At 44.1% G+C, this 144,179-nt stretch overlaps 1 protein-coding gene and 1 long non-coding RNA gene across 7 annotated transcripts; both read left to right on the top strand.

Moving 5' to 3' along the window:
- Positions 1 to 2,163: 2,163 nt before the first annotated feature.
- LOC142769302 (uncharacterized) lies at positions 2,164 to 20,059 on the top strand. Its single transcript, XR_012885758.1, has 2 exons — positions 2,164 to 2,768; positions 19,758 to 20,059. It is a non-coding gene; the product is annotated as an uncharacterized LOC142769302 (long non-coding RNA).
- Positions 20,060 to 32,974: 12,915 nt separating this feature from the next.
- On the top strand, positions 32,975 to 123,310 carry LOC142768695 (uncharacterized). Of its 6 annotated transcripts, none has more exons than XM_075870707.1 (6): positions 32,975 to 33,595; positions 42,625 to 42,695; positions 46,121 to 46,231; positions 114,814 to 114,865; positions 119,127 to 119,266; positions 123,227 to 123,310. In XM_075870707.1, the coding sequence occupies exons 1-6, from the start codon at positions 33,518 to 33,520 to the stop codon at positions 123,228 to 123,230; spliced, it is 456 nt and encodes a 151-aa protein (XP_075726822.1). In that variant the 5' UTR covers positions 32,975 to 33,517; the 3' UTR covers positions 123,231 to 123,310. The 6 variants fall into 6 exon arrangements, with proteins under 6 accessions (XP_075726822.1, XP_075726826.1, XP_075726825.1 ...); XM_075870710.1 differs by lacking the exon at positions 32,975 to 33,595 and adding an exon at positions 34,728 to 34,920 and having other exon boundaries at positions 42,641 to 42,695; XM_075870706.1 differs by lacking the exon at positions 32,975 to 33,595 and adding an exon at positions 34,728 to 34,920.
- Positions 123,311 to 144,179: the final 20,869 nt, after the last annotated feature.

Here is a 144,179-nt window from a genome sequence, read left to right as displayed (position 1 = left end):
ACAAACTAATCACTCTGTTTGCGTCAGCTCTAACTGTCCGTGCTCTTTGGTCTTGCTGCATGTGATGATGCCCAACAAATTACCACGAAAGCGTGTCCCTACAAAGGCAGCCAACTTGGCTGCAAGCAGTTAGCTCACTGCACGTGTAGATTTTCTTCAAAACACCGTGAAGACTGATTGCTGGTCGAATATCCAAACACGTGAAAAGTAATATACCAGGTATGATATTCGTATTTCAGCACTGGACACTTTTGCGATAATAGAGGATGGAGGAAAAAATTATGAACCCTGAATTGTTTAATTTTTTAAGGAGCACAGTACAGCGCTTTTGGGTCAAAAGGGGGTGAAAGAAGCAAGTGCGAAAGCCTACTTCTCAAAAAATTAGTACCCGCCACCACGCATAATGTCAGACCGGGCAACCTCTTGAAAAAAAAAAGTGCTCAGTGATTCTGCGAATCGAACCAAGTACCTCCTAGATTGTAGTTGAGCGCTGTAACCGCTCGTCCACTGCATCAGTGCTTGCATTCGCCCTATTGCTGATATATCGTCATTCCTTCGAATGAAGCCAAATGCAAAAACGTCCCGTGAAACTTTGTCAAAAATAGAAAACGTAGTTAGAATGCGTTTACCCAAGGTTACTAGAAGATATAAACCGCCACGTGTGACTGTATAACCGTGCGCTATTTATTCTTGTACATTACTGTCATGACGTTGGGATAGCCGGCTCTAACGTAGGCTACCTTCTCATAGTTTGGCAAATATAGATAAGAAAATAAAAATATATATCGGTCTGTGACAACGCTAATCAACTATTATGAGTTCACTGTCACTAGTGTCACTTTCACTCCATGAATGCTCAGTTTGCTTCCATTATCGTTATTTAGGAAAGTTTTGGCTCATTAACTCAACTCTCTTAATTAGCATTGATTCTCACACCTAAGGACAGTCACACTTCATCTCGCTTTCTGAGTGGCTGTCACTCCCATATAACGCGTACTCCACTTTTTTATGCTCTCTGAGCATCTGACCCTGCTTTGCGGAGACTTGCCCTGACGTCTGCTGGGCCAGAAAATTAACCTTTGACTACAGGTACAAAACACCCTTACGTTCACCACCATAACGTGCAAGATTGCACCAAATTAGTTAAGTTGCAGCGCAGCTTCAATGAAATGTAAGGTAACTGGTCGCGTTAAATAGGGGAAGACATTCGAGGCACATTTTGAACATTGCATGCATCGATTTATGTGTGGTTTCATTTATGTGGTGCACCTGGAGTGCTGTTTACTTGTACTTGGCGAGATGTTGCATGGATTGCTCGGTGGCTTAAGGCCATCGAGCAATTATTTTTTTTTAGCTACAGTCGTTGATTAAAGGCGAGTGCTTGGCTTTGCACAGCCCACCAAAACGTCTATTACAACGTACGCGACATCCCGTAAGCGCTGTAGCAGACGCTCGCGGAACTGAAACTTAGATGCAGCAAATCATTGGCTATCATCGTATACTCTCGATGCTAGACGCTTTGCGTGCTACCTTGATATTATCGGCACACACTTTTTTCTTTCCTTGTCGTTTCATCGGCTATCGTGTGTCCTCCTTGCCCTCTTAAGTGCCGAATAAGTTAAATTCATTCCCGCGCTATAGTAATCCCTCTAGATAAGAGATCTTTTGGCTAAGAAAATGCGTAGCCAAAGAGAAAGCTTTGTGAATTCGGCCCCTGAGAGGGAGCGAAGTCGCCCTAAGACGGCACTTCGGATATGTCCCACGTGAAATCAGGCAGGCGATTGTTAAACGCTGCATCGTGGGCCCTTTGTACAGTCCGCAATAAAGATATTCGGTGCAAACTCCGTAGGCTTAAGCGCCACTTTCCTGGATAAATTGAGCGAAAACTGTTTTAGAAGCACATTTTTTTTTCTAAGTGAGAACCTGTGACAGATTTTGTACCATCATGCAATTCATAAGACTGCCCCATGGAGTGACATTCTTTCAGTGATCACCCACTATTATACACTATTTCACAGAGCCGACAATAAATATTATATTTAGGTTTCCTGTAATGCATTCTCTGAGAAATTGCATTTACCCTTATGCGAAAACATTTGCTCAGGTGATCGTCAGTTAACTACGGCTAACCGCTAGCTCGTTTTTATTAGATTCTGGGATGTTTGAAAATATTGTATATTGTCAATAATTACGGGCAAAAAACTATATTACTCTGTCAAGAAGCTTGTGTGGTCTCTATGCTGTAAGAAAAGTTATTCAGGTCTTGATAATTATGCATGTGACTGATACGAGCTGAGATCACGTCGTTGCTAAGAGATCATAATAAAAATGTGTCAAACGCTCTCATGTTTTCAATACATTGGTGGTAGTGCTTGTTAACACAAAATGTCACTGCTGCTGACGTTTTGGCATGAGCACTCGCCTTGCTCAGGGCAGCGAATCTCAGCGCATCGATAAGGAAGGGTGCTGCTGGCCTGATGCAGATAAGTCCTCATCTCTAAACGAAGGCTCTCATTGCATTCCACCTGAAAGGCATTTTTTTTTCTGTTCACTGCTGTCTTCTATCTTCCTTAAATTTTCTTTCTTGTGTTAGATCGTATTTAGCACCTTGTCTTTAAGCAATGCATGCACTCATTTCCTTTTAACTGTTTGTAATATTCCTACTTGAAAGTGAGCCACCTGATGTTTCGTGAAAATACGTTACTTCTTACAGTGGTGGACGCCCAAGCCCTCCTAGAGCACAACCTCATTCAGCTTGCCTCCCAACTGTAAGTGCTACATACGCAGTATATGTAGTAAGTGTTACCGACGATACCGGGGCACAGGCAGGGTGCTATGCAGTGTGGTCTGATATATTACAGAACGTGAGTTTCCTTCGAGAAAGCTCTATGTCGGACATAACAAGAAGACTGTGAGAAGCGCGCAATATGCGAGTGAAAAAAAAACAGTACACAAATAAGACACATGGCACAAAAACGTATGTGAGGCATTGTGCGGTAGTTGTAAAAGGGATACCCAATGTCTATTTAAACTAGTTGAGTAGTTGAAGATGAAAGCGGTTTGTCATTTGCCAGCGAGATCACCATGTGGAGATAGGAAAATTCCAGTTTATTTCAGTTAGCAAGACTAACATTACCTCATTATAAATAAGCAATACTTATTACATGGAAAATTCCAGTTTATTTCAGTTAGCAAGACTAACATTGTTTAGCTAAGTAACACAAACATAAGGAACAATATAAGTCCAAGAACAGTATAAGAACAAGATAAGTCCTTTTCGCGCTATTTTCCTCAGCAGGCTTGTAGTAAGTGTTGGCTTGCTTAGCTTGGTTTCCATTAGCTCGATATTGCCTGACACGACTTATTATTGCAGTCTTAGAAACGTGTGTTGAAGTAGCTAGATCTTAGCACGGACTGGTTTAATGAGTTAGGGCACAATCAGCGTGAACCTGACACAGGGCTACCGTCTCGCTCATCAGCTAGTAAGTGAGGCACACTGCGTGGAGACCACAATCAAGGAAAGGACAAGGAGAACGCATGCTGACCGAGCAATGTGCTTAAACATGACGTCGACAATGTGGATTACTCGAGTGACCTCGGCGGTAGGCTACTACCACGCGCTGTTGCAAGGCGCCGCCACCGAAATTTATGTTGAGGTCCCGGTACGTAATAATAAAAGTATACTTAGTACATGCAGTAAACACTTGAAAAACAACTTACACATCCCGCCTCTTTAATACCTATCATTATTAAACACTTTTGGCTCTTTATAGTATAGGTGTACTTTTCCACTCAGCGTAACAAAAACAAGGGAAAGAGGCTGCTGGTGGCGAGACACTACCCAACACTTCGAACACCCTTGACGTGACGCCGCGTTCTATCTAGACCATTGCAAAACAGCGCGCGTTGATGGTTGCATTTGCTCTTTTCGTACTATTATACATTTGTAAGTTTAACAAACCGGAGGCTAGTTCTTATACAAATGGGACAAAGTGTCAACAAGAAAAAACAGTTAATTGGCATATCTTAGACGATGTCTGCCTAAAAGACACCGAAGAGGAACAATGACTTGGTTCAGATCGACAAACTTCACAAAGAGAACTTTATTGTCTTATGTTTCAGTAGCTTAAATTCATTATTAATCAAAAAAAGTCAGATTTGAAGCTGCGTTTCTCAATTTCTTGCCAAATTTTGTGCTCGCAACGTAGAAAATTTTAAGATGAACTTTTCTTATTTTTGTGAGAAATCTATAACACTTCGTATGCCCAGTGTATGGCACCAACGGGTCAAGTTGTACTTTTTCTTTGTCTATTGGAAGCTACGTTGGACCAAAAATACGCCATAAAAATTTCTTGCATTCTGGTGTTGAATTTGGGAATCTCAAGGTCGCCTCGCCAGCTGTACTTTCTTTTTACGCGTTTCCTCGCTTACTAAGGGCGCGTTCACAGTTGGCTTCAAAGAGAACGAAAGTGGCGAAACACTTCAAAAACTCGCTCATTTCACCGCCCAAGCAGCTGATTGATTTGATTGATTGATTGATATGTGGGGTTTAACGTCCCAAATTCACATTTGATTATGAGAGACGCCGTAGTGGAGGGCTCCAGAAATTTCGACCACCTGGGGTTCTTTAACGTGCACCCAAATCTGAGCACACGGGCCTACAACATTTCCGCCTCCATCGGAAATGCAGCCGCCGCAGCCGGGATAGGAATCCGCGACCTGCGGGTCAGCAGCCGAACACCTTAGCCACTAGATCACCACGGTGGGGTGATAAGTAGGGTTTACCAAAACCACCATATGATTATGAGAGACGCCGTAGAGGAGGGCTCCGAAAATTTCGACCACCTGGGGTTCTTTTACGTGCACCCAAATCTGAGCACATGGGCCTACAACATTTCAACCTCCATCGTAAATGCAGCCGCCGCAGCCGGGATACGAATCCGCGACCTGCGGGTCAGCAGCCGAATGCCTTAGCCACTAGAACACCGCGGCGGGGTGATATGTGGGGTTTACCAAAACCACCATATGATTATGAGAGACGCCGCAGTGGAGGGCTCCGGAAATTTTGACCATCTGGGGTTCTTTAACGTGCACCCAAATCTGAGCACATGGGCCAACAACATTTCAGCCTCCATCGTAAATGCAGCCACCGCAGCCGGGATACGAACCCGCGACCTTCGGGTCAGCAGCCGAGTACCTTAGCCACTAGACCACCGCGGCGGGGCCGCCCAAGCGGCTGGAGAGCCACGACACGCAGTGGGCACGCAAGAATTGGTCCGTGACCGATTTCCCCGCCTAGCGAAAGCGGATTCAAATTCTGCTTTACGGATTTGGCTGTGTTAGAGCAAACCACATGATCTAATCAGTCTGCCACAGGCCCCGCCGAGGTGGTGTGAGAGAGAGAGAGAGATAAATAGAGAGGAAATGCAGGGAGGTTAACCAAGCTTGGCTCGGTTGGCTACCCTACACTTGGGGTGGGGGAAAAGGAGAATAATAGAACGGAAAGAGATAGAAAAGAAGAGCAGTAAAAAAGAGAAGCATGAATAAGCTCGAGACTACACAGCACGGTCTCGCACAGTTCTTTGACAAGCGGTCGTAAAGTCTGGTGCTCCTTAAATGTACAAGAGGGCTTTCGTGGCTTTGCGCGTATGGGAAGCCGTCGGCCAAGGTCCCAGGATCTTCTCTTCTGTAAGCGGCCATGAATCCGGCTGACAGAGCTTGGCTTCCATAATACGTCGTTCGGTCTGGTATGCTGGGCAATGACATAGAATGTGCTCAAGCGTTTCCTCGCAGGCGCAAATGTTGCATGCCGAAGTGCTCGCCATTCCAAGGAGACGAGAGTACGAGTTCGTAAATGCTACGCCCAAACTCATGCGACACAGTAAAGTTTCAGCGCATCGTGGGAGCCCGGATGGCAAACGAAGTTGCAAGTTTGGGTCGATCAAATACAGGTGCGTGTTAGAGAAACCCTGCGTATTCCATTGTAGGAGAGATATACGGCGAGCAAGTGATTGTAGTAGCCTTGCAGCGTCCGTTCTCAAGAGTGGTATGGGCGTGCGCTGGTCTTGGTCATGAGCCGATCGAGCAGCTTCATCCGCGTGGTCATTGCCGACGATTCTGCAATGACTCGTCAACCACTGAAATACAATATTGTGACCTTTATTGAGCGCTTCGTGGTAGTCGCGCCTTATCTGATATACTGATTGTTCGTGTAACCCGTGCTGCATAACAAACCGTAGTGAATGTAAGGCTGACCTGGAGTCGCAAAAGATGGCCCATTGGTTAGGTTGCTGTCGAAGAATGTACTTTACTGCACCTTGAAGTGCTGCGAGCTCTGCTGCCGTCGACGTCGTGGTGTGAGAAAACTTGTACTGAAGCAACACAATTTCAGATGGAACAACCACTGCTCCTGTAGAGCTGTTGGAATTAGTGGACACCGTCACATCATTTAGCGTGTTTGACAACTCGGAGGCCCCATTCTTCGTACTGCGGTATTGTGACAAAACATCAGGACATACTGCCGCCTGGCTTCAAACTGGCGATGCATCCAGCAGCTTCGCTATGAAGTCTTCGTCAAACTTACGTGCGCTTATCAGTTCCTGGAATCATTAAAAAGGCACGCGTGTCAACGCTAGCCCTGAAGCAATTGACTTCGTGTCTGTTGGACGAAAGGTACTTTGACCGCATACATGTTTACACCAATGGCCGATGTGGTGTAGTGGCCAAGGTACTCGGCTGCTGACCCGCAGGTCACACGATGGAATCCCGGCTGCGGCAGGTGAATTTCCGATGGAGGCGGAAATGTTGTAGGCCAGTGTGCTCAGATTTGGGTGCATGTTGCAGAACCCCAGGTGGTGGAAATTTCCGGAGCCCTCCACTACAGCGTCTTTCATACTCATGTGCTGGTTTTGGAACTTAAACCCCACATACCAATCCAACCAGCCTGCTACAGATTCAACAAGGAGGCAAAGGCGTTAAAAGTGGCTCATGTCAGGTCAAATCACAAACTCCTCGTGCAGCACGACGGAGCTTCACGGCCTCGACGAGGACCCGTTCAACGAGAGCCTGGTTTGGACTATATTCACCGAAAACTCTGGAATTAGACGGTGCAGCAGCAGCGAAGCGGCATTCTCCGACGTGGTTCTGGTTTGTACACAGCCAGCTGAATCCGCTGCAGCAGCTGTCGGTGCATTCGCTCGTGTCGTTCCTGCTGGCTTGGCTCCAAAAATTATGTTTGAAAAGATGTGAGCTGTTTTTTCAATACTTTGTGTGAATAACTAGAGATTGGGTTTGAAGTTAGTGCTCAGAATGCAAGCGAAATTGAAGTATTTCTCAATATAGCGACGGCAGCGGTGGCGATAAGGGCAGAACGAATGTGAACATTCTCGACGCATGCGGTTGTGGTTTCCCTGCCAATCTGGTGATTTTGTTTTGACTTTCTTTCTCCCGTGTGAATGCGCCCAACACAGCGTGTGGCAGTAAGAGTGCTGTATTCGTGTGTTTGAAATTTTGCTTTACTAATATTCGACAGATCGTTTTGCTCTCCAAATTCATTTAATATACGTAGAACAAGTACGCATATTAACACAAAAATAATCAAGAAATGTAATACTTCTATCCATCAATTTGCAACTTAGAACTATGATTGGTTACAATTTGTAAGAAAAGAGCTAAACGTTAAGGTCTTGACACACTGCAGATACAATATTTAGCACATATCAAATAAGATTTAGACATCGATATGCCATGCACGTCTAGATTTATGGATATGTACGAAGCCTTATCGTCAATCTTTGCTATATGCGGCATTACTAAATCTAGATATGGCTATGAAATACGAGAGTGCGGGACGTGTCATCCTTCTGAGTGCCTTAAGCAACTTGGACATCCCACAGTGCAAAAGTAAAAAGTTCTGTGGGAACTGCAGAAACTGCTCTCACAGATTTTTCAACTAATACCGACTCAACAGAAACACCTTTACTAACGCCTCTTGTTAACTAATGAATCTACTTTACGGTGTACCAAATGTAAACAATCCAGACATTCCGCTACGGCCTATCGTGAACTTCTTGATGTAACCGCTTGACTGACTTTCAGGTCACTCACACGGAGTGTTAAGTTCACTCGGCAAAAGAAAAAAAAAGCATCTTCACACATTGTCAATTCCTCAGCTTTCGGTGAAAAAGAGCCGCACATTCCTGCTAATGAAAACGACGTGAGGACGTACTTCGACCTCAAATCACTCTTTACGCCAGTTTCTGTTGATTTGGCCGTAGCACCATGTAGAGATGCCCTGCCTGCAGACGAAACGCTCGCGGAGTGCACACCTTTGTAAATAGTGCACTTGTATGAGTTACAAGAATTTTGCTACAAGCAGATACACGGAGCGCCATGGAGGCTTCTCTCTTTTTAGTAAGGCAAATTCGGTCATGAAGGTAACTGAAAAAGCGCTTGACAACTTTTCCCCCTACGCCAAGATACTCGTTTGCTACGTTGACGACTGCTTCTGCATTACCAAATATTTTTGACTTGTTCGCCCTTTATAGCAAGGCCAACAAGATCATGTCGAAAGACAAGAAAGTTAATCACGTTCTAAAATGGATTGCTCACAATCTTTTTAACCTGCTGAAGTTCAATAATGTCACGAGCATCCACACAATTATGACGGAGTGCCACCGCCTACAACACGCTAAAGCCCACTGCGTCACCGACGGCATCACGCGCCTGCTGAACACTGCGGCCACTTCTTCCTGCGATGATGCTTTCCACCAGGTCCCCCAATATGACAACATCACCTGTATCAATCGTCGAGACGTTGAGGCAGCCAAACCAGTAGCCACAATATCTCGACACCTGAGCCTTCACCGACCACGACCTCTTTGATACAAGATGTCGTTCCTCAATATTAATATTGAACGTTAGCCTACACCACGTTCCAGCCATCTACTCTGCCCAGCCTTTTGTGATCGCCCCTCCGCTCCTCACTATGGTTCCAACTATTCTCGAGAACGCAATGCGTCCGATTGGCGTACAAAAAATGACAAGTCTATATGTTACAACTGCCGTTGCGTCATTCATACCGCTCACCAATGCCGCGACCATTGGGCTCTGCCAACACACATTGGGCCTCCCCCCATTCCCTGCCCAGGCCACTTCTGTCTACCGTTTACCCTCAGCATTGATTCCCCTATGCCGACCACATTCCCTGATGCTGCCGTGTCTATGACGAGACTTCGCTACACCCACTCACCATCTCCTGTTCGCCGTCGATCTCGTTCACCCCTGAAATGCTCTCTTGACTCTCCGACCTATTTGCAGTGCCTCTTGCCAGAAACCTAGGCAGGGCCGCTTCAGAAGATGCAATTGCATCGACGACGACTTCTGGAAAAAATTTTTGTTTAACGTTACCGACCACCTCGAATCTTTTAGACATTACTTTAGACAATCTACTTATGAGCAAGTTAATAGATAGCGGGGTGCACGCATCCATCGTGAGTGATGCTGTTTGTAGCTGATTTCAATTATTGCCACGCCCGCTCTGAACACAGTAGTATACGGGTCCCCGAACGGCGGAACTGCCCCGATTATTGGAGGTGCTCTGCCCGTGCGACTATGGCATATAAAAGCACTGTTGTTCTTTTAACCATTATCGAAAATTTCTCTCATGATCTCATTCTAGACATGGATTTTCTAACCGCTCACTAGGCCTTTATGGACTGTTCAGCCATCTCTTTTGACATTAAGATGCCTCTAATTCCTGATCCGACTGACCCAATTCAAAGGCGCTATTGCTGCATAGATTTGTTAAGTTTTCCGCACACGTCTGTTACACACGCCGACCCAATCTCCACGCCACCTGCAAGTGACGGTGATTACATGAATTCGTGATGCTTACACATGACATTGCCGCACACGATTTCCTCAAGATATCTGCCTAACTGAAACCAGTGCCCCACAAGCCCTTACTGTTGAGCCCTTCATCACTGTGGATGATTGCTGCAGCCAAGACCGTAGTATAACTACGCCTTTTTCATGGGGCGTCCACCTTAAATGCGTGGTGCCGTCTGATCTTACTGCAGATGAAGCTGAAGCTCTCCGTCACGTTCTAGAGTCGTACCGTGACATTTGCGACTTCGCCAGAACGTTCTTCAGCTGAACGACTTTAGTTACTCATGACCTCAATAATGGCTATACGACTCCCACTCACTGACGTTCATACCGTGTTTCCGCGTACGAGCGTTCAGTAATACAAAAAAGTAGAAAAGGTGCATGCATAAGACATTTTATGGCCCTCGTGCAGCCCTTGGGTTTCTACCGTCATCCTGGTCAAAAGGACAGATAGAACGTAGGGCTTTTGTGTAGATTATTGGCATCGCAACAAAATTACGAAGAAAGACGTTAACCCGTTGCCCAGAATCAACGACGCCTTAGACGGGCTTTATGATGACACTTATTTTTTTGCTATGGACCTTTTTTTTCCGGCGATTCGCGGATAGCCGTCGACGACATGAACCGCGAAGAGACTGCATTCGTCACTCCTAACTGTCTATTACTTTAAGGTGATGTTTTTCGCTCTATGTAACGCACCGGCCATGGTGCACTTTCAAAAGAATGCTGCAGTGATTCTAGTGGTTTATTTGCTTATGTTGCCAGTACCAAACCTCCCGGCGTTGCTTCTTCTATCTCTCTTGCTCATGTTATCTATAGGACATTAATGTTCCATCGTCTGTTAGCACTTGTAGACGTTTTCTGTCGAACCGGACCTAAAATGAACTTTTAGAAATTCCACTTCACTCGATGCCAAATAACCGTAAATGGCCATCTGATTGATATCGCTGGGGCATGCCTGGATCCCGATATAATTCGCGTCGTTACGCGTTTGCGAGTTCTGAATTTCATAAAGGGGGTTTGCAGTTCTCTATTGTTGTGCTCCTGTTTCTGACGCTTTGTTGAAGACTTCGCAACCATTGCGCGCCCACTCCCAAAGCTCCTGAAGAGGGACGCCCCGTTTTCCTGGGGCGCTGATCTAGCCTAACTTTTCCCAGTTCACTTTTCTGCTTACAACACCGCCAATTTTAGCTCATTTTTATCCATCAGCTTCAACCAAGGTTCTCACTGACGCTAGTTGGCACTAAATAGGAGCAATGTTATTAAAACCCCAACGCGGACTTAGCTTATTTAAGCAGGCTGCTATCTACGTCAAAGCATGACTATTTAATCACGGAGAACCAGTGCCTCACTCTTTTGCGGACAGTCGCCAAGTTTCGTTCATACTTTTACGGGCGCCGATTTTATGTCGTCACCGATAACAACGTGCTCTGATGGCCGACCTATCTCCATAGATCCCAAAGGATGCCTCACTCGTTTTGCTCTAGGTGTACACGAACACAAATGTGTCGCAACATATAAAACAGTGTGGTCGCATCAAGGTGCGGATTGTTTATCCCGCTACCCTGTGAAATAAGCCGCCCATACTGACACGATGGCAGATGTTTTTTTTTGTGTCGCAGCTACTCAACCTTGGGAACAGAGAATGCCGAGACATTTCTGTACAAGCTGTCATAGACAAGCTTGAGAGAGAGGTTGCTTCAAGACACGTCTCTACAATTGTTCCCAGTCAAAGACGGGATTCTCTACCAACGTTACTTCAATTCATTTGACTCTAACTCGCTCCCCGTCAAACCAGCGAACCTGCATGCGAATGTTCTGAACATGAAGCACAGAAAGCAAAACTGTACAAAAATATACCATAGTTTCCAATTCTGTGTTAGTTATGTCTTCAAAAAACCTTTTATCAAAGCCATTGCCATCGAGGGATGGCAGTTCAGCCTTTAATGTGATGTCGAGCACTGTAGAAAAAAGCAGTAGGTGGAAGTGTAATAAATTATGAAGCAGCCAATTTACCATGATATAACTGGCAGGACCCGAATTTCCAGTCTTTGATTCCGGTTTCCTTTTCGTAATTTATTTGCTGGATTCATTCTGTAATACATTAAGAAGTAGTTATATGCCCATATATGTAATCATGGCTGATGTGCTGGATGACCACATGCATGGTGAACACGTCATCACAATTTAAGCTGATAAAGCCAGAACCACCGTACTTTGTAAAGAAAATGTTTATTATATGTCTAATGATGTTGTGTATAAACTCAACAAGATTTTAGGAGTAATGTTTCAGACATCATATTCTTTGAGGTGTTTACCTTAGATCAGCACGATAAGTTGTGTGTTATGCAGTCAAATTAAACCAGTGTGCCCGAGTGTTCCTTACGTCAGTGAAATCTCCCCTGTGACAGCTATCTTACACAAGCACCCTTGTTCTAATCATGACATGATGATTTCAGAAGGTCCTTGCTTGGTATGGTAACAAGCGTTGAGAGTGATGACTATGCCATAGGTGAAATCGTAGCCTATGAGCACGGTTGTCTACAGCTATGGTGAACACGTCATTGATATTCATGCTGCTAAAGCTAGAACAACCGTACTTTGTGAGAACAATATTTACTATATATCTCGTGATGCTGTTAATAAGCTCAAAATGATTTTCCAAATAATGTGTCAGCAGTCGAGTTCTATGAGGTGTTCACATAAGTTGTGCACGATAAGTTCTGTGGTATGCAGTCAAACTATCACACTCTTTATGACAATTGAGTACGTCGGTGAAGCCTTGCCTGGGACAGCTCCTTCAGCCGTGATCTTTGTTTTGCATGAGATATCTGAAAAATAAAGAAAACGTGGGCTGTGTGTGTCTTTTTGTGCCTAATAGTGTTTTAGACATAAGAAACAAAGTCACAATGCTTTTAATAAAGCGGGAGAAAAGTAGGAATGAAATTAGTGTCAAATTTAGAGTGGTAAAAACGTTGCACACCGAACGTAGCATCTGCAAGACACAGTTTTTTTGTAAGAGAACAAAATAATAAATGCTTATGACACAGACGTCGTCAAAATCGAAAAATATGCATTATGAAATTCGAGGTCATCATCATCATCATCATCATCATCATCATCTTCCTGACTACGTCCACTGCAGGACAAAGGCCTCTCCCATGTTCCGCCAGTTAACCCGGTCCTTTGCTTGCTGCTGCCAATTTATACCCGCAAACTTCTTAATCTCATCTGCCCACCTAACCTTCTGTCTCCCCCTAACCCGCTTCCCTTCTCTGGGAATCCAGCTAGTTACCCTTAATGACCAGCGGTTATCCTGTCTACGCGCTACATGCCCGGCCCATGTCCATTTCCTCTTCTTTATTTCAACTATGATATCCTTAACCCCCGTTTGTTCCCTAATCCACTCTGCTCTCTTCTTGTCTCTTAAGGTTACACCTACCATTTTTCTTTCCATTGCTCGCTGCGTCGTCCTCAATTTAAGCTGAACCCTCTTTGTATGTCTCCAAGTTTCTGCTCCGTAGCTAAGTACCGGCAAGATACAGCTGTTATATACCTTCCTCTTGAGGGATAGTTGCAATCTACCTGTCACAATTTGAGAGTGCTTGCCGAATGTGCTCAACCCCATTCTTATTCTTCTAGTTACTTTAATCTCGTGGTTCGACTCTGCGGTTATTACCTGCCCTAAGTAAACATAGTCTTTAACAACTTCAAGTGCACTATTACCTATCTCGAAGCGCTGCTCCTTTCCGAGGTTCTTGCACATTACTTTCGTTTTCTGCAGATTAATTTTAAGACCCACCTTTCTGCTCTCCTTGTCTAACTCCGTAATCATGAGTTGCAATTTGTCCCCTGAGTTACTCAGCAATGCAATGTCATCGGCGAAGCGCAGGTTACAAAGGTATTCTCCGTTAACTCTTATCCCTAACTGTTCCCATTCTAGGCTTCTGAAAACCTCCTGTGAGCACGCGGTAAATAGCATTGGGGAGATTGTGTCCCCCTGCCTTACACCCTTCTTGATTGGTATTCTGCTGCTTTCTTTATGAAGCACTATGGTAGCAGTTGACTCCCCTGTAGATTTCTTCCAGAATGTTTAAATATACTTCATCTACGCCCTGATTCCGCAGTGTCTGCATGACGGCTGATATTTCTACTGAATAAAATGCCTTCTCGTAATCTATGAAGGCTATGTATAGTGGTTGGTTATACTCTGAGCATTTCTCTATTACCAGATTGATAGTATGAATGTGGTCAATTGTTGAGTAGCCTGTTCGAAATCCTGCTTGTTCTTTTGGTTGATTGAATTCTAATGTTTTCTTTACTCTGTTAGCAATTACCTTTGTAAATAGCTTGTATACTACAGAGAGCAAGCTGATCGGCCAGTAATTCTTCAAGTCCTTGTCATCTCCTTTCTTATGTATTAAGATGATGTTAGCGTTCTTCCAAGACTTTGGTACTCTTCCTGCAAGGAGACACCTCGTAAACAGGGTAGCTAGTTTTTCTAACACAGTCTGTCCTCCATCTTTCAGCAGATCTGATGTTACCTAATCCTCACCAGCAGCTTTGCCTCTTTGCATGCTCTTCAAAGCTTTTCTGACTTCTTCTATCATTACTGGTGGGGTGTCATCTGGATACTGCTAGTTCTTATAGTATTAAGGTCTTGGTTGTCTTGGCTACTGTACAGATCTCTGTAAAACTCCTCCGCTATTTTAACCATCCTATCCATATTTGTAGTTATTTTGCCTTCTTTGTCCCTTAGTGCATACATCCGACTTTTGCCTATCCCAAGTTTCCTCTTCAATGCTTTGACACTTCCTCCGTTTTTCAGAGCGTGTTCAATTATCTCCATGTTATACCTTCTTACATCGCATACTGACTGGATTCCCAGAGAAGAGAAGCTGTTTAGGGGGAGACAGAAGGTTAGGTGGGCAGATGAGATTAAGAAGTTTGCGGGTATAAATTGGCAGCAGCAAGCACAGGACCGGGTTAACTGGCGCAACATGGGAGAGGCCTTTGTCCTTCAGTGGACGTAGTCAGGCTGATGATGATGATGATGACATCGCATACCTTACGTCTATTAGTCAACTTCGAAAGCTCTGCCAGTTCTATATATAGTCTGTGGTACTTGACACTTTCATGATTTGAGGCTTCTTAATTAGGTTCTTCGTTTCCTGGGAAAGCTTGCCAGTGTCCTGTCTAACTACCCTGCCTCCAACTTCCACTGCACACTCCGTAATGATACTCGTCAGATTATCATTCATTGTATATAGGCTAAGGTTGGTTTCCTCACTAAGAGCCGAGTACCTGTTCTGCAGCGACATTCTGAATTCCTGTACTTTTCCTCTTAGTGCTAGCTCATTGATTGGCTTTTTGCGTATCAGTTTCTGTCGTTCCTTCTTCAAGTCTAGGCGAATTCGAGACCGTACCATTCTATGGTCACTGCATCGTACCTTGCCAACCACTTCCACATCCTGCACGATTCCTGAGTGTGCACTCATTATAAAGTCTATATCGTTCTTATTTTCGCCATTGGGGCTCCTCCATGTCCACTTGCGTTTTTCTCGAATTCGGTAGAAGGTATTCAAAATCCGTAAATTATTGCGTTCTGCGAATTCTACTAGTAGCTCTCCTCTGGTGTTTCTTGTACCGATGTCATAATCTCCTACTGCCTGGTCTTCAGCCTGCTTGTTTCCTACCTTTGCATTAAAGTCGCCCATCACTAAAGTATACTGTGTTTTTACCTTACTCATTGCCGATTCCACGTCTTCATAGAAGCTTTCAACTGAAGCGTCATCATGGATGGATGTAGGCGCGTAAGCCTGTTCGACCTTCATCTTGTATCTTTTATTCAGTTTAATTACGATACCTACCACCCTTTCGTTAATGCTATAGTATTCCTCTATGCTGCCAGCTATGTTTCTGTGAATTAGGAACTCCACTCCCAGTTCTCTTCTGTCTGCCAATCCCCGATAGCAAAAGTCGTGCCCATTCTGTAGCACCGTATAGGCCTCATCTGTCCTCCTAACCTTTATGAGCCCTATTATATCCCATTTAACACTTTCTAGCTCCTCGAATAGTACAGCTACACTTCCCTCACTAGATAAGGTTCTAGCGTTAAACGTTGCCAAGTTCAGGTTCCAATGGCGGCCTGTCCGGATCCAGAGATTCTTAGCACCCTCTGCTGCGTTGCAGATCTGACTGCCGCCGTGCTCAGTTGCTTCGCAGCTGCTGGGGACTGAGGGCCGCGAGTTATTTGACGTATGCATGTGGGAGGTAGTGGCCAGATACTGCACCAGGGTGGCCAATCCTGCTCTGGTGAGGGAGTGCGTTCCCGGTGGTGGTTACCGGTGAGGCCGCACCCCAGGCCTCTTAATGCAGTTCCATCAACACGCGGATTTTTTTAATCCGGTTGGGAACTGCGCGGCACCGGGATTTGAACCACAGACCTCTTGCATGCGAGCCGGATGCTCTAACCACTACGCTATCGCCGCTTTATCATATTAGCGTTTCTCTTTAAATTCTTTCTAACTGCATACCTTCTAGTTGGCTTAAGCTATCGAAATACTTTTTTCACAAGTAGAAGCGGATTTTTATGTTCTAAAGGTAGGTTTCAGTGGTGTATCAGTCAAATTTCTAGTTATTTTTATAAAAAATGTTTTAATGAAGTGAGATTTCTGCTGATTACCCCCTTATTTAAGGGACTAGAGAGTACAGAGTTGGGGCTCCGGTTAACCTATGGGGTGCTGTTTATTAATATATTAAGCGGACACAATTTAAATTCGTTTGTGAGGTGATGTTACCAAATTAATCTTTTTAGTGATTAGGCTTAATTTTGGTCACGAAATAAATCCAGTACTATTACTCCTATCTTGAAGAAACTTGAGCAGCGACAGGTCTACAACTAGGGCTTTGCACTGTATCAGTTAGAAGTTTCCCGGTAAGTTATTACAAAAGTTATAAGCGATCGTAAGGGAAAAAAAACATGGTTCAAGATTTTCATCTGACCGGCGTACCTTTCTCCCGAGCAGTGAGCCACCCTCCTCCTCTGAGCGAGGGCGAGAGAAGACGCGGGCGCCACATGTTTATTAGCAGTTCTCGTTAAATTCTTTCTAACTCTGTATCTTCCGGTTACCTTAAGCTATCAAAATTATTTTTACAAGGAAAAAACCGGACTGTTGTGTTCTAAAAGAGGGTAATAGCTATTTTTCGGTGGCGTTTGTAGCTCCTTTTGAAAAATTGTTTTAATGAAATGAGCACTTTGCTGATTACCACAATAATTAAGGGCCTAGAGTGTATTAAGTTGGGCCGCCTGGTAGCCTATGGGGTGCTGTTTATTATTATATTAAGCGGACAAAAGTTAAATGCGCTGACGAGGTGATATTACCAGTTTATTCTTTTTAGTGAATAGGCTTCATTTTGATTGCGGAATAACTCTTGAAAAAATTAACCTAGCCTGATCAAACTACAGCAGCGTCAGGTCTATCCTAAGGACTTTCAACTTTGTAAGTAAAAAGTTTCCCGGTAGAATATTAACGAAGCTACAAGCGATCGTAAAAAAACACAAGGTCCGACTGTTGTTGTTTTCACAAATTCACACTGTTTTCCGCTCCTAAAATTTGAAGTTTTCATTTGTAATAACAGTATTTGTAGCGGATGAACTCCTTGTAACTTCAAGAACAAATAGACACCTCTCTGATCCTCCCAGAACCAAATTTGCTAAAGTTATAGGTATATATGTGCAGAGCTCACTTACCCGTGCTGCTGACGCAGCCGCTCCCGTCCTCCCAGCTGCTATAATTCGAGGTAATAATACTCTACTAGGTAATAATACATGGTACACGTCAGTAGAAATTAGATATACCCTTGGTTTTTCTCCAGTTGCAAAGGCGAGTAAATATGCCGCGAGGGTGGTGCCAATGTCGCCTATTGTTCGAATAAACAGGCTAAGTGTAATACCAACGTCATATGGAGAGCTCATGCGTGATTGGGAGACATATTTGTTCTCATCCACGAAGTGGCGGCGTGCACTACAGATTCGTCCGTGTCATCTTTCTATAGCGCAGACGCGCACTGCAGCTACAACACAGCAGAACTGCTTGGCCGTTCGTTTTGTAGGGGCGAAGCTCCTCTTTGCCTTACCTTGTCATGCGTCACGCGTAATTGGGAAGAGAAGAGATGAGAAAGAAAATAAGGCAGTATCTCAAAAACTATAGTGGACGGTGCCGTCTCTTGAAGTACACCCAGAGTGCATTTGATTTAAGATATATTAGATGGCGCCGTACTGCTACTCTCCCATCGACTGTGCTGCGTGGGCTGTGCTAAGGTACGTGGAGAAGGAATGGCTCCCTCAATCTGCTGGATTACCGCCTTACGCGGTAATCCAACAGAAGTTGCTGGGGCATGGACCAAGCATAGTGGCGGGCACCTTAAAGACACTCATGCTCAGTTTTCTTGGCTGGCGTCTCGTCGGCGTTACGGACGTCCCGTCGGCATTATCGAACGCGATCGGACGCAAGGAAACATGCACGGATGGACTGAGCGGAGGGGCGGAGGGACAAACGAACGCTCCGCCCCACTCATCATCATTCCCTCTGTAGATATGCTGTGACTTTTTTTTATGAGTGGCTCCAAATTACCACCCAAAGCGGCAGCCAATACGGTACTAATGGCTCAGTGAATTACCACCATCGTATAGACGCTTCCATCTGTGATTGGAAGACGAATCTGTACTCATGCATGAAGCGTCTGCTTGCACTGCAATACGCCCGCGCCACGCAAGAGATTACCTGCCCTTTCAATAAGTGCCAAATTTACAGTGATACTTTCACCGGACTTGCTGGTAATTGAGCGGTAAACGTTTGAACTTCCCACACTCGTTTGAGGTGCGCGGGCGTTGTGCTGTAAAGTGTGCCTTGTATGCCTTCCGGGTTGTCTCCAGGTGTAGTGGGAAAAACGAGTAACGTCGCTGAAACCACTCACAGGTCGAACATGTGCTTGAACTGCAGCATGAGACGTGCCGTAAATAGTCGACTGTGTGCCCAGAGGATTAAATACATGTATTCCGCTCAACACACAAATTTCAGTATACTTCAATAATAACTGAATGCATCTGGCTCACCGAGTCTTCGCAATGTGAAATGATTACATACTTCGAGTAGCATCGCGACATGTACAGTCACTAGGGACAATGGTCATGTTAGGGATTCTCGTTTAAAAGTTTACACTAGTGTCTCAACTGGAACGAACAAATCCTCCCGCTCGAAACGTCGTCAGCAAACGGTCATTGTCGGCGTCCCAGCCTTGCCGATGCGAAGATTGCCAATCCTGCGCGCTATATGGCTTCTGTCCTTGGCCTCCGAAGAAAATGCATGGGAACAAATAGCGCCTTCTTTCAATCGTGCTCACATGCACTGAGAAACAGAGCAGAACTGCTTGGCCGTTCATTCTCGCTTTATGTTTTCTTTACGGCCGGCTCCATCTCACCGACCACAGCTGCAGCCGATACGGTACTCAAGGTATTTCGACTGTTTGGAACTCCGTACGAAGTTTTCGCCTTCTGCCACTGCGTGCCTCATGGCTTGCGGGAATAGCGAACACACACACTGTTCTAACCACCTTTGATGATGTACTGAGAAAAGTTCACGGAAGACGCATGGTTTTTCCGGTGAACCGCCGGAGCTTTTCACACGCATAATTATTCACTCCTTTGTTATGATGTGATAATTTTTTGAGTAACCGTGCTATTGATCTGGAGCTTGCGAAAAACTGCTTGCCCCTATTTATTAATAAGGGCAAGCAGTTATTTGATAATTTGAAAGCAACAGTACATTTATTGAATGCTACTGCTTTTCTTTTCTTTTCTTAACTAGTGCAATGGATTGCAAGCAGGACAGGCGTGTGGTGCCAATTGCACTTGCTGCTACTACATCCGTTGTCCCATCATCTTGTGCTGCGTGGCAGACCACTCCAAACTGCCACATTGCCTTGTGCGGCCGGCTAATAGACAAGGATAGGACATTCACACAGTTCACTGCTCCGTCATGTATGTTTGCTAATGTTATGTTGTGGCAAATCTGAGAGCTTATCGGCATGTTAGCCAGCTGCTTTTTCGAGTGCACTATACGGCACAACTTGATATTGTGAATAAAGAAACACTTCACAGACTACAAAAGGTGCTATCATTGCTCTTATAACTTTTCATACGCGCCAGTTGTTCACCACCTGAGCAGGAAGCTTGAAAAACGCGAGTGCCTGAAAAATAAACTTAAGAGCTGAGGGTAAAGACCTCAGATGTGGAGTATGAACAATGCTAATGGGCATTGTTGCTTTTCACGGAGACCTAACAAACCGACACAAGACATGTCATAAGTATACACGTGCTTTTTTTGTTAACAAAAATATCGCTTTCTGATACCGTTTAAATTTACTATACCACGCCATTTGAAATCGACCACCAGTGATCGATGCTCTGAATAGGCTTATTTTGAACACGCAAAATGAGTATCATAGCATGGAATAAAATACAACATTCAAGAAACTAGGGTAGCAAGTTATACACACAACATTTCGCGACATGCATATCCTGTCAAATTGCGACATGCATATCCTGTACAACGTGTTTTCCATGCTACGCTCATGCTGCACTCACGGTTGTTTCGCCAGCGGGGTATACTCTAAAGTTCGTGCGTCGTGGTGTGATCGTATGACAAACGTAAGTGACAAGCACCACAAAGACGAAGGCTGTCCTTCAATTTACGCGGTATCTTCACTTTTAAGCCAACCTCCTACATGGAAAGAAATTCAGGCCAATAAAGAAAAACGAAGTATAGCTCACGAACGCACAGAATAAAATAAAAAAGCATCATTCAATTTTTTTCTTGTGCCAATTGCCGAGGCAGACTGCACCATCCGCGTTCACGTACACTGATTCTAAATGAAACACAAGTTGTTTCATTGTACATACAGGCATCGGTCTCAAGCCGCTTCATCACTGAATCAAATGCTAGAATCGATGATTCAGCCACTGATTTTCCTTTGGTTGTTAATATGCTGATAAAGAAACTACTGTCGAGCTTCCTACTCGTGGCAGTACTTTGTCGAGTGAAAACCGCTGACCTAGTGTCACAACGGAGCTTCTGGTAAGGTTTGTAAGGCAGTGGCACCAACCTAAATATAATGTTTGTTAAAGCCAACCAGTCGAATATGCAAGTTAAACGCTCATTGACGAGGCAGTTCATTAAATACACGTCATTTAGTCATGGGGGCATATGCGCCCCGCGCACCTCATAGCATTACGGGAAAGACATCGCAAAGAATGTCCCATTTGAAAATCCCGAAAGTGTCATTCGCGTTAGTGATCTGGTATGTTATGGGTTTTTACAAGACAAATTATGTTGTGAGTTTTACATAAAAATAGAAAATTGGCAGGCTATTGGTGTGAGCGCGGTTAGTACAGTGTGCTGGTGTTTGAGTGACCTTCATTTTATTGCTTTAGTGAATATTGACAATCTTGAGCCTGAGTGCTAACAAGTAATGAGGGTGAGATAAGGCTGAGTTTGAAAACAAGCGTGAAGATGTGTTGCAATGCCTAAGAAAATATTAATTAACAAAATAGCGTAAATGGGGATGCAATGCAAATAGCTTCTCAGGACATTGCTGACGAGATGTGACTACAATCGCCAAAATTTTGACCATTTCGAGCTGCGTGTCATGTACAATTGAATAAAAAACAATTATTTCATTGAAAACGTTTCGAAGGACAGTCAGTTTGTTGATTCGGTAATCTAATGAGCGAACGTGCGTGAAAAACACAAACATAGGACGAGCTTCACTTCGAGTTCCCCCTTAAAATTTTTTTGTGAGTGCGCGCTTTTGTTGTTCGTGCTTTCCTATACATTTCTTGCGTAATTTTGCTCCTAATGAAATGTTTGTCTCACAGTTTTGAATTTAAAAAAATAAAAAAGTAAATGGTATCATACGGTACGGAGGACTTTCTTTCAAGTCGACGACAACGCAATCAACGTCATAATCAGTGCAAGATGCAAAAAATTCTTTAAAAAAGAATAAGTTGTGTTTAACATATAAACCAGTTTCTAAAACCATGACCGTCTAACAAGTATTTTGTTCAAGAAATGTGATTAGATTAGCAATCAAATGTTCCACATGATGACATGGTGTACGGCGCAATGTGAGAGGCCTGCCAATCGAATATTTAGAATAGTAACCTAATTAAGATTCAAAAGTTGCTGGCTGCATTCCAATCACTCCATATCAAGTCATTTTACAATGACCGCAAAAGCAAAACCATAAATGAAGCTACAGCTACTGGTCCTTTTTGTTCAACACAGTTTTCATGCATATTCATTGTCAAAAGTACTACCAGCTGTTTACAGGACTGTTTTCGCAATGCGGCTTTGCAATATTTAGGTCAGAAACTGTTCCCAAGAGAATATCAGTTGTCTTTGTATTTCAATCACTGCATTTCCTAAAGAACTTTGTAAGGAAGAGCCAAAACGAATTTCTTAACAAACTGGACGTGGGGAAGTACGTTCCCCATGATTCAAACATGTTGAAGGTCTCAGTAGAAACTTGTGCTCGCGTGATTGGCCCTCCGGCTGCAACGGGATGGTCGACGTCTCTCACGACGCAGCCAATGGCGCGCGTGTTCGAACACAACCCTAAGATTGACTTAGGTAGATAGATAGATATGTGGAGTTTAACGTCCCAAAACCACCATATGATTATGAGAGACGCCGTAGTGGAGGGCTCCGGAAATTTCGACCACCTGGGGTTCTTTAACGTGCACCCAAATCTGAGCACATGGGCCAACAACATTTCCGCCTCCATCGGAAATGCAGCCGCCGCAGTCGGGATAAGATTGACGTAACTGATAGTAAATTGTATAGATACCGCTCGTGGCACCAATGCCAAACAGCTTTTCGTTTCTCCTAGCCATAGGCAGCTTTCACTCTCAAGTTTCTAATGTCAGTCTTTATTAGCTGGACAACATAACGTTGTAAAAAAACACCTGGTCAATACGCGCACATTACAACCGGTGTTGAGAAAAGGTGCATGAAGCCGAATGGGAAACGCAAGAACAATCAACGCCAACATAAAATTACAAATTAAATGTCATGTTCTGGCGTAATACGTTATCAAGTGCATTACAAGGATGAAGACATAGCTAACAAGCCAGCGTGGTTTTGTACGAATATGACGGCTGCTCTTTATAGAGTAAACTTAGAATACAAGCAATGCTACTTTCAGGTCTTAGCATACTGCAGTAACCTTGTTCGCGCCACGGTACATCATGGGGAACCATTCACTAGGGACAAATTTGTCGCCGTATCTTTCAGTTCTTAGTGTGAATAACGGCCTAAAACATGGTGAGCATGTTTTGAAAGGCGCAACGCGATAGCCGGATTGCGACCACTAATTTGCCCCCCAGACTGTGCTTTCTTAAACACATCTCAACTTTTCCGCAAGAAAATGAGAGTTGTGGGCGTAGCATCGGCCGCTTAAAGCTTCATAACAATGCAACCAGGAGCTAATGCCCTTTCCCAGTAATTTGTCATATTACCAATTAGTAAAGATTGCATTATGTCTTCACACATTACGCTCTTCTGCATACTTTATTGATGCGGTTGTTGACGTTGACCGTAAATCATGTGTCATGTTCTTGATATAGAGGGGTATTTATTCTATTTACTTTTTGTGCATTTTAGAGCAGTCGATGCATTGTACACTTCCCATTTGTAGAATAACGGTTGTGTTAACGAGACTCATCACTATAAATCAAGCTGGCATTCGATTTTGATTCATATTTTCAAGCTAGGAAACATGGTTTGGTTTGAATCTATAAGCTGTAGTTCGATTCTACTTTGTAAACACTAAGAACACATTTAGCATAATTTGGGACTGTCATGTTATGTTGATAAGATAACCAGCTTTGCTGTTTCTAGGTCAACATAGTAGGGTAAATTTCACTTTTTTAGTAAACATAGGAGGTATTGTAAACGTAATACTACATTTCATTTCATGACATCAAGAAAGAAATATAGCAACAAAAAATTGTATTTTATTCTTGCTTTTCATTATTCATACCAGTCTCACTTTGTCACGCTTTTGTTGCAAAACACACACTGATGCCTGTGGCGTTGCCATCTTACGTCAAAGATATGAACTAACTTCGACATTGCGGTGTTGCTTATCACTTGAGCACTACATTAGTGCAATGAGTGGTAACGTTTAATCACGTTGACCTGCATCATTTTCCTAGATTACTATCGGGTAAGGCAAACAGAATGCGAGCGATATTCAGAAGTAGATAACTATCTATTTCAACTTCATCTAGTAGCTGAGCACCACTCACTGAAACATGCTATCTCGTTTTGCACAATTTACGCGGGGTGCAAATATGGCTGTGTTCCAATTATTAGACAGCACGTAGACAGCCAACGTAGACTGCTTATAGGACAGCAACGAGCCCGTGCTCTCTGAGAATAGGAACACTTGGGCACGGCTTTTACGCGACAATGTACCACCTCGCGTCGAGAATAAAAGCAAAAATAAACAAATGTAATAGTTGCATTTTCTGGCTTTCCTCGTGTTTCAATAAAAAAAAACCGTACTCACACTGAGCGTCTGGAAAAGTGTCTGCTTGTGTGCAGACAACCATACCGGCGAGATTTGATCTATCTGAGCAATTGGCTGAGCCGCCTTTTTGCTTAGACAGCAAAGTAGCCTGCATTGTATTTGTCTACGGTGTGGTCTTCTCGGAGCTGTCTATTTTGCGCTGGCTTTTTTACGCTGGCTATTTGGCCGGCTACGTAAGAATCGGAATGGGGCTTAATATGCACGCCATCCACTTAGCTTTCTATTTAGCCGTCTACGGTGAGTATTGGAACACTTCTATATACGTGTTTCTGCAATTAGAAATTATGATGATGATGATGGTAATGGTGATGATGTGTGGCCGGTGCTTGTGCAAGCAATGAAACAAGGAATAAGGACAATGGCTATGGTGTGTGGCTGTATAACGACTTTAAAGTTCTGCGCACTATGTTAGGTGAAACATATAAGTATTAAAATAATGGTTGATGCGTAGCGTGTGTAGTGAAAATGAATGGCAAGTCTTCACGGTAATGAAACTATTGTGGAGATATGTGGCATTAGCACAAGCGTCTCAAAGACGACCTTGATACGCATGACCAAGAGGCTGATGTTAGGATATATCACATAGAAACTGCGCACGTCTTTTAAAATGCGACCTATATTTCGTGCTTGAAAAGTGTGTTCACAACGATGGGAATATGTGTATAAAATGGTATTTGCTGTCTGCCGCGTCATTTCAAGCATACTTTTCTAAAAAATTCCCATTCTTCACATTGGAGAAGCATTGTGCTACTCGTAAGAACAAATAACACACATGATCGAACTATTAGTTCACCCTAAAATGCTAGTTCACCCACTAAACTAAAATATTAGTTCACCCAAAAAATTTTATTGGCTCTTGCTTTAGACAGACCCAAGGTGTACTTTGTAAGCCCCCGTGCCATCTTCGTGAACCCGCCGGTTAAGGTTCAAGCCTCGAGCTTTTTGGATTCAGCTTGGATGCAACTTAGCCCCGCTGCGGTGGTCTAGTGGCTAAGATACTCAGCTGCTGACCCGCAGGTCGCGGGATTGAATCCCAGCTGCGGCGGCTGCATTTCCGATGAAGGCGGAAATGTTGTAGGACCGTGTGCTCAGATTTGGGTGCACGTTAAAGAACCCCAGGTGGTCGAAATTTCCGGAGCCTTCCACTACAGCGTCTCTCATAATCATATGGTGGTTGTGGGACGTTAAACTCCACATATCAATCAATTTTATGCAACTTAGAGAGCAAGCACTGCTAGAATTTCTTGAGCTAAATTGGCTGCTTTTCGTGTTCGTCTGAACGAAACTCGTCGTTCGGAGGACATTTGTGAAACACTTGATTATGAAATTCTTTGCATTAAAATGTTGTTTTCAAAAAGTTTCTGTTAGCTCGCTAGAAATACTTAGGCGATATACAATTTTTCCTGTGTTCATTTTTTTCAATTGACTATGTGTGCGTGTCTTTATTTGGAACACTTCATGTGTACTGTTCAAGTGCAGGTGTTCAACCGGATACACACGCCTCCAACAATTTTAACGATCTAGTAAGCTTTGGCATGCATTGGAAAATAAATTTTTTCAACTGAAACCGTTGATTCGAAAAAGATGGTCATGCATATAATGTATGTGCACTGCGAATGACGAGACCTGTACTAAATATTTAGTATTATTGAACGAATTCTACAATTAATGCTCTTTGAAACTCATTGAAATATCTCATATGCTGGAAATGTACACTATAATGAACCGCCTTACTTAAAAACAAAATATAGTAAATGTACTGTAATTTTCGCGTGCGTAATATGCACTCATTTCAGAGGTTCAGAGCTACACTGCCAAAGATTTTGTAGTTATGCTGCTTTGAAACCTACATATATTATGGATTGGGACATCATAAACAAAAGAGTAGAAACAAAAGCTGGAATTGTGACAATTAAATATCCTCACAGTGAAGGTGATGACTTTAGCGCAGTTCTGCAGGAAGACTGTCAGATATGGTCCGCCCATGTGAGCACCCGTAATCGCCAGAAACGTCGATACTTAACATTGCATTGGATGCATGCAGCGACAAGAGTTCCCCGCGTTGCTAATATAGAATGTAAAGGCATGCTGTGTAGATAAAAATTGCGGGCCCTTAAGCTTTGCCTTTAAGAGAGCAAAACGACAGCAATATCTTTTCCGTAGTGCATACTTCACCCGTTTAGTGCATGCTTTTTTATTCTATTGTATTGGAAACACCTTTTTTATTTCCACAGGAGAATGTCAATCAATTAGTTTAAATTGTAGATTTTATATTGTAATCAATGAAGATGAAAGTGGCTTTTTTCTGTGAAGCTTTCGCATATTGCTGCAACCTGTATAAAGAGTAGGATGCTTTATACCGTGAAAATTTATGTGCATGGAATTGTTTCGAATTTATTATGTACCCACAACGTAGTCCTAAGGAAATACGCGCTGTATTTCTGCATACCTCATGACTACTTTTATGAAATTACCGTCAAAACGTTTTTTTTTACAGTCAGGAGCAACACTAAAGGTACAAATAGACACAGTATCACTGCCCTTCTGTATTCAACGCTTGATCGTTTCTCTCTAACCAAGTGCCGACTACATTCAGCCTTTTTTTGTTGTTGTAAGCGAGCGGCCAGCAGCTAAAACCAGCGTATAAATATCACGGAGGCCATGTTTTGTATTTGCTAAATGTTTCGAGGCCATACTTTTTTGACATTTCTGGAACTCCGTGAGTGGCCTTTCAGTATATACACTCACTGTCGGATGTCAAGTGTGGTGGTTTACATGTACCATTGCTTTTTGCGACAGTACGTTGAATAACCAGCTCTTGGAAACAAAAGAGAAAAGTAAAGCAATACAGCTGAGACAAAAACCACCACAACTGAAACGCCACCAGCTATAGCGGCAAAGGCAAACCAGGTCTGTATATTGGCAGGTGAATGGTCCACTTGAACACGACTTCGGTGAATATGCGCGCCACGCATACATTCGAACAAGCTACAGGGTACCGATTACAGCGCCAGAAGTGGCTTTATCCCATTTTGGCTTCACTTTCTAGGCACTCGTGCTGTATCCCTTAGGGGCAGTTCTAATTACTTTATCCTCTTTGACACTCCCCCGCTTATGTACACCCTGCACGTGGTCTGACGCCAAATCCTGCTTGCATTTTTTAGTGTGTGCTACCAGATAATACGTCGGCGTAAAGCAAGAAATAACGAATGGCGAAGCATTCAATTTAGAACTAAGTAGTGCGCATGAAAAAAAAATCAGAGAAACATATTAGCTGAGATGAGCCACCGCTTAAAATTACCTGCTTGCCTTACTTCGTATTCAGTTTGAATTTCAAGCTGTTGAACTAGGTGCTTCGCCTTTACCTCTGCACAGTGTTTTTTTCCTAAAAAACATTTGTCTTAATGATAACAAAAAAAAATCAGCAAGCTGTTTACCAACATGGCACCTGTGACCTGTTAGGCGGCTTGTTTTCGGGTGGCAGTTCCACTGAACGTTTAAAATGAGTGCTAAAAAAGGACTTATTCTAGGTGTTTGTTATGTAAATGTTATACGGTTAAAATAGAACAAAATGTATTGCACATATATATTTTTATTGTTTAAAGAAATTAAGAGAGCTGTATATATTAGAGTAAACTTTGTTAGGCCGATAATGGTGTAACAAAGCTGTGTTTCACATTTACGCCTTTTTAAATGGTTGAACACTCTTTTCACCACTTGTAGACCCTAAGAAAAGGGTGTGGGGTAAAAAGTGTGTTATGCCGTTTGTGAAGGTGTTAACCCATGTTTGCAGTAAAAATTATTCACTTTACGTCCCAAAGCCATCGCACAATTGTGAAAAATGCAGTACTGAGGGACTGCCGAAATTTAGACTACCCGGGGTTCTTTAACGTGCTAACGTGCACCTTAGTCTAAGTACACAGGTCTCGAACAAGTTAGCCTCCACCAAAAATGTGGCCGCCGTGAACGGCAGGGATTCAACCCTACGACATGCGGGTCTGCAGTTGAGCACCATAAGCATCAGACCACCGGATTAGGCCGTGCACGTGCAAGAATTCGGCTGCATCCATGCTTGCATAATAAAAGCCTGCGCAGAGGGCAATGTGCCTGTTGTACAGCCTTTTCTATTATTACGATGCCATAGAGATCACAAACAAGGAAATGATCAAGACATTGGCACATTTCCGGGACACTCTAAAACAATCGAGAAAATTTAATTGAAATTAACTTTTTTCGCACTGTATATGATTTGACATTGCTTTACCACTTCATATCGTCCACAATAAATTTCAATCAATGAACGCGCTACTGCCACGATCTACAGACAGCACAAACTCCTGTGTAGAAGCTATTGAGAAAAAAAAGCTTAAATTTATCGCAAAAACCCTTGCTTGGTCAAATGCCGCTCGAGCGCAAGTCGTTTTGACAAGCTTCTCGAAGACGAGACGTGGTTCGTCGAAAAGGTAAACCTGCACTGCCTTCTGCAACCACATGGGAGCATAGAGAATTGATTATTCAGGGCAACAAATAAAGGCCCGATAATGTCACGATCATTGCACGCAGATTCTTTGAGAAGAGGAGAAGGGCACGAAAGATGTTACGAGAGGAGGGAGAGGGAATGACAACTGCGTACATGCTGCATGCGTAGCACTACGCCTGACGTGCGCATACGTTCGGTGCCACTTGCAAACCCCGTGCCCTCATTCCAGCAAAGACCACGACAGTGCATGCTTGGGACCTCTGGTCCTCGCTACGTGGGGAAAGAAATGGTTCAGCGCTTCACTGTGAATTTTTTCTACATTAGCATTCTCTCACTCTTATTCTTTCAAGAAAGTGTGCAAATGCGCACCTCATGCATTCGCCTTTGAACGAGTTCTGCCATGACTCACCGGGGCTTATTCGCCGTGTGATGATGCGTTTTAGTGATTTTGTCATCTTGTGCGTTACTTTCTGTGAGCACCTTGCAAGTTTAACGTCCCTGTTGTGTGATTCGTTATCTCAGATTCCACCTATGCGTTGTCTTCCAACTGTACTGCAGCTTCAAGCGAAACGGTCTAACTCTTTGAAGAAAGGTTCCTTTGTTTCAATGAAACAAGCAGCTGCCACCTCTCATGTTCTTCTGTTCCAAGTACTGCTGTGATGCTGCAAGTTCCAGGCAAGTGACCGCTTATTTGTTTAATTGTGTATTGCAGGGAGCTTCGAGACCCACTTTTCTCGCTCGATGAAACCCGAGGGGCTGAAGTTTGCCACGAGCTGCGTAAACGCACATAGTTAGGCATTTAAATCTTGAGAATGTACTCTTGTACTATTGCGATGTGGGTACTTTATACAACAAGAAGGGTATTTTTTGGCATACAAAAATTTTTAAACGCCGGAGAACTAATGGCGAAGAACACGCCGTCACGCAAATTGTTTATTCTCCCATTTTTTACGTATTTAAGCATGAGTAGTCATTACACAATGCGTCATTTTTGCGTCATTTGTTGTCTCGCTAAAAAGTTTGTGCTGTTGGCATGACGAAGACTATTTACACCAATCATACACAGCTAACGACTATTTCAAAAGCAAGCAACGAGGCATTGTTTACCCTTATAATCGCCAACAATTTTTTGTCTTTAGAGGGGAGTTTTGTTTACACTGTTCGTATTGGCTTATTTATGCAGGTGCCTGGGGGCCCCATATTAATGTTATTACATATACAATGTGTACAAACAATGTAGTACTGCCCTAACCCCAAAAATTATACATTTTGAAGGAAGCGGTTGAGAAGTTGTTATTAAGGTAAACACAGTAGCGCAACAATAGCCATATCTTTATCATTTGCATGCTCCAGAAACAGCCTTCAGACTATGAGCAAGCAAGGGAAATCATAAAACACAAGCCTTGATATATACAAACTAGTGTAATACCTATTAGGAAGAACATAACAGCAAACATTCATTGTGAAATTATTGTTGGTGCCCCCCACTATTGGAATTGGCATACAACACTAAGCGAAATGTGCTTTCATTGAGGAAAATAAATGATTACTGTACATTGATAAAGTAGGGGTTGCCAAATGGATGTTTTAGTGTTTGGAACCTATAGCCCCGTTCAACGTAGATGTACCTTTGTGGAAGCTTGGTACATCTGCATGCCATCGACTAACATTCACAATAAATGTATTGAAATAAATATTACGGTATCTGTAGTTGTTAACCACCAAAGTATAATCAGAGAAAGAGGCGTGAAAGCAAGATGAGCGTCGCATAGTGGACGCGGAATTCAGGCTATGAATGCGAGCTTATACCAAAGTGCGACCGCGTCGATGAAGCTTGTCAAGAGAGGAGGGTAAGGGTAAGAAGACAAGTATGAACCAACCACAAATGCCGGCTTTTCAAGTTCTGACGCCAACAACGTTCTGACGCCACCAACGTGCACTCGAAGTGCTTAAGTTCTCTCCCCCCCCCCCCCCCAATTTGTCGTAAACTTCAAAGGGGGACAAGCCGCCAGCGGATTGCACACGAAGGCGGAATACAAAAACGGTGGTCACACTGTCCACTTGTGCGAAGAGTGGGTGCGTGGGAGGTATTGTTGACAATGATGGCATTGCTCTTTTACGTTCGCTTTACTCTGCTGAGATAGTGTCCTTTCCTAATTCCGCCGTGTATGTATTGTTTTTTTTTCTCCTAGGTTTTTTCAATTATAGTTTGCTATTTCAAACGTTCCTCCCCCGTCATCTTCTCTTTTGTTGTTGTTGTTGTTGTCGTTGTTGTTGTTGTTGTCGTCGTCGTCGTCATTGTTGTTGTTGTTGTTGTTGTCGTCGTTGTTCATAATTTTCCTCTGAGCCCTTCCCTTCTGTCTCGACAAGCTATCAAAAGACACCGAAAATATGTGAATAATATTACGCTTTGAAAAAGACGGCGCTTCCGTTGAAACGTCGGCTTAATAAGCAGTTGTTATGTGAAAAAGCATCTGAATTCCTACTTATAACCTTGCGGCAACCAAAGTTATGCTTATTTTTATTAGTAGGTGGCTCTACGAGCATTTTCGCGGAGCCACCTTACGTTGTGTACCGCAGGAATAAAAAGCTGGAGGACATTCTTGTCAGAGCAAGAACAAATCCCTCCGAAATTCAACCATCCCCGCGGAAGGTATGCACCATGATTGAAGCACCATGATTGAAGGTATGCCCACAGATAATCACAACACGTGAATCAAAATCGAACTTTTCGGACTTCAAATCATGCATAACTGAAAGCCTTATCTGTGCCTCCAGTAATGTATATGCATGTTTCAATGCAACATCCGCCGTCAAGAGTATATAGCCCAAACAGACACGTCATTTTGACTGCATGCGGTTCAATAATCACCCGTATACCACGCCACTTCCCTGCTCAAATTACCTTTGTCTCGACGTCTGCGCCAGCGAAACCAAAGTTTTCAAAATATCAGTGTAACTCTTTTAAACAGTCCGGTTTCTCAAATAGGTGCGAGCGTGAACAGCGTGAGGCAAATTTTATTTTCAAATTCAGAACATTAGTACCCGGTATCAACGAGGATTCCGGAAGACTCTCCTGCCTCCAGGAGATAAGCGAGGAGGAAATTGGCAACATTCATAACTGCAGACCATGCTTGTTTTCTGACTGACTCGTACGTGTACAGTGTCTTTTCTTTTTTTTCTTTCTTTTTTTCCACGTTCACGTACAAAGTGAAGTGTTTACGCTCACCTACAACTTGAAGGCCGATGAAGGGAAACGAGCGAAGATAAAAGGTAAAGAGCCGACCGACCCATTAAGGGCACACTCTTCCCTTACGCGCAGCGGTGCGGGCCCTTTCCGCCACAACAGTGGCAATCTTGGTTGGCCCCACACACGTCGAGAACTCGCCAGCACACTATGAGAACCAAATGGGGACTCACACAGATTTTTGGGTGTGCAGAGTCGGGTTTTGTGCACAGCATTTGCAGTTTTTTTTTTTTCACTCTCGCAAACATCTCTTTCAAGGCGAGATGGACGCGGCAGCAACCAAGTTTGAACATCTACGTTAGTCCAACTCACCCTGTGCCGAAGAAGGTCACGTTGTGTTAAATCACACACATACACACACACACACACACAAACACACACACACATATATATATATATATATATATACCAGCCTTCTTTATGAGATGGACTTACCAAAAACTTTTTTCTGTTATTTCCCTTTGCAGCTTTGTAATATCGTGTCTCGTGCCTACCTATTCGAGGTTCTGTGAGAGCCAATATAGCAGGTGGCACACACCCTTCCAACACCCTCCTAGAAAGTTGTTTAGGTATAAAAACACCCTAACACCCTGATGTTCAATTTGCAGGACACAATTCATGTAGGGTGTTCAGCTAAAACCCTTTCAGAAAGGTGTACACGTCTAATGGGTTGCGAAAGTCGGAACAAATTATAGTTCGAGACCTATAGCGACAGTCTTCAACAACCGCCTGACGATTGAAGCAAGTCAAGGTGAGGAAGGAACAAATAAATAAAACAAAAAGTAATCAAACAACTGTTTTCAAAAGTTTTTCTTTTATTTGTTACCAAAAATTAGTAGATTACAGTATTAAAGATTTAGTTTTTGATATGTGGTTAAGTGGCCAATTTTCTTTGTTTGGTTTCAGAAAGAGCGAGCACATGCAGGCAGTCCGGTAACATAGGCCATCTGTTTCGGGGGCGTTGCCAGGCAATATGCTATCATAACATGAGTTTAGTTCGGCGTGTTTTTGAGTTCAGCGCATTACCATATGAACGAGGCGACGTCACTCACTTTTATGTGGTGGTCTCGTGCGCAGCTTCAGTAGTATACTTCTTAAGTGCTGTTTACAGGTGTAAAAATTTCGAGCTCAGCTAGCACACAGAATATGCAGATAGCCGCTCCTGTGGCTACCGACTGAATTCTTTGGCGCATGGCTGGCGTGCCTTCCCCTTTGGTTACTGTGAACGTGACAAGCTAAGCAACGAGATGCTGTACTGTATGGCTGTCAAAGCTAAAGTTTCAAAACCACTGTCCTGCAACGATGATTTTCAACGACTGGGCAACGTAAGTTTTCGAACTATTATGCTATTGTTTTCGGGAACAGTTTTCTCACTATTGCCTCTGTGAAGGTTCTTGCGCATATCGCAAGTCTGTCATTTGGCTAATACATCAACCTTGCTTACAGTCATTGATTTTTTTATTCACTTTCTATCTCGTATGCAATCAGCGAGGCACAAGGTGCACGCAATAAAACTGCGTAATAATAAAGGCACGTAACACGTCTGCAATGAAAATAAATTCAAATTTCGCGCCATGTTGCGCAAATGCGCGGCGTCACTTCGGCTTCTACTTGTGGCGTAATCTTTTATTTTTTTTTAGTCTTTGCCGTTAGTTGTCCCCTTATAACGCAGATAGCGACAGTGGCAACGAGCCGCCGAGTACTGCATCAATGGGCTTCTACGGAAATTACGCTACCAGTTTACATATATAGCTTGGGTGGTCTGTCTGGCGACATGCCTATTTACACGCTTAAGGCTGTAAAAAAAAAATACTGTGTAGGAAATAAAAATACCAGATCTGCAACTTCAGAGAGTTTATTGCTTCGGAAGTTATTACGAGCCTAAAGTCGAACAAAGCCCTTCTATGAACGGAAAACAAGAAAAAAAATTGAGAAGAAGAAGCAGAGACGGTGAACACATACGTGGAACACGGAGTTTCGTTTCTGTGTTTATTCACTCTGCTTCTGCCTCTCAAATGTTTTGCCTTTGGTAGTGGTTGTCTTCGAATATAAGTACGCACCGCTATTCGACTTTCTCGCCCTACTCTCAGGCGCTACTCTAAAGTGATGTATGCTTATATGCTCGCCGAAATATCTGATACACTCATATTTCATACCTTAAAATAGAGTGCCAGGTGGTCGATAAGTGCATGGTGCAGCATTAAGTGGACAAAAGCGCATGCGCGGCCGTTACGCCGATGGTTTCATGCAGACTGAGTTAAGGAACGTATTATGTTCGTGTGCCGCATGTTCATTCGCACTTGACCTGTATTGTCCAAGAATATTATAATGCCACAAGTGGCAGCGTCCACCGCTGTGACGTAACAAACACCTGGCTTCTTCTTTCAGATGTTCGGAATACACGCAATACAATATGTTCTTTTTTTCTTTTTACGGCGCTCGCGATGCTTTAGAGGGTTAATATCAATTTTTCAGTATTTTGGTTTAATACACAAAAAAAAATCAAGGAATGAGTACAAACGCTGCACACAAAGGTCTCAGATTGCATAATACAAAAATGGTGAGAGCTTTCACTGTTTTACTTCCAAGCCTGAAAGATCCCAATGAAAGTGGTGTTTCTGTATCTGCTTTCCTCAATGACTTTTTCCAAGTGAGTAAAGCTAAAGTGATGTGCATTACAAACGTATAGCTTTTTTTTACATCTCAGTTATGTTTAAGCCGACACTTAAGCCATGTTTTGCTGTATTGTACATCCAGATGTGATATACCTATTGCCGCACAAAGCTAGACCAAAACATTTGTCACCCATTCGCTCATTTTCTGATAAATTTTAAAGGCCAGAAGACTCAAAATTGAAGGACCCTTAAGCGTCAACTTAATAGATTAACACGATAGTGATATTTGGTTCCCACTGCGTAGTTTGAACACTTAGTGTACGAAAGATTTTCGAACGTCCTATGCAACCGCTAAGTGGCCTTAAGGGTGCAGTAGCGTGTGTGGCTTTCGCAGTAGGCTACTGGCTTCAAACAGTGAAGTCATTATCCTAATCTTCCGTTTTGACGCATGATGGCAATGTCCACGTGAGCTGCGTTTTAATAGAGCAATGTTTCATCAAGTATTGAGAAGCATCTATACAAGAAGTATGTATTTTAAAGCATGAAAGTTGCTTTATCTGCATTTCCGACCAGTGGACGTTATTTCACTATATGCGCCAGCAGAGGCGTGCTTGTATGGTGGAACAACCACTTGTCTCACAGATGACTCGGGTTCAATCCCCACTCAAACTCAACTTTCTCAATATTATTCTATTTGCATCTTTTTCAACTTTCTAGTCACGCAAAAATGCTTTTTTGCTCTCGGACTATGATGCTGACACGGACACTAAGGTCGACGCCGGAATTGAAGTGAAATGATATTTTACAGCGAAAGCTGTTCAGAGATCAAAACTTGGGTAATGCGCGGCACTGTAGTTGTTCGGCACCGCCGCCACCGGTGTTCGTAACTAATATCATAAAATTAAAAAAAAACACTAGGCCTGCGCGGAAGGCCCAGCTCAGTCAGAGCGAAAGTTACAAGAGTGGCCTCTCAGAGACTTTCGAAACACTCAGTGGGTAACTACTGCAAACACAATTGCTTGATACCCACTAGAGCAATAATAATATATTTTGGGTAGTAGGCTGGCATTTGCTATGCCATTTTTCGTCAATCTTCTCAGAAGCGTCATAATGGCTTAACACTTGCAAGGATATTTTATCCTGTTAATATGAGTAATAAAGAGTTCTAGAACAGCAAACTCACAACCAGTGGTCGCACAATGCGGATAGCGTAGCGAGTTGGTCGGCCAATGCTCCAACCCCTTACAAAGGTTTGTTCTTGTTCCCTCATTACCTGTGGTGCACACGCACTTCAGCCTATATTCCCCATCGTCATCAACCACTGCATGAACAATTGGCGCAACATCACTTGCAAGTGTTTAGTGGATACCAGGCTTCTCAGAATAATGACGAAAATTAATATAGCGAATGCAAGCCTACTGCCCAAAAGTTTTATTATTAATGCCCTAGTAGGTATCAGGCAAGTGTGCTTGCAGTAGTTAACCAATGCACGTTTTGAAAAAGCTCTCAAAGGCGCCGTTCTTCTAGCTTTCGCTGTGACTGCGCTGCGCCTTCCGCGCAGACCTGGTGCTTTTTTCTTAAGACGTTCCTTAGACGTTACACCGTGGTAGAATAGTTTTCTTTCACACTGATTGCCTGTGTTCAACTCAGGCTTCTGCTCTAATATTGTGTACTCCTAAGGCGTGTTAGCTGCAACAAATATATATGGTAATAGCGGAAATACCACCCAGAAGTTCACCTTTTGTTGCCATACCATAAGGGCTTACAGTATACAATTTCGGTGTAACATCTTGGTGCTGTATGTACTATCAATGATATCACGTTGAACAGCGTTCAGTCACCAACATGTACAGCTGTACGAAATGTGTCAAAAATGATGTTCGTGTATTTATAAATTTATGGTACATTTTGTAAGATGAAATTGTTAAAATATTTGATAACAAACAAAAAAAAACTCGAGTTAAATATAGAACACGTTGTGCCAGCAAAGCGGTGTCACCAGTGCTCAACATTTTTATGCATTTGGCACTGAGTGACAAAACCACAACTACAGCACACCTATTTAAATGGTGAGCATTGTAGACAAGAACTTGTGAGTGGAAGTGAAGGTACCCTAAATAGTGCTTCGGATATGTTCTTCATGAAAACGGGCAGGAAAAGGTTAAACACTGCATCATGGGCCCTTTAGAGACAGCCCACATTGAAAGTAGTAGGTGCAGACTTCGTTGGCTTAAGTGCCACTTTGCTATGGTTAATTGACCAGGAATTATTTTTACAGGCCCAAATTTTGTGGGAAGTAAAAACTTCTATGGAGATTTTGTACCATCATACGATTTGCATGACTGTGCCAGTGGGTGACGTTTTCTCTGTGATTACCCGCTATTACAATATTTCTGACAGCCAACAATGACACCATGGTTAAATTTTATGTCACTCATTCAGAGACGTATGGTATTTATTCATATGCGGGCACATTTGCTAGGGTGAACTACGGTGAACTGCTCGCTTGTTTTAGGCTCTGTGATGTTTGAAAATATTGCATATTGCCACGAGTATGTAAAGAGATTGAGCCTTGATGGATTTGACCTCGGCTGAACACAGAGCCCTCATGGATTGCACTTCTTGGACCTCTTCGTGAAAGCCGTCTGTTAAAGCAGCAACATGAGGCTGAGGAGACACCGCGTGCAGCTTTTGCAGCCCATTGCGCACAATACTGCACATGAGCTCCGTGAGGTAGTTTATGGTCATGGCTTAAAGAGTTGCCAGGGCTGATGAGGCTGATGAAAGATTGCCAAAACGCTCAAACTGAGACGAACGTGGCCTTATCATCTCTCTTTTGTCGTGACTTCGTGGAGGAAATTTGGTACTGTGCTGAAAGGGTTGCCCACTACTCCCGCGAACAACTGCTCTTTCACTCACGCATCAGTAGGCACACCTTCTTCTCTTCCATCATTAAGGGGTCAGCTCACATGTCCTCAACGAACATGACAACTGTTGGGTTTCAACCTGGTGCGTTCGCCCAATACTTTCATATTGCTAGTCGCCCCACTGATGGTGTGCCCACGCCATGAAGGAAGCGGTGTCACTGATTTGGCAGAACAGCGGCTGTCTGTCGGTCATAAAAGACGCGAAGACCCACGTTGCCTTGGAGCTTAGTGGTGGCAATTTACAGAAAAAAAAAGCCAAGTTCAGCTGCAAGGGTGGAAGGTGCACTTGCGCTCCACTGTAGGCAACCAAAACCAGCGGCAGTGGTTGCATTAATTCACGGGTCGAATTTACTGATGGCCTGTGAGCCCAGCGTTGCGGGCATGTACCCGAAAGGTGCGTTCCCACGGCTCGTCAACGCCGGACGTCTAACGTTGCGGGCACCAGAATAAACGAAGTTGAGCGGCAACGAGAGGCGGTAGTTCTCTGAGGAAGATCCGAGAAGGGAGGACACCGTGACTGCCACCTTCAACGGCTGCCAACCGGAGGTCGAGGAGAGAGAGATTCCTGTGTTTTGTTTGGATTGTAGGAGTGTTTTAATGGGAGGTTAGTGGATAAGAACCATGGTTGCAGGGACAGGAAAGAGAGAGAAACGAATAAACGTCTGTATCGAAATTGTGTTTGAGCGTTCCTTTGTTCAATGTGGCGGCAGATGAAGAATCTCGTCCTCGGCTTCCTTGGCGGCCGCACCAAATTTCGCGCAACCAGCAAGGCGAGTGGAAGAACTAAAACGGAACTCAAGTGCAACTTTCTCCTTCAGGCGCTGATTTCGGGAATTGAGAAGGCATTCTGCTTGCTCATTTTGGTGACAACTTCGAAAGGTATTTTGCTGTTTGGCGCTACACTCTGGCCAGGTTGCCATAGTGGCTTCATGGTTTCAAATGAAGTGCGCACAGAGTCCGCGAGGTAAAAGTAGACATACCGAAGCTCTCGGTGCTAGTTCCACTCTTGCACACCAGCACAATGATAGTTGTCGTCAAGCCAGTCGTCGGCGTTCTCGTAAGGGTCACCATAAAACGACTTCGTAGTTTGGGGGGCCTTGAGACCGCGAAGGAGGCAGCATCAATGTCTCTTGAGTTTGCGTCGTCTCACTTGTCACGTGATTATGGATTGAACACGATGTCCGTTCCCAGGAGCACTGGGCGTCGAGCCAAGCCAACCACGATGATAATGATGATGATGACGACGACGATGATGATGGTGGTGGTGGTGATGATGACGATGATGATGATGGTGTTGTTGATGATGATGCTCTTGGAAACATTGGCACCTACCCACTCTGGGGGATCTTTCATGAGTCGGGCAGACCATGCATACTGAATTTATGATTAATATTTAGTAAGAGCTAAAATCATTTTGAGATGATTTTTTGATGAAACACTAATTTTTAATGATTGTTATACTAAGTTGTTCTATATTGTGTAACATCCTGGAGTCTGACCGCAGGTCGTGGGATCGAATCTCGGCGGCGGCGACTGCATTTTCGATGGAGGCGGAAATGTTGTAGGCAAGTGTGCTCAGATTTGGGCACATGGTAAAGAACCCCAGGTGGTCAATATTTCTGGATCCTCCACTACGGCGTCTCTCATAATCATATGGTGGTGTCGGGACGTTAAACCCCACATATCAATCAATCAAATCCCGGAGTCTGGAATTCTTTTGACTAGAAGGCTGGATAAAGTGTTATTAGTAGTTGATACACCTACCAAACCTCTTTGAGCCACATATCAACTTCTCGACAGCTTCGAAAATATTCCTGTCCAAGTGTCCCAGCGCAGAGGCCCCAAATGACATTAGAACGGCTGACGTAACCGGTAGACCACATTGCTGCAATACTATTTCGATAGAACGTTTTCTGTGTAAGGAAAAACTTCGGCTGCTCAACAAGAAGTGTTTGATCGTTTCGAGTTCGTTGCAAGAGGAACAAATAAAGCAGATTGCCAAACCCGCTCTGTAGAAGTAAGAATTGAGATTTAAAATTCTACAACTCATTCTGGTTATTAAAACTTCAGCCAAACTTCCTGCACACCAGTTCCTCCTCCAAGGGAACTGTAGCTGCAGAAAGTCCGGTGATGAATCACCACGAAAACGAGCTTATCGCCTAGTCTTTTTTTTTTCACAATGGCACATACACGCATTGGGAAGGCCCAATCTCGTTCCATGCTCGTGTCAATAATGTCAAGTATAACCGGCACAAACTATCTCCTGCAGTGTAGAAGCTGGCGTGGTCTCCGTTGGGTGAGAGAAGTTATTGAGGTCTTCATACAATTATGCGACTGATACTAGCTGCTTTTACGTCATTACAAACAGGTTCTAATCAAAATTTTGCGTTCATTGACCTGGCGCTATTGGGCCGGCAAACAGCCTTTGCGCCATAAAAGGCCACACATCATCATCATCTACATCACCATCTACATCATCATCATCATCATCATCATCAAAATTTGGCGAAACTTCATTACGTCTTTTATATATTGCTGCTAGCACTTTTTGCTAGCACAAGTGCGGTTTTCTTGTGAACAACGTCTAGCTGAGCTAACTATAACACAAGAAGGCATTTTGGATCTGCTCCCTAAAATAGATGTGAAAAAACGACCAGGGCCTGATCAAATTCCCAACGCCTTCTTAAGACGATATGCCGAGTGGTGCTCATGTTTTTCTTTCGGACATATTTACAAAGTCACTTTACTCCGGTGAAGTTCGGACAGATTGGCGGTGTGCTAGGGTAATACCAATTCACAAACAAGGTTCCGAAAATGACATCACAAACTACCGACCAATTTCTTTGTCAAGTACTTGTTGTAAAACTCTGGAGCACATTTTGACTACTCACCTAATAATGTTTGTGGAAGAAAATGTCATATTAGGTAAAAATAAGCACAGTTTCCGGCGAGGATACTCTGCTATTACGATTCTTACAGAGTTTACACACGAAATTTGTCAGTGTACTAATGAAAAGGGTCAAATGGAGATCATATTTATTGATTTTTGAAAAACATTTCACAAAATTTTACGTAGGAAGTTGCTCATGAAATTATCTTGTTCCCTTGGTGACAGTCAACTACTAAAATGAATAGAGGCGCATTTGTCAAACAGAGAACAAGTTGTTGAAATCAATAATGTTCGCAGTGCCAATACGCCAGTCCGATCAGGTGTGCCACAAGGGTTCGTTATAGGCCCTTTACTTTTTTCTATCTATATTAGTGATACGGGTGAAGGTTTTTCACAGCGTGTGCGTATAAAACGTTATGCAGATGATACAGTCTTGTATGCAAAGGTTTGCTGCTCTAATGATCAACTGGTACTTACTAACCACCTACAAAAAACGAGTGGTTCGTGTGATGAGTGGCAATTGTAACTGAATGCATTCAAAAACCCTTTTCATGCGCATGGTACGTAAAAAAAGCCCGCTATCTTTTCCGTACAGTATTAAAGGCGCACTGCTAGCTAAAGCTAGAGATGTTAAATATCTAAGTATTCGCCTTGCACATCACATAAACTGACCAGTACATGTCGATGATGTTTGTAATAGAGCCGTGCATACACTTAGGTCGTTGCGTCGAAAACCGCACAATGCTACTCTAAAGGTTAAAGCAATGATATACAAAATGACAGTTCTACCAGTACTGACTTACGCTAGTTATATATGGGAACCTTACACTAAAACAAATACACTAAAATGAGAACGTATACAAAATATAGCCTTGCGGTTCATTTTAAACGTGTATTCAAGAACTGAGTCTATATGTGAGCTTAGAGAAAAAACCAGAATAATGACGGTGAAAAGAAAAATGCAACTTAATCGACTGATGTTCTCTTTTCACATATTGAACAGAATTTCAGTATGGATTTCAGTATGTGTTCACCTAGGTATAACCTAGGTTAACACATTGTACTAAAGAAAACTACCTCATCCAGGACAAAACATTCAAAACATATTACACCGAATACCCCCCCCCCCCCAAACCGATTTATTCAAATAATCTTTTTATTCGAAGCATTGCGGAGTGGAATCGGTTACCTCAAAACATAGTCGAATGTTCCAATTTACAATGTTTCGAAAATGTTTTCTTAGAACATTTGTGAACGATTTGTATTGTTTTAGTATTTGTTCGCACTTCAATTGGCTTGTGGACTACCCGTTGCCTGAACATGTTCAATGTACTACAAAACTTCAAATATTATTGTTTTTCCTTTTCTTTGGTGACGTATACGGGATATTTTCTAACCTGTTATTTTACATATATAGGTGAGCTGTGCGGCATGTTTTCTAATCTGATTTTGTCTTTCGTTTTCTTATTCTGATATGTTGTTCAATTCTTGAGTGTTCCGTATTAAAATTGTTTTTCCATGTACTACGTTTGTACAAGGCAGTTATGTAACCCCCCATTCCTGTCTTGGCTTATGTGCTGACAGTATGAATAAAATAATAAAAAAATACTTATTGGGAAGTATAATGCAGCTGAAGCTTCGGCTTGAGCACACGCCTTGCGCAGGGTAGCGCACCGCTCGGAGATGGGGCTGCTGTCTTTATGCAGACAAGTCCTCATGCGTATAAACGAAGGGTCAAGTTGCATTCCATCTGAAATGCTCTTACTTTCTGTTCACTGCAGCCTTCTATCTTCCTTGGATTTTTTTCTCCTATTACATGGATTTATGATCTTGTTTTTAAGCAATGCAGCAAACTCATTTCTTTTCAACTTTTAATGTTTTTGTGCTTGAAAGTGACCATGGAACCTTATGTTTCTTTGAAGTACGTTATTTTTACAGTGGTGGACTCCCAAGCCCTACTAGAGTACCACTTCATTCAGCTTGCCTTCCAAATGTAAGTGTTATACATATGCACGCTATGCAGTAAGTGTTAATGATGCTACTAGCGCACATACAGGGGTGCTATGCAGAAATGCCCAAGATATTAGAGAGCGCGAGTTATCTGCGAGAGAGCTCTATGTCGGACGTAACGAGACGACCATGGGATGCGCGCATATGAGAGTCGGAAAAGAAATGGTGACTATTGTGCACATTGCATAAAAAACATATGTGAGCTATTTTTCGGTAGTTGAAAAGGAATATCCTAGGTATATATAAATAGGTTGTGAAGTTGTGGGTGAAGAGCGGTTGACAACATATTAGCCCCGAGAAGTTGGAGTGGCGCCGCAAGGCGGATGACGTCACGGCACGGGCTCCTCGACGCGAACCACGGCACGCCTGCATAATGATGTGCTCGCTTCGTGCGCTGTTCCAATGTTTGCGTTCGCCTTTTGCTTGTCTCAAGCTGCAGACGAATGAATAAAACAGATTTAATAATGTTTCGGCTAAAACAATGAAAAGTTTACTTTTGCTACTGCGCAATATCGCGCTGGGTCGTATAGCAATGCCAGATGAGTGAAAAGCTCTGTGTCGCGCTGCTAACCCCTGTGATGGATTGCATTCGTGGCGACGACAGCCGCATTCCGACGGGTATGAAAAATCAAAAACATGCTTCTGTTTGGATACAACAAACTCATTGACACATAACCGTGGGATTTTGAGAAGTAATTAGGACACCGTAATTTACTTCATAAGGTGGAGATGTGCATAGGTGATTCCTTTCAAGAATATCAGGGCTTCTTCTCCCCTAGAATAATTTGTACCGGAGAAGTACACTTAGCTACGGACAGCGCTTTTACAAGTGTATCAAGCCTCGCGCTCGGGTGCAGCATCGAGTGTCGCAACATATACCGTAAGGCGCTCGCCCTGGAATACCACCGCCGCTGTTGTGTGTTTTTCTTGTGTAGTTGCTCAGATTGATATGTGGGGTTTAACGTTCCAAAACCACTATATGATTATGAGAGATGCCGTAATGGAGGGCTCCGGAAATTTAGACCACCTGGGGTTCTTTTACGTGCACCCAATTTTGAGCACACGGGCCTACAACATTTCCGCCTCCATCGGAACTGCAGCCGCCGCAGCCGGGATTCGAACCCGCACCCTGCGGGTCAGCAGCCGAGTACATTAGCCACTAGACCACCGCGGCGGGGCAAAGTTGCTCAGTCAACACGTTTTTTAGTTTCATATTTCTCTCGCAATAAGTTTGAAGCTTTAAGTGACCAAAATTATTGAGGTTGAGTGCAGTTGAGGTTAGGGGCGGAAATTCCTACTGCCGTCAGATTCTGTCTTTGTGCAGAATCGTAGCAACAGTGCGGTCGCGCTCCAAACTACCAGTTCAGATAGCCACCTCAAATACGTTGAATTTTCTTGCAGTTGATTACCTTTTGGTGGACATGACGTGCGAGACCAGTCGTCACCTCATCGAGGTGAAGGTTGTTATGTTTTTTATATGGGTGCAGAAGCTTATAGGTTGAATATTTAGGGGGGGGGGGGGTGTGGGCTGGGGAAGGGAATCTTCTTAAAATGATCATTTTTTTCCCTGCACGCGGAAAAAATTTTGGAGGGTAGAAGGCAGTCCTGGTAAGCCATCCCCTGGCTACGCCACTGCTTGGGCCACGTCTGCCAGTGCGCTATAAAAAAAGTTCATTTCGACTTGCTAACACTTGTGCTGAAATGGTTGCTATCAGCGGTGCTCCCACGTGAAGCCTCATTAGCATTCGTGACGCGGTGGTAGCACACTCCAGCTCTTCACGCAAATCAGGGTATAAGACTGCATGATCCCTGGTCACTTTTGAGAAGAAGCATGTACAAATGATCCTAGTGAACGGAAATATCTCATTACTTCCGAAATGTTTGTGTGTGTCGCGTTATTATTTTGTTTGTTCGACGAACTTATTGTGAGTGCTCATGACAGTCATATTCTTGTAATGTCTTGTGCTGGAGAAAGTGCCGTTCTGTCAAATTATTTATATATTTCCCAGATGCAGTCGTAACTTGCACAGTAAAGCGCAATGTATTTAGTGAATTTAAAACCTGACAGACATGTTATAATCCTGGACTTTATGCCTAGTTGTAATAACGTTAGTGCCACTTAGCATACTTTCTTGGCAACTATTTTGTGGTGTACGTGATAAAAACAACGAACGTCTTCTCCTACATCACCATATTCACAATAAATCTTCCGCTTGTACGCGAGTCTATATCCTAAGCTAAATTATGAAAACTTCTTTCAGCTTTAAAAAACTTCAATAGTTGATAAACCTTGTACCTTGTATGGTGAAAGATTTGCGTCACGAAATCGAGAAACAATCGCAACGTATCGCTAAAAAGTTTGTACACGGTGGGCGCAGAGATGGAGACAAGCGCCAGCGGAGCAGGCGAGTCCGTGCCGTGACGTCACATCACCGCGACCACAGTGACGCCAATGTTCGCTCTCGGGGCCAATTGCCAGCGAAATCAGAATGTGCAGCTATGGGAGCTGCGATATAGTTCAGTTAAATAAATAACATTCCTCATGCCTAATTCGCAAAGCCTTAGCGTGTATCTAATTAACACAAGCATAAGTAATGAGAACTTTTTCAGCTGATCATAATAAAATAAGTCCTCATTTGTGCAGCTTTCTTAAGCAGCCTTGTAGTAGGTGTTGAGTTGCGCATCATGATCTTGTCTGATACGACTTAATTATAGTGTCTAAGCAACGTGTGTTGAAGTAGCTAGATCTTAGCATGACATGGCCTGTATAGCTAGAGCATAATTTGTATGAACCTGAAAAGATCTGCCACCTGGCTAGTCAGCTAATCAAAGGGCAAACTGTATGGAAGTCAGAACACAGTCAAGAAAAGGACGAGGAGCATGCGCACTGACCTAACAACGTGCCTAAATGTAGAGGCCGATCATGTGGTTACTCAAGTGACCTCGACGGTAAGCTACGGCTGAACAGTATAAAGCAATGCAATACAGCAGGAGTTTCTGTCGCAAGTGCCAGAAAAGATGATAAGACGCGAAGCAGCTCTTTGACTAGCCTGCGTAATGCTTTCTCTGCGTCCGCACCATGCTCCCTTAGCTGCAGGTTTTGGGGCGGTGCCAAGTAGTTCTCGCCTACCCTCACAGTGCGCGCACGTTGACATCACTCTCTACCTACCTTGTCGCCGCTCGCCATGTGTCATCTCTCTGGCTTCACCCTCTTCACCGCTCACATCAATCTAGCCCACTCCTCACGTGGGTATCCTCTCAAGCACGCCACCTCTCACCTTCTGTCGGCGAAAAGGCGCTCGCCGGCGGGTGCACGCACTGCACGCGCGATCGCTACGACGGGACGCCATTGCGGCATGCTTCCCGCTAGTGTGCGCGTACCTTTTCTGCTTTCACTGGTGTTGCTAGGGTTAGCGAGGCCGATCACATACGTGAATCACAACGTCACGCCAACGAAGCACGAGCCAGGGAAGCCGAATGCAAGCGTCGGCAGTCGAAGACCAGCGACACCAACAAGGGGTAAGTCAAGAACACCGATCACGTTTAAGAATAAAGAAGGCGCGCGGGTAATACCAACGAGACGCCAGCCAAGAAAGCCGAGCGCAAGCGTCTTAATGCGTCGTGCCTCTGGTGTCTTTGCGTTCCAAACAAACGTTTGCTCTTGTAAACGCTACACCAAGTTTCGCTTCGAGCCGTTCTTCCAGCATTCGTGTTGACACCTGTCTCAACCACATCCAAGTGGAGCGCACCACTGCCACTTCACATCCTATCAGGGTTCCTTCGAGGAAATGGTACAAAGTTTTATTGCAATAGCAAATACATTGACACTGTCGGCCTAATTTTGCCACCAGCGTTGGCATCGCCGTCAATCAGCGTATATGTATACGTATACGTATCTATACATATATAAACGCAAGAACGACACATCATCCAGAAAAGGACTCCAGCGCAGAATCTAACGTGGGACCTCTAAATGGTGAGCGTGAGGCGTTAGTCACTGAGCCACAAAAGAGCACCTCCATTTACGTTCAAACGGCAATCTATTTATATCTACCACTTACCGCTGGTGACGGGCATTTCGGCATGAACTATCGTGTTTTAAGCATTACCAGGAAGATAGCAGAGTTAGCGCGTATCGCCACATCGTCAGGACCCGGCGGTGCGTGCTCTAATCTCCCACGAGTACTTTGCCCCACGCAAAGTGGCAGCCAGGATAGACGCTCACGCGTCAACTTATCTCGCAGTGCCCTGCCACGTTGGTTAATTGAATTTGGCTATCTCGTGGAGCAGGGGGGGGGGGGGGGGCAATCGTACGTCTTGAATGGCATTTGGCTTTCACTGCAATGATTATGTTGTAGTTACCAGGCGCACAAAGATCCCTACAGTCGATACACATTTTTCGTTTGCAAAAAGAGCGTGCTTTTCAGACATGACGAAGTAAAAACCGAGAAGCTTCTTCGCGTTCATCTGTACTTGTGAACACGTTTCATGCGTCATTTGTGCATGCGAAACGCAGTTGACGTTTCAATATCTTGCCATTCTGCGCGTGACTTTTCAATTTGTTGCTAACGCGTTCAATGCTTGGCCTTTAGGCAAAGCTATGGCTTTTTAAAAGACGATTGTCTTTCTCGGGGACCTTGGACGTGAAAATTCAGGTCTGTTCACTCTTAACGGTATCGTTTACTTGAAACGGCCGACCGCATCCGCAGCGCCTACCAATGTTGCTCAAGGTTGAGCGTTCATGCTTGAAAAATTGTCAATAAAAAAGCAACTATTGCGCATGTCAGGGGCACCTAACAACACGTATATATTTTGCATGTGCGTCTTGTACTATAAAAGGCATACATGAGTAATTGTAGGGACCGTAGCGCTTATCACGCTGCGCTGACCATCCAATGCTTGCACGGAACGGGGAGTGTTTCCAACGCTTTGCTAAGACGAGGCGGTGGTGGCACCTACGTGTCGACTTGCGTTCTACACCATATAATCTTTGAGATGGGCGCGCACACCCGTCTCAGAGCCACGCGCTTTGTTTAAAAAAAAACTGTCAGATGGCGCTCATGTCTCACGTGTGACGTGGCTTCATGCGTTCGTTCGCTTCCACTGAACGCTCGAGGCACTCTAACGCAGTGCCTCCAGAAAACCACTCACCAATTTTCTTGCCCAGAACATCAAATAAATGTCTCGTTCACTCTCTCCACACGCAAGATTATCGTCTTTCTACGATATAGGCGGAAACATGCAGATACGGGGCCAATTTTTTAAGTATACCTAAGTACATGCATTAAACACTTGAAATAAATTTATACAGGCTGTCACTGTGAAAACTTACAATAATAAACTCTTCTCGCCTTTTATAGTATAGGTGCACTTCTCCGCGCAGTAGAGCAAAATCAAGTGAAAGATGCTGATGGTTGCAAGGCAACACGCCACTTGTCGACCACCAATGACTTGAAACCACGTTATTTTGGAACCAATACAGCGTAGCGTGCGTTGCTAAACATGCACGTTTAGGTCACGAAAGGCTATATTTGGGGACAACCTAATAATAAATATAAGCTCCACCCACGAGGTCTCATCGCCCTTATTGCTCATGCGTCAGCGCTACAAAAGTGGTTCCCAAACAGAGCTCATAATTCTCATGCATACAACCATTCCCATTCAATACTTGCTTGAGATTGTAATAAAGAATCCGAAGCCCGATGAATAAGCTTAAGAAGGCAGGGATCTTCGCGTCAGGTTAGCAATATATCTGTTGTTGAAATGTCACCCCGCACTGCGCACATCTCTGAGTTCCTCACGACACGCGTTGTTTCTGCGCGGTACCAATGGTTGTAATAAACAAACTATGTAAAACAAACAATGTCAAATTTTACGTAATATTTAAAATTACAAAATTGTTCTTTCCTGTTTCACAAAATGAACCATGGGCATAATAATCAGATTTTATTAAGTTGCATGCATTTTTTTTACAAAACTTTCATTGCCAGGTTTCTTTCGCTGTCTTCTGTAACAATGGCAACTATGACTCAAACTGCTAAATAAAGAAGTGATCTGAGATTGGCTTTGTGAATTTTAATTCTTTGCTGCTGTGAATACCGTATCTGCATCTCGCGTTGCCTTGCTTGTTATTGCGTTTGAGGTAAATGACAGTGTTTCATTCGATGTCTTGTTTCATTGAAATAAAAGCGCGTAGCGCACATGGTGCCTAACAGAGGGAATCATTGCATTCGTTGTCGTCAAATTAATGCCAAGGCAATGTACGTGGCTAAAGCAGCGGTGACTAGAAGTTGTATGTGATTTTTTTTTTGCTTCGACAAATTACACTTCTTGGTGTTGCCATCATCCCGTCGCCCTTGAGTATTCAACTATTTCAAAGTGGACCCTCATTTTGCTGCAACAGGGGCCACTACCTTCAATGAATATGTCTGTGCGAGGTTGTTTCTGTGCAGGCAAGAAGGTTTTTCTTTCTCCAGATAATGCGAATGAATTGCGTGCCAGACTTTTTTTTTTAACGGGGGCGTGCAATGCATCCATCTTTTCTTTCATAAACGTTAACTTAATATGAACAAGTTATGTGTATGCATCATAGACGCACGCAATACAGGCAAAGTGAAGAAAAAGTTATAAAAGGGTAAAACTTCCTAATAAGATTTCGTTAAGAATGATAGAATGCCTCTAAAAACAATTTTTTTTCTGTAATTTTTTGCTTAAAAGTATTAGCGGCGTCGCTTCAGTGACAATCACGATCAAGAAAACTCATCGTGATAACTGCGTTGATCATGATCAATGCAGGGTTATTACATACCTCACGCCATTTCGCGGTGCAAGTGCGCAAGGTGTTTGCAAGTGTGGAAGGTGCAAGTGTGTAAGGTGTGCAAGTGTGCAAGGTGTTCGTACTTCGAGCGTGAGATGAGTGCTTACGCAGTGGACACTTCAATCTGGTGCGTAAATATGAGCCAGTGGCAATAGATTTTGTTGAAATTATCAAAAAGTTCCAACTGACACACGTCAAATAACACACCTAATGACCACAATTCGCTTCACAATGCATACACAAATGCATATTCTCCTTACCTGGTTTGTTTTCTTTCGTACTGTGTCATGCTAGCAGGTCCTCTTGGTTGCTTTTTTCTAACACCTCGCCGGCACTTCCATCACTCATATGGGCACTCTACAGAGCACAAATCTCAAAAGGTGACCAACATTCTCACGTTGCGACACCCAACACTCCCTCAAGCACATGTGAAAACAACGCTCATGCCGTGGCTTCAGCGGGCGGTAAGTCACAGACGCGTACATTCCACAAAACAAAGACGCGCACATTCAGACATCACCTTCCCGCATAAGAATGACCACAAAAATCGTCGAAAGTGGTAATCCTGCTGCGCCGAAACGACTGTGTCCGTTATACCACACGAGCACTCATACCACCATGTGGTTCTGACCTCCCTGGTGGGCTTACCCGCTTAGAAGGGGCAGCGCTTCGAAGACTTCGAGTGGGGGAGTTACTCTTACGCCGTCAGTAACTCCCCACTGGCCGCAACAATACCGCACAGTGTATGGAACCACCTGCCCCTTTTGTGACCCTCTCATAATTACCGAGAACGTGACACACCTGCTCTGGTCGTGCACGGGCCTAGAGCAATCGCGCCTTCGTCATCTTTGAACAACGGGTCACCGTCCCAGTCGCCCTCCCGACTTATAAGAGTGGATAGGAGGACCGTACCACTGATCTCTGTTAAACTGTATGCATAAGTGAAACTTGTTGATCTATGTATGATGACGCTGGGTTTATCTATGTTTGTTATGCCAAAGGACAGTCTTTCGAAGAAAAAGAAGTGGTAATCCTAGCGACGCAGAGAATAGACGCCGTGTTGCTGCTTCACGCTGCCGAACCGACGGAAGGCGATGAAGCTCGGCCGCTTCGGTGCGCTTGAAACGCTGCAAAATAATAAACGCCAGCATCGAATGACGGCCGATAAGGATAATGATAAGAGGGTCAGGGCGAGTAGACCAAATAGCTTCTCGACGAACAAAACACCAAAGAAAAACCGAAGGGACGCCTGCCCCTCTTGGTGCAGTGGCACATCGCCTCTCGTCGAGAACGGCGCCATGCTGAATTTGTTATTGGATCATTGTGACTGTTACGTCATAATAATGAGCGACCACAGTTGAACAGTGGTACACTTTACCTTTCATTCTTAGCTTGTCACCGACTGTTCTTGCAACGCGGAAGGAACAAAGTGCTAACAAAAAGAAATAGTGAATCGGCAAGAAACATTCCAACGCCTATTGTCTCTCTCGTGCGCCTGTCGACCAACAACCACTTGAACACCCGGATGACAACTACTTCTAGACGACGATAACTGCCAACGACTTCGCTGAACGACAGTGGGCGGACCCGTAATTTAGGGCCTTAATAGAATACCTCGAAGGCAGGACCACCGAAGTTCCGAAGGTGCTCAAGAGCGCTTTTGCGTCGTTCTTCCTGCGAAACGGACTCCTTCAAAAGAAACAATTATCACCGCTTCGAGCCAAGTACCTTTTTGTAGTGCCTTCAGCTGTGCGACCAGAACTTCAGCAGGCCCTGCACGACGATCCGACGGCAGGGCACTTTGGTATTTCCCGCAGGCTCGCGAGGATACAAGAAAGGTACTACTGGCCACGTATTACCACCAACGTCCCTCACCATGTGAGGACATGCCGGGATTGCCAGCGACGCAAGACACCACCGACAAGGCCGGCGGGATTTCTGCAACCCATTGAACACCTAGCCGATAATTCGAGCAGATTAGTATGAACCTACTGGGGCCATTGCCGACGTCGGCTTTCGGAAACAAGTGGATCGTCGTAGCTAACGAATACCTAACTCGCTACACCGAGACAAAAGCCCTGCCCAATCGCTGTGCATCCGAGGTAGCTAAGTTCTTCGTCAAAAATATCGGCCTACGTCACGGTGCCCCACAGGTCCTCATCACCGAGCGAGGAACGGCATTTTTCGCTGACCTAACTCAAGCGATGTTGGCATACTGCCAGACAAACCACCGCCGGAAGACAGCGTACCATTCACAGACCAACGGCTTCACCAAGCGGCTAAACAAGATGATCACCGACATGCTGGCAATGTACGTCGATGTCGAACAGAAGACGTGGAACGCCATCCTTTCGTATGTCACCTTCACATACAACACGTTGGTGCAAAAGATGACGCAGACGTCTCCATACAAATTGGTGTACGGAAGGAGCCCAGCAACTACGCCTCAATATCATGTTGCCCCGCCGCGGTGGTCTAGTGGCTAAGGTACTCGGCTGCTGACCCGCAGGGCGCGAGTTCGAATCCCGGTTGCGGCGGCTGCATTTCCGATGGAGGCAGAAATGTTGTAGGCCCGCCGTGCTCAGATTTGGGTGCACGTTAAAGAACCCCAGGTGGTCTTAATTTCCGAAGCCCTCCACTACGGCGTCTCTCATAATCATATAGTGGTTTTGGGACGTTAAACCTCACATATCAATCATCAATCAATATCATGTTACCCAACGTCACCGACGAAAAAAATCTTGATGTGAGTGACTACCTTCAGTGCGCCGAAGAAACCTCACAGCTCGCGCACCTCCGTATCAAGAACAGACGACTGACAGCCGCCGTTACAATCTTCGACGATGCTTCCTGGAATAGCAGCCCAGTGAACGTGTTCGATCATGGACGCCGATACGCCAACGTGGACTCCGTGAAACGTTTTTGCGATAGTACTTCGGGGCGTACAGCGTGGTTCGACGTCTCGGGTCACTCAATTACGATGTTGTGCCCGATAATATCATGAACTCTCAAGGACGCCGAGCGCAACCTGAAATCATCCATGTCACGTGCCTCAAGTGATTTCATGCACGTTAACGAACTGAAACAGTGTTTTTTGTATTATTGCTGTATCGTAATTCATTTCTTGTACTTTCTTGCATTATAAATATATTTTCATCTTTCAGTAAAGCATCCGGACGATGCGTTTTTCAGAGGCAGGAAATGCCACGTTCCGTTTCTCAAGTGTTGTTATCGCTCCAATACACTACGTGATTCTCAGCGCAAACCAGGCCTGCCGTCTTCGAGAAGCTTCAGGACTGTAGTAGATCATTTCGACAAGATCACGCCCACATCGCGAACTGTACAGATTGTTCTCGAACCTATGTTACCACTAGCGATAGCGCTAGAACATTCAATGGCAAGTGTATAAATTGCCGACGCGCTTCGCCGCTTGTCACTTGACCAACGGCGGACGCTGCATGAGTCGCTATCAGTGCAAGTGTGCTACCGTAACCCGACTTTCCGTTTAGCAGGCACAGGTTTGCCCAAATAAACAGTTTGATTTGAGCATTCCATCTGTTGCCTTTAACTACGTCACGACCCCGTGACAATATTTCAGGAAAACCATCTATATTTCAGGACACCCATCCGAAGTTGGGACAGATTCTGACGTTGTACGTGTTGTGTCTGAGCAGGTAGCGGCTATTAATGCCCACTGTAACGATTCCGAAAACAGAATGCAGTGTACGAATCTGCTCTTCTTTGGTTTGGATGATGACGTTACAGAGGATTGGGCTAATTAACATTTGTGCAGATAAGCTTGGTCTTAAAATGAATGAACAGCAATTTGAACCCGTACACCGGTTGGGAAAATATAGAGACGATAAGCGACGGTCTATAATAGCCAAGCTGACCTTCTTTAAAGATAAATAACGTATTTTGTCATGCGCACACAAACTGAAGGGTCCATCAACTTCCATTCAAGAAGATTTCTCGCCAGAAACTCGGCATGCGAGACGAAAACTAATTGAATTTGCGAAAGCACAGAACAAAGTGTTTAGGCTTTCTGTGGACAAACCGCGTATCGACTCGACAACTTATATTTATGATAGTGCTGGAAGCACAGTTATTCCTCTGAATAGAGAGCTCCGGTTGGAAGCATGCACACAGACTCACATAGCACCAAAGCTTTACCCTATCCTACCATCATTGTCTCTATCGTTCGCCAACATACGAAGCTTACCATCGAATCGTGATCTCATTTCTTCCTTTTTCGAAGATACTAAATCAGACATTATCGCATTTACAGAAACATAGCTGCATCCTGCAACAAAAGATGAAGTTTTTTTCCTTTTCTACCACGTATAGCAAATATAGATGTGACCGCTCTTTCAAAAGAAGGGGCGGTGTCATGATAGGTATTGAAAAGACCATTTCGTCATCTTGAATCAACACACATTCTGATTTTGAGGTTCTCTGGGTGGCCTGCACAATTTTGTCCTCTAAGTTATTGATAGGCATTTGCTACCATGCACCAGATTCGAACGGTTCCTTCGTAAGTGCTCTGCGCGACAGCATCAACAAAGCGTCCGAGCTCTTCCAGGATGATTTAACTTACCTTCTGGGTGACTTCAATTATCCGCTAATTCATTGGACGAAATTATCGTCTTCTTGTCATACATCAAACGAATTTATCCATTTATGTTTAGATGTGAACCTATTTCAAATTGTTTCTAAACCTACATGTGGTACGCATGTTCTAGACCTTATTCTAACGAACGCTCTTGAGACTATAAGTAACATAGAACACCTGGATGGTTTCAGCAATCACCATCTGCTTCAAGTGACAATAAACATAACACCACCCACGGCAGGGCCCACAACAAAGCAAATTCGAGACTACAATGAAGATAATTTTACTGCAATAAATACAGAACTAAGAACATTTTTCAAAAACACATTGTGGCCCTCATTTTACAATAGATGTGTGGAAGAGAACTGGTTGTTGTTCAAAAATGCTTCGTGCGCGTTGGTAGACAAATATGTCCCACTCGTTTCTATAACAAACGATAGATTAAACCCCTGGTTTACAAAAAAGCTCAAGCGCATGAGGCCCAGAAAGAAATGGCTGTATAATATCGGCAAGAGCCTTCGAACATCATCCTCATGGCAGAATTACAAATGATGTCTTAAAACATATTGCTCAGCTTTAGGCGAAGCAGAAGACAAATATTTCTCTAATGACCTTCCTGAACTACTTAAAAACAATCCAGCTAAGTTTTGGAAAATAATAACACCAACCTTGAATCTAATGGTATTTGCTAACACAGCAGCAGCAATATTCCACTTCCAAATAGCCAGTGTCCATCAGCTCCTAATTCATTCTTCAGTTCCGTATTCACAAATGAGGACACTTCAAGCATACCTAACGTTTCTGATTTAAGCTACCAACACATGGAACCTACAGATATCACATTAGAGGGACTATCATCAATCATAAATAACCTAAAGATGTCTTCTTCTGGTGGCATAGATGTCTTAAACTCAAAAATGTTACAAAATACAGTAACAGTGTCAAGCGAAATTCTTCTTCACATATTTAAGCAGGCACTCGTGACTGGCCTCCTTCCTACGGACTATAAAATGGCAAAAATCATACCGGTATTTAAAAGTGGCAATAAATTATCATGCGAAAATTACAGATCAATATCCTTGACATGCATTTCTTGCAAGTTACTGGAGCACGTTATCACCTCACAGATCTACAGACACCTTGAAACTCACACGTTCTTTTTTCATAATCAGCATGGTTTTAGAAAAGGCCTATCGAGCGAGACACAGTTGCTTGAATTTGTTACAGACCTACACACCAACTTGAACAACAACCAACAAACTGACTGCTTTTTTCTGAACTTTTCGAAGGCGTTCGATCGCATCGCACACTGTCGCCTTTCAAACTTTCAGCTTTTAAATTGGACTTTTTCACTTGATCATGGCTCCGGAACTTTCTCTCTGATCGTTACTAGTTCACCATTCCAAATATTTTCTCGTCCTCCTTAACTGAAGTATCTTCTGGTGTACCACAGGGAAGCGTCCTCGGTCCTTTGCTCTTTCTCATCTTTATTAACGACCTTCCACATAACGTGTCCTCCACTATAAGAATAGTTGCTGACGACTGCATTGTCTATCGCACAATAGTTAATACAGATGACTATCTGGCACTTCAGAATGTTCTCGAACAAATTGGTAACTGGAGCAGTAATTGGGTAATGTCATTGAATACGCCAAAATGTAAAAAATGCCATTTACTTGGAAACCTATAACTTGCCGATATTCATACAATATCAATAAAGACATTTTTGCTATAGCTACACAATACAAGTATCTAGGCGTTATATTCACCACAAATCTTTCTCGGTCAGAGCACATCACCTCCGTTTCAGCCAAAGCCTCCCAATCTTCGGGTTACTTGCGACGAAACTTAAGAAATGCTCCTTCTAATGTTCGCAAATTAGCATACCTTACCCTCGTTCGCCCTCAACTCGAGTACGCTTCCTCTATTTGGTCCCCTCACAAAAAATACCTAACTGACATGTTGGAACGAATTTAGAACAGGGCAAGCCGCTTCGTTTCTAACCATTACAGCTATCGATCTAGCGTCACACAAATGAAACTAAACCTTTCATTGCAATCATTGAGCACTCGACGGGACATTGCCTTGCTGACACTGTCTCACAAATTCATTCATTAATCCCGTACAACCCTAGCATGCTTGAAAAGACCGTACTTTACGTCACACTGGCATCATAATTATCTTAGTTATACCCGCACTTATGAATCAACACGTGCATTCAATTGCCCTGCGCTTTCACGTGCAGTCCGAAGTTGGAATTCCCTGCCGGATAGCATCGCACGTCTGACAAACATTAATGCTTTTTGTGACACATTGACCAGTTATCTGGCCAACGAGGTGTAAAAATGTTTGCCATTACCGCAGTGTGCTCTCTTTGTTGTAACATTTTTGCAGTCTCTTAATGTATTGCACCGTAGTGTCGCATATATCTTTCCTTTTTATCTGTTTTATCTTTGCTAGTATTGTTGATTTCGTTTTATTTTGTACTGATAATATTATTATGTGATCTGCTACATGAGCGCTTTACATGAACTTTGTGTTTTTGTAACTACTACGGAAGTTAACTTTTTTGTTTTGTATCCTGCCCCCCTTCCGCAATGCCTCAACTGAGGCTTGTAAGGTATTTTTAAATGAATAAATAAATGAATAAATAAATTGTACATAATGCTACTATAAGTACTAACATGGCACTTATAACAATATACAAGCAACCAGAAATTGAATGCCGTTGGTTTTGCTCAATTTGCAATGGCGAGTAAAAGTGTCTTCTGTCGCTGATAGCTGGAATAAACCAGCTAATTGAAATGCCATTATCATATGGACACTTTCATGCGTCATTTGAAGAAAAATTTTACTCCTACGTGACCTCTCTGCGTGCGCTGCGAATTCTTCCGTGCCATCTTTCTATCGTGCAAACACGCACTGCAGCTTGAACACAGCAGAACCGCTTAGCCGTTCGTTTTTTCTTACTGTGAAGCTTTTTAGCGAGCTTCGGTGAGTTTTACCGTATCTATCTATCTATCTATCTATCTATCTATCTATCTATCTATCTATCTATCTATCTATCTATCTATCTATCTATCTATCTATCTATCTATCTATCTATCTATCTATCTATCTATCTATCTATCTATCTATCTATCTATCTATCTATCTATCTATGCCCCGCCACGGTAGTCTAGTGGCTAAGGTACTCGGCTGTTGACCCGCAGGTCACTGGATCAAATCCCGGCTGTGGTGGCTGGATTTCCGATGGAGGCGGAAATGTTGTAGGCCCGTGTACTCAGATTTGGGTGCACGTTAAAGAACCCCAGGTGGTCAAAGTTTCCGGATCCCTCCACTACGGCGTCTATCATAATCAAATAGTGATTTTAGGACGTTAAACCTCACAAATCAATCATTATCTATCTATCTATCTATCTATCTATCTATCTATCTATCTATCTATCTATCTATCTATCTATCTATCTATCTATCTATCTAGCCGCCTACGACTTTTAGCTCCCCTGGCCGTTATGATATGGGATATATATCTAATTTGGTATGGCAATTCGGTATGACTGTATGACAAGCGTACCAGAGAGGTCATAGCATGAAAATCATGATACGTCTGTCATGAATGTAATGAATTGTCATATTCTTGCTGCTCCTGCTTTAGTGTCGTTCACTTGACATATTGCAAAACTGGTGTGGTATGACATGACTGAATTGCGAACACAAGTTACAGGTCCTCACGTGTAAATTATGACATGCGCGTCTTGTAAGAATTCACGATGCGCTCACGGTCGTTTCGCTACCTTCACATACACCGAAAGTGGATACGTGTAGTGAATGGTTAAATAAGGTTTATGACTGATGCAAACATGATAATCATGACATGCGTGTCATGTAAGAGCTTCGCTACACGCCCCGCTCATGATGCGCTCACGGTGGTTTCACTATGCTAACATACAACCAATTTGCTACTAAGTTACGTCAATGGATGATGAAGGTATATAACTGGTGCAAACGTAATAATCATAACATGCGTGTCAAGTAAGAAAATGACTGCAGGCAAAGCTCACATTGCGCTCACTGTTGTTATTCTGGCTTCACATGCACAAATTTTGGTACAACATGACGGGAAAAATTACTAAGGTATATGACTGGTGCAAACTTGCTAATCATGACATGCATTTCAATAAAGAACATTACTACATACCACTCTCAGGATGCACTCGCGGCCGTCTCGCTAGCTTCAGATGTACCGAATGTGGTATTACGTGTCGTAAATGAACAACAAACAAAAATGTCAGGCACAAACATGATAATCAAGACATTGAAGTTATGTACGGCATAATTTACGGCCACGTCGTAACATTTTGCTGATACTAAAGCGGCATATCAACCTTCTTCATTCATGCTTCGCATATCATCGATTCCAACTGTACGTGGGATCTGCATTTTTTTAAGGGTGGCTGCATTTCACTGCTCACAGCTGCAGCCAATTAGGCACTCGTGCATGAGTGAAATACTAACATCATATCAAAACTTTCAGGAATGATCGGTAGACAACTTTGTACTTGGGCTAGAAGTGTCTGTGTGCACTGCAAATACGTCGGTGTCATGCGAGAGATTACCTGCACTTTCACTAAGCGCCAAGTTGACAGTGATAGCTTACCCGAAATTTCTGGTACGTCGGGGGTAAACGCTACAACTTTGGACATTCGTTCAAGTGTACGGGCGTTGTGCTGTAAAGTGAATTGGATGCTTTCCGGGTCGCCGCAATGTGTAGTGGGAAAAAACGTGCAATGTTGCAAAAACCGTTCATTATTTTAGCATCTGCTATAACTACAGCATGAGGCGTGCTGTAAATATTCGCGATTATGCGTAGTGGAGCGAACTCTTGCATTCCGCCTAACATGCACACAAAATAAAGTACAGCTTATTCGCGAGTGGAATGCACCTTGCGCGCCGAGTTGTCGCCATGCCAAATATTTACATACTTCGAGCAGCATACAGGTAGAGTAGCTAGGTGCAATAGTCATGTAATAGATTCTAGTTATTAAGTTTACACTAGAGTTTCACCATAAAAGAAGGAATTCTCTCATGCAAAATTCCGTCAGAAAATGGTTATTCTCGGCGTCATAGCCTTCCCAATGAGAAGATCGGCAATCCACTGTGATCTGCGGCTTCTGTCCTTGGCCTCTGAAAGAAATGCATGAAGTGAAGAGCACCGTCTTTCAATGGTGCGCAGACATACTGAGGATGGCAGCATACCTGCTTGGCCGTTTCTTTGTGTTTTTTAGGGGTGAAGCTTCTTGAGGCGTCAACCAATCGTCCCGTGTAGTAGCAACCTCTACTTAGTTCTTGAACCAGCCATAGAGGGCACTACTTGTACTATATACAAGTAGTGCCCTCTACATCAGGTACAGGTAGCGATATGCATGATATCGGAGATACCGGTGCTTGATCGCAACCTGCAAAGAGCGTTTGTCAACGCAAACCAAGAGATATGGCGGATGAGTCGAGAGAACGGCTTTGAGGTGGTGGAAATAAACAGAGAGGTGCATAGGTGGGGTGGTTTTCAACGAGACAGAATTCACTTCGATGGGCGGCTAGGTCATGAGGTGGGTTGGCGACTTGCAGGATGCGCAGTAGCTTTTTTGGGGGGCAAGTGGGCCCTTCGGGTGCAGAATGGCTAGTAACGAGGAAAACAACCGGGGAGACTCTTTGACAGGTGGTATGGACAGATACGATTCCAAAGTGGCACCAGTATTTAGGATAGGTAGAGTCCGAGGCAGAAATAGACGTAGCCACGGGCGCCAAGCCAATTCAGACATAGGGTATATTAACATGCAGGGTAGAAGGAGCAGGCTGAAGTGGGAAGAGATAGCACAACAGCCAAGAGAGGTGAGGCCGATGGTATACGGTTATGTAGAAACACATCTCAGGGACATGGAACAACCTCCTAACAATGTGGACTACGCGTGGGAATACTGTAAATTAACAGAAGGCAGCAGAAGGGGGTGGTATTGGGGCATTCATTCATAAAAGTACTGACTGGCAAATGGTCAAGCAGGAGTGCAAGGAACATTTATGGCTAAAAGGAAAAGTGGCGGGGTAAATGACAATACTTGGTTTCGTGTACTTGTGGACGGGAGCAAAGGCCAGAAAGGAAAACCAGGCAATGGTAGAGTGGATATAGAATGACACTCAGGAGTTAGGAGGAGAGTGCGAGATAATTATACTAGGAGATATGAATGCGCACATAGAAGATATAGATGGGTATACCGACCCGACAGGCAAAATGATCATGGATATGTGTTAAAGGCTTGATTTGATCATTTGCAACAGTACCGAGAAGTGTGAAGGGCAAATAACATGGGAAGTAGGAAGGCTGCAGTCGACGATAGATTACGCACTGATGTCATATGTATGATAAGCTCAGGGGAATGCACATAGATGAAGGTGGCTCCAGAAGTCTGCGTAGTGATCACAAACGTATCAAGCTAAGTTTTGGAAGAACAGTGAAAGATGGAAAGAGACAAGAAGAGGAACTACCAGAAACTTTTTATTGATAAAGGCAAATTGAAATAGCCACTAAACGATTTGAGAAAGTAACCACTGAGGATAATAAAACAGTGTGGGCATACACGAATCTATTAGAGCTTGATGAGGCACGTGACAAGTCACCCCGAAAAAGAAGACACAAACCCAAAAGTTGGTGGGATAAGGAAGTTGAGAGCCACAGCAAAACGTCAGGAAGCCTCTAGGGAACACAGAATGCTAATCAATGGGGTGAACCAACAGATGATGTTGAAAGAAAATGGGGAATCGTTTTCAGCTGTAGAAAGGATGCATCACTTCTGATCAATGAAACGATTAGGAGAAAGAAAGCTCAGTGGCTGGCAGAAGTACATAAAGAAGATAGAAAGGCAGCTGTGAATTCTCGAACCATCTAAACCCCCTAAGAAAAGAGACGAGCCTAGAGCGGAGGTTTACAACTACAGCTCAAGGTGCTAGTTTAGAAGGAGACGAAGCTATTGAATATATAAGAACAAGGGTGACAGAAAAATTTCGACAAAGAAGTGGTTTATGCACCACAATAGACAAGGACGAATCATGTGGCGCAATGGCTCCATTTTCACAACGAGAGTGGGAAAGGGCTGAGAAAAGGGTTTCTAGTAGTACATCAACAGGCCCAGTTGCCATTCGAATTATGCTGATAAAGACATTAGGTCTGAGGTCTAAGCAGGCTTTGAGAGAGGCAGTGAGCAAAATAATAATCGATGGTCAAGTTCTCGATGGATGGAAACTTAGCAAGGTGAGCATGATCTATAAAGGAAAGGGGGACAAAGCTGACATAAAGAACTACCGTCCTATAACAGTGACATCAGTGGTCTACAGGCTTGCGATGCAGATTATAAAGGAAAGACTGCAGGCATGAATAGAGCATGAAGGGGTGCTGGGGGAACTGCAGAATGGGTTTCGGAAACACAGGAGGTTGGAAGACAATCTGTTCTCACAGACACAGTGCATCAAATAGCAGACAAGGAACACAGGCCCCTGTGGCTAGCATTTTTGGATATCAAGGGAGTGTACGATAGCGTGGTTCAAGAGAAATTGTGGGCAATGCTGGCCACACTAGGCATAGAAGATGTAGTCAATAATCATTTAAAGGATATCTATAAAGGTAACAAGGTAGTTATAAAGTGGGAAAAACAGGTATCCAAGCCTGCAGAGGTATAACGGGGGCTTAGGCAGGGGTGTCCCCTGTCACCCTTATTATTCACGATGTACCTACTAGGATTAGAGGCCAAATTATAGGAAAGTGGACTGGGCTTCAACCCCTCTTTCGTCAAACAAGGAAAACTCATTGAACAGGCACTACCAGCATTGATGTACGCAGACAATACAGTGCTAATGGCCGACAACAAGGAACATTTGCAGAGATTGCTGGACATATGCGGTAATGAGGGAGATAGGTCAGATTTCAGATTCAGTCAGAAAAATTCAGCAGTCAGGATTTTTAATAACAATGAAGGCAGTGAGCTTAGAATACAGGAGGTCACGCTAGAGATAACAGATAAATACAAATATCTAGGCGTATGGATAAGCAATGGGGCCGAGTACCTAAAGGAACACGAAATATACGTGATGACTAAAGGTAACAAGAATTCAGCGGTAATGAAAAACAGGGCACTGTGGAATTACAATAGGTATCTTGTTGTGAGAGAAATATGGAACGGGGTCATGGTTCCAGATCTAACGTTCGGCAACGCGGTCTTGTGCATGAAATCAGAAGCTCAAGCAAGATTACAAATTAAGCAACGTGGAATAGGTAGGTTTGCGTTAAGAGCTCACGGAAATACACCAAATCTGGGAGTACAAGGTGATATGGGATGGACATCATTTGAGGGCAGGGAAGCTAGCAGCAAGATAAAAATTCAGAAGCGATTAGGAGAAACTGGGGAGGAGCGTTGGGCTAGGCAGGTATTCAGCAACTTGTGCATGAAGAATGTCGATATGAAATGGAGAAAGCGAACCAGAAATTTGACTGTTAAATACTTAGAAAACAGCAAGGGGCCAAACCCAAAAGACTTATCGTTAAGAAGAAGGTGAAAGAAGCTAAGACCAATATGTGGAGAATTGGCATGATTAAGAAGTATGCACTAGAGATCCATCGAACTTTTAAGCAGGAAATTGCCAAGAAAAGGATCTATGATAATACTCGGATTAGTTCTCTGCTGTTTGAGGCCAGGACGGAAGTATTGCGAACCAAGACATATCGGGCCAAATACAAAAGGGTAGACATGGTATGCAGTGCGTGGGGAGAGGAAGAAAAAACTGCCGAACACTTGATAATGTTCTGTAAAGGGCTTCACCCTATAGTTCAGGATGATGGCGCAGAGTTTTTCAAAGCACTGGGGTTTAGGGACCGGGTGGGCAAAATAGACTTTAAGCGGCTAGAATTAACTATAAGGAGGTTATCTGATTGGTGGCGAAAGTCAAGGCACTAGTAAAAATGAACCCTTCACGTCAAAGTACGAATACTCAACCTCACTATTTAAAGGAAAAAAAATAAATCAAGTTTTTCGTTCATTAGGTATTACGGCTTGGTGGCGGTAGCCACCGCCCAATATGAGGGGTACAGCCATATCCATCCATCCAAATCATACACCTATTGCATTTGCGCTGAAAAATGCAAATGATCCAACATAAAGGGCGTTACTTGTAGAAAAGATAACAACAAAATGTGACTTTTATGAAAATAGGATTTCAGGATTTACGACACACGTACGGAGGGAGAGAAAGAGGAAAATGAACGTGTGACTGAGATCGCGTGTTTTTCGGGGGCGCAGAACGCCAGATGACGCTCTATAATGAAGTAAAGGTGCCGTTTTGGCGCGCGCACGTTTAAAGGGTCGGTGGATGGACAAGGCTGTTGAGTGGCGTGCACGCAGGACGGGGACGGTTCGTGCTCGAAAAGGAACCCCGAAGTGCGGACGCATGAGGCATAAGTGTGCCAAGAAGCCACGCTGCGGCGCCAACGTCATCCCGATGTATGAGAGCGGGAGGCCAAACCGGCATGGCAGTGGCACCAGGCAGCACGAGAAGCTGTACCTGGCGCCCAATCTCCCAATCGAAGATGTCAAAAGGTTCGTCGACTGAGACATGCGCTTACACGACATGTAGAAACCATTCCTGCTCGTCGGCGACTTCCACGTCGACGTATCGGACCGAACAAATATTGGTTGATGCAATACATGACGAGCAGGTACGGAATCAGGTGCGTCTTCTTCGGTTACCCCGATCACACGATGACCATCAGGGGATCGTGCATCGACGTCATGTTTGCAAACTTTAACGTACAACTAGTGCAAGAACCGCTTTCAATGCATTTCACCATCCATAAAACGGTCAAAATGAGGGCAAAACGAAAACCATAATAAACTACATTGGTTATTGAACAGTGTTTAATTATATTTCACTCCAGAGTTGCCTTTGAGGTGTGGAGCAAGGTATCTTTAATAGCAAGAGCTTCGCCCAACTTTTTATCATTCACCACTTGGCTATGCCGTCATTGCTTTGTTAGGCAGGCTTCATGTCACCGCCCGCCGCTGGAGCCGATACGGTAATGATGGCGCTTCAGCTGTTTGGACCTCCGTGCGAGGTTTTCTCCTGCTGCCGCTTGGTGCCGCCTAACTTGTTGGAGTAGCAAATACACACACTGTTCGACCCGCCCTTGATTACGTAATGGAAAAGGTTCCCGAAAGATGCACGGTTGTTCTGATGAACCTGCGGAGCTTTGCCCATTCATCATCATTCACTCCGTTCATATGCTGTGATTTTTTTTCTTGCGTAACCGCGTATTGGGCTTGGGCTTTCGAAAAACTGTTTCGCCTTATTTATTGAAAGAATCTTTTTCTGATGTTTTAAAGGAAGGAGCGTAATCATAAGATTCTAATGTTCGCTCTTTTCTTTTCTTAACCATGCAGGGGATTACAGGCAGGACAGCCGTGCGGTACCAATTGCACTTGCTGCTATCACTCCCAGTTTCCCATCATCCTATTGTGTGTGGCGGACAGCTCTAGGCTGCCACATGGCGTTGTGCGGCCGGCCAATGGATAAGCATAGAGAACCGGCATTGTTCACTGCTCCGACATGTATGTTTGCTTCTATAATGTTGTGGCATATCTTAGAGCTTATCAGTGTTTTAGCCAGCTAATTATGCGTGTGCTCAAAACGGCACAGTGCGCTAGCTCCAATAAAGCAACGTTTAACTCACTACGATAAATGCTATCATTGCTATTCTTATACGTTTTCGTGCATGCCAATAACTCGTCACGTGAGCAGCAACCTCGACAAACGCGAATGTCTGAAAAATAAACTTCAAAGTTGAGGTATAAAAACCTCTAATTTGAGGTCCAATCAGTGTTTTACTGGCATTGTTGCTTTTCATGGAGAGCAAACTGATCGGCAGAAGACACGTCAAAATTGCACAACTGCCTTTTTTGTTAGCGACAATATCGCTTTCTAATACCGTTTACCTTTTCCTTACCACGCCAAATAATATTTCCCACCAGTAATGAATGCTCCAAATAGGCCTACCTTAAGGCCTGAGAAGAATCTCAGCAGGGGCTAAAATGCTGCATTTATTAACCCAGGACAGCATGTTATACACTTAACATCTCCTGACATACATATCCTGTCAAATTGTGGCATGCATATCCTGTACAACGTAATTTTCATGTCTGGCTCAAGTTGGATATTGCTTGTTATACTCAAAAGTTGGTTCGTCGTGATGTGAGAGCATGACAAACATAAGTTACAGGTCCTTACACGCAAGTCATAACATGCATGTTATTTACAGCATTGTTCGTTCCTTGCTTTCTGTTTGGAATTTACAGATTCCCGCAAAGCATAAGATCTGCCGGCTTTCTTTTATATCACATGGAAAAGGGGTTCAAAATTTATTGGTCAGAAGCAACGCAAAAATGAACGCTCCTCTTCATTTCGCACTCTTTTTTCGCATGTCAGCCAACCTCCCACGAGGCAAGAAGTTGAGACCTGTCTTAATATGTAGTCTAGCTCAAAATGACCCAGATTAATGTACGAAAGAATCATGCGTTTTTTTTTCGCACCACTTGTCGACGCAAGATTACACCATGTGTGTTCACATACACGGATGTTAAATAAAACAAGAGTTCTGTGAAGGTACATACAGACATAGTTCCCAAGCCACTGTATTACCGTATCAAATACGAAAATTGCTAATTTGAGCACTGCTTCTCCTGTGGCGGTTAATATGCTGATGTCGAGACTACGGCAGCGAGTTTAATACTCATGACACTACTTTCTCGAACGAAAAAATCTGACCTAGTACCACAAAGGAGCTTCTGGCAAGGTTTGTAAGGCAGTGACGACGACTAAAGTATAGTGTCTGTTATAGTCAACGAGACGAGTGTGCAAGTTATACGCTCATTGACCAGGCAGTTCTTTGAATAAAGGTTATTTAGTTATGGGTGCATACACACCCCACGTATCTCAAAAGTTTAGGAAAAGACATGCAAAGGAAAGTCCGACTGAAAATCCCGAAAGTGTCGTTCACGTTCGTAATAACCTGACATGTTATTGGTTTTAGAACGCAAATTATTTTGAGAGTGAATAATTAAAACAGAAAATGATTAGGCTATTGGTGTACGGGGGGTTAATTGATTGATTGATATGTTGGGTTTAAAGTCCCAAAACCATCAAATGTTTATCAGAGACGCCGTAGTGGAGGGCTCCGGAAATTTCGACCACCTGGGGTTCTTTAGCGTGCACCCAAATCTGAGCACACAGGCCTACAACATTTCCGCCGCCATCGAAAATGCAGCCGCCACAGCTGAGATTTGAACCCGCGACCTGCGGGTCAGCAGCCGAGTACCTTAGCCACTAGACCACCGCGGCGGGGCTACGCGGGGTTAGTACAACGTGGTGTTTGATCGATATGGGTATGTGGGGTTTAACGTCCCAAAATCACCATATGATTATGAGAGACGCCGTAGTGGAGGGCTCCGGAAATTTCGACCACCTGGGGTTTTTTAACGTGCACCCAAATCTGAGCACACGGGCCGACAACATTTCCGCCTCCATCGAAAGTGCAGCCGCTGCAGCCGGGATATGAACCCGCGACTTGCGGGTCAGCAGCCGAGGACAACGTGTTGTTCTTCGAGTGATCTTCCTTCCATTGCTTTAGTGAATAATCAGTATCATGGGCCTCAACGCACACCGAGAAGTAATGAGGGTGAGATCAGATTTAGTTTTAGAAGCACGAAGCAGTGCTGTAATGTCTAGGACTTATTGACAAAAGACTTTGAATGTTCATGTAATGCGAATAAGATCCGAGGACATCGCTGACATGATGTGACTACGAACGACTAAATTAAGACCCTTTTAAGATATTTGTCGCGTTATATTGGCGAAAACAGAGTAACTCCATTGAATTAATTTTGAAGAACTGTGTGTTGATTGAGTCGGCAATGCATTAAAAAAATGGCCTGAAGAACGTAGAATAGAAAAAATACAAACATTAGCGCTTGTGTAACGTTACACAAAGCAGAAATCGGGTGTCTTGGAGCGCACATCGAGTTTAGTTTTTTTTTTGCTATTTAACCTTGTATGAGCAGATTTTATTCATCTTAGATTCCGCGTTGCGCTCTTTCAATGAATTTTTATTTTTCGGTGCGCACGTTTCTTTTTCGCGTTTGATTCTACAATTCCCGCACGATTTCGCTCATAATAAAATAAGCTGCTTTCACTACTTTGCACTTTTTCAAAAAGTAAATGGGACGAACACAACACAATTTTTTTAATAGAGGAGAGTACATTCCACACTATGGTCACTGTGAAATGCCAAAAATAGCTTGTCTAAAAATAAAATAGGTGTCTTTACGTATATGAAGGTTCCTGAAATCGTGCTCTTTTTTGTGAAACAACTACTGTGTTCAAGAAACGCGATTAGATTAGCAATTAAATGTCCACTAAGATAACATGGTTTACTGGGCAAATTGAGAGGTCTGTAATTTGAATAGTTAGAACAGAAACCCAATTAAAGGTCCTAAGTTACCATCCCACCGTCCAAGCACTCCACATAAACTTACATTACAATGACCACAAAACAAAAGCCAAAAATTGAAGCGCACCTACTGCTCCTATCAGTGCAACACAGTTGCTATGCATATTCATCGTTAGCAGTAGGATGCTTAATGAACATTTTCCACAATGCGAGCCAACCATATTTAAATCAAAGACTTTTTCCAAGAGAATATAAGTTGTCTTTGTATTTCGATCACTTGTTGTCCTAAGAACTTGGTAAGAAAGATAAAAACCAAGAGAAATTTTGTGTCGCCGCAGCCTGCCTGTGGAGACGTATTATCAAGAAATTTTTATTGGCATTTATACGGTAGGCACTTGTATTCTTGTTTCTGCAACGTGAATGGCTGAGGACGATGAGGGTTCCTTTTGTATTCGTCGTCTTTTAAAGCAGTTCAGCTTTCGATTTGTCCTGCTTTGGCTGTCTGTACACACAATTTTGCGGTGAACGCTATACTCCGTCTTCCACCTCCGGTGTTAACGAGGCGTGACCTTGAAGTGTCTCGCCCTTTTCAGTTTCTGGCAGTTACCTGCAATATGTATTGAAAGCACCTTCACCACACATTCACGCAAACAACCGCGCTTGCACCTTGGCCTTTGTGATTAGCTCTAGGTACGCGCCATTTGGCGGTGCCTTTTCTGACAAAATTGAAAAAAAAAAAAAAGTGCAGCTGGCACAGTGTGCTCAATTACATGCCTCAGTTTTCTGCCTATAACCCCACTGTAGCGTTTGAACTGTAGGCGAACAGCTTTACGTTTCATTCGCAAACGCACGTTTAGCAGGGGAGCATCTGAGAGTACAGAAAGAGATCTTGGCAAATAAAAGACCGCAAGAATTTTCTGCGAAAGCTTGTGCAATACCGAAGACAAGCACACATTGTAGCTGGATAGACAGGTAGGCGTGTAGGTAGTTCATATTCATTCAGTGAACCGGGAGTGCGGGAATTTACAAGGTACAGAGAAGACACACAAGACACATTCCGATGTTCACACTTTCCTTATCACTATCTCATTTTATGACACGGTACAATTAGGCGTACGTTTCGGAAGTAAATTGCACTTTCTGCCACTTTCAGTCATGACAATGTCATCATTTTGCTGCAATAAAATGTTATTGACCCTTCTATTTAAGCTATTCACAAAAACAAAAACTTATAGAATTAGAAGATTTCAGTTCAATCAGGCAAACGAAGAAGCAGTATTTTATACAGGCTACTCCACAATATGCCAAGGTAATACTATTATTCAATTAATCAGGCTATAGAGACACGCAGAATATAACCAAACCGACACATAGCTTTAATAAATAATGAGATGGCATTTGATTCGGCCGATATCTCAGCAGTCCTGAAGGCAAGGCAGAATCAGGATATCGACAAAGCATATATAAACACACAGGAAGAAATGTATAATAAATCCACAGCCACCATGTATACTCCATAAAAAATTATAGAATCCAAATAAAGTAAGTTGTAACTCCGGGAGATACCATCTCTCTAATGCGTGTTTGGAGGAGTTTTCAGCAGCCTGTATTGGGATGAGTCACACATAAAAGTTTTGTGAGTGTACTGTAACTGACGTTCACTGATGACATTACATTGATGAGTTATTGAACTGGGCACGAAAAGCGGAATAATTGGGCTAAAATCGTTCTGAATAAAACTAAGGTAATGGGTAACATTCTCGGCAGATAACAGTGTTTTCCGATGAGTGGAAAGCACCTGGAAGTTGTAAAAGAGTACACCTACTTAAGACACGTTGCGAGCGAACAGCCAAACATTAAAAAAAAATGAAGTATTCGAAAAGTATAGTTCTACAACACATTGGTCGTCTTACATGCTAGCGCTTCCTTTCTTGAAAACTGGACGCTGGTCAATTTCGAGTCAGGAATGCTATGTTACACTGATAATGCGCACGCCCTTAGCCACCGCGAACTACCGGAGCCGCTGTAATAGCGCGAAAAGAGTACTCGAGGTAGATGACGATTATTTTTGTGTAACAGAAACACTCATTAAAGAGCCGTTTTTTTAGCCGTGAGATTGAAATAACTGGATGAATAACGGTGGAGGAGAGCACATTCGGCAAGCATTCAAATCATGAACGCTTGTCTACCACTATACCTCAAGAGTGAGGCATATAAAAGCTGCATATCTTCCCGGTACTTACCTTCCAAGCTGAAACATGAAAAACATGAAGGTTTACAAAGAGGGTATAGCTTGAATTGAGGAAGATACAAAGAGAAGATAGGTGTAAACTAAAGGGCCAAGAAAAAGAGTAGAGTGGGTCATGCAACAAGAAGGGGTGGGTTAATGATATCATAGTTGAAATCAACACGAATTGAATATTGGCCGGGCACGAAGCGCGTAGGCAGGATAATCGCTGATCATTAAAGGTAACTGACTGGATCCCAAGAGAAGCCATTCAGGTGAAAAGAAGACCAAAAATGGGGTCGGCAGATAAGATTAAAAAGCTTGCAAGTATATTGTGGCAGCGAATAACACAGGATTGATTGGCAAAACGTGAGAGAGGCCTTTGCTCTGCACTGGGTGTAGCCAGCCTGAAGTCAAAAAGCATTTTCCTTTAAAAAAAAAAAACATTATACCGCTTCACACTATCCGCTTTATTAAATCTAGTTGTGAAAAAACACACCGTAATAGTTACTTCTACAAGAGCTGTGTGACACGCGGTGTGCTTTTTCCTCCTTACGGACATGTGATGGCAAGCAATTCGACCTGAAATAAACTGCACAGTGGCCGCTCACGATATGGACTTCGACTGCTATCAACCATGCATGGAGCTTGGTTTCGATTCCTTTAGCAGCCAATATAGCCGTGTGGCATTTACAAAAAAAGGGCCAGACTTTTTTCGGTCTAACACCAGTGCTGCAATGAACTTCAATAGTCAGTTGCTGGCGGTTAGTTTTTCATTTGGTTGACAGAAAAATTTAAAGCCGCCCGCAGAAACTATGTACTGGTTGCATCACATATCTTGCTATATTTTGGTAAACTTACGCAAGAAATAAATAGCAAAGGATTTTTGGGGGCTCATGCTTTGTATGACATGCTTATTTCACATTAAAGGGCTTTTCGTAGGCTACGTTCACATTGCGCTGTGTAGCGCTTCCATTGAAAGGAAATACTGTGTTGTGCAGTTGAAATGGCAAAGCTTGGCCACTGTACTTGCAGTAGCTGAAATATTTCAGATGTTTAGCGCTGTAAATGCATTGCGTTTGGTGACCTTATCGTTCTCACTTTTTCAAGGCAGTCAATGGCGGATGAAATTTGTTTTTATGGGCACGTTCACCACCAATATTTGAATGACATATTGTCCATTGCTGGAGAAGAGTCGCGGAATGAGGATAAACGTTGTCCGGGAAATTTTCAGCCGCTACACGATCGAAGCAAAGCCTGAAGAAAGGAAGATGACTTGATCGGATGCGCGCATCAGCAGTAATTGATGTGCTTCTATCTTGACGCACCCTGTCACAAATATGTCTTCTTGGCACTCTGAGAATACTTACGCTTCAACTTGAGTAAAAGTTTGTAACAATAAAGGGCACAGTTTCTATTTTTTGAATCGATTGCATTGCGTCGCTTCTTATGTGGAAGCCTAAGCTATACTTCAAAGAAAGTAAAACCTCGTGCCTATTGCGGATACAGTTGGGAAGCATGCGCTTCGGCGATTTATTTCGCGAGGCTGTGAAGTAATGACTACAGACCTGTGTGTGTGTGCATGCGTGTAGCAGCCCACCTGGATTATGTTGCTGATGATGGTCGTTACTAACTTTTATCAGATCATTTTTTATGAATGAGTTATTCATATTCTTATTCAGAGGGAAATATGGCGTTACCACTTATGCGAGTTTCTTACGGGTAACCAAGGCTGTGATGGCTATGACAGGTACGTGTATCTGAGAGGCTTGTGTAGGCTTCGTAGCCTAGATCACGCGTTTCTACAGGCATAAAGCGAACCTTTCACTCATTCGCAAACAGAATGATTGTGAGTTACTCGGCCCTTAACATTTGTGCTTGCTTTCAATCATACTTTAAAAAGCCAATGGTGCTCGCACAATCGTTGATCCAGGCTTTAACTAAAAGCTAATGCTGGCTAGCAATTCACAAAGTGATGCACATGAGGCCCCCTTACGTTATCGTGATCTGCGCTTGAAAGTGAAGCTCAAGTCCTCCAAGTCTGTGCCAATATATAACATTAAAATGAAACAAAAGACGCCAATGATTCCTGCACAAATGGTTAACCAGAGAAAGTGCTTAGCAGTGGAGTGGATTGAACTATTATGCTGCACTGCAGCATTTTACAATTATTAGCAACATATTTGTGATTCATAATGAGGTCGCACACGTTTAGCTGGAGTTCACTATTGCCACATGGTTTTGCTTGGGTGAGATCGAAGAGTGAAAGAAGACAAAGACGGTCTCTCTGAGCCGCTGCTTGAGTAGTCGACTAAATGAGCCCATTTTTTATCAAGTTTGTCGAGAGTAACGTGACAAGACTGGTGGAGTTGCTGGGTACAACGTCTCGCAATCCACCCGATGCCCGAGACCCCGTCCAGCAGCCGGAACACAAGCCCTGCACCCGTGGACACTCCTGTTCATAGAGTAAGCCGCCGCCAACGAGGCCTACTGCCTGAGACACCAACCACTGACGCAGTGACTATGACTTCGACACAAGATCCCATGCAAGCTCCGACACCTTCCACGCCGATCTACTGCACCGTCCAGAACCCGCTCATGCCTAGCCCCTTTCACAGAGAGCAGCATGAAGATGTTGACGACTGGCTGAGTGAGTTCGAACGTGTCGCAGCGATCAATTACTGGGATGATGCCGCGAAGCTCCGGAACGTGTACACGTGCCTAAAAGACGGTGCCAAGACGTGGTTTTTGAACAGGGATGATGTTCTGACATCTTGGCGCGAGTTCCAGCGTCGCCTCCTGTAGACCTACAGGAGTCCCGACCGCCGCGAATGGGCGGAGCGTGCACTTCAATCACGCATCCAGATGCCCAACGAGACCGTCTCGATGTACGTCGAGGACATGACACGGCTTTTTAAGCGAGCGGATCCTGCTATGGCAGAAGAAAAAAAGTTGCGCCACCTCATGCGTGGTGTGAAGGAACAACTTTTTGCTGGTTTGGTGCGTAGTCCCCCCAAAAGTGTTGCTGAGTTCCTTACTGAAGCGGCAACAATGGAGCGAGTACTGCACCAACGGTCTGCCCAGTTTGACCGTCAAGTGAGTGCTGCCTCAACTCCCGAAATTTTCGCCACCCCTGGGAGCAAGAGCCCCGAATGAATTCGCGAGATCATTCGATCTGTCGTCCGGGAAGAAATGGAAAAGATGTACGGGACAAGGCAAATCGATGTTGGTTCTATCACCAGTGTCATCCGCGACGAGGTTCAGCAGGTGCTGCACGCCCATCGTTTTCCGCCCACGTCGGTTGATCCGGAAACGGCTCCTGTGTCTACTGACAGTCGCCGTCGTACGTACGCGGAAGCCTTACGATCTGCCACTCCTCTTTCGGGTCAAGGAGTCCCGATCCAGCCAGTGCCGTACGTCCCGATCCAGACAGTGCCGCACGTCTCGATCCAGACAATGCCATACGTCCCGATCCAGACAATGATGCCGTCAGTCGCGATTCAGTCGGCGCACGCTGATTTGGACATCGATAGTCGCCGTACACCGACTCGCAAGTCTGATCTCTGGCGTACGCCAGACAGACGACCCCTCTGCTATCATTGCGGTGAGGCTGGTCACATTTACCGCGAATGCCCATACCGGCAACTTGGACTGCGCGGATTTTCCGTCAATTCCCCTCGTCCCCGAATTTGTCAAAGGCCAAGGGATATCGAAGAATATCTCGCGCAACAGCGTGCACCCTTTACACGACGGAAATCGCGGTCACCATCTCCGAGGAGACCCGCAGCCACTGGGCCACGACCCCAGCCACTGGGCCACCATCTTCGAGGAGACCCGCAGCCACTGGGCCACGCAGCCACAGGGCCGCAGCCACTGGACCGCAGCCACTGGGCCACGGGAACGCTCCCCGAGCCCTCGTCGGGAAAACTGAAGGCAGCGGCTTTGGGGGGCAAGGTCGCTGGGACTCAAAGTGCGGAAGACCTCCCATCGATGCTTGCACGCAACGCCGAAGGCATTTCGTCAGAGAATAATCGCAGTACCGAAGAAACGCCGACATCCGCATCTGAACTTAGTGACCGCGTGTCGCTCGACATACCTGTGCTGGTTGACGGTCTTCAGGTCAGTGCATTGGTAGACACTGGTGCAGACTATTTGATCATCAGCGGGAGGCTAGCGAAAGATCTCAGGAAAGTGATCACGCCGTGGAATGGAACGCGAATTCGAACAGCTGGAGGACACGTTGTAACACCGCTGCGTCGCTGTACCGCAAGAGTGAAAATTCGTGCGTCAACGTTTGTGCTCAGCTGCCTCGTTCTTCCCGACTGTTCGCGTCAGCTGATTATCGGCATGAACTTCCTTCGGGAATACGGTGCCATCATAAATCTCCGTGAGCGCATCGTGACCTTCTCGACTCAAGGCGCAACAGATCGAGACGCTGATAACTGCCGTAGACTTGCGCTGCGTGTTGCTGACGACAGTGTGACGCTGCCACCTCGAGCAACTGTTCCCATCGAAGTCACTTGTGAAGACTTCCAAGACGGCGACGTGGTGGCTGAAAGCAACTTATCACTTCTGCTGCTCCAAGGTGTACGCGTCGCCCGAAGTGTTGTGCGCGTCCGTGACGGACAGTCAACGATACTAGCTACGAACTTCAATTACGAGCACCGGCATCTTTTCCGTGGAACCACCCTAGCTTATGAAGAACCTGCTGCCGACGTCACGGAGTGCTTCGCGTCCGAGGAAACGCATGAGGATAAGGAATTTCTAGACCACATCGACATTAATTCGACCCTGTCAGACGAGAGAAAGGCTGCACTTCACGACCTTTTAAGGGAGTTTAGATCTTGCTTCGCCTCTTCTTCTAAAGTCCGTCAAACACACCTCACGAAGCATCGAATTATTACCGACGATGACGTCCGCCCCATCCGGCAGCAGCCTTATCGCGTTTCTGCCAAAGAATGCGAGGCTATTCCGACATAAGTAAAAGAGATGCTCGATGACGGGATTATTCAACCATCCAGCAGCACTTGGTCCTCGCCAGTCGTTCTAGTGAAGAAAAAAAACGGAACGCTGCGATTCTGTATTGACTACAGGAAGCTTAATAGCGTCACAAAAAAGGACGTCTACCCGCTTCCACGGGTAGACGACTCCCTCGACAGGTTACGGCGTGCGAAGTATTTTTCGTCCATCGATCTAAAGAGTGGCTATTGGCAAATTGAAGTGGATGAACGAGACCGAGAAAAATCCGCGTTTGTGACTCCAGACGGACTTTACGAATTCCGAGTTCTTCCCTTCGGCCTCTGTTCTGCACCAGCCACTTTTCAAAGGATGATGGACACAGTTCTCGCTGGCTTGAAGTGGCAAAGCTGCCTTGTCTACCTCAATGATGTGGTAACCTTTTCCGTGAGCTTTGAAGAACATCTGAAGCGTCTGAGAAAGGTTCTGGAAGCCATTCGCACAGCTGAACTTACGCTGAAACCCAAAAAATGCCATTTCGGCTATGAAGAGCTGAAATTTCTGGGACATGTCATTAGTGCAGATGGAGTGCGACCTGATCCAGACAAAACTGCTGCTGTCGCCGCCTTCCCTGTCCCATCAGATAAAAGAGCAGTACGCCGTTTCCTCGGCTTGTGCGCGTATTATCGCCGATTTATCGCCAACTCCTCTAAGATAGCTGAACCTCTTACGCGACTCACCCGAGATGACGTACCTGTGAAGAGGTTTATTAGCCGTTAAAGGCAGCGACGAGACAGCGTGAAGAACCGTCCAGCGATCGGCACAGCAACGAACCAAAACACGAGCCGAGAGAGCCGGGCGTTGGCGATGCTGCTTGCTGCTGGCACATCTTCTTCTTCACAATCGCCCCCGCTGAAAAAAGAGCCATCCTGGCGACCTAAGAAGTTTCAGGGAGAGGCTCATGATACGGTTTTAGGCGGGAAACATGGACGATGTCACGTGCACGCCGGCGCATGTCATCCGATCGGGAAACTGGCTCAATTAGGTAATTAACTGGAGAGGTTTTCTCTAAAACGGTGTAAGGCCCCTCGTACCGGGGGACAAGTTTTGATGAGAGTCCCGGAGTTTGGTATGGGATGGCAAGCCACACGAGAGACCCTGGGGCATAGTTGGGATCCGGAAGAGAGGTGCAACGGTTTTCTTTCTGGCGTTGCTGCTCGTCCGAGGTGAACGCACGGGCGAGCTGGCGGCACTCTTCGGCTTGTCGAGCAGCATCGGAAATAGGTGGACATTCTGAAGCATCAGGATGGTAGGGAAGCAGAGTATCAATTGTATGGGAAGGGTCACGTCCATAAAGAAGAAAGAAAGGTGAAAATCCCGTGGTTGCTTATATTGCAGTATTGTATGCAAATGTCACGTATGGGAGAACACGGTCCCAGTTGCTATGATTAGATGCCACGTACATCGAGAGCATATCACCCAGCGTGCGGTTAAACCGTTCCGTTAGCCCATTAGTCTGCGGGTGGTATGCTGTCGTTTTCCGATGAATGACGTGGCATTCCGAAAGCAGAGCTTCGACGACCTCGGAGAGAAAAGCGCGGCCTCTGTCACTAAGGAGCTCTCGAGGTGCGCAATGTCGAAGGATAAATTGACGTAAAATGAAAGAGGCGACATCCTGAGCGGTAGCGCTCGGTAAAGCGGCTGTTTCGGCGTATCGTGTTAGATGGTCGACCGCCACTATAATCCACCGATTGCCATCTGATGTCAATGGAAGGGGGCCGTAGAGGTCAACGCCAACGCGATCAAAAGGCTTGGCAGGGCACGGAAGTGGCTGCAATTCGCCAGTAGCACGTAGCGTATTATCCATAAGTCGTTCAAACGTGGCGGGCGCGTTACAAAGCCCAAAAGGCATGACGTTAAACTCGTATAGTCCGTCAGGTGTAATAAATGCAGTTTTTTGGCGATCGGCTTCAGCCATTGGAACTTGCCAGTAGCCAGACCGCAAATCCAGCGACGAGAAGAATACCGCTCCGTGAAGGGTGTCGATGGCGTCATCAATGCGCGGCAAAGGATATACGTCCTTGCGGGTTATCTTATTCAAACGACGATAGTCTACACAAAATCGGATAGATCCGTCTTTCTTACGCACCAAGACGACAGGAGACGCCCAGGGACTGTGAGATGGTCGAATAACGTCTCTACGAAACATATCTTCGACTTGATCGTTGATGACGCGGCGCTCTTCAGTGGAGACACGGTATGGTCTTTGACGCAGTGGCTGGTGTAGGCCGGTGTCAACATGATGCTTGACTTGCGACGTGCGGCCTAGTTGAGGTTGGGACACATCGAAGGAATTCCGGAACTCATGCAGAAGATCAAGCAGGTCGGCATGTTCGGTGGGAGTAAGGGTGTCGGCGATGGCGCTGGAAAACGTATCCTTAGATGACTCCTCGAGGGCCGACAGTGATTTTGGGTGGTCGCAGTATTCATCCGGGACATCAACCAAAGACGAAGGGTGGAGATCCTGCACGCGGCCGAGACATTCTCCCGCAAGCACAGTGATAGTTGTGGAAAGCGGGTTGAGTATGAACATATTGCTTCTTCCGGCGGTAAGGTCAATCGTTGCGAAAGGCAGCGGCAGAGCTCGACGACTCGGGAAGATATCGGAAGGCATAAAAAAGACTGTAGCGTCCGTGTAGGCGTTGCATGAAATCGGAACAAGTGCGAAGTTTTCAGGCGGAATATCGGTGTCTTCATGCACAAACAACTTCGGCGGCTGATGAAGAGCGTCAAGTAATGAGACATCACAAAAGGGTGAAAACTCAACTTCAGCGCGTGCACAGTCGATGACGGCATTATGGCGGGATAGGAAGTCCCATCCGAGGATGACATCATGCGAACAGACAGCAAGGACAATAAACTCCACAGTGTAAACAATGCCTTCGATGGACACTCTTGCAGTGCAGGCTGCGAGAGGCGTTACTTGCTGTGCACTTGCGGTGTGGAGTGACAGTCCAGAAAGCGGCGTCGTGACTTTACGTAATACACGGCAGACATTAGCGGCAATAACAGAAACAGCGGCGCCGGTGTCTACAAGGGCGAAAGTAGAATAACCTTCAACTGTTACTGCGACCACGTTAGCAGGAGAGGGGCGAGGGCTTAGACAGTTCGAAAATGGCGCAGTTCTTGCCTCTTGAACTGCGGTGCTTAGTTTTCCTGGTCAGGTCTGGGCCGGCGACGCATGGGGGAGGGCGATCGCCGACGAGGAGAGGGTGCGCGCGGCGTCACGAAGTCGGGGTCGTTAGGAGGGGCATAGCGAGGTGACGAGACCGGCCCGTATTGCGCGAAGGGTTGGCTGCCGGTTTGCGACGATCGGACATAGTCGCCGAACGCCTGAGGTCGACGGCGGCAGTAGCGAGCAACGTGTCCGGGAGTGAAGCAGGCGTAGCAAATCGGTCGGTTATCGGGCGTCCTCCAGGGATTGGCGACTGGTGCTGCCGCCCAAGGTGCAGTGTAAGCAGCCGGGTGTGCGGGCTGTGAGCGCGTGGTGTAGGATGGTTGCGGAAGCCTACGCACAGCGTCTGCATATGTGAACGGCGCTGCTACAGGCTGCATAACTTGCGAGCAGGCGACAGGAGGAGCCACAGGCTGTGCTGCATACGTTAGGGGCGCGGCCACAGGCTGCATGGCTGGCGGATAGGCGACAGGAGGGCCTACTGGCTGCGCGGCACGCTGGCAGTGGGCAAGGCTGGATAGAGGCGGCTCGTGGTGCGCAACAGGAACAGCTTGGGCAACCTCTTCCGAAATAGCAGTGCGAAGCGGGGCAGGTAGACGGGTGGTGGTCTCGTGAGTGAAGGGCACTAAAGAAAGTTGGCGGGCGACTTCCTCACGGACGAAGGCTCGAACTTGCTGAAGCAGTGGTGAATTGTCCGGCAGGGTGTCGAAACTGGACAATGACTCACCACCATGCTGAGGCTGCCGAGTCAGAGTGCGTTGCTTCTTTAACTCGTCGTAGCTCTGACACAAGCTGACGACTTCAGAAACTGTGCTCGGATTTCTTGCCAAGAGCATTTGAAATGCGCCGTCGTCGATGCCCTTCAGGATGTTTTTGACCTTGTCAGATTCGGGCATGGTGTCATTCACACGTCGACAAAGGTCGACGACGTCCTCAATATAGCTGGTAAAGGTATCGCCAGTCTGCTGAGAGCGGACGCGCAAGCGCTGTTCTGCCCTCTGCTTGCGGACAGCCGGCCGACCGAACACTTCGGCACATGACGTCTTGAAGACGCTCCATGTGGGGATGTTGTGTTTGTGGTTATTAAACCACAATTCGGCGACGCCAGTGAGATAAAATATCACGTGGCCCAGCTTGTCGGCTTCATCCCACTTATTGTTGGCGCTCACCAGTTCGTAGTGCTCGAGCCAGTCTTCGACGTCGGTCCCATCCGCACCGCTGAAGACCTTCGGCTCCCGTAGCGTAGGATGGCCAGGGCAGTTGAACTGGAGCGAAGGCGTCGATGTAGTGGCGTTAGCAGTCATGACAGGTGGTAGCGTGCGGCTTCGCAGCTCCAGGGTGTAGCAACGGGGATTAACAGCACCTCCACCAAATGTGAAGAGGTTTATTAGCCGTTAAAGGCAGCGACGAGACAGCGTGAAGAACCGTCCAGCGATCGGCACAGCAACGAACCAAAGCACGAGCCGAGAGAGCCGGGCGTTGGCGATGCTGCTTGCTGCTGGCACATCTTCTTCTTCACATACCCTTTACTTGGGGCGCAGAACAAGATACAGCGTTCACAGAGTTACGACAGAGAATGCAAACTGCCCCTGTTCTTGCCCATTTTGATGAGGACGCTGCTACAGAAATTCATACAGATGCCAGCAACGTCGGACTTGGCGCTGTCCTTGTACAACGACACGGCGGCGTTGAGCATGTGATAGCTTACGCCAGTCGTACTCTTTCTCGAGCTGAGACCAACTATTCTACGTCAGAAAAAGAATGCCTCGCAGTCATGTGGGCGACGACCAAATTTCGGCCTTACCTCTACGGTCGTCCCTTCAAAGTGGTGACTGACCACCACTCACTCTGCTGGCTGGCAAATCTCAGAGATCCATCCGGCCATCTCGCTCGGTGGAGTTTGCGTTTGCAGGAGTTTGACATTACGATTGTGTACAGGTCCGGGCGCAAACACGAAGACGCCGACGCGCTTTCTCGAGCACCTGTGGGGAACGCTGCCAGGGGCTCCGAAGATGAAGATGCCTTTCTCGGAGCAGTTAGTGACTCCGAATTTATGTCAAAGCAGCGGGCAGACAATGAATTACGCCCAGTCATTGATTCCCTGGAAGGCTGCAACTCTCAGGTCCCTCAACACATTGCTCGCGAACTGTCCTCTTTTTGTCTAAGAAGAGGCATTCTTTACAAGAAAAACGCCCGTGGAAGCGACAAAGCCTTCCTACTTGTTGTTCCGACCGACATGCGTAATGAAATCCTCCTGGCGTGCCACGACGAGCCCACGTCAGGACATTTGGGCTATTCGCGAACTCTCGCCCGAGTACGCCAACAGTATTACTGGCCGCGACTATAAACTAGTGTACATCGATATGTGAAAGGCTGCCGTGAGTGCCAGCGCCGCAAGACTCCGCCTGTGAGACCCGCGGGACTGCTCCAGCCGATCGCACCACCACGGACACCGTTTGACCTCATGGGAATGGACCTTCTCGGGCCCTTCCCTTTGTCGTCCTCTGGGAACAAATGGATTATAGTTGCGACAGATTATCTTACGCGTTATGCTGAAACAAAAGTGTTACCCCGTGGCACGGCCTCTGAAGTCGCGCAGTTCTTCGTGCGCCAAATCGTCCTACGGCATGGTGCCCCGTCATGCGTGATTACGGACAGAGGGACGTCGTTTACAGCACGAATGATGGAGGACATTTTTAAACTGAGCTGCACAAGTCATCGAAAAACAACGGCTTATCATCCGCAATCCAATGGACTGACAGAGAGGCTTAACAAGACCATAGCGGGCATGCTGTCAATGTACGTGGACGTACAACATAAAACCTGGGACGAGATTCTTCCATACATCACGTTTGCTTATAATACGGCAACGCAAGAAACAACGCGATTTCCGCCTTTCCGACTTGTTTACGGACGGAACGTGCGAACCATGCTCGATGCTATGCTTCCGTGCGACCAAAGCAATGAACTTGCTCAAGATGCTGAGCAATACACTCAATACGCCGAGGAAGCTCGTCAGCTAGCTCACATAAACACCAGTCACCAACAAGATGCAGACGCACGACGTTACAACCTCCGCAATCGAAATGTCACCTACCACCCTGGGGACCGAGTGTGGGTGTGGATCCCTGTCCGGCGACCAGGCTTATCCGAAAAAACTCCTAAGCCGTTATTTTGGACCGTACAAGGTTCTTAGACGAATCACAGATCTTACCTACGAGGTATTTCCGGACGGCGCAGTGTCTTCTCGTCGACAGCTTCGGCCCGAAACCGTGCATGTCGTTCAACTGAAGCCCTACTTCACACAGTAGCCCTTGTGGTTTCACGTGCTACGACATGCCGTGACATTGCGTTGCTGCGGCTGTTTGTGTTCTCCTGTGTTTTTATGCCCTTTCTTTTTGCGCTTGGCGGAAGCGTTGGCGAAACTTCCTCATTTGCGCTGCGAGTAGTGGCACTCTCCCTCTTTTGGTTCTCTATATCTGCGTGTGTATACCTTCATTTTTTTTTATTTACAAGCAACGAGTCGATGCCGTGGTATTTTTGTGGCTAAGGTACTCGGCTGCTGACTCGCAGGTCGCGGGATCAAATTCCGGCTGCTGCAGCTGCATTTTCGTTCGAGGCAAAATGCTGTAAGCCCGTGTGCTCAGTTTTGAGTGCACGTGAGAGAGCCCCACTTCGTCGTCATTTCCACAATGGCGTCTTTCATATCATATGACGGTTTTTGGCAGATAAACCTCACCTATAAATCAATTTCTGCCAGTGCCACGTAGTACATATTTATGTAGCGCGTGCAGCGGATGTTTCGGTATTGTTGAATTTCAAGCCCTTGATCTGATGATGCAAATTATGCCATTCTAACAGGCCCCAGGCATGCCTCGCAATTTTCGGTTGCCCGAGATAGAGAATAAGCGCAAAACTTTCATTATCGAGATCACGGTCATTTTTACTGTGTTCCTTTGGAATAAGGAGCAAAATAACGTAATAACACAAAGCACCCAACGCTGAATATTTCGCTTTCCAGCTCATTGTTTCTATTGTTCCTGCACGATCAATACCAGCGTTATTTTTTGTGGAGCATCAGTGCTGCAGCAATAAATATACTTTTTTTGTGTAGCGCCCGCGTGCACCAATTTCGCATCACTTATGTATTGGTATTATTATATGTGGTAGTGTTTTTAAGCATCGAGGCATCACTCGTAACATAAACAGGAAATTGTTACATCGTGATAAAGTTGACGAGAAGTACATCAGCTCTCTCGACCACTTCACAAGCTTTCCCATCAAAGGCACAAAAAAAACAGCTGTCGTTCGATATCGCCACTACAGAAATTCCTGTCTGGCTGTGCTTGTCTTGTTTACTCCAGGTAGCCCAAGTTCACAAACTTCATTCAATCATCGCAACAAAGCGGCATCACGAGCGGTCTTACCCAGTGTCCCACCCCAGCGAGCTCTAGGCCTAAATATCATGTCGGACGCGTCAGTGTACATTTTACCGGCGCTTCTGGTACCGCGTGGCCACCATCGTGAGTAGGCGGGTGGCCAGCGAGAGCTTTGCGTGGAGCTTCTGTACCGTCACGTTGTTGCGGTTCAAGTCCTGTAGGTGCAGCCCCAAAACTCTGAGCGTCTGCACGTGCGGTATCGGCGTTCCGTCTTGGGTTACCACGTTGATGTTCTGCGTTGTCGGGCGTCGCGCACTTCGCGGTGAGATCACTAGCAGTTCCGATTTGGTTGGTGAACATTTGAGTCCGGTGGGTCGTAGGTGTTCTTCTACGGCGGCGATGGCTTCTTGGAGGGCTGCCTCGATCTGGCTGTCGCTTCCTCCCGTTGACCACAGCGTGATGTCGTCTGCCTAGATCGTGTACTTGATGTTTTTAACGCGTTCCAATCTTCTTGCAACGCCTATCATGACAAGGTGGAAAAACAGAGGGGAGATCACCGAGCCCTGCGGTGTCCCCGTGCTCCCCAGCTGCTTGAGCGGTAGTTTTAGTTCTCCTGCCACAAGCCGCGTGGTGCGGTTGGTCAGGAAATCTTTGATGTAAGCGAACGTCCTCTCCCCCATGTTGAGGTGGGACACCTGCCGAAGGACGGCCGAAGGGTGTACGTTGTCGAATGCTCCCTGGAGATCCAGTCCGAGCACCCCTCTGTTACCCAACGCGGGAAAGTGTCTGTCCACGATTTCGTTCTTGAGCAACACCATGGCGTCCTGTATACACAGTTTGGCCCGGAACCCCAGCATTGTATGTGGATATATGTTGGATTCTTCCAAATAACGTTGCCATCTGTTGAGTAGGGCATGCGAGAAGACAGTCTACTATGACTCACCCAGTCGTTTGCAATCAGCCACATCTCTTACGTAGCGTCGTTCCACAATTGGAAAGCGGCGGAGAAGATCAAGATTGACGCGATGATCAGAAAGGCGTACAAGACGGCCCTGGGCTTATACCATCACACCAACACGGAACGCATGCTCGCGTTGGGCGTTCACAACACGCTGGAAGAAATCGCAGAAGCCCAGCGAACGGCGCAGTATCACCGCCTGTCCCAGACCAGGACGGGAAGAACGATACTACAACGCATCGGAATCAACGCGCCGGCGATGACTCCAGAGGTAGCAAAGCAGCTACCCCGGGACGTTCTCCAAAGACTGAGGGTTCTACCCTTACCGAAGCACATGCATCCGCAAGTACACCAAGAAAGAAGAACGGCGAGAGCCACGGCCCTCACAAAAGGTCACGCCAACGATCCGCGCGCGTACTACGTGGACGCGGCGAAGTATCCCCACCGGCCAAACACGTACGCAGCAGCAGTCATCGCAGCAGACACTGGAGTACTCACAACGTCGGGAAGCATACAGTGCAAGTCGCCCACGCAAACCGAGGAGTTTGCAATCGCACTGGCACTAGCGATCCCGGATTGCCGCACGGTCCTCAGCGACTCGAAGACGGCAATAGCCAACTTTGCTACAAACAACGTCCATGGAACCACTGCAAGAGTATGTGCAAGACCGGGAACCAACATTACCGTCAAGTAGTTCCCTGCGCACGCCGGGGAGCTGGACATGGGCCCGAACCGCAACGAGGAGGCAGATACGGAGGCACACGCGCTAACTAGCCGCGGGTCTCTGTGAACGCATTCCTCGGAGCCACAACGACTCAATGCCGAAGACGGAGAGTATTTTATCACAACCTACGCCGACGTTCTGCAGTGGTGCAGAACGAGCAGACGCCTCTACCCACCGCCTCACCGAGACCTACAACGCAGAGAAGCAGCCACACTGCGGCAGCTGCAAGTACAAGCAATACACCACTGATGTATGCCAACACTGCAAGAAGGCGAAGCCACCCACAGACACCTCCTTTGGGACTGCGCACCCCCGCCGGGTAACCAAGAAGTAATGCCAACTGCCATAAGCAGCAAAATCATCAGCCGAGAGCCAGGCAATCAAAGAGACGTGGTCCAGCACGTGCTTAGCATCCTGGAACGCCAGCGGCCGAAAGCGGCGCCCCCACGGGTTTGACGCGAGTAGGTTGCTGCTCTGGGACGTCCGAGCCCGCTAGTGTTTCGCTTTAATCCCCCTACCTCTTCCCCCTTTATGCCGGATCTTAAATAAAGTCGTTTCACTTACTCAATACCAGCGCTTCTTGCTTTGTTTAAACCCAATTCTAAAGTGTAAGAAATGTCGAGACAATAGTGCAGACATTCATCAACCTAAATAGCTCTTTTTTGTGTGCGCAGCCCGCACAAGGAGCGATTAACATCAATGTGTCAAGCTTTGAGGATAAGAAGCTGTCACCGATAGCTGCCGGCCGCACAAGCCGGTACCTCTGTGACTCGTTAGTAATACCACGCAATTTCCAGTTGACACTTTGGTACTTCTGTGAACTAGCATGCTGGTATGAGTTTTTAGCAGGAAATGCTGTAGGCCCATGTACTCAGATTTGGGGGCACGTTAAAGAACCCCAGGTGGTCAAAATTTCCGGAGCCCTCCATTATGGCGTCTCTCATAATCATAAGGTTGTTTTGGGACGTTAAAACCCACAAATAAATCAATCAATTAGGTTTTTAAGAGATTTCATAAATACTTCCGGAAGTGATTTAGTATTTGTAGGTATTGATATAACTGCAAATCTGTACGCTGGCAGGCCCACTGTTTTGTCAGTGGAGGCCAGAACAGCAGTCGTTCAAAGTCACCACAGCCAAAATGCATGTATGGCAATAGTTTTCCTTCTACTTACTTCAAGTACAGCTGAGGTCACAGTTGGAAATGGCCCGAAGCTCAAATGCAGAGACTTTGACCATCGCCACTCAGCTGCATAAAAAGGAGCCTTTCCCAGTGCCCCTTCCCAGCGAGCATTAGATATATATCGTGCCAGCCAAGCCGTTGAGCGCGTTACCAGCGCTTCTTACTTTCAATATACGTAATTCCAAACTCTAATATTTAGTGGAAAGATAGCTTGGACATTCGTCAACCTAAATTAATCATTTCTCTTAGTGTGCACTGCACGAGCAAGGAGCGATGATCATCGAAGCATCGCACTTTAACCAACGCAGGCAGTCGCTGAAAGCTGCCGGCTGCACTAGGCGGCGGTTGTTCTCTCGCTCGTACGTAAGAACACGCAATTTTCAGTTAGTAGTTTGGGATGCCTAGTGAAGTAAGAATATGACACACTTTCTAAGCGCATTGTATTCGTGTTTTCTTGGGTGGCTTTCTAGTGATAGGTATCGATATAAAAGCAAATCTGTACACTGGCACACCCGCTGCATATTGCCATATCATCGCTTGCACAATAACACTCCTCCACAATGAACCGTGTACACCAGTATTTGTCAAACAAGCCACTATAAGACCTCTGTACATGTGGAATAGTAGCAAGAGTGAGAAACAGCTATCAAAGAAAAAAAATTTGCTGTAAACCAGCAATCCGTGGCTGCTTCTATAGCCTTTTTGATATTTTTGCAGCTAAGATGTTAATTCCTCAAAACAGTTTGTGCTTTTTCCAATATGCGCATGTCATTGGGTGCCCGGCAGCGAATCATTTGTGTGGAATAAAGATTCGATTGTTATTCTAAAAAGAATATCACGTCTATGTTGACTGTGCGACTTGTAAACATGACGCCGCATCACATGTTTGTTGGATATATAGTAATTTTACTAGCACCTAGACACGATTTGGCATGGTGCAGTAGGCTGAGTTCTTGGTAGGGAATCGTAAAGTGGCGAGTTCGAATCCTCGAGGCGGATGTTATTTTTAAACCACCTATGTGCTCTATATCGCTTCTTTACTAAAATATTTATTTATGGTAAGAAGCCATCCCCATTTCACCGCTGTAAAGCCGTTTTGCACTGTGTACCCGGCACCTCTTAGTAACACGCCGCTCCAGTATTGCAGTATTCAACACGATACTGCGACAATAATGTGGCATGGCACTAGACACTGGTACCCTTCGTCGCTGGGTGTTACAATAAGAAAGGACCTCGTCGACGTCCTTGAGACCCATGGACATGAAGTAAGTGCTTCACAGTAGCAGCGACGTATATTCAAAGGTCGTGCAGCAGATTTCGGGATATATCTCATGGAAACTGCGCACGTCTCATAATAATGCGATGATAATTCGTGTCTCAAAAGCGTGTCGCTAACGATAGACATATATTGATAAAGTGATATTTGCTGTTGGCAAAGTAAATGAAAGCGTTTAATTTAAGAGGGTTCAATTCTTCACTTTGGAAAATGATCCGAAATTAAACACGAAAAACAAAAAATCCATTTGACAGATTTGACATTTTCACCTGATTAATGGGGAAAATATAGACGCAGCGCAAAACAGGATGCTGCAACGTAAACAATAGTAATTTAGGTCTTGCTGTAGAAATACCTGAAGTTGACATTGTTAGACCTCCCCCCCCCTCCCTGTGGTCTTCGTATCCCCGATATTTGAGGTTCTTTCACTGAAATAAAACCTAGCTGCGGGCTTTCTGGATTCAGCGCGGTTGAAACTTGATGAGCAGGCACCGGAAGACTTACTTGAGCTCAAGAGGCTGCTCTTCTCGTTCGCCGAATACAACTCGCCGTTGAGGTGACAACAACACTTGTGAAACCCTGAGGGCGATTATGAAATTCTTCCATTTACTGATGCGTGTCTTTGAAACGTCATTATGGGCTCCTGAGAACGTATGCATCAATAAGGAAATACTGATGATAATGTTTTTGTTATAAGTGTAGCATCAATATATGGAATATGAGAAGAGAAGGAAGACTGCTGTTGCTGCTCGCGCTCGCTCTGCTTCACAACTGCTCACTAATACTTTTACCATTTCTTTAGTAAACGTCTCTCTGGCTCACCGCTAAAGGCCTGCTATCATGCGCTGGAGAGTGCTGGGTCCCTTTTCAATCCTGAAACTCCGCAACCAAGCTCTACCTTCGCCATCAGCAATGTCCACCGATGTTGCACAGCAGGCTGCTTTACATACCCATCTGCCCGCGGTCCCAGCGACATAAGAGAGCGAGATCCGGTCTTCAGTGGTAGAGGTGAGCAGGACGTCGAAGAGTGGCTTTTTTCGTACGAGTGAGTAAGCGGTTATGATAAGCGAGACAACGACAAACTTGGTCGCGTCCACTTCACCACAGAGGGGTAACAGAACTCTGGTTTAACAATCACGTAACTGGCTTTGACAAGTGGGGCTCTCTCAAAACCACTTTCATGGTCGTGTTTGGTCGACTGACAGTACACAAGCTCCGCGAAGCAGAGCGCTTGTGAGATCGCCCCAGCTGTCTGGATAAGGTTTCACGTCATATATCGAGGACATAGTAGGCCTCTGTCGTTTGCTGACATGTTAGAAACCATAAAAGTCCAACATAATATATGATGGGCATTCAGGACGATGCCTTCCTCATGCTGGTGGTGAAAGACGCGCAAACAGTTGCAGACGTTATTCAGCATTGCTAAAAACTTGACAAAAGAAACGGCGTATTTCAACGTGAAGCCCTTCTTTCGACATGGCCAGCACGTCTGCATTGACCATTGAGGCCATTTCTTCAAAACCAGCGCCACTGACGCAGCGAGTACAACTATTCATGCAAGACGAAGTGGTCCACCAGTTGTCTTTTGCGCCATTACTCTCATGCAATAAATACTCCTGGTCCCACCTCGTCGCTGGGCGAAACCATTGAAGAGCAAGTCTTCGTGGCACTTCCGCTAATGTACCAGCCATCACCTGGATATGCTACCTTTACCTATGCTTGCGTAGAGAGAAGGCCAAACGTTGCCGACTCTGCTCACCACACAAATGTCTTCTACACAACGCGCACGATGGCAGGCCCGAATCCCCCTTTACTGCTGTCTTTCAACGCTTCCCAACAACAGTTGGTGCACACCAGATAACGAACTTATATGTTACTGTTGTCTGTCTGGCCATGTTGAGCGGTTGTGTTGCCCGAACGTCCGTCGGACAGACACCATTGATGAAACAAACTGTATTGCCTACGCAAAACCACCACAGTCGCTGTCCCTTCGTGATACTTCGGTTAGGCCTTCGTCGATTCGCGTCATCTTTAACACAATCCATCATCCTCCTCACGTCGACGTTTGCCCTCACTGATGCTTCATCGTACACCACCTGCCCGAACAGGATCATGGTTACAAATAAGCAGCGCACGACGTTTTACAAAAGAGAGACGATAGGGACACCGCTGCTCTCTCGTCTCTCTTTTGTAAAACGTCGTGCGCTGCTTATTTGTAACCATGAACTATCACCAACTCGCCCAACTTTCGGTTTTACTGCCCGAACAGGAAATTGACCATCGCTGTTGCGGAGGTCATAACTGCGCCACTGTCAAACTCTACAAGGCCTACTTTTCCTAGTAATCAAATAACTGTCCTTATTGAAAGTGATGCCATTTGACAGTTGATACCACTGAGCGAAGCTTTGTCTGTACCATTGGTCGACAACTGGTTTAAAAGGAGATTCAAATATTTATTGTCATAATAGCGCAACTATGGTGGCGATGCTTAGAATAGCTTGCATACAGCGTTATTTACAAAAAGAATGTCAGAAATTGCTATAATCTTAGGGTTTGGAAATCGAATCTTAGACACATGCGTCACTGGAGCACAGCCTTATAAGCATCTATTTGAAAGAAAATCCACGTGAATATTTTTACTGCAGGTAGTTAGTTACAATCAAGCTACAAATCTCTGCTAATTCATGGCCAGTGTGCTTCGAGCTGTGTCTATAGCATCGGTAATGTTAATACAGCCATCTCAACAAGGCGAAAACTTTTTTTACGCGTGTTTATCTAAAAACTCTGAGCCTGAGTTTTATGATGAAGCTTATGGTAGAAAAATTTCGTGACCTTGAGTTTAGATTTCAATGTCCCTACGTGTCTACTTCTCTATTTATCTATTTGGCTGTCTGTCTATCTATCTTTCTGTCGATCTACCTATCTGCCTATGACTCCGCGGCTTCGGGACCGTATTGTTAAGGAGACATAGCAAAATCCTGCACCTTAACACGAGTGCATGAGCAGCAGAAATGGCTGCTCATATTACAGAGAATAAGATTTCTTTGTGATGAACTTCATGATTTACATGCCGTGGCCGTGGTGCTGCAACAGCCACTTCATTAGTTGTACATATAACAAAATCTGTTATACTATTGAGACTATGCTGCTCAATTTTAACACAGTAGTTTTGAGAAAACGCACTTTGTCGTTGTACTTGATCCTCGTGGAAATAAGCACAACTGCTGAGAGAAATTCATGTGAGTATGCCACATGATATTGAGAACACAGCTGATGACCACTGTAACATTGTTCACCTGTTTTATTGAAACTGATGTGAGAGCAACGCAACCTAAGGCTTTCGGAGAGGCTTTATCGCAATATTGTTGTAGATCAGAAAATCATTGTAGTATCACATCAAACCCATGAGAATAACGACTGCACATGCTTGCTTTGTAGATTAGAACACTTGTTTGCACATTATTCAACCCTTTTGCAGTTGAACTGGTGCTATCAGCTCAACATGTAACATCATGCTACAACGTTCTGTCGTGTTTAGGGAAGGATGAGCTCATAAACCTCCGGCGTGGCACATGGCATTGTCTAGAGAACTTATCTTTTAGTGAATCACTGTATACTAGTGCTAAAGAATCATGCTTCCCTTTTTCAAACACATCTTCATTGAAGTTGGGGCGCTTTTATTGAAGATGAGTATGGTAGTTGACAAGCCACCACATCCCTACAGAAACGTTCCGTTCGATGCGGAGACCTCAAGTACGGAATTATTGGAATATGGAAGGCGTATGATGCGGACTGCGCATAAGAGGTATGATGCGGACTCCGCATTTTATGGAATGACGTATCATGCAGAAATTACTGAAATGTGTGCATGTTACTTCCGAATCTAGTGCAAAGCAATATAATGTGTAAATTGAATAGACGTCCACATCTTGAGTACATGCAATACTGTGTACAAGTCACAATAATTCTTAAATATGCATGATGAGGGATTGAATCATCAGCATCTTTCTAATTGTCGTGATGCGGAAGCAAAGTTAGCTTTTAAATAAAATACATTACAAAACTACTAAATTAACATGCTAGCGATCATAAATGGTGGTTACATTGCAACACATCAATACAGTGTTCTATGCAAGACTTAAAGAACTTATATTGTTATTATTAGCAATAGAGAAGCATTATTATACGCATCAGCCCTGCTACAATCAATATATATTTTTTATTTGTCTGTACGCTTCAGCTGTGAATAGTGACATTGCAGTGTTGATGGTACACAGATGAGGTGACTGCACCGTAATTTCACGAGCTCCACCTAAGACACAGGATGGTGGTACAAAACACAATGTAACAATCATTTTTGAACGAAATCTTTACACAAAAATATTATTCATAGCATCTGTGAAAGTGTGGTGCTGTGTTTATCTCATGAACGCCTTGTGGAGATCGTCAAAATGCTGCTTGAGGCTCCGGCACCACTGTAGACTTGGAAGATCACTGCCATAGAACTTATGTGTCCTTCATGGGCACCTGAAAATGTAAATAATTGGCACAAATAATGTCAGAGACACATGTTAGCACAATAGTTCACATGCACAAGAAATATAACACACAGAATGAAACTGAAAAAATAAAGCACACAATCCTTCATGTTATGCATATGTGAATAATAGAAGAAATAAATGTGTAAATTAGTTCTGCTACATTAAAGAAAACAGCATGCTTATCACAGTGAAAACAACTAGGTTGTCCCGATTTTCAATGGTACAGATAATCGATTTATATGTCCTTATAAAATTATGATTTAAATGCTTCCTGCACAGTAAAACTTTAGGAACTGCCAGTTAAAGCTCTCAATGTACATTTAATAGTGTGCGCATGTACATCTGCAGCCTTTATACTATCCAGTTTGTGCACGAAATTGGCATCTTCAACGATTTTGAGAGGTATACCTATGCAACTTATGAAGGTTAAAATCACCATGAAAGCAAGCAGGGTCAGGCAGGCGCCATTAAAAATCTGTGCAAGCCGGACAACTATAACCGAACTGCACAGAAATAGTGGAGCAAGAGTAACAGAAATTCAGCTGCTGACCCGCAGGTCGTGGTATCAAATCCCGGCTCCATTTCCGATGGAGGCAGAAATGCTGTACGCACGTGTGCTCTGATTTGGGTGCATGTTAAAGAACCCCAAGTGGTCGAAGTTTCCAGAGCCCTCCACTACGGCGTCTCTCATAATCATATAGTGGTTTTGGGACGTGAAACCCCACATATCATTAAAGAATAACAGAAATAAACTGCCAACAAAAAAGTTGGGTGCATGTGCTATCTATAAGTGCTTACACCTTACTACATACAGCATGCTCATTCCAATTTAAATACGGATATTGAAAATAACTGCTCTAGTAGGAATGTGAAAGGTAAGGTAAAACTGAACGACTCTACAAAAAGTGACCCTATTATGACATCACAATTTATTATAACAAAGTTGACTAAGACTTTGAAATATCATTATGCAAGAAAAAATCTACAAAAGAACAATCAAGTTTGAAGTCATAATTTTAATATAGCTACTATGACTATAACCAAGAAATCGACCTCCACATGGCTAAAGTTAGTTTTTAAGGCCTATGTCACTAGACAATGAACTATACCACAAAAAGCACAGCGTTCAGGCAAAGCACCACACAAAAAAAGAAAGCAGTCTTTTTTGTTATTACCTACAATGCCCTTAAAATGGTATTTTTACCTCTCTACTTACCGCTTTTTATCTAAATAACTGGTGTGAAACAATTTAGCTGAAAATGCACTGTGCCTCCAAAACCTGTTGGTTGAATCTGAATTTTCAAAAAATGGTGGAGCTTGCACTGAATTAGGCTCCACAAGCCTTGGAACAGCGAGACTGCATGACTCTTAGGACTACTTTGGTTACTTGTGTTATGTTTCTGGCCCTAAGCATGAAGACAAGGGCTTAACTGAATTGCTGCTAACAAACGAATGCTTTCAAAATTGCCCGAGCGTCAAAGGATGCTCAGACATTTGTTGTTTTTCCCACTGGGCTATTCTACACCAAACATACAAACTATACTGCCTGGCGACCATCACAGATATATAGTTTAAAAAATTATGGTAATTTACTCTTTTGAAAATAGTTATTTTCAGAAATATTTTGAAAAGAAAAAAGTAGTGGTCACGTGGGTACCTTTAAAATTTCGCAAAATGTCGTGCGGTTGTTACTTGTGAAAAATTTTTAAAAGTATCGCTTTTTCTTGCCATATCAAATTTGATCTACACATTAAGTATTGGTGCTTCCTAAAGTATTTGAAGCCGAGTAACATTAGTGTGATTTTTCCGCAACATAGGCTTTGAAGAATTCAGCCAAACTGTTTATCGTTTGCATTTCTTGTATGGCAATACTGCACTTTGAATATTTGAGTCACAAATACTCACTGCACAGAAGTTATATTTCACGAAAAAAAATAAAGTTAGGTCCACATTACAAATATCACTATATAATCGTTTTTGTCCACATTGAGATGCAATTTGAGCAGTGTGTTTGTTTAATTGAAAATTACTTTTATGTGTAGGTTGAAAGCAAATAAACAGGTCTTGTTACATGGCAAGTGTTATCATTACAATTTTTGTTTCAATGAGGAAAATGATTTTTGAAGTCTCCTATTTAAGGCCATGGGGATCTTCGAAACGGAAGCTGTCGTATATCAAATGCAGAAAACAGCCATCATAAGGAAACTTCAAAAATTAATTTCGCCTTTAAGACAAAGTGTAACCATATAACTTGCATATAAAGAGAACTGCTTCCTTGCTTTTGATGCGGCAAAAAAATTGCACTAATATTGCTGCGCTTCATGCACTACACACAATCACCTTTACTTAATACCTAGACCAAATTTGGTGTATAAGAGGCAGTATTTTTAAAACACTTCTTTTTACATTTTACAAACAACACCCAGACGACATCCTGGGAAGTCCAGAAGGCACCAACGTGGCCTAAAATTTTGTTCTCTGCGATATATTTGAGCATGTTGCTCTTTTCAATACAGTAAACGAGCACAATATTTTTTTTTCAAAACACCTTTAGGATGGTTGGCAAAATAGCTGGGATGTTTGATGTGTAATTGCCTTACTGCCAGCATTTATTCTTCCGAAGCTCAAGCTATCAGCTCTCTGTTACTGCCTTCCTTACATACAATGCCTGCAGAGTAAAGAAAAAGAAAGGCAGGTCCGACAAAGTTCACAAGGCAAGATATTTTCATGTTGGATAAATTCATTACCATAAAGAGCAGCAAAATAACATTCATTTTGAGTAGTCCAAGACACAAGCTATATACCAGCATACTAAGAGCTAAGCACAAACTTTTCATTTGAACATGTGTGGTGATAGACAGGAAGCACTTATTGCAAGACTGATCAGTCTGTAATTAACTGAATGAAGTACAATGCACTGTTCAATCCAACACCACATAAGCATCTTTGCTATAGCAGAGCCATGTGTCATTGATTCATGTACTAGATGGGACAATGCAAATGTAACAAAAAGGTGAGAAAAGAAAACATGGGAAAAAAAGAAGAAAAGGAAGGATGCAAAGTAAGAGCAGTGTAGCAACACTTTTACTATGCATCCCCCTTTTCTTTCTTCTTTTTTCTTCTTTTCTATATCTTACCTTTTTCTTGCTTCCCTCACCCCCAACCTCCGACAGGAGAACACTTTGTATCAGTGCAACCTAACTTGAAAGAAAGCAAGGGCTGCACTCTTCTGCGTTATAGGTTTTTTTTTCAGACAAACATTTCCAACAGGCGCACATGCCTACACCAAAAGTTGATGTCATTTCTAACCCCATTTAAACTAACACGCCAAGAATGACAAGGTGACTTCTAAAAAATAGGTCCTCCTATCGCAACATCGGCCAGCCTGTCTGACGAACTTTCACTGTTCACCCTGATTACCCCACTAGATGTTTCCATCTGTCGACTCGCATCTTCATTTTGGATAACACTAAGACGAGCTTACATTGATGAATACGCACGAAAGTTTAGTGATGTATCATGTATCAGATTAAGCAACTGTGTTAAAAAATATTGATAGCTTGCTTCCAAGCTTTTTATACTGTAGCCTGAAACTTCGTAATGTCTTCTATGCACATGAACCAGATTGACAACGTAATGCACAACACGCGTAAGAATACTGCGAGGAACATGATAACGACAAAACGACCAGCCACCCAAATTTTTCGCTGTACGTGTTTATAAAATTTTTATGTACACCCAAACGAGGTGCTTATGATACAAACCGAACAAACCTACAAGTAGGGCCTTGGGGCCTTCTGGAAGTAGACGTGTAGCATTTTTTCTGTGGAGGGCTTTACACCCATAAGTGAGGAACCATACTCCTGTACAATCAAGAATGTTGGCAGCTATCAGTTAGAAAAAAAAATAATGCAGCTAATCTTCCCCAACACATCTGTACATTTAGAGAGGTGACGTAGCTTCTGTCATTTGTGGCAGTAATTCCAACAGGACCAGTGCGAAAATTGGCACTACTTGGCTAGACAAATGTCCTAACATGCCTGCCCGACTCACTCTAGCCTTCCGGCTGAATCTGACACATGATTTCTTGACTGCTGGCTGGACAAAAACAAAACCACTGAAGCACTCACAATACAGAGCGTGAAGTTCCTTTGGAGTGGTCGACTTCGTCTTCTGCGATGAAAGAGTAGCACAGTGTACTGATAAGGCACTACTGGCAATGGTTTTCAATGCCACACAATGGCCTTGCTTTTCCTGTCGAAGAGAGCTTGGGGAGCTTGGGGAGCTTGGAGGGTGCTTGCTCTTTTCTGGAGGCTGCTGCCGCTCCTCGTTTTATGCTCAAGATCAACCTGCACAAAATTGTAGACGAGGCTTTAAGAGTTGTATATAATGATATACAAACTTTTGCTGAAGACACATTTCCTCGTGGCACACTGAGGAATTTGTTATAAAACTTAATGCCTCGCATATGCAAACATTTACAATCGATCCGAAGATGCACTCGCCTCTAAAGGAGAAAGTTTGTTATGTAGTGTATATAAAAAGAGGTCATTCAGCACGAGCACAGCTACAGTTGCACACGAAAACTACATCAGCTGGCGCTGTGGGCCGCTTTCATGCCATAGCTTAAGCTGACACTGATCGTCCAACGATACTAAATATATGCAAAGATTGCCTGATTGATTTCAGGCAGAACTGAAGGGTAGGGCATGAATCCATCGTTCTACTCATGAGCAATGCACAAAATTCAACATCAGTACCAACCCATTCAGCTAAAAGTTTTGATTAGGATTTCTTCATTAAAGAGACTGAAAAGAAGCCAGAATGTGTAAATGGAGGTGGAAATCGAAATTCGTGAACTGAACTGCATTTTTTTGCAACTTGAGTGGCATTTCCTTTTAAAATTGCACTTAAAAACCCTAAAAATCAGTATGTCACACAGCCTGTTTGTTTACTCCAACTAATTTGATGCTTTAACATGCAAAAAGATTAGTGGTCAAAGTTACAACATATATTCATATTACCTGTGCCGACATTATTCTGTACTGCCTACGCAAAGCAGTCAACCCTCAAAAAGCAGCGCTGCCATCGTGACAAACAGTGCGAAGTATGTGCATTTCACACGCACGTGAAATGCATGCTTTTGCAGCAAACTGCAATGCACAAACATATAAAGCTGTTATGCTGACCTCCCACTGCTTGCTGCCTGTGTTGTGTGACACTTCCTAGAAGTTAGAGACCCGAAAATTTTTAAATTGTTTCCAGCACTTTCTGTGTTACCACTAAATGTACTCGTGAAAGCTATGTCAAACAAAAAGAAACAAGGCCCGGAAATTCTCTTCTTTCACTGCATGATTATACGCTCAGACCAGTAGGCTTTCTATTGCAGAAAAAAACCGCCACTATAAAAATTGATATTCGGTCCCATTAACTGCTTTATGCTTTAGGCCATGTTATTATGTTAAACGGGTGTCCTGTTTTACACAATCTGGTCTGCATGAACTCTTGAACCTGGCATCATATAGGTTCAAAGACACAAACAGAGTTTGAGACAAACCTAGTTTCCCATGGAGCAGCCTTTTGCATTATAACAAGACATCTCAATCTAGTGAGTTGATCAGAATGAGGTGAAAACAGCTCGCACTTGAAAAGCAAGGGCAGAAGAAATGACGCCTGCACCCTGTGCTCTCTGTACATTCTCGTTGAGGGTGCAGTTTTCAGCTTATCCTTATGCAATTTCGCATTTATAACATTGTTCGCTGCATATTCGTTGTGGCATTAAAGTGTCTGATACCGTCATGTGTATTCCATGTAATTTATAAAAATAGAATTCAAGATAGCTAGATTCAAAAATAACAAAGTGCATCCAGCATCATGTCCTGTAGCCATTCTTTAGGCAAGTGGCAGAATGATTTATTCTTCAAAACATATCTTACTTGTAAGCACTACAAGAGCTAACTCGTACACTGGCACATTCTGTTTGCCTCTTCAGATTATAAGGTACCTTTTTTACACCAGAAAATCTGCAAAAAGAATAGAAGTGTTGTAATTGTGACGAAAGAAAAGTAGAAGGAAGAAATATAACCTGCCCTGGACAGGGAACGAGCCTGCGAATATCGTATAACATGTCCGATGCTCTATCAACTGAGCTACCATGGCGGCTATCCCCCTTCTATTTTGTACGCTATATATGTGCATTTAATCATGGAAGAGTCAGTAAGCGCTGCCTGTTACCATTATGGCGAGTGTGGGACACCGTTTTTTTGCCTACTGGCAATTACATTACGATTCCAATTACGTTACGATTACTTCCACTATCCCTATACTTCTTTGGCAGCATTATGCATCTGTTAGTTCTCAAAAAATCTGCTAGTCACAGGAGGTGCAATGGTTCGCCCTCCCACCTAAATGCATGTACTTGAACACATGCACAACTGATCAAAAAAACAAGTCACACACCGCTAACATTACTGAGATTCACTGTTTCAGATTCGTGAGTAAAGGAAAGAACTATATAATTAAGGGTTTGTTGTCTTTGTTGAACACATTATATTGAGAACTTGCAGAAAATGATGCAAAACAAACTACAGGGGATGTTATCAAAAATAACTTTAACAAAATTGTGAAAAGAAAAGTGAACAAAAACGTAACTTGGCGACAAGTTACTAATGGGTTGACGTTTTTTGACAATTGAATTGATATTACTTTTTATAACATTTCTATATTTTCCTGGGTATTGTTGTCGGGTAATTCTCATTATTAGAATGGTGAGTAGGCTGACAAATAAAGGATATGGCATTGATACTTCTTTTGAACACCTAATAGTTTGAGGACATTAAAAGAGCGGAAGCTACTTTGAGTGGACCAGAATATTTAGTTGGAGCGAAAAAAAACGTACACACATTTTTACCAGGCTTTCTAACACATTTTGAGACATAAAAGGTTATGCTGCCAGTGATGTTAAGTACCATTACTTTTGTCACACTATGCACTGTAGCAGGTGTAGTTAGAGTGGTGATAGTGAAGGATTAATCAAACACGCCACCAACTGCGTTCACATCAATGGTCAAGTATTTTAAAAATAAACCTGCTGTATAGTAAAAAAAAATTTAGAGCATTTATGACTTTATCGAAATCAAGTTATACCGACTTGGTAAGCAGACCACTTGCATAAAATGAAAAGGCATAAAGTAATTCGAGACTACTAGACTGTCTATTGACCTTTTAGAAGAAGGGTATCTCCTTCACATTCAAGGAACAACCACTTAGCCTTTTTCTGAGCTTTTCTGTGAATATTTCCTGAATTTGAGATATCATTAGGATTGAATTAGAGTGAACAGATTTTGCTTACACACTAAAACCTAGTTCTGTATGTAACTGCAATTATGGGTGCCAAACTACCTCCAATTACTTTTTAACATTTAAAGCAAATGTATGCAACGACTTCAGAATAGTGTCCTGATCAACAATGACAACATCAGCAGCAGCACAACTAGCTATGGGTGCCCAAAAAGTAGCTAGAAACAATACCTTTACCTCTTTGAGCCTTTTGGAAGTGTTCAGCCCTTCAGTGCTCACCTTACAACCTTTTTAGGGGCGAAGCTACTTATGGCGTGGCTTGGGCGTCCCTCGTACGTAACCACCAGTGGCACATACCCGAAATAGGTATAACACTTGACCTCCAAGGTGGTGCCAGTGAGAGATTTCTTCTGTGCGTTGTTTAACAATAAAAAATAGTGGTCAATGTACATGCCAATGGCTGCTAACGGGAAATGAGAGACATGAGCATTCGGCTTTTAGTCAACCCGCCCGCTGCGATCCCCATTAGCAGCCATTGGCATGTACATTGAGCACTATCGGACAAGAAAGGGATGCTACATTATACTCGCTGGGTGTAACCTCCTTAGCTTAAGAAAGGTTTAGCGAGCGTTGAGCCACAGTGTCATGAATACAATGAACTTGTATATACCATGAATGAACTCAAGGTGGTTAAAAATGAGAAGTAGATACGAAGCGCAAGCCGTAAGAAAGTAAAAGCCGAATTCTCCTGTCTCTCATTTCTCATTAGCAGCCATTGGCATGTAAATTTAGCCCTATCTGACAGGGAAAGGTTGCTACGTTATACTCGCTGGGCGTAACCTCTTTGGTTTTCGAAAGGTTTAGCGAGCGTTTGGTCGCAGTGCCATGAATACAGTGAACTAGAATATACCATGAACTCGAGGTGGTTAAAGGTGGGAAGTGGACCCAAAGCGCAGGCCGTAAGAAAGTGTGCGTGTGCCACCTCTCGTTTAGTCCTTGGAATGTCAGCTGGATGGCGGTGCTTCTATATAGGGAATATATGATAAAAAGATGCGAGATGGTGGGACTTGGAGTGTTGAATAGATGAACGAACGGACACACAAACAGATGCATGGATGGATGCATGAACGGACGCAGGGGCGGATGCATGAAAGAACGCTGGGACGGTCGCACAAACAGACGCATGGATGGTCACACAGACGGACGCATGGACGGACGAATGCTTCGCCCCACTCTCCATCATTCACTCCGTGGATATGCTGTCATTTTTTTAAATACGTGTTTGTGTGCCCACTGCTCTTGCTCCTTGTACAGTGAGGAGCACATGGAAAGAAGAGACAAGAAAGAAGCATAGCGAAAAAAAGCGAAATAAGCGAAGATCTCTTTTGTATCGTCCAATGTGTGTAACATTACTATTGTGACAACATATAGAAAAATTATCATGGCTATGCATCCATTGTTCAGTCATACACAGCTGCAACACCACGACTAAATTTCAACCTTGTGTTGGTTTAGGATCCCTTTATAGTGGCAAGCTAATGATATCCGCATTTCTTTGACACATATTGAGATGCAGTTAAATGTGATACGGTAATCTCATTTAGAATGCACGTCATATGGCTTAATTGTATATGTGGCCACAAGTAACTCTGGTTGCAAAGCAATATGGCAGACCCTAAACAGACGTCACCGACCACTCCAATCTGAACTTGCCTTTGCTACTTGTCCATTATCATCCTAGCAAAAAATGAACAATTAAATCTGCTACAGATATGTGCAAGCTTATGCTAAGGACCAAGTATAAAGGGTGTTTGTCATTATTGAGATGAGTTATTTGTTCAAGAACACTTGCTGTCAAACACAAATACATTGCTGTCGAAGCATCAAGACTCAAATATAAAGCAAAAAGAAGTGTCTGTTTAAAAATTACAGGCCACAAGGTGCAAGATAAATAGTTGATATACTTGGGATGTAAGGCACGCAGAAGTGGTGCTGCCATATTATACTTTCCCCTGTGTTGAAACCTGCTTGCTTTACTCACCCAACACATCTGTAAAGATGCCGTGAAAACACCAAGCAGCTGATGCAGCATGGTTGATTACATGTCCAGGGATTCCACCATTCATATTGGCTAAGCAGCCCTACAGCCTCCACAGTCCTGCAACCATTTGTAAGACAAATATAGTTCTACCCAAAGCTCTTGGTTTACAGACACACATGCAAGGCGCATAACCACTCTAAAGGAAGTTTGCTTGATAATGCACTGGGTAGCAAAACGGATGCCAATATCAAGTAAGTATCCCGGCCTGCCGCTTCTTTCCTTTCGTTCTTAAAAATTAATCAATCCATGGTTAATAAATGTTCCGCCAATGTGAACTGTACTGGCAGTCCGGGAAGAATTGCAATGTATTTCAAACATAATCCAATTCATGGCAAGTAAGCATGCAATAGCGTTTTGTCAGCTGTTCAAGAAAACAGCATGAAGTTTAGCTAAAACCCATGTTTTTTATAAACACCATTCAATTTTATATAAAAGTTGTGAGCATTATGTGAAAGAAAACGGATTCATGTTTAATCATTGATTTCTTTTATAGTACTGTTATGAATGCAACTAACTGATTATGAAACGATAGTTTTTGCTTGAGCATTTAGAGTTATGAACACTATCGCACTTGCCAGCTGCATCTTGTCCAAAACAGCGGCAAGCTAGGCTAGTTTCTGTAGGTGAGCAGTAATGAGCAGTGCAAAGTAACAACGAGAAACACCAGTAACATCACTATGGGGAAGCACATACTGTCAATTGTATAATTGATTGCACAAAAGTTCGCCTGAATATCAGTCAGACAACTCGTGCAAATGAAGGTCCAGTTGTAAATGCACATGTTACGAAATCAACAAGGCCTGCTTTCTCTAACAAGACCCTCATTCACATTATGTATGCAGCGATAGGCCCCTACCGAGGTATGTCACAGCAAGATGTCACTGGCACACGTAAAAGGTGTAGCTGGAAAAACACTCCCGCTGGTGGCTCAGCCCGGTACAGTCGTGCGGTGTTCGGGGCAAGTTTTAATTTTTCAAAGCTTACACTTCACGTTACAATGTCGGCATTAGCTGTAGTATGTGTCAGCAAACATCTAACTGTGTGGTAAACTGTGTGGTAAAATATTTGCCACGCTGTCTGTTTATCTTGAAGAAGTGAACACACGTGGTGACCTGTGCGAGGAACAGCGGCATAGTCATCAAAAATGTGCACTGTTGATTGCGGCATGTAGTGTGCATTGAAAGGTATTGAGAATATCGGTTCAACTGAGAATATTGTGTGTGGTGTGTGCAATGTCAATAACAATGTGTCTTGTTTGCGAAGACTTTAGCACTCGTGGCAGAGACCGGTCGACGAAAAAAACTTGATTCGACATTTCAGTCAAGGTAAATGTGCACTTGACGCGACCATCTGCGAGTGGGTACATCTCGGTCTTTGCGCTGTTTGCAGAAAAAATTGCATGGTCACCGGGCTGGAAGATACCATTTGCTGAAGCTGCATGTATGAATTGCCCCGACGAGTACGCAAGCCCAATAAAGGTATAACTCGTGTTATCGAAGGCCTCATATGTCTTCATGTAATAAGCAGAGATTCTTGTTTCACACATACTCAGTACCTTTACCGCTCGATATTCATGAAGTGACAATGCACACAACAAGTATGTGTGTTAGGTCCTAAGGGAGCAATTAAATATGCAAATAAGTTGTAGGTGTCATATGCAGTGATGTAACAGCAAAAAAGATTGCGTATATATTAGGCTACAGGTTTAGAATCGCATACATCTCAGTGGTCTATCAGGAACGTCACCAACAACTTCCTACCCAACCAGCCCTTGCACAGAGGGAGGGAATGGCTGGCACGTTGCTCGAAGTGACGTAACAATATTTGCAAACACAGAGAGGTTTCTTACTTGGGCAACATTTTGCACAATACATTTTGTAGATGCAAGACTGTCCTCGTCCCACATTGATCATACTGGTGTCTCTTGTTCTTACTTTGTGCTGTGAATTACTAGGCATTTTGTCACCATGATCTTTAAAAGCTAATTTCAGTGTTCTCTCTCATATTGCTGACAACTAAGTTGTTGCATAAATTGGGCAAAAAGCAACACAGAACGGCTGTCACAATAAATACACCAACATGGGTATTCTCCTGCAAACAAAAGTCGGCGCTGGTCCTGTCATTACCCGTCTTCCTTCTTTCTTTGCCTTGTTTGTGCTGAAACAGCCAAACACCTGATGAGTTAGATGAGAAATATTAACGCATCAAAACAATAAGTGCTTGCATCAGCAACTACACAACAGCGTGATAACCGCACCCCTGCCACAGAGCAGCGAAACATATTTTGAACATGCTGGCAGTGTATATTTTATAAAAAGCAACTCTGGCAGATTACAAAATCGCACATTGTGCATGCAAGTTTTCTTCAAAGTCAGGCGTGCATTGTAGGTGCTGACCGGTACAATATTAGTTACAAGCAAAGGCGTCTTGCAGGTACACATACAGATTGCACGAACACCTCTCTCTCTCTACACTAGGCAGACACATTATATCTTTTAACAAGCACATGCCACTGTTTAGGGGTAGCAAGCGCCGTGTGCGTCCTCCTCACTACATTGCACATATGAAAAAATCAATCACCATACACATGCATGTTGCCTCACATGTCTCGAATTAGCTCCAGTAAGGCCACGCTGACGTGCAATGGCTCTTCTGGCGTTAGCGTTGTCAAAGCGAATCGGTAACCGCACTCGCAAAGGCGCGTAAGGCTGCCCTTTCATGAAGCCTCGTTCGAATGCGGCAACACACACTTGCACTGAGTGGCATACTTGGTCTACATAAGAACGTTTCCCCCTTACCTTCAGTTTTTTTCACACTGTCCTGAGGGAAGCGACCACGGGCGTCAGCCGTCACCTCGGAGTCCTTCGAGCGCCCGCACAACGCGCCGATTCCTTGGACGACTCACACTAGATCCGCACTCGAAAAACCATGGGAGTAGCGCGCAATCTTTGCACATCGCACGAACGAGGAACGGCGCTTCTTTGCGTAAATTTAATATTTCGTGCTCTTGTGTGTAGCAGCGCAAACACATGAGAGATGCACCGAAACGGCATTCCCACGGCAACAAGGAAGACAAGCAACATGTGGCTTTAGCTGTGGATGGATTTGACTTGAATATCTGTGTGAGGAAAAAAAACATCTGTCACTGCAATAAACTAAAAAAATGTATGTTATCTGGTAAAATAACTTTAAAAGTAATAAACGGTTATTCAAGAAGTAAGTTAGAAATTATGAATATTTTCGCATGTCTTTGTTTTGTTTTCTTTTTTTTTTTGTTCTAGCAGACGACAACCTCCTACTGCTTCTATGACGGACGTTGTGCGGTTTTACGTTCGGTGCGTGTCGCCGACGCAAAGCTCGATAGTAGCCGTATCAGAGTTATCAGATCTCAATGAATCATAGGATGACTACAAAGCAGAAACATTTTGACATAGTGCAGTACGCGATCTTTTAATGTATGACAATTCTTTGCTCTGAAGCAAATCTAAGCAAGCCGGCCGGCGCAATCAGCTGATGTCGCCGCTACACGAGGCATGGTCATGCGCTTTAACGTCGCGCCCCGCGCTCGATTTGTCATCGAGCGAGAGAGCTACTAAGTGGAACACAGCTAGATGCAGCGATTATTGGCGTATCACTCTAATTTCCTGTGGGGGCCGACTCAATAGCAAGAGAGCTTTGAGAAAAAAACCTTCAACTGCTCAAGCTTGTGTGTGGGCGTAAAAATACTTGTTTTCATCCGCGAGGGGGCGGCAATCTATGGTTGAAAGACATGTGAAAAGCATGTGACGTAGATATAATAACAAAACATATGCACACAATAATAGATACGATCGGATATTGTGCATAAATATGCCAACACATAGTGTGTAAACAGCAAATTTTTATATATATATCTTAAGCGCGCATAGCTTGGCAAGCGAACACGCTAAGTTCACGTACACGAGCACGACTCCGTGGCGCAGGTTCGAATCCCGCTCAAATTCAACTTTTTTTCGATGTTTTTATTGCTATTTTTTCTGATGCGATAGGCACTAAAACAAAATAAAAGCAATATAGCGTTCAAGTACGTATGTGGGACTGTGTTTTTTGCACAACAGTTATTAGTATTTTTATTTTCATTACTACATTTTCAGTTATTTCATAATGTAACAAAATTAAGGACCAAGGGGAACATTGGATCTGCTTGATTGTAAAGGGACTCGAGAAGTGAGAAAACTCTAACCAAAAATTTATTTCAGAAAAAACTGAGCATTTCACAGCCGGACCAGCTTCTTCTTCAAGGGTAGGCCCTAGGTATGTGCGAGATTGCTGTGACTCATCGCAAGCTGTGGCAGTTGAGGGAAGGCAATATCACCGAGAAGCAGTTCTAAATATATTTTGGTTGACGTTTTTTGATTCCTCCAAAATAAGGGCTGCACTATACTGATCGAGCAAAACCAAAAATTGTGGGCACGAAATCATGAGACAAAAAATAACAATGGTCATTGTTTTAAAAATTGCCCTACATAAAAGGAAGAGTTATGGCACGCTATAAAGCTTCACTCGCAGTAGGGATTGTAGGTATACATATAGATAGTTTAAAATAGACAATGTTGCACACACAGACATTGGGTTAAATTTCTTTGCAGCACAGTTTAAGCATCCATGTAGAGCTGAAGCGTCAAGAGAAGCTCATGCGTCCTGACTTTATTGCGCTTTACATTGCTTGTATGCGTTCATGCAGCCATTATATACTTTAAAGCATTCGCTTCATCTATAATCTTCTTATTCATTAAAGCTGGCTCATAAATTGTGTCCTATATAGCACTACAATTGAAGCATAATCTGCGCGGTAGGCTGAAACAATGCTTTGGAAAATCTCAAAACGACACAGCTTTATACACGACCACCTGTGCATCAATGATAAGCACCATTATGTGCCCGTACATATCAGTTGTGCTCTCATACTTGATTAATTTTCTGACGACTCCCTCTACACCTACATACGCTGTAGGGCAGCAAATCATCAACCTGGTTGAGCTACCTGCCTTTCTTCTGTCTTCTTCCTCTCTTTTTTTCTGTTCCATTTCATTTTCCTGTGTACTTCACAGAGGCATTATTCATGTGCATGAGGATTCACTGCCTATCGTAAAGTAAAGCAGAGAGGCAATTTCGCTTCATGCGTCTGATTTTTGAATTTGCTCTCTTGATAACTTGCATGAAAGCTAATAACCAAGTAGCTCGACATGTGGGCGGTGGCACCACACGATACCAGGTGTTCATCTGTTACTTCACGTTCTAGAAAACCTGAATAGACCTGAGACGTTCATATTGCCGTTTAGTTTTTTGTCACGCCGCACTTGTGTTTATTTTATCGGCTGTGTGTATACTGGTTAGGCGGGTCGTCTTGGCTCATGGTGACCATTCATTCTGCGATATAAAATTTTTATGCACATTTATTTAGCAAAAATGTTTTAGGAGGAATAAAACAAAGAATAAACGTTGCAAGTGAGCACTCGTCCTGTCAACGTTTGTTTTTCGTTTATGTGCTCGTTATTTTGGCACGGGTCTAATTATTTCTGTATATCTTCACTTTTTTATCGCTCTACAATTTCCTTCTTCATATTTTTGCGGCCATTTCTTTCTGAATTGTCGACATTGATATCACGTACAATCACAATGACATTACTTTTTCTGGCCGCGGTGTGGCACCACCACGGATCGAATGGTATCCGTAGCTCAGACTGCCATTTTATTCTAGTGACATTAGTATCTTCAGTCTTATTAGTCTGCTCGCACTCCTTAGTTTTCCATATTTCCGTAAGAAATCTTCCGTATGCTCCGTATAACTTCGTAAATGAAGTTTCCGTATACTCCATAAAGCTTTTCTTATTTCAACATCTTTCATTATTTTTCGTAAGTAATTTAACTTATATACGACATGACTTACGTATCTTTCCATACCTTCCATAAGAAATTTTCCGTATGTCCCATATAATTTCCGTGTCCTTCCATATTGTCCTTAAAACTTTTTCGTATATGCCATACAACATCCGTATGCTTTCATAAAAATCCTTATCTCTTCCGTATAGCTCATAAGGAAATCGTACGGAGTCTATACGTTTTCCGTAAGATTTCATACGGAACGTTTTAGTAGGGTTATTTTCTATCAATACTGCATAGATCGCCTAATTCCGTAATGCTTGCATGAATTCAGATATCTCAACCGAAGAAAAGGGGGGACGCGGAAGGTGCTGAAAACTGCGTAGAAGAAGAAAAGTGGAGACATCGTGTGGCGGATCCCATCAGTTTTTAAATTAAAGAACAGAGAATAGGTTGGCTCAGCGATAGCGATGATGACTCGTCTGTTTCGACATGTTTTGGTGCCGCGAAACCCCAAAAAAGAAACCTTCAAAGCTGAGACAGAGTGGCCTTCTCGGATTTTGAGCGCATCTGTAGCCTCAAGAACATATGTGAAGGTGCCATGGGCGAAGTTGTTCTGCGAGGCCTATTCCTACCAGTGACCCAGATCGTAGAGCAAAGGATCTCAACAATGCTCGGAACTTTTGCGATGGAGCAATGAGGAGGATCAATGGAAGCTCTCGCTAGCGTGGTGAAGAAATGAGTGACTGCTAATCTGTAAACTCTCTCATTTCCGGGGATACTGCAATGCCCAGAGACATAGTCGATGGGATTGCCCTGACCGCTTTCGCAGGGTAGGTGCGTCAGGAGTCGCATAATGTTAAGTAGAGGATCTGTGTGAAAAAATTAGCGTATGCCTGATGGCCAGTCTGGAAATCAGTTTACACAAGATGGTGAACGAATCAATTTCAGTTGATATTTCGAGAGCCAAATCGAAATAATCTAAAATGGCTACTAGCTCTGCTCGTGTTCTATTCACCATTTCTGCTGAAATATGATAACGCCGGTTCTGGTAATCACTGCAGAGTAATGAAATCTGGCTAATTTAGCAGGCGAAACCAAAACCAACGTACTAAACAGCGCATCTGACCTTCATTTTGAAAACGTCCCCATTGACAGCGCTGTTTTCTCGCCTTTATCAACCGCTAAACTAGACACATTGCTTCGTGGCCCCTTACGAACCCTCGCTTGCCCATTTTTTTCCAGTTTGAGAGAAATAGTGTCGTTACTGAGGGCATTTTTTGATGAAATCTTGGTTTTATGCACTGTTTGGAGCTAATGTTATGGTTCTGCTTTGCTTACTTATCCAGCTTTCATCCATTGGACGCCTTTTGGACGACATTGGACGCCATTACCTTTGAACGCCTTTTGAAAATTTCAAAGTGGCTGTGAACTATTCGCACGAAGGACTTCAATTGCCCAAAAAACCCTATCAGCTAATTCCACTACCTGAAAAGCTGATTGTTTTAGTTTCCATATTTGCTTCCATGTTTATAGTTTGGGTGCATCTGAAGATGCTTTCTTTCACAGTAAAAAAACGCCACAGGTAACATGCAGGTATGATCTTTAGGTGATTCTTAATTCATATTTAACACGGTTATTCAACCACCCTGTAAAAATGTTACTGGTTTATGGAAAAAATTATTATAGTGGGCAGTTTCATTTTTAATGTGTTAATAATGAACTGTGCAGGATAGTACATAAGAGCACATGCTCTGTTATTTCACGCTATAGCTTGTCGAGCAACTTGGAACGTACATGAGCTCAAAGGAAGTCACTACAGTGTTGAAAAATAAAAATGCAACAAAAGTGGTTTTGTATTCTATTTCTGTGTTCATTCTTTTTTGCTTCTGTCTCACAGATTCTCCTTTTTTTGATGTTTTAGTGGTTTTCTTTGAGTTTAGGTATGCACCTATATTCAGCTCTTCCTATTCTCCACTGCTCTTTGAAAATACTCTATGCTTACCCACCCACCAATGTGCTCAATACATCATTAGTTCACATCTTATATAGAATGTTCCATTGCCTGTAAGTGCAAGCTGCAGAATTCAATTGACACAAGCCAAGACGTGACCTACACGCTTATGGTTTAATGCAGACTGAGTTAAGGCGCGAATTTTGTTGGTGTGCTATATGTTGTTTGAATTTTGACCGGTATTGTCCAGGGATGCAAATATGCAACATATGGCAGCTTCCCCCACTATGACTTTGAAAACAACTGGCTTCTTCTTCCAGGTGTTCCAGAAATAATTCACGCAATAACACACGTTCGCTGTAGTTTTTACCTTGCACGAGATGCTCTGTACAATCTATATCTTTTTCAATATTTTGGTGGAATACACAGAAGAAATGAACACATAATACAACGGCTTCACACAGAAGACTCAGTTTGCATATTTGAAAATAAGGTGAGAAGCTTCCACTGCTTTAGTGCCAAGCCTAAAATATTGAAATGAAAGTGGCGTTTGTGTATTTGCTTTATTTACTGGCTTTTTCCAAGTGAGTAAAGCTATAGTGAGATACTTTACAAAGATATATCGGTATTTAGCAGATATAAATTATAGTTTAGAGCGATTTAAGGCATTTTTTGCTGTATTCATTATCTAAATCGAGTGCTTCAGTTATACCAAAAAATTAAACAAAAACAATTCCTACTTATTCTCTCATTCACCGAATCATTCTTGAAACGTCAAATGAGTTGATTTCGCTGACCCATGGCTAAATTTACGGTATAGGAACGAGCGATAATTTGAGCCTATATTTTTTATTTTATAAACCGTTCGATCAAGTAAGGAATACACTTTTGTTCAGAGTCATACTTCCAATTCGTGCCTCTCCTATGCCCTAATCAATTTGCAGAAACCCGAGGGTCCGCGAATGAGGGCCTCTTGCTTGCATGCACGAAATACCATCCTTATGCATGATTACGTTCCACGTTTACGGCTAGTCGAAGCTTTACGTTTTTTTAATAGCAAATCTGTCCGCAGTCTGCACATGTTGTCTATCGAAAACGAAAATGATCACCATTGACTCATCATCAACGGGCTGCGTTGAATGATCATCACCAAATCTTCATCAAATGGCAAGCACTCTTTGCGTTCTCATCTGCTTCACTCTCGAAACACTTACAGTGGTTTTTCCTATTTGGCCTGTAACAACTCCTTTGTGTAAAAAAATTAGCATGCAGAGGGAAAGAAAAAGACATGTAAATAAAAAGAAAACAAGACTCATCTAGAGGTGGTATTCTAACCCACTATGCTCGATCCCAAGGCAAGAAGAATAACCACTCGGCTTGCTGGCATGCTGGTAGAGGTTTACGTAGCAATGTATATAGTACAGCATAGCAAAGGCGTTTTAACGAAAAGTAAGTGTAAAGAAGGGAATAGTGATAGTGAGGTGGAACAGAAGAGTTAAGCAAAGCGAAGAAAAAATGAGAGAGAGAAAAATAAATAGCGATTGAAATTACAGTGCGGAATAAAAGGGAAGAAAAAGTGAAAAAATACAGAAAAAAAGAAAAAAATTGAAACCTTAAGAAGGCCCCAGAAGCCAAGACTACAAAGGTGCCCATCAGCTCTGCTATATTTTCAGCATTGTTCCTCAAGCAAAACGACGCTATATTTTTCTGGTGAATATTTTATGACGAAGAACACATGTTGATCAACCAGTATGCTATCACTAAACCTCACCCCTTCGCTAACAACAAACATTCAGAGATGTTCTTGGCAACTTCCAAATTCATGCGCGTGCATGGCAACCTTTAAATTCATGAGCGCATCATTAGCGCAGCATGTAGTCATGTTTTTACATTACACGCATCTCATAATTATCATGTTTGCACTAGTATCATACTTTCAGCATTTATTCACGTCCCATAATACCAAATTTGGTATAGGTGAAGCTAGTAAAACGGCCACGAGTGCATCATGAGCGTGGCATGCATTCGTGTTGTAACATGACACCCATGTCATGATTTTCATGTTAGGGTCTGTCACTAGCGTTCGCCATGTAGTCATATTATACCATACTAGTTTTGCAACATGCCATGTGAACGAAATCACTGTAAGAGCTTCAGGACCATGCTGTGTAAATCATGACATTTATGCCATACATGTCAAGACTTTTATGTAATGACTAATTAGTTATGTTTGTAATATAGTCATGCCATATCATACTAAGTGTGGTATTGATACCGTTATTCAAACAGTCAGGGGAGCTAAAAGTCGTAGGCAGCTAGATAGATTGATAGATAGATAGAAAGATAGATAGGTAAATAGATAGATAGATAGATTGATTGATAGATTCATAGATAGATAGATAAATAGATAGATAGATAGATAGATAGATAGATAGATAGATAGATAGATAGATAGATAGATAGATAGATAGATAGATAGATAGATAGATACGCTCAAGGTCGCCGAATTTCGCCAAAAATTGCTTCGCGTTTTTAATACCAGCTACTCACGCTGCAGAATCTTTTACTGGTCAACCCGTATATGTAGGCGCTGGATCTCGACCTTTAATGTCTTGCCGGTGAGAGATTTGTCCCGTGCATTGTTGAGCAATAAAAATTAGCAGCTACAAGTCTCTTAGGTCGATTCCGAGTCTTCTGTCTCTCATTGGCCCTTGGCAGCAATTGGCATGTTCGAACAGAAAACACCGGTCCATCACTGTGTGCTTAACGTCTATCCAGGTTAAATTCTACGGAACGCCAAAAGGAGTGCCTGCGTGAACCCCGACGCTAGTGTAAGAGTAAGCGCCTGGTGCTTGGCATCCACACATGCTTGCCTTTAGATTGTGTAATTTTTTAGGGGGAAGCTCCTAAATCTGCGGGTCTGTCCATGCATATCTCTTATGACTACTTCGTAACCACCCCTAGTTGTATGACTCCCTCAGCAGGTGGCACTAGTCTGAGTGATAGACGTACGGACGGATGGACAGACACATGGAGGTACGTATGAATGGAGACATGAACGGACACACAGCCGGACGCAAAGATACGCGGAACGACAGATAGATGGATGGAAACATAGACACACGGACAGACGAATGCACAGATGGCCGCAAGGACGGGCGCAGGGACGGATTGACCAAAGGACGCTCGACCGAATGGACGCACAGAAGGAATAACACATGGACGCATGGAGCTCATTGCAAAAGACTGAATTGAGCAGCACAGGCTTTCCAAATACGCAGTCAGGTGTATCTATAAGCAACGGACCATGATCCGAGGGACGTGCAGAGACTTACCCCCGTATAGCCTAGAACGTTCCTTCGTTCAATGCTCCACCTTGATTGATTGATTTGTGGGGTTTAACGTCCCAAAACCACCATATGATTATGAGAGACGCTCCACCTTCACTTGAGAATGCCGATGAAAGCGCCATCTCTAGTCACGATAAGTCACTGCATATCAGCAATGATCTGCTGCAATTCTTGAGTAGCACAGCACCATTTTCAGCCGAGCAGCGGCGCAGTGCTCCACTCTGTCAAGTGAAGGGAGAAAGTCGAGTCGAGAGCGTTTGTGAAAACGGGGGCTAGTATTTGCAAACTTACCACTGCAGCCAGTACAAGAACCTCTCTCAATTCATGTCACGGCACATAAATGCGTAATAATGAAGGGAACGCGCAATCCAGCTACCATGACAACAAAATGAAACAAACAATTAAAAAAAACTGAAACAACAAATAAACAAGGACAAAAACGAAGTGGTAGACCCAATGTACAGTGGGAATCGATGATATGCAAAGTACGAATGAAGAAGGTTGAATGGTCACAATCAAATCAGCACAATGTCACGAAGTGCAGGTAAATTAAACCATACATGACTTCCATTTCTTGATCATCATGTTGGTGCCTGGAATTTGTGCTCAGTCGTACATAAGAGTTACGTAATACAAAATTGGGTATATGTGAAGCTAGCCAGAGGGACATGAGCACGCTCTGATCATAGTATGTAGTCATGTTTTACGCGACGCGCATGTCATGATTATCATCTTTAAACATGTAATTTTCGTCCGTTCACGTCATGTAATATCATAGTGCGTATATGTGAAGTTATTCAAACAGCCTAGAGCGCATCATGAGCATGGCGTGAAGTCATGTACTCACATGACACGCATGTCGTGATTATCGGGTTTGTACAAGTCATTTACCTTCACCATTCATTCACGTCACGTATTACTAAGTTCGGTGTTTGTGAAACTAGCCAAAGAACCGCGAGCGCATAGGGAGCATGGCTTGTAGCCATGTTCTTACATGACGCACGTGTGATCATTTCCACGTGAGGGCCTGCCATTTATGTTCACCATGCAGTCATGTCATACCATACCAGTTTTGCGATATATCATGTGAATGGAACCACAACAGCAGCAACAAGATCATGACATTCATGACACACATGCGATAATTTTCATGTTTTGTCTAGTTTCCTATGCTCGTTATAAAGTCATGTTAGGTGATACCGATTTCGGTATAGATCTCAATGCCCAAACGACCCGGAAACTTGAAAGTCGTAGGCCGCAAGATGGATAGATAGATAGATAGATAGAACGAGTCAAACTCACCGAAGTTCACTAAAACTGCATTCATTAAAAGTTGATTTGTGTAATATACGCACAGTCCAACGTCTGTCTAATGATTAATAAAGCTAACTTTTCACGGGGGGTTACCTACGTCTCTCTAATGATGCAAAAAGCTGACTTATTGCGGTACATTTAGGGTTTACTGATGATTTCTGCCTCTTCAGCTTCTTCCGGTTATCGTCATTTATTTGATGAATGTGGCGGGATTTGTTTTTTGTCAAGAAGCTTATCAGGTGCTTTGGCGTGGTCTATTAATAATTATTTTTCATGCTGAATGCCTGAGGAGATAAACTTACACACGAACCCTACTATTGTTTTCTCGACTCCACTCAGCCGCCTTCCGTGATAAATGGTTGCCGTTTTGTGCGTCAGCTGCAGGAAATATTTATGGCTGTGGTGAAAATGTGACAAAGACATTCGCGTTTTGTCGCCATATTTTAGGGTCTCACAGTGAACGAAGTTGGGATAACATATAGAAAGGTATGTACTAGAAAGTCTGTCACGTCGAACACGCTGCAGCCACGAACATGCTGGCTGTAGGGAATGTGCAAAATTGAGATTCGTAGACATACACACCTTTGAAACATTTTTGAAATGAAATAGTTAAAATACTTGGAAACACCAGGTAGAACACTTTAAATAAACACAAAATGCGTGCTATCTGCAAAGTGGCATCTGCAGTGTTCGACATTTTTTTTTTGCGGTTAGGTGCTTAGTGAACCAACCACAACTAGAATGCACCTAACTACACAGATACGTATATGGTGAATATCGTAGACAAAAGATCTGAGAGGAACCTAAGCCACTCTAAGGCAGCTATTAGGATATATATGACCTGAATATGGGCAGACATAGACTAACTGCTGCGTCAGGGGCCATTTGGGTAGCACGCTATAGAAGTAGCAGGTCCGGGTTTCGTAGGCTCAAGTGCCTTTTTCCCGCGGTGAATTGACCGAAAACTATTTTTACAGGCGCATATCTTTTTTGAAGTACGAACTTCCGATAGAGGGTTTGCTCAACCATAGAAATAATATGACGATGTCATGTAGTCTCATTCTGTCTGTAATCACCCGCCATTATACTGTTTTACTTAGCTAAGAATAGTGCCATGTTTATTCCCTCATTCACAGAGGCATGGTATTTATCCATATGTGGAAACATTTGCTCTGGAGATCGTCAACGTATTTGTCCAACAGCAAGCTTATATCAAGTTTGATATGTTTGAAAACATTGGACACTTTGAAGTAATACGGGCACAAAACTATCTTGCACAAAAAAGAAGCCTGCGTGGTCTCAGTGGAGTGAGATTCATTAATGAGGCCCTGATAAACATTTACGTGAGTGATGTGACCCACTGTCAGGTCTCAGCGAAGGCGCAACAACTGAAATTGTTGTCAAACCTTGATAAGCTTTAATTTATTGCAAGTAATTTTTAACGGTAATTATCCCCGCAGTTGGCGTTCTGGCATGAGCACTCGACTTTCGCAGGGTAGAAAATTTCAGAGCGTCGCCGCAGGAGAGTGCTGCTGGCTCAATGCAGACAAGTCGTTGTGTTTAAACGAATGCGGTAGTGGAATTCTGCCTTAAATACTTTTTCGTGCTCTCGAACCTTCCGTAATGCTCAGATTTTCTCTCTTGTAATACTTCCTGTTTATAATCTCGTTTTTAAGCCATGCAGTAAAAAAAGTTTCGTTTTCACTCCTGGTATGTTTGTGCTTGAAAGTCACCAACTTGTTGTTTTGTTAAAGAACGTTTATTATTACAGTGGCGGAATTCCTGGCTCACCGAAGATACTTCACTCCTCTTGTCTCCCAAATGTAAGTGTTCTAACCACAGTTAGCAGGAAGCCTTACGAACCCTGCCCCCACGCATGCGCCATGAAGGATGGTGCAAGATTCTTAAGGACACGACTTTTCTCCGTGCTCGCCCTATGCGGTCGCAACGAGAAAATTATGCGAAATGCGCAATCAGCGTAAAAAGAAAACGGTGACAATAGCACACACAGCGCACACAACGTAGGCGAGGCAGTTTTTGAATGTTCTAAAAGGAATACTCGAGGTTTATCCAATTGGCTGGCAAATTTTCTGGCAACAAGCAGTTCACAACCTATTGCCAGTGCCATCAGCATGGCAAATATGGGAGCTCCGAGTGATTTCAATTCACACATTGCGCTGAATTGGCAACGCCCTGATTAACATACACCTACTTATATTCAAAGTGATCTAAAATCTAATTAGACTGTTCAGGGTAAGTTTTGGCCGGAATAATTTTTTGTTACCAGGTTTGTAATAAGCACTGTGTTCCTTAGCATGTCTTCTTTGAGTTCGAACTCGCTTGACGGCCTTGTTGTCGTAGCCTTAAGAAGATTTGGTTCAAGTACGCAGATCTCAGCAGAACATGACCTAATTGGCATGGGTATTTATTGTATTACTTTATTATAACGATGTGCAATCTTGCTAATTACTCTTTTAGTGGGGCTCACGTGCATGAAAATTAGCAGGTAATGAAGAAAAGAACAAAAAGGAGGCGTGTGACTGGAAATTGTTTAAGGGTTCCAAAATATATTGCGAATGCTGTGTTATATAAGTAAGGCCGAATCCTCCCATTAGCTTGCAGATTATGCATGCTCACCTTCAGAGCATATTTAAACATTTGGGCATCTTCACTTGTGCATTAAGTTTATATCTATTTTTGAACCAAGAACATTTTCAAAAAGCTGTAGTTTAGGGTACATAGGCCTCAAGCTATGCTTGTGCAAGGTCTGCTAGAGCTTTTAACTTTAACAGACGTAGCAGTATTTCAGATAAGTCATTGTCAAAAACAAAAATGAAATTTCATGACTTATTCCTCAATAATGCAAGAGTTTTCCCGTATAGGTATACAATGGGTTTGTTAGAGCACTATCTACTTAAATTGAAAATTGTAAATGTTATTGTCATTGTTACATTCATGTGTTCCGAACAAAACATTAGTACTTTGGAATTCTCATTTGTTTATACCCATCGGTTGATAGTTCAGTACTCACTTTATTTGTACGTAACACAGTTATTCTTCAATTTTTACACTCCCTTGATTCCTCGTTAATTCGTTTTCTTTATAAAATTCTATATCTATTGTGGCTAAAACGAAGTTGTTTTGCTCACCATTCTTTACGTCTCATTAAATTAACCACCACTTTAATGGCCAATTCCACATACTGGGTACAAGCCAAAGCGTAGTGAACCTTAAAAGTGTGGCAGCTTGGCTAGTTGGTAAGGCATGACAATAGTTAAAGCGCGAGCACAAAACGACGACACAGAGACAAGAAGAAAAAAGAAATTGTCTTTCGTGTCCTTCTTGTCTCTGTGTCGTCGTTTTGTTCTCGCGCTATAACTATCGTCAGAGTGTACCGACAGGCGTAGAGTTTCCTAATATACACTCGAGGGAACTCTGGCGCTAGTGTCTATGAGAGCTGCAACACACGGCGCTTCAGCGAGCATGGGAATGATGGTTAGTACACATATTTGTCTAATTTTCGTACTTCTGGCCTGCTTCTGGCTCCGTGTGTGTTCGTGTGGCTTGGAGCTGTTTTTTCACGAAAACATAAATTAGCAAACGTTCACCGATTGCACTTCATAGCTTTATTCTTTTAGGCTTACCATTTCGAATCAAGTCACTAAGTTCAAAAGGGTTCGTTCTTTGTTTCAAAACAAAACCATAACCAGCAACAAACGAAGCCGCAAGTACGATTCGCCACCCGCAAGTACGAAGTCTAGGCAAATGTGCGTACTACCCATCATTCCCATGCTCGCTGAACAATCGCAGCGCCAGAGTGCCCTCTAGTTAATTTTGGGAAACTCTATGCCGACAGGGACGGTTTGTCACGATTGCACGTGCCTTGTTAACAAAACGAACAACAAAAGATGCCGCAAGGGGGTATATCGATTAGGCTACTCCAGAGTACAGCCTCTCGTCGCTTAGCGTGTCGCATTCACAATCACCATAGGCGAGCGCACATCGTCCGTACGCCAGGAAAGGCAGTCGACAGTCGTGAGGGCGGCTATCTACTCATTGTTCGCACTCGTTCGGCTATGAAATTTCACGCCAGTAAACAGCACATAACCAAATCAATAAACTGCACAAGGTTCACACGAAACCACCACGCAAAAGTGAGCGATGATTCGTCGACTCGGCAATAAGCTGATTACCTACCAGCCCTGATAGCGGATTGCTTGGATAAGCCCAATTCCCCGCCATTTATGGCACTTGAACTGAAAATGAGGCAATCGATAATTTTTATTCAAGTGTCAATTAAACCATAAAGTAGAAATATATAATAAACTTTCGCATATATAAAATCACTATTATTCGAAAAAACAATTCTATAAAATTTTGGGTTTTGGATATTTGCCCTCTCCTGCCCTATAGTCACACTTCAATCGTTGGCAGGCGTTGATGACTGTGGCACTAGGTTTTAGATACTTTCCGTCTCTGCCTATAAAATTTGACTATTGCATGGCGAGAGTGGGACTCCGTTTACTTAAGGTCCCTAAATAAAACAAGTTTTCAAGGTAGCGTTACAAATTGTTCTCGAGCCGTCCTCCTCACCCTCTCGCTTACCCCTTCTTTTCTCTGCCATCCGCGTCTGTAATTGGTGCATTGCTTGCAGTTGGTCTTGCAATTTTATAGTGGTGTTTGTTATTATGCAAAAGGTGCAAAGTGAGTGCGCATGTGCATGTGGTTCCAGCAGAATTGCCGCCGTGACCAAGGACGAAGTCGTAGCCAGGGCATAAACTGTGTAGGAGTAGCGTTTCAGCGTTCGTCAAGCCGGCCAAGATCGTTTCGTGGTGCTCGTTCAATTCAACGTCCGCGTTCTTCAACAATGCTGGGTTGTCTTAAAACATAGTTTTGCTCTCTTCAGCTACCTTGTGTTATCCGAAGTGAAGCACACCGTGATGTGTAGCTATGAAACATTGCACGCGAACGCTTTCGGGCTACTCCGTCAACGCATAAGTTTACGCGCATCTGCCAGACGTGTTCATTTGTCGGTTTTTATTGAAATGCCAGAAGCGAATCTAGTGCATGCCAGTTTTACAAATACTTGTGCGTATGCACGTGTACAAAGTAGCTTTCAATATTTCAATATTTCACGATTGAGTAGTTAACCAGAACGCGGTATAAAGAAGCCGAAAGGCGCTGCTTGGGGCACTTCACCAGTAGAACTCTCATTCACCAGGAAGTTCCGCGCACCTCATCAGAATCCCCTGTCATTACGGTTGTACAAATGGACACATTAAAAAAACGACAACGCAGTGCTGCTAGTCAAGCGTTCGTACCTGTCTAGCTGCGGTTTCTCCTTGTGCTTGCACAAGCCGGCTCTAATCCCTCGTCACAACAGCACACCTTGTGGTGTGCTGTGTGACTTTCACTGTGTCACAACGGGAACAAAACACAATTGAAGAACGGTACTAGTTAAAACTGTATAGACTACGATCTACGGTGCGAGACGCCATGGCTAGTGGTGTAAAATATTGAACTACACAACGTTGTCAGTTCAGTTACACATCCCGCACGCTCTTCTGCTGTACTGCTAATGTTCATATACGTAACCCTACGACTCATTTTCTTCCATTTCGTTTCGTTTATATCTATTCACGATATATAGCAACTGAAGCCAACCATTCGCTTTTTGAAGAGTTTTCAAACTTCTAAGGGGCGCTCCAGGAACATGAACGAGTACGAGAGGGGAAGGTGTCGCTACCTTGAAACGTTGTTTCAACTAGGCACCTTAGGTTTACCAGGAAGGTAATCACGAAGCGCTCCGCTGCATCAAGACGGGCGAGGCTCGGTAGAAAAGGTGAACCGCTGGGAAGCACATAAGTAAGTCGGTGGCTAAGCCCGACAAGAAAACATCAGCTTCGCTGATTTGACACCTTGATGGAGTGGAGCTGGCCGCACTTTTTTTTCTTGAATACCCCGATGTAGGCTTGTGAGAAAAATTCTTTGTAGAGTGTAATGAACTGAGTTTTGTTCTAAAAATTGCAAGGAAGCAGTGCAGATATTTATCACTAATATTCGCTCTTTTCTTTTACGAATTAGTGCATCGGAATGCAGGCAGGGCAGACGTGTGGCATCAACTGCACTTGTTGCTACCACTCCCTGTTCAACAACTTCATGGCCTGCGTGGCCGACAACTCCAGGCTACCACATGGCCTTGTGCGGCCAGCTCATCGACAAGGGTAAGGCATAGGCCTAGTTCAATGCCGTGATATGTATGTTTGCTTTCATGTATTGTGGCGTACAGAATAGCTTATAAGTGTGTTAGCCAGCTTATTTGGAGCGTGCTCTTAATAGCATAACGTTCCACCGCGAATAAAGCAACGTTTCACTCACAACAAAACTGCTATCGTTATTGCTTTTTGTGCATTTCGATTACTCGCACCATGTCTGCAAGTGGAAGAAACAAGGTTGTCTAAGGAATAAAGCTCATGGTTGAGGTATAAAAAATTTTATACCAACTTTGGTGGTGTTCCACGAAGAGCTGGCCGAGCGCAAACATACATGAGGGAAATGTACAACCTCTGCTGTTTTGTGTTAATGAAAATATTACTTTGAAATGTCATTTAGCTTTTTCACTACAACGCTTCTTTCAACCAGTCACCGGTGATCGATGCTTTTAATCTGTTTATTTCAAACGCAAAAAAAAGAATTATGTCTAGAGTTGATGAGATTACTGCTTTTTTTAAACCAGGCAAGCACGTCACACAAATATATATTTTACAAAAGATACGCAAACTGAAGCCGTCATGCTACTCTGGCCTTTTATTAGAGTGTTAGCAATTGATGTGCTAGCAAAAAGAACAAGCAAACGGCTTCAAATTCGCAGAAACAAGAATGGGCATGCAGCTCAATTCTATACATACATCGCATATCACGCACTCCTAAGAAAGCTGCTGAAAAGGCGAGTCTAACCTACGTATTCTAGAACGTCCCTTCACTGAACGCTTCACCTTCACTGAGAAAGCCGGCGGGAGCGCCATCTCTAAGAACGGCAAGTCACTGCATATCAAGGATAATCTGCTGCAATTCTTGAGTATTGCAACGTCATTTTAAGCCGAGTAGTGGCACACTGCTCAACTCTGTCAAGTGAATGGTGACAGTCGAGTGGAGGAGCATTTGTGAATACGTGGATAAATATCGTATTTTCTTCCCCTCAAAAGTTCATAGCCTATGCAAAATGAGCCAGTTTTACACCTAGATACCTCTTTCCTGCTACGTGAACTACACCGAAAAAATTCGGATATCAAGGGGCGAAGCGTATTATGCGCCAAAAAGTAGGGGCCCAAGTGAGTGACCACCTAATGAAACAGTACGATAACGTCTAGGATAGTTTGAGCGGCTATCTTGAAGCTCACTTGTAACGCACTAATGCGCCTCAAGGTTGAATACCTGCGCTTTTAGTCGATTGCCAATGATAGTGGTAAGAGTGAAGTAGATTTTGGAACGTGCCTAATCCCTTCACTTTATTTGTGTTTATATCAGAAAAAAATTGTTTCTGAGAGCTGTTTAGGTATATAACGTTATTGACGGCACAAGAACATCAACGTGATGTGGCTAACAAGCATGCGTAGGAACGTAATCGTGCCATTGACTAGAATTATTCCACTATTATTGCCTAAAAAAGTAACGTTCCAATCCATCTATATCAAGAATCATAAATTAGTCGGTCAAGGCCTGCTACGACAAACAGGACGACAGGAACTATAGCTATCATATGCGCCCGTTCATTGCGTAACATAATAGATACTTAACTGACAAAGTATCCTTGTTTAGCTTAATGGATAAAAAAGTCTGCCCCGCCATGGTGGTCTAGTAGCTAAGGTATTCGGCTGCTGACCCGCAGGTCGCGGGTTCGATTGCCGGCTGTGGTGGCTGCATTTTCGATGGAGGCGGAAATGTTGTAGGCCCGTGTGCTCAGATTTGGGTGCACGTTAAAAAACCCCAGGTGGTCAATATTTCCGGAGTCCTCCACTACGGCATGTCTCATAATCATATGGTGGCTTTGGGACGATAAACCCGATATATCAATCAAATCAATAAGAAAGTCTTTGAAATGTCGGATAAACCATCAGACTTGGTCAGTGATAACACTTCACACTATAGTACTTTAAGAACCCAGTCATCCTTAAGTGCAGGGTTAAGATAACGTGCCTAAGCGCATATGTGTTATGCTTTCGTTGGTAGTAAAATAATCAAGTATACAGTCGTACTGTATTTGCCCCGTCTCATTTTAGTTCATGTCTTCAAAACGCATTCCTGTTGTAGCACCTACACCACGGAGTAAGTTTCGCCTTGTACTCATCACACCACGGCTTACCTACAACGACTTTAAATTTCGCCTAATCATTGTCAAATACCAACGCCTGCGGTGTTTTGATCTGCTAGAAAAGTTTTACAAAGACCGTGTAAATATAATTAGTGTGTGCCATTGCAGCATTTGAGTGTGTTTGCTTTGCGCACGGTGCTTGTACAATCGTTGAACGCATAAAGAGGAATCTGGAAGCTTGCAACACACACCCGCATTGGAGAACCTGACCTAGTACCGGTGGACTTTGTAAGAGTGCATCAAAATTATTGATTGACTCAAAGACTGTGTAACCGCTCGGTCTAGCATATCCTAATTTACTTTATCTTCACCTTTCAGAGTTTACATGCGTGGACTTCAAACTTCATGGCCTTCTAGAGAGCTGGTAGCAAGCATTATTGAAATTGGAATTATAGAAACCCTGCTAGTGAAATCTCGTGGTGGATGTAGTTGGTTTTCAGATCAAGCCGATTAATATAGTAATTCATACTGTGAATGTAATATCATGAAGTTTACATTAAAGTTATGATACAAATATGAGAGACACCACAGTGACTAGAAGACAATCAAAACTTCGACAACCTGGTTTTAAATAACTTGCTAAGAGATCGCACCGTACACGGGCCCCAAGCATTTCATTTCCATGGAAATCAGAACACTGCGACCAGAGTTGATAGCGCGGCTTTCGGTTCAGTACGTACACTTAAAAAAACTCCAGCTTAATGGGGGAAAGACGTCCCCTTTAGTCCTCAAATCGTGTCGTTAGTCCACAAAAAGACCATGAGGAATGAAGAGTGTGCCATGTGCGAATTTGGAGACATAACTAGAGGATGAATGGCTCACTTACTCCCTCGGGTAGGAGCTGAAGGAAAGAAAAGACGCTTTTTCTACAGCCCCCTGATGCTTAGACGGGTGATTAGCCTTTCATAGGTCTCGCTCTAGGTCAGGTGCGCCCCATTTTTCTGAAACTCACCCTTCTCTTTGTCGGCGTGGTTGTAACGTGGGGCGGAAGACTGAGAGGTGAAGAATGTGGCAAATGCATGTTCAGAGTTGCAGTGAACTGATGACAAGGCTCCTCAGCCCACTTAGAATTACGACGAAAAAAATGTCGCGAGAAAAGAATAATTTATCAGGGAACAATAGTGCACCGACCATTATAATGATTTAAAACGTAGTTCAATAAATTTCATGACATTTACCAGCGATGAGAATCACGCTAGTCTGTCATACATTTGAGTGCGTATATTGTGTAACCATCCGCGTCAGACTTCTTCGAAATCGCCCACAGTCACTGTAGTCAAGATTGCGGCTTGTGTTTGTCACTCGTGGTGATCTTTCTTTCTCTGGTTCTGTGGAAGGTGAGTGGCGCTTCATAGGCTACCAATGTAGCCGTGAAAAACACACTTCGTCCCATGTGCTGGAATTGTCGGTGCGCGTGTATTTGTGCTTCTGTGGAACTTCTGTTCAATGTACTGAACACCGGAACTTTCTGGCAGAGAAATGAACACACCAGCTTACAAGAAGGGCTTCTTCATGGCTTCTCTTCTCGAAGTTTCAAGAATCGACGCCGTCACATTGAAGTCTGATCATCATTTTGTGAAATAACTGGCTCTTGAAATAACGTGCATCATATTATTTTCAAGATGATGCTTTCATTTTTGTAACATTGGCACATTACATAATACAAAGTGTGAAAGCTGAAAAAAGCACTGTGCCTGGCAAGTTTGTGCATGTTTTATGAGCTAGCGAGTGCTTAATTAATACTATTTGGCAATTAGGTGGTGGTGTTCTAGCTGGTTTATTTGTATAAGAACTTTTTTTCTATTTCTCGCAGGTAAAACGGGACAGCAGCCCACGGTGAACACCCGTGGTGTGCATGACACAATGCTTGTGGAAAATAAATGTTTCTAGCTTTGAATTGGTCTCTGCAATTTTTCTTTCTAACACACAATCCCGAATGTAGTTAGTAAGGCGCAGTTGACGTCAGCTATCATGCCAGTCGGGGAAGGATGGCCAGGTGAATGAATAGGGGATTAATCATTGGTCCCTCAAAAAAACTGTTCAAATTTTTTACTACCACATGCACACACTAACTATGGCAAACATACTACCATATTTGCAGCTATTCAATTTTGGAATTCAGTACCACTACACCCTAAACAATCGTCATTGGCTGCTTTTGAAAAAAGATCTTAAACATCCTATCTCGCAATCATAACTCATCTTCATTTTTATATCGGCGTTCGCTTACATTTGCAGCTATTATTATTGTGTGCGTTATTTTCACATTTATTACCCATGCACATTGGAGTTGTTTAGCTGTATATATTTATCAAGCTGTATATCTTTATAGCTGTGTATCATTATTTACGTCATTTCGTTCCTAATTCTACTGCCATTTTTATTGTATGTTTCGTTGTTTTTAAGAGTTATGCACAATTACTGAACATTGTTTTGTTACCATTTTCACTGGCATTTTATTGCACGTTTGCGTTTTCCTTACTACAATCAATAATTACTTCATTGCTTTTTGTTGCCAATTCGTTGTAGTTATCAACATGTCATTTTCCAACAGGAGGTCCCCTTTCAGCCTTGTGCTATGGGACCTCCTTCTGTATATACTAACCCCAATGCGTGTATATTTTTTGCAACAAATACAGTAACAGTTTATTTCGAAAAAGTACTATTCACTCTCACAGGGATTATTTCTCTGAGCAACAGTTAGTCCTTACTAGAGTAACATTTGCTCTGTTAGAGACGATTTTAAAAATTCAGCTGATAGTCCTTATAGGAGTAACCATTAGTCCTCTCAGGATCAACCCTTAGTTCGCTTGCAGTTAATCCTTCAAGAACCAGCTATATATCCTCTTGCAGTTAGTTTCCAAAAGGATGAATAGTTTTAGCAAATCAGTTAATTCCGAAAAGTCCAACCTCCCTTACCTCTTTTGGTCCTTTTTATAGAGTGTATAATGTAAACGTCTATACGGAAAACAAATCAAATTGTGATAAAGGGCAATATCTCTGAATATTGTGAAAAAGAAATTCGGTCGCGTACCATTACCTAATAATTTTGTTCCTAAAATATTGATTTATACTGTATCGGAAGAGTTATCCTGCAAAGATTTCTTCTCAACATTACATAAAAGTAGGCTTGCGTGTGGCCCCGCCACTGTGGTCTAGTGGCTAAAGAACTCGGCTGCTGACCCGCAAGTCGCGGGATCGTATCATGCCGGTGGCGGCTGAATTTCTGGTGGTTGCGGAAATGCTGTAGGCCCGTGCGCTCAGACTTGGGCGCACGTCAAAGAACCCCAGGTGGTCGAAATTTCCGGAGCCCTCGACTACGGCGTCTGTCATAATCATATGGTGGTTTTGGGACGTTAAACCCCACATATGAATCAATCAGGCTTGTGTGTGACATTGCGGTGGCACCCGTAAACAGACTTCAGGTTGTGTTTCCGACAAAGTGCATAAAACTTGTTCATGACACAACTATGAAAACAAAAGCGAGGACACTTACTTAAAGTTTGAGTGTTAGTAGGCTATTGAAGACATAGACTTATTCTGAGATGCCGAAGTTGGGTGTAGTTATGCGATGACATTCTGATACGCTGTTTTAGCACTATCGGAAATACGCGCAAAAATACTGCAGTGCACAAGTAGACGTGTCGGGTATTACGGGGTTTTTTGTTTTCTTTTTTCGGCATCTTAATAATAAAACAGCACGTCGCATTGTGGAATATTCCCAAAGAATCTTGTCTTAATATTGTCCTAAAGCAGATCCAGAGAATAGGGGGATAACACTAACCAACCCGTAAGAAGTAGCGCAGTTATATAATGTTACTCACCTATTCATTCGTGTTCTTTAGAAGTACCAAATTCGTACCAAATCCCATTATATTCAGATGTCAGTTATTACATACACAGTTCAAAACACATAACCGTTAATTTCAAGATCTATAACATGAACGAACCAGACAAACGTTCGCGAGGTCCTTACACCTTCAGTTTCTTTGACCATCAACGTGAAGCTTCGCTTCTTTGTCGACTTTGGTTGGGGGTTTAATTCACAAAAGCATATAGAACCCTCATTAGATTGACCAACAATGCGGAATGCGACGTCTGCTGTGCCAAAGAAGACATGGACCATCTGATATGCCATTGCCCTCGATTTGCCTCTGCAAGACAGAAGTTTTCGGACGCATTGCGACAATTGGACGATCGTCCAATCTCTATGCAGATGCTACTGGAACACCGTCCTCGCCTTTCGTCGACTCAAAAAGTAGTCAAAGCTGTCTTGTGCTTTTGGAGGACTACAGGCCTACGTGACAACCTTTAACTTTTGTGTAGTGCCACCACTGCATACGCGCCAGCCGATTGACTGATAACCCTCTTTTTTTTCTCTCTTTCTGTTTCCCTTCTCTTTCCCCCCTCTCTCATATTTATCCACCTTTCCATTCCCCCAGCGTAGGGTAGGAAACCGGGCATGTGCCTGGTTAACCACCCTGCCTTCTCTCTTGTTGTTCATTCCCCCATCTATCCATCCAATGAAAACACACAACTTCATATTTTTCCATCTCTATTTGCCCGTGAAGTGCAATTTTGGTCATCCTTCACGATAACGGCAGCTGCGTAAATTCGTGCTTCCAAATGTGCACAGCAGGCCACTGCAGACTTAGCCACAATGTATACTGTTGTATTATGGCATGCAGAGGTGTTCTGCAACCAGATACACACTGGCAGCTTTTCGCCATAGCTTAAGCCTTACACACAAGAATCTAAGAATTATTGCAGGCCGCTTTCTTCCTCAATATAATGTGAAAAGACAAGTTAAACAAAAAACAAATTCAGAACACGTTTCCTAAGAATGAAAAAATTGTTTCTCTATTTTCTTGTCCAAAATAGCCATATGTGGCATATTGAGCGCATTCTCGCACCAAGGAAAAAGCTTGTTGCTTTCGTTGTTCAAGGGTCTTGATGCTAATATAAGTGCGCTGCACTACAAGGCACAGAACTTTCGTATGCTGAGGTTGCTTTGCGCAACGCAGGTAAACACACGTATAAAAACTAAAAAAAGAATATTTTAGAGATTATTGAATATAGAATTCAAAAAGAAAAAAGAATACTTTACTCTCCCAATGGTGAACTCCGCGATTAGCTCCGGCAGAGCATCATTGCGCATTTCAGCAACTATACGCACAGGCAACGACCTAGTACGTAACCGCAGTCACACTACAGCAGTGCGTATAGGACGTAAAGCAAGCTCAAACTACAGATAAAAATACAAAGAATCTGACATATACGGCTAAACCGCACACAGTCGCCAAGCGTGAACATTACTTTCAACGGCAGGTTGTGCTTTTCTCGCAAGTAATAGTGACGTTCGGCAAGCTTCGTGGAGTCATTCGGCAATGAGCGACATATCTATTATGAGCTGGCTGCACTCAACGCATTTCAATAGCTGCGCCCTGTCACCTGATCTCGGGGTGAATATCATCATTGCCACTCCAATTCCCGCACACAAGCGGTGGTGGCACCGGTGGTTGCTCCTCTACTTATATGAAGCATTCGCAGACGCTTCATGGCAAGTAAAAATGACGGAATGACTCTGGAAATATTTATGTTGTTTTTGTCATTCGGAATTCAGTTGATTGTTACAATTTTACGCACTCGTGCAACCTGAACTAAGAAGCACTTCTTTGATTTGTATACTTCTCTTTCAACGTTTCATGTCTTTTCCTCGATTAAACTAACTCTTTAGAAAACCAGAACATAACCAGATGACGTATACATTGTTTCATTGTGGCGCTCTGTGCGTGCGAAAGTAATCATTTGCCTGGAGCATGATCAGAATTACTTGGATTCATTTTATTCTAGCTGAATTCTCATCGTTAGCACAAACACCAATCAAATCCAGCACATTCACTGCTCTCTAAGAGAGCACCAGGATTCTCGACCCTTTTTTATTCTCGATAAATTGTACTGCCATAATATTAGTGGGGGACACAATTACCAGGACTATATGTAAGTTCCAATTTTCTGACTTTGCTTTCTTACGAGGACCGTGCATAAAAAAGATAAAGAAATTGTTTCTGATACCACCATCACGTTTCACTCTCGTGGGCAAAGCTGAAACATCTTTCGTGTTTGTAACAGGAAGGTATTCTTGGATGCTAGGTTTCTCCAAGATTTCACTGAAATCATTTATGCTACTGATGCAACGTTGGATGTACTATAACAAATTGATGAGAAAAAAGAGACCAAAGAAAATATTTTGTTTTATTTGGATGACATGTGAGTGGAACGCACGGCCCCTCAGTCAGTGACGATACAAGACGGGTGCTTTAACCTCTACGCTACCGATGCCTGTACGTGAGCCATTAGAAACACGCATCATATATTTCTATTACCCATCTCTCCTACAACTACCAACCAGGGTTTGTGTTGAGTGGTTTTGCTGTCTTCAAGTGGTGAAGTACTCCACCCCGACACTGATGAGGCCAGACAATACGCACTTCCGTAATTTCCGTGCAGTGATGCTTGCTTTCTGGTTTTCACTTCATTTCATTTTAATGCAGTTTGAACAAGAGCTTACTTCCGTTCTGTTCTAACTCTTTTGCTGTGGAGAGGGTGAGTTAATTTATCTGTTTCATTCGCGTATTCAACGCACTCCAAAAAAGTAGGGCGAACATTTTGTTTTGCCTGACCACAATGGCATTCCGGAGAGTTGCATCGATGTATTTTGCGCAGAAAGCTGTTTGTGTATGCTACTTACAATCGAAGTCTGTGTATTGATGTGAATTAATTACTTAAAGTGAAAAACACGAGATGCCTTCACACGTTCATGACCCAAGCAACGAGGTCTGCTTCTAGCCGTCTTGCAATGCCTTGTCATATATGACAAGGCATTTCTTAGTGCATGCCGGAGCAGAACTTTACGTTACCCGATTGATGGAGAGTGCGCAGCCTAACGTTTGTTGCCTCCAATAAGGAAGCTGTCCTATAGCGCCAAACGAGAGATAGTGATTATGTTATTGGAGACGTTGTCTTTGAGCGCGATTCAACCTAATCTGTGTCCGTGGTTTTGTGAACTACTACAGCTACCTTTAGGGTTTAATCATGATGTCGAATGAAAGTGGTTGGTGTGAAATTATGCATTCAGAATCTACGTGCCCATGTTCTCATCGGACAATGCTATAGCCGCCACACACCAACATGCAGTATTCAAGCTATACTTCAAGACTCTTGAATGTACAATGAACATTCAACTGCATCTGCGAAGATAGGCTTCACTTGCATAATAAGCCGATGTCTCTGGCAGAGAAACCAAACATGTTTTGTTGACGCATTTTTTACATTCGCTTAGCTCACGTTGATTTGTAATCCACACACTGAGTTTCTAAAAGCCAGCACCTCAAGAGACACTCAAGATCGAAATTGTCTAAATGTGTCTGATTCAAACAACCCTGCCCCAAATTATAAGCCAATAATTTGTAGCAGGTGCTAAACGAAGGCAAACGCCGTGTTAAATATACAATATTTTCAGCAACGCCAGCTGAAAATCAGAGCAACATTACCTTTATTTCGATCGAGGTCACCGGTGGTGGCCAATAAATGGACATTGTGAAGCGTTACAAAAACAATGGTCCTCATGTAAGATTGTTTTTCATATTTCGCTCGACTTCTATAGATGGTTCATTAACTGACTTTAAAAATTCCCCTATACATGCCCGCAAGTAAAAGAAGATCAGTGCCTTAAAACACTCTGCAACAAGAGTAAAGCATTTATGAGGTACGCCTCCTATAGAAAGAAAAATACAAGAGAAGGGCTACCAAACAGAATAGAGAGGTTCGGTTGTAGCATTGCTCCTCTATTTTTTGCCACATTTGGACAGAACAAATATAACTCTAGTAATAAAGTACACTAAAGCATAAAGCGTGAAAAGTTAGCTGTGGTCTTGTTTATGACACGCTGTATTCAATCATATTTGAATGTGCAAATAACAGAAGTGTCACAAAACAGTTTATTTGTTCGGTCTTTATATTCTCGAAAATAGTCATGCCCTTCGACATTGAATTCGCGTGATTTCCACTTGCACTGCTACGAAGATCTATTATACCCAAGGCAGTAAAATTGTAAGTGTATTATGACACTCTTTTGGAGGCAGGAGCTCAAACTTCAGGTGGAGTAGAATCAGAGAGTATTCCTCACTTCCAAGGTCCTGCAACTGAAACGACTCAAGAAGCAAAAAAAAAGCTCAGATTACTTGATTCGGGTGGCCTGCCTAAATATTCTGGAGCAAAGGGAGTACAGCGTGAAGACTCTTGGTGCTTGTGGAACATCGGATCCACGAATGTGACCTTGACCTTGTAATAAAAGGCCATTGCAGAAATTAATTGATCACTCTTTTGTACAGCTGTACTCACGCATGCACTCTCACAGAATTTTTTCGTTTCCAGAAATACAGTGCAAGGGCAATTCAATAGCCAGACAGGTAAATCGGTTCGCATAAGTATTCGGCATGGCCTGTTGGCATTGCCTTTTCCTTCAATGCCGCAGTTTCTTCAAAATAAAGCCCTTAGCTTGAAATTCCAAGTGTTTTGTGCACAAAAAGCTGACTTTCTTTTCCAATCGATGCCTTCTCACCTCTTTTCTCGTCTTTAGCATTCACTGCGGCAATGCTGTCAACGTATGTTTTAAAATTTTTCAATTTAGTCTCAGTTGCACGCCGGAGCGAGTCACCAAGAACACCCTTGAAGGCGCACATGGTGCCCGATACTTTTTGGAGTGTGGTGTGTGCTGCAGTGCGTCGCCTCATTTCTGGCTGAACCTGCTCCAGATGCTCCAGACAATGCCTTGTTGTGTGGGCGACCAATTTGACATCTTCACCCAAGGTGTCTACGCATCCTGCAGCTTTGTGAAATTTGTCACCTTTCGCTGCCAACTCTTCCTACAGTTCTCTTAACGCGGCTATCCTGGTGTCATTGTTGTTACTCATCTGCTTTGCTGATGCTCTATCAAGGTCTCCCTCAGAGCATTGACAATATGCGACAACTCACTGTGTCTATCGCAGGGGATGTTGTGGCCTCCCACAACCTGTTCAATATCTGATGTCATATTTTCGATACGCACCTCCCTTATGTCGAAAGCGGTGAGCATCACTTCGTGAACAGAGTTCTACGGCGACTTGAGGAGCCCAGCCTGGTTCAATGACGCATACAGGCTGCAGTTACTTCTCCGATGCGCACACACATTCTTACACATTCCGATCGCCGAGCAGTTGGAACAACGCGTTGAGTGATGGACGCACTCCTTATAAAAATGCTCGAGCATCTCCGAAACGTTCATGACAGCTTGGCAGCCGTTATCCTCTTTTCAACATCTGACCTGCATAAAGTAACTGTTTTCAGCACGATAGTGAATAAATTGTCCAAAACTCGTTTAATTTGTAGCACCTAAAATAGAGGTGTTGTACGTCGAGAAAGGTTCAGACGTAGCTTGGAAAAATGTCCTTTATCAGGCAGGTCTGGCTAATGACGAGCGGCGTTCGCGAGCTACTACTGCAGCCACCGATCATCATCGTCTTCTTCATTGCCAGCAGAGCGTCCGTTATTCAGATTCATTAATTCAATAAAATTACTCCCCTCGAAGAAGGAGCCATCCTGGCGACCTATGGACAAGTACACACGGGATGGTCATAGCAGGGCTTAAGTCTCGAGACGTGGACAATTTCCTGGCCACGACGACGTTGGTCAGAAGACGGTTCCAGTGGCTGGATGAGGTAATTCACCGGTGACGTTTTTTGTAGCACACGATATGGGCCGTGATACTTGGGGACCAACTTGGTAGAAAGGCCAGGTGTAGCAGACGGGACATACAGCCAGACGAGTGAACCTGGATCGTAGGAAGTAGTGTTATTTGATGCGTCATGGTGGTGCTTTTGGCGTCCTTGGTACTGGGTTGTGAATGATCTTGCCAGTTGGCGGCATTCTTCAGCGTGTGTAGCGGCTTGAGACAAAGTCGTGGACACTGAGGAGTCAGGTTTGTACGAAAGAGTGGTGTCCATAGTGCAAGAAGGTTCGCGTCCGTAAAGGAGGAAAAAAGGAGAGAACCCAGTAGTGCTTTGAATGGCGGTATTATAAGCGAACGTGATAAACGGGAGCACTCGGTCCCAATCGGAGTGGTCGGACGAGATATACATAGACAGCATGTCACCAAGGGTGCTGTTGAAGCGCTCTGCCATTCCATTGGTCTGGGGATGATAGGCGCTTGTAGTGCGGTGAACGACGTGGCACTCACGCAGCAATGCTGTGTTGACGTCTGACAAGAATACGCGACCACGATTGCTCAATAACTCCCGAGGTGCTCCATGACGTAATACGATGTTGTGAAGAACGAAAGTCGCAACGTCTTTTGCTGTAGACGAGGGAAGGGATGAAGTTTCGGCATACCGCGTGAGATGGTCGACGGCAACTATAATCCAGCGGTTACCGTCAGCAGTGTTGGGAAGGGTACCATAGATATCAATGCCGACGCGGTCGAATGGTCGGGATGGGCATGGTAAGGGTAGCAAGGTACCGCTGTGGTGACAAGGGGGAGTTTTTCGTCTCTGGCACGTCGAGCAGGCCCGAATGTATTGTCGTATAAAACGGTACATGCCACGCCAGTAATATCGGAGACGTATGCGAGAATAAGTCTTCAGGAAACCTGCGTGGCCACATTGGGGGTCGTCATGAAACGTGGAACAAATTTCGGATTGCAGATGACGTGGAATCACGAGTAGCCACTGACGTCCACCGGGTGCGTAGATGCGTCGGTACAGCACGTCGTCGCGAGTGGCGAAGTGCTCAACTTGCCGGCGCAACGTGCGAGAAGGGGGAGAAGCCGTCCACCCAGCGAGGATGTCTAGAATCGAAGCAACCCAAGGGTCCTTGTGTTTCTCAGATGGCATGTCGGCGATAGGGACGGCAGTGGCATCACAGGTTAGACTTTCGCAGCAGTCCGGGTCAGGGGGTAGAGGCGAACGGGATAGGGCGTCTGCGTCCGAATGTTTCCGGCCGGAGCGATAGACCACGCGAATATTATATTCTTGGAGGCGTAATGCCCATCGGGCGAGGCGACCGCTTGGATCCTTCAGTGACGACAACCAGCAGAGGGCGTGGTGGTCAGTCACGACGTCAAAAGGGCGCCCGTACACGTAAGGTCGAAATTTCTCTATCGCCCAAATAATGGCGAGGCATTCCTTTTCAGTGACAGAATAGTTGGTTTCGGCTTTGCTAAGAGTTCGGCTTGCGTAGGCAACCACGTACTCTTAGAAGCCGTCTTTCTTCTGTGCAAGAATAGCGCCTAGCCCGACACCACTAGCGTCGGTGTGGATCTCTGTGGGTGCCGATGGGTCGTAATGTCGCAGAATAGGCGGCGACGTGAGGAGGCTGCGCAGTTCAATGAAAGAGTCGTCACAGGTGGCAGACCAGGCTGAAAGGTCTCTAGAGCCGGCGAGGAGCTTGGTCAAAGGAGCGATGAGCGTCGCGAAATTGTGGACGAAGCGCCGGAAGTAAGAGCAAAGGCCTATGAAGCTTCGGAGCTCTTTCATGGTGGTTGGTTTAGGAAACGCTGAAACGGCTGTAAGTTTGGCAGGGTCAGGAAGAATGCCGTCGTTTGAAACCACGTGGCCAAGGATCGTAAGCTGTCGAGCGGCGAAATTGCACTTCTTCAGATTCAGTTGCAGCCCCGTGGCAGAAATACACGCGAGGACTTTCTCGAGGCGGGTTAAATGGGTTGCGAAATCAGTTGAAGAGACGACAATGTCATCTAAATAACAAAGGCAAACGTTCCATTTGAGGCCTCGAAGGATAGAGTCCATCATCCGCTCGAAAGTAGCTGGCGCGTTGCAGAGGCCGAAGGGCATGACTGTGAATTTGTAAAGCCCGTCGGGCGTGATAAAAGCAGTTTTTTCACGATCGACCTCTGCCATGGGTACCTGCCAGTATGCAGACCGCAGATCTAAAGAAGAGAAAAATTCGGCTCCCTTTAGGCAGTCCAAGGCATCGTCAATGCGTGGCAGCGGATAGACATCCTTGCGCGTGATTCGGTTGAGACGCCGGTAGTCCACGCAAAACCTGATGGATCCGTCTTTCTTCTTCACCAACACAACTGGAGAGGTCCAGGGACTGCTTGACGGTTCGATTATGCCACGTGTCAGCATGTCGTCAACCTGTTCATTGATGGCACGGCGTTCGGTAGTTGACACACGATATGGACGCTGCCGTAATGGCGTCTCTTGACCGGTATCTATACGGTGAACAACAGATGACGCTCGACCTAAGGAAGGCTGATTGTGGTCAAACGAGGCTCAAACCCCTGTAGGAGCTTGATCAGCTGTTCCTGCTGCCGAGGCGTGAGGTTACAATCAATGGACTTGCGGAATACATCCATAGGTTCATTAGCGTCAGTTGCGGGTGTATTGGCACAAGTCGGTAAAAATGGCTTGTCTGGATATATCGGGTCTTCGAAAATACAATTTAAGGTCTCGAGGCTTCCCAGACACTCACCGCGTAGCAGGATGTACGGACAAGCAGAAACGTTGCACGCATAAAGTACCGCCGAACCATTGGAAAAGTTGATGACGGCAAACGGGAGGACGATGGTTCGGTGTTGCACACTAGCTATAGTTGGTTGGAACAGGAGCGTCGACTTAGTGGTAGCAGGGGAAAACACAGGCACTAGGACGGCGGACAACGGCGCGATGCGGACGTCAGCTGCGGCAAACACTTTCGAGGGACAGTGGTGGTCGATATCAAGGCACGGATTCGTCAACGTGAGTTCAGCACGAGCGCAGTCGACGAGGGCCTGATAGGTAGAAAGGAAATCCCATCATAGTATGACGTCGTAAGATGAACATGGGAGAACAACAAAGTTGACGGTGTACCAAACATCTTGAATAAGAACGCAAGTTTTGCACTGAGCTGTCGGCGGGATGAAATGGGAGGTGGCTGTACGCAGAGCAAGATTCGTAAGCGGCGTTGTAACTTTTCTCAAATTGCGACACAGTTTTTCACTAATTACAGAAACGACGGCGCCTGTGTCGACAAGTGCACGTACAGCAACACCTTCTACTAGCACATCAATTTCGTGTGTCGGACAAAGAGGAGGTCTTAGAAAGTTCGACGACGACGCAGTTCTTGCCTCCGGAACTGCGGCTGTCAGTTTTCTTCTCGAGCGGGGCTCCTGCGCCGAAGCATCGGGGAGACAGATCGGCGACGGGGTGGTAATGACCGGCGAGAATCAGTGGGGCGTCGTTGGGACAATGAGTCGGTGATAGGAGAATACGGTCGCTGGGGATTCCGGGCAGCCTGGTAATTTGCAGAATTCCCATGGTCTGGAGGCTGGAAGTTGCGACGGCGACAGTAGCGTGCTATATGTCCCACGAAACCACATGCGAAACAGATGGGTCGATTATCCAAGGTGCGCCATGAGTTAACGACAGAAGGTGAAGGGGGCGAAACGGGATGGGGTGCCGTGTATGTAGGCAGCGTCGTAGGGTAGGAGGACCCGGTGCCCCGGTATGCGCCAGAGACAGGTGGGGCTGGGGGTCTAGCAATGACGGCAGCGTAGGTCAGCGGCGTAGGAACAGATGGCGATGGAGGCAGTGCCTGCGTGACCTGTGTCTCAATGACCTGGCGTAGACGTGGGTCAAACGAGGTCACTGGCGCAGATGCTTCGGCCACAAGAGAAAGCTGACGCGCAACTTCCTCACGAATGAATTGTTTGATTTAGGGCAGTAAGACGGTGTGATCAGCAGCGACGTCGTGTACGAGGGCGGAAACTTCAGCCGTATCTTCTGCGGCCCTGCGCGTCGAGACACGCTGCTTACGCAACTCGTCGTACTCCTGACAGAGCTGGACAACATCGGTGACGGTCTGTGGACTCCTAGCGACGAGCATCTGGAAGGTGTCGTCAACTCCTTTGATGATGTTCTTGATTTTGTCGTGTTCGGTTAGAGATTCATCGACGCGCTTGCAAAGAGACAAGACATCTTCAATGTAACTCGTAAAGGTCTCGTCCCTGCGCTGGATTCGACTACGGAGACGCTGTTCCGCGCGAAGCCGGCGCACGGTGGGATGACCGAAGACCGCGGTGATGGTGGTCTTGAAGGCGGACCAGTTGGTAATTTCGCCTTCGTGGTTCTTGAACCAGAGGCTGGCCACATCAGCGAGGTAAAAGCGCACGTTTGTGAGCTGGTCGCAGGCGTTCCACTTGTTGGAAGCGCTTACGATTTCGTACTCGACGAGCCAGTCCTCGGCGTCTTGTTCGTCGTTGCCGCGAAAAATTGGTGGGTCGCATTGCCGAGGCGCGCCAGTACAGTAGACTGTCGTTGGTAAGGCAGCTTGAGAAGGGCCAGGAGCAGTGATGGTGAACGGTGAGGGTAGCGTCCGATTGCGAAGTTCCAGGTTGATGGAAACCCCGGCTCCTCCACCACTTAAAATAGAGGTGTTGTACGTCGAGAAAGGTTCAGACGTAGCTTGGCGAAATGTCCTTTATCAGGCAGGTCTGGCTAATGGCGAGCGGCGTCCGCGAGCTACTACTGCAGCCGCCGATCATCATCGTCTTCTTCAGTGCCAGCAGAGCGTCCGTTATTCAGATTCATTAATTCATTACACACCTCGTATTTTGGTGACCGAAATTTTATGTTTAATGTTCCTTGAGGCATTGACACATTCGTTCATAAAGCAGGAAATCAGGCAAGAGAGCACGCAAGCCTTGGATCAGACGACAACTCTCACACACTAAGAAATTCTGAAGTGCTAAGAGCTTTTGTAAACGTATGGCGGCGCCTACTGTAATCACAATTCTTAAATTTTACAAGAATTTTAAAACCAATGCTTCCAGTCTGTCTGACCGGCTGGTCGAATGCACTCACTTGGCATCCCGTTTTTTCCGCATTTCGCTCCAGGCTGTACGTTATCATGCGTCCGCGTCGTTCATCGTCGTGTATTTATCTCGTTCATAAATCAATGCGAGCGACAGCTTACGCACCTCTCGAGTTCGAATTCGCAGCTGCTTCTCAAAACAAATTGACAATGTCACCGCATTTCGAATTTATTACCTGAGCAAGTTTTAAGACGGCATTCGCGTGCGCTTGTTTTGTTTTTCATACTTGCGATTTATTTTGAGCAGCAGCTGCGTTTTGAAATTCAAAAGTGCGCAACGTGTCACACGCTATGGTACATTGTCGAGATAAGTATATGGCAATGAACGGCATGGACGCACGTGATAGCGTAGCCACGAGCGAAACGTGGCCAAAACGGGATGCCAAGTGAATGTATTTAACCCACCGGTGAAGCATACTGGAAACAGAAATTCCTTAGTTAAACCTACAAGCACTCTCTCTGTTTTTAACTGCTGCAAAGATATCGTTTTCATGGCTGTGTGGCACTGAGCTCAGCCAGAGCGAGATGAGGCCACGCATCGGAGTGTTCGACTTAAAAGTGTGGACGGCTGTACAAGTGAGACAACAAATTTTTCGCATTACACTGTATACATTCAAGTACAATTACATTTAGCAGAAGAACAACTCGCATTGCCTTTGAAAAAGGTCTAAAGACGTGTAAGATGAGCTGCTACTATAAGAACTTTCAAGATGATTGATTGATTGATATGTGGGGTTTAACGTCCCAAAACCACCATTTGATTATGAGAGACGCCGTAGTGGAGGGCTCCGGAAATTTTGACCACCTGGGGTTCTTTAACGTGCACGCAAATCTGAGCACACGGGCCTACAACATTTCCGCCTCCATCGGAAATGCAGCCGCCGCAACAGGGATTGGAACCCGCGACCTGCGGGTCAGCAGCCGAGTACCTTAGCCACTAGACCACCGCGGCGGGGCAGAACTTTCAAGATGTATTTAATTTATGAATGAGCATATTGAATCTCAGTTATTATTGCCAATTCGAGCCTTTGGCATTGCTGGGCTGAAGTCTACACTGTTGTAGTATAGTGATATTTTATTGCAAACAATTCGATCCACCTAATATTAGCAATTAGCACTACAATCGACGAAGCTTCTTGTCCCATCTTTTTATGTTATTTCGGCTAGCAGTCTCAACCGAGAAGGGTGTTTTTCACACAATAACGCATTTATACTCCAGTATAGTTGTACTTCTGAAGTGAACCATTGCGTTGCAACGCGCATGTATTCAATAGTTACTACATCAATGTCCTACATCAATTTCCTCTTTTTAGCATACAGCAGTCGTTGTAATATAATAATTTAGAGTCTTACTTTACACGTCAGCAGATTTTCCAAAGTAACGTCCATCCATTGAACGTCTCGTCCAGAAAACTGTGCCACATCGAGAGGACACTCGTTAACCTGGTTGACAAAGGATTGCTCGTAACACTTTTCGCAAACAACGCGTCAAGAGGGCAGAAAGGCGCGCCACATTGAAAGTAAGCCGCAGACTTTCCATATTCCGTGTGCCGGAATGGGGTCAACAAAATGTAGGGGTCTCCAGTTGAACTGCTGGGAAAAGCCGAATGGCGTATACTGGTGCACTTGAAGTGCCTTCAGGTGCTGCGCGACTACCCGCTCGCAGACGTCCTTCAAACAATGCTCCAGAAAAGGCACGCATCATCCACGCTTTCCTCACGGGCCCGTTTCCAGGACTATCAGTAGGATCTTTCTACGCCCTATTTGCAAAATCTATACGAACGCTAGCTGGGCTAGGAAGGATGAATTGAAGGCAAGCTGTGGCGGTCAAGATGCGACTGCATTATCAATACGAGCGTTATCACTTACGCAGCAAGTACTCCACAGTCACCTGTTATCAGCTGCCGAATTACGCATACGTCTATACGTGTGCTTATGGACGTAACAATAACTGATGGACTTTCGTGTTCCAAAACAATAATATAATTTGAGAGATACCATGGTACACGGATTTCAAGATTTTGATCAGCTGTGGTTTTCTATTGATCACTGAAATCTAAGCGCATGGGCCTTTGGCATTTTGCAACCTCATAACCTTCGGCTCAACATCTCAAGTGAAACTAAAGCAGCATGCCGGTGTGTATTAGAATGGAGACAACGGGTCTTGTTTGAATACAATCGTATTTCAAACTGTATGAAATTGAAGAGCCGTGTTTTCATTGAACACATGGATGAATGCTGTGAGCAACGCTGACGCTTCGGGTAGGGTCGCCACCTAGAGGTGTGTCAAGGTGTTGACAAAATTGCGCTTGACATGTTGTAGACGCGCCAAATATGACAAAAGCGAAGAAGAAACGAAGCGTTGAAGGAAATAATCGTGGATTCCACGGCCATTACGTATTGTTTGCTTTTACCAAAAGCATTGCAAAAAGCCAATAGTAGGTATGTTGATATGATATGTGGGGTTTAACGTCCCAAAACCACCATATGATTATGAAAGACGCCGTAGTGGAGGGCTCTGGAAATTTCGACCGCCTGGGGTTGTTTACCGTGCACCCAAATCTTAGAACACGGGCCTACAACATTTGCGCCTCCATCGGAAATGCAGCCGCCGCAGCCGGGATTCGAAGCCGCGACCTGCGGGTAAGCAGCCGAGTACCTTAGCCACTAGACCACCTCGGCGGGGCAAGCCAATAGAAGGTACAAAATGTTTTTGTTTAAAGGCTACAAAGTGTGTCGCCAAGGGGCAGTGAATAGTGTGCCCGGAAACTGTTGTCGCAGACCGATATATCCAAAGTTACACACCCCGTTGAGCTCCGCCGCGGTGGTGAAGTGGTTGTGGCGCTAGACTGCTGACTCGAAGGTCGCGGAATCCAATCCAAGATGCGGCGCCTGCATTTTATACGGAGGCTAAAGTGTTAGAGGCTCATGTACTTAGATTTAAGGGCAGGTTTAAGAGCATGTACTTAGACTTAAGAGCATTTTCGTATCCTTTGATTACGGCATCAGTTTCCACTAGGGGAACATTTTTGCTTTTTATTCTCATCACGTGAATATTTACTGCATGATTTTATTGATGTTAATACGCCAGTGAAGTTTTGGTTGACCCGGGCATAAACGACTTTCTTGTTAAAAAAGGCGAATATAACTAGCTCTTTTATTACGAACTGTGTGTACCACGCGTATTTTTAAATACATATATAAATAAAAAAGATCGAAAACGAAAACTACAGTAAAAGCCATCAATTTCATCTCCCCCATGCCACAGAAAAAGTGCAAATTACCGCAATGTCGAATTATTCACATTGTAAAGACACCAATAAACAAAGGTTTCTTTAGTCTAGGAATTTTCATTCTCCTGATGAAGACGTCAATCTCGAAATTAATTGGCATTAAAGCAGTCTCAAAGCCACAATTTTCATCATTAGTGACTTCGTTCACATCGTGACCAAGGCTCAAGACCACCGTGTAAGAAGCCGAAATGTGCTGTGAACCTATTTCTTATGATGTACCTCCTCCACGAAGAACCAGATCACGAACCCATGAAGACACTTTTGGTTCGAAAATCGGCTGGTACCTTATCGTTCTTCCGTCACAATGCAATAAGTTAGCTTTGCGCCAGCCAAGCGAAGTGAGTGGGACTGCATGTCAGAGTGTGGTATTGTGCGCGCATTACTCGGAACCAAAACGAAGCTACTGAGCATCGATGTCGACAAAATCATCGCTTCTAAACGCGCTATCAAAGTTTCCACGTCGTTTCAAAGTCCAGATTCTTAAAGGAAGCTGTTCAATACCTCAAACGCCAACATGGATGGCGAGTACGCACACTTTAAGAGCCGAAAAACTCACGTTGAGTCCACTCGCTCAAGCTAACACTGAGGTGAGAGTCTTAGGCCTGCATTCACAGACCATCATCGGGCTTCCCACGTATTCCTCAACTTTCTGTGCCCTCTACATGCGTTACAAAAAAAATGGTGACAGGGTGAAGGATAACGACAAGACTGGTTCATGAATAGTTGATAAATTTGTACATCATGCGCAATAAAGGTTTAAAACCAATAAGTAAACTTCGAGGAAAGAATGGGGTTGGTTCGTGGATACGGGCCTGAGTGAGTCCACTTGAAGAAAGTTTTGTTGAGTCTCAGTCTGAATCAGTTTGCGGGAAAGCTTAGTAAGTGTGAGTTTGAGTTAGATTGGCCAGAAAAAAACGTCCGTGAGTCTGTGTCAGAGTGCTTTTTGTCGGAAAGAAATGTCGTGAGTCGGAGTAAGTCTGCTTAAGTAAAAGTTTGGTGAGTCTGATTCTGAATGCATTCGGTTGACGAAAACATTGTTCAGTGTGAATCCGAGTGAGTTTGGTTGAAGAGATATCTCGTGATCATGAGTTCGTGTAAGCCTGCTCCAGTAAAATTTTGGTGACTCTGATTCTGTGTGAGTTTCAAAAAAAATCTATTCACTTTGTCTCCGTGCGTTTTATTAATTTTGCTGACATATGCTGAAGGAATGCAGTGAAAACGAAACTAATGCATGTTGCAGCTTGAACCTCATTCGTTATCGACGCTTTAATCTATGGCGCCCATGGTTTGCCAAGCCCGGGTGAAACATGAAACGTAGGTTTGCTGTAGATGCTCAAGCGTTGGCTGCCAGCAACGTCATTGATATAAGATTGTGGACGGCGAGCACACCTTTCTGGAGGCTCGCAGCCGCTTCGGTTGTTAAGGCCCAGTCGGCTGCACGCGATTTTTGAGCAATACCGACGAGTGACAACGACAGATTTGCTCTCTCGCAACATCCTATCGCGACGGCTGCAACCGCATGCACTTGACCAATTCTCCTTGTTGCTAGATAGAAAATTATCGCGTGCATAGCCATAAATAACGTATAGAAGTTCAAAAGTTGGCTGATGGGAACATGCTATATTATTACACTCTTCTGTGGCATTCAAAACTCACGAAAGTGTTTCACTACTTTTTTTCGCAATTATTTGTTTAACTTTCCACGAGGTCAGTTTTCAGTGCCTACCTGGTCATTGTGAAATCAGTGGCTATGATTCAGCAGACAACGCGGATCGCACATTCTACCAAGAAGAGCACACTCTTCTGATTCCTTTGCTAAGGACAGGAAGCTCCAAGGCAACTTCGTCACCCGGCACGAAGTCTCGGTCTGGTGGAGTAGACCACCCCGAGCATAAGACATACGAGACTCCACTAAATTAACACTCGACCAGAACTTCAACCTGTATTCGGACTTCCTCGACGTGAAGCTTTGCTTGCTTGTCAGGTTTGGTGGAGGAAGCATATACAACTGTTACTGGATTGACCGATAGTGCGTAATGCGATGTTTGCGGCACCGAAGAAGACATCGGCCCTTTCCTATGGCATCGCCCTCGACTTGCCTCTGAGAGACAAGAATTTTTGACGCATTGCGACAATTGGATGATCGGCCCTCTCTGGCCACATGCTGCTGGAACACCGTCCTCGTCTTTCGTTGGCTTATAAGGCAGTCAAAGCCTTCTTGCGCTTTTTGAGAACAACGAGCCTACGTGAACGCCTTTACCTTTTGCGTAGTGCCACCGCTACATCCGCGTCAGCCCCGCCGCGGTGGTCTAGTGGCTAAGGTACTCGGCTGCTGACCCGAAGGTCGCGGGATCGAATCCCGGCTGTGGCGGCTGCATTTCCGATGGAGGCGGAAATGTTGTAGGCCCGTGTGCTCAGATTTGGGTGCACATTAAAGAACCCCAGGTGGTCGAAATTCCCGGAGCCCTCCACTACGGCGTCTCTCATAATCATATGGTGGTTTTGGGACGTTAAACCCCACATATCAATCAACACCCGCGTCAGCGCAATGACTAAAAATATTTGTCTCTTTTTTTTCTTTTTCTCTCATCCCTAAATTCCCCCTTATCGTTCCCCGAGCGTAGAATAGCAAACCCGGCATATGCCTGGTTAACCTCCCTGCCTTATCTTTTGCTGTTATTGTCCTTTCGACCTCCCTAATTTAACTGTAACAGGGGGCCTAGAAGCGTATGCTACGACGGCTACGACGGATTTTCACAATGCAGCAAGAGACCATATTTGTCACAAGCTGCGATCAAAACATCCAATCAAACCTACTATAAACATATTTACAAGAAAATACGGCCGCTCTCTCACTCGCCGCGGGAGATTCGAAGGTAAAAAAAAGGTGGTCTATACGCTACATTCCTTGAGGTACACGCTCAAAGCAAGCATCGCGAGAAAAATGCAACAGAATCGAGGAACAGTGCTGCAGCTATGCAGCTCACCACAATAGCTTCGGCGTGACAAATGATGTTCTCTAGTTTTCCAGAAATGCGCGACGCGACTAACGACGACTACAAATATGCCTCGGCGACAGCAAATCGTGTCGCTGTCGTTTGTCGCAAGCAAATCACGTGCGTGTGGTTGGGCCTGTGGTGCGCGACGCTTTCGCTTCTATAGGTCGCTAATTGGTGGCTTTTCATCACATTTTGAGGTCCAAATTATTTCGTTTTTCCAAATTATGACGGAATAACGAGATTTGTATGATAGCAAAGAACACAGACGTTTGTATTGGCTAGAGCACACGTCCTAATTATCAGATTTTCGCAATAAAGTGAAGCCTAACGAATGAGCTTTTACCGTATGTCTTCTAGCGTTATATTCATATATCACGCATATACTTCTGTATAAAGTCTATATGGCTGAAGGACTTGTGTCTTTATTTATTCTTTGTGGCAGTTTTTGTTGCCGCCACGTCCAGTTTATTACTCGAACCCCTTTGCAATGCATTTCACCCTGTGGGTGCGAATAACTGAAAATCATATACGATGAGTGTTGTGGCATAGTTTACACTTTATTTGCTCAGATGTTTTTGTGTGAAAACGTACTGAAAAGTACATTCAGACTGTAGGCATGCCACGCTCTGTTGCATCGAATCTCCTTTTCTGTAACATTTTCCTCAAGGGCTTGCGCTCGGCGCAGAAGGACACGAAATCGTCTTTGCTATTAATGAAGACGTCGATGATGGGTACTGAGGCGATGATGAGTACCGGGGCGATGAGGACTACCGAGGCGAATTTCGGTTGTTCTTGCGCACGTTTTCAGAATTAACTCAGTCTTCCAGTTCATCCCTTCACTTCCATTGTTCTTGAACATCGCGCCAGTCAACAACTGATATGAAAATCATTGCTGCACAATAAACGGCTTTCAAGCAACGCTTTCAGCGTGCGGCGTCTTGTCAATTATTGTATGTGCAATACTCAACCTGTAAATATTCGTTATTTTCCACCTCGGTGGAACAGTGGAAAGCATTCTTAGTTGCTGACTTGAATGTAGTGGGTTCAATCCCAGGCGTGGCAGTCGGATTTCGATGGGGGCGAGATGGTAGAAGGCCGTGTGCTATGAGGTATCAGTGTACTTTAAAGAGTACCAGATGGTTGATTTTTACGGAGCCCTCACTACAGCGTCTCTCGAAATCATATGGTGAATTTGGAACGAGAAACGCCAGATAACATTTTTTATCATTTATCATTTAAACCTTTATTGCAAACATGTACATTTCTTGGTTTCACATATTTTTTTTCAGCAATGCCTAAAAGAACTTTTTCGAAGCGATACGCCTTTCAAAACAAAGGCTGCTTAGTTGCAAGTGTGCCCTTTATGCACCTATTTCTTATACACAATAGCAGCGCCAGACATGTCTCGACAGAGCGTCGCACAGAATCCACAGTATATTTTGTACACCCTTAAGGGTGTAAACTGTCGCCAGAGCAACACCCTATGGGTGTTTTCAGATACACCCTACTGAAAGGGTGTTAGCTGAACACCCTACACGAAGGGTGTTCAGCAAAATGTTAGGGTGTT

The sequence above is a fragment of the Rhipicephalus microplus genome, chromosome 8, assembly GCF_043290135.1.
Source record: "Rhipicephalus microplus isolate Deutch F79 chromosome 8, USDA_Rmic, whole genome shotgun sequence".
In the NCBI taxonomy this organism is placed as follows: Eukaryota; Metazoa; Arthropoda; class Arachnida; order Ixodida; family Ixodidae; genus Rhipicephalus; species Rhipicephalus microplus.
The sequence above is the reverse complement of the archived record's forward strand: the minus strand, read 5'-3'. Positions and strand labels throughout refer to the sequence as shown.

Coding starts and splice junctions, on each gene's coding strand:
- LOC142768695 (XM_075870706.1), top strand. CDS start 34,780: ATGAGTACAAACGCTGCACACAAAGGTCTCAGATTGCATAATACAAAA. Junction 34,921..42,624: donor TCCTCAATGACTTTTTCCAA/GTGAGTAAAGCT, acceptor GTTTCTTTGAAG/TACGTTATTTTTACAGTGGT. Junction 46,232..114,813: donor ACCAGCGACACCAACAAGGG/GTAAGTCAAGAA, acceptor TTATTATTACAG/TGGCGGAATTCCTGGCTCAC.